Below are 119,554 nucleotides of genomic sequence, written 5' to 3'. Positions count from 1 at the left end.
GTCACACACCTCCTGCAGTCAGTCCAGTGGGTGCTGAGAAGTCGGGGTGCGGCAGTTACGGGGTGCTAACGGGGGGCTGAAGTGGGAGGAGGCTTCCTCAGACTCGGTACTTGGGGGTTCTCCAGACCCCTCGTGCGTGGCTCAGCCCTCAGCCCCTAAGTCCCAGGAAACCCCTGGAAGGTGGGGGTCAGTCCGTGTCTGTGATCCATAGCACTCCCTACCCAGCCGCTTGCACCCCAGCTCTGGAGTCTGTGGGAGGTGGGCGCGATGCTATCTGCTGTCGCCACGGCTGATGGGCAGCAGCAGTCCTGATCCGACTGGCCCCAGCCCGGCCGGCCCAGCCTGGGGAGCCGGGAGCAGGCAGGAGCGGCCCTCCTGGGGCCACTCCTGGGTGGGCACAGAGGTGTGGCCAGCTCCCGGGCAGAGAAGCGATTAGCTGGGTCCAAGGGTCCCCGGGGCACCCCTCCCCCCGCTGTGGGAAAGCCAAGTCTGGCCGCGCTGGGAGGGAGGCAGTGGGCTGTGAAAGCCGCCCGATGCCTATCGCAGCTGCAGGGGCTGGCCAGGGCCCAGTGGAGGCCACGCTGCACGACCAGCCCTGGGCCACAGCATGTGGGATGCCGTTTAACCAGAGCGAGCCGCCTCCTGGACGAATCTGACATTAGGGCTGGCCGGCCAGATGGGGCTGGAGGCATGCCCCAGGGTTCCTGCCCACCATCCTAGTGCAGAAATGCAGAGAATCCGAAATTGTGCACGCCTGCCTCGCCCGCCCCCGCTCTGCCCCCATGGATAGCGCCCCACTCTCTCCCCAGACTCTGAGTCCCCGGGGAGGGCGCAGGACACTGTGCCCCGACACCCAGTCTGGAGACATTGACGTGGACGGTGACGCTGCAGCGGCAGTGAAGAAGGAGCCCAGACGGGTGTGTGAAGGTGGTCTCCATTTTAATGTCCACAACCGTGCTCACCAAGGGGCCCTGGGCAGTAACTGTGTGACCCCAGAGACAGGCGTGGCCACGGCGGGTGGGGGTCTGCCCCCGGGCATGCTGGGGCAGGAGGGAAGCCAGGCGGTGGGCGCGGGGTCGGAGGAGGGCGCCCATGTGGGAAAGGGCAGCGGGGGCTATGGTCAGACCTCGGCACCCGGCGGGCTCTGCAGGCCCGGGACAGCCTCGGGGGGCCAGGAGCCCCCAGCCCCAGTGTGGGCACCCCAGCTGCCGGGAATGACAGGGTCCTCGGGCGCCTGCAGGGGAAGGGCCAGCGGGGGGACACTCGAATCAGCCTCACACTTGGTGGTGTGGCTGGTCAGAGGCGGGGCTGCCAGCAGGCCGCGGGGCTCTGGGGTCCCCCGGGCCAGTGTGGGGCCCAGCTCCGGCTGCGCCCACGGCCCCGCGGGCACCTCGTGCGCCTTGGTGGGTGCCCGTTTCACAGAGAGGTCAAGGGGCCCGTCGGGTGGCCTCATAGCCTGCGCCAGAGCCTGGTGGATGGTGAGCAGCTCGCGGCGGATCTTCCCCAGCTGCTCCCGCAGGGGCCGTGGGGCCAGGCCCCCGGCAGGCGCCAGCTGGCCCAGGTGCTGCTCCGCCCTGGCACAGTCACCCAAGGCCCGCGTCAGGTCCTCACCCATGTGCCCAGGGCCCCCCAGCGCCAGGCCCAGTGGCTGCGGGGGCAGGGAGGCCGCGGGGCCAGCTGTCTCGAGGTCGCTCAGTTCCTTGTTCTCGGGCCAGAGCATCGCAGAGGGGCCGGTCCGCAGGCTGGGGGTGGCGGGAACCGGTCAGGAGGCTGCACTGTCCCCATGGCGCCCGCCCCCCATGACCCTGTCCAGCTTGGCACCCTGGCCTGGGGCCTCGGAACCCCAGAAGGGAGAAAGGCTGGCTGTGTGCTCTTAGTCTCCCCCCTGCAGCCTGAAGTTCCCCTCTGCAGGCTGAGCTCTGGGTGGGGCGGAGTGGGGGGGCGCCCGGCCACCCTGCCCCCTCAGCCCTGTTCCCGCCTCCCTGAGTGCCCCATGCCTGGGCCCCCATACCCACCTGCTCTGGGCGCTGACGCTCGCTCGGCTGCAGGGGCCCTTCAGGGGTTCTGGCTGGGCCCCCAGGGCCAGCTTTCTCTTGGGGTCGCTCTGGGCAGCCCGCCCCAGCTGCTCTTCCTGCCCGGGGTCCCTGAGAACGCTGCGGGGCCAGGGCCCACCCAGTCCCGGCACTGGTACCTTCAGCAGCCCAGGGACGAGGGCCCCCGGGGGCCCTCTCGGGGGCATGGGGGGCTTGACGAGGGCGGTCTTGCCGGCCGGCAGCCCCAGGCTGTGCTCCAGTAGCAGGGGGTAGTACAGGCGGGGGATCAGGGTGGGGCGTTCGGGGGGCTGTGGGGCAGGGAAGGCAGCGGCCGGGGGCAATAGGGGGCTGGCCGAGGCCAGGAAGGGCACGTGTGCAGTGGCGGCCAGGGGAGGCCCCAGGTAGGAAAAAAGGCTCGGACCGAGAGGGTAGTTGACGCCCAGCAGGGACAGGTGGAGGCTCTGGGCCTCGGGGAGCTCCCCAGAGCTGGGCGGGGGGTAGCAGGGGACGCTGGTCTCGGGGCCCGAGGCACCTGCACCCACCACGGCTGTACTTCTCCGGCCCCCTCCCGACCCCGGCTTCCATGCCTCAGCTAGGAGGCCCCCCAAGCCCTCACCCTTCTGCATGTCCCCAGCCTCAGGGGGTGGTGTCCCTGGGGAGGAGCCCTTGGCCCCCAGCCGGGGGCCCCTGACCCGGCGGCGCAGGGAGAGGATGTCAGCAGCTGTGAGGTCCAGGTCGGGCGTGGCGGGGGCGTCTAGGAGCCGTGCCCCTCGGGGTCGGGCGCCGGGGTCAGCTGGGGCCGAGGGGTCCGCGGGGCGGCCCGGGGTGGCCGCGGGAGGCCGGGGTGTGGCCGGGGCGCGGCGGCAGGTCCAGTCAGGGGAGTCCAGCAGGAGGGACAGTGAGTCCTTGCAGAGGCTGTACTTCATGTGGTTGTAGAGGTGGGACTTCTCCAGGCAGGTGAAGGGGCACTGGAAGCACTTGTAGTTGTAGGGCTTGCCCCAGGGCCGCGGGATGTAGTGCGGCTTCTTGGGCTTCCTCGCGCGGGCGCGCACTCCGGGGCCCAGGCGGCAGGAGCTGGCCTCTCGGGACATGGCGGTGGCTAGCTGGCGGGCCACGGCCCCATTCCACCTGCGGACGGGGCCTGGGTCAGCGCCGGCGCCCTAGCCGACGCCCCCCACCCTGTCACCACAGTGGCCCTCCGCCTCCCTGGCCTCTGATGCCCAGACCAGCAGGCCTCCCTGGAGGGTCAGCAGACACGGTCAGTACACAAAAACACAGGACACCCAGGGAAATGGGATTCAGACAAACAGCAAATGCTTTCTTAGTGTAAGCATGGCCGAGCCAACATTTGGGCACTAAAAGATTATTTGTTGTTTATCCGAAATTTATGTCCTGAACTTTTTTGGTTGACTCTACATACATGTCGGCCAGTCCCCGGCAGGCCCAATTCTGGGGTGACTCCATCCACACCCATCTGCCCCACTCCAGGCAGAGCCTGGGTCTCCGTCTACCCCAGGGGCACTGGTGAGTGACTGGAGGAAGGCAAGTATGAGCATATGAGCAGACTCCCTCCTGGGGACGCGGCCCTTCCTTGTCTCACCCTGCCCCCAGAGACCCCTGCCCCCAGCAGCTGGGCAGCCGAGATGAGGAACCAGCAGGAGCTCTGAGAGCCTGTTGACACAGCATGTCCCTGCTCTGTAGGGTGTCTCTGGGCACTGCGGTCTCCGAGGGGGTCACCCCGCGTGGGCCAGGCCAGGCTGAGGGGCGTGGATGTCTGGCATGGCCCCACGGCATGGCCACCTGCTCAGCCCTGCTCCATCTGGGTGACTGCCGGCAGGTCGGCAGCCGAGCCTGCCGCAGCCGAGCTTGGCCAAGACCCTCCTCTCCCCACATCCCGCTCGCCTGCTCAGAAGCCACTCCGCGGTCCATCTGGGCTGCCACCTGGGCTGTCCACCACCCCAGCGCGTGCCTCGGCCGGGGCTCGGCGAGTGCGTGCACACAAGCGTGCAGGGCTCCTACCGAGCCCTCCTCACGCAGCGCCCGCAGAGACCATCTCGGCGCAGCTGGGCCACCTCGGAACAGAGCCGGGCAGCTGCCAGAGGCAGGGGGCCCAGGCACACAAGGCTCACAGACCACTCAGAGTGGACAGGCCACCGCCCACGTGAATGCACTGCACATGCACGCACACACACACCGAGGACGCATAGGGTCACAGTCATTCACGGGCGTGGACCCACGGGCATGTGTCCCACTCCCTGGGGCTCAGCCGGGCAGGGCTGGGGCAGACCATCCTCCCTGCCAGCCTTCGGGCTCTGCACATGGGGGGGAGTCATGTCTGCTGCCTCCAAACACTGAGCAGGCACCCCCATTATGGGAATGGTCAGAGGGGCAGAGGGGGCCGCCCATTCGGACGGGTCCTGGGAGGGGACTAGCATGGCCAGGGCTCGGGTGTGGAGGGCTGCGGTTATCTGGGAAGGGACAGGGCTCCCAGCAGGGCTGGGAGGAGGGGGCTGGCTGAGGAGAGGGGCTGGGGCCCCCAGGGGCCGCAGACACACCCTGAACTTGGCGGTGGGTGCAGAGGCAGGCCCCACTCCTGCCCCCCGCCCCCCTAAGACACAGATGACAAATGGGCGTGTGTGCTCCAGAGACAGAGGCGGCTGTGCTGGGGCCATCGATCACCCAGCCCTGGGAGCCACACAGCTGTGCCGCCTGGTGCCACCACCACCCCACCTCCCAGCCGGGCCCCTGGACTGGGGGGGCTCCTCCTAGACCCCTGGACTCAGCAGGCAAGAGGCTTGTCCTGTGTTGCTGCTTCGAAGCAGTCACCTGGCTGCAGGGGGGGCTTGGTAGGGAGCCATCTCAGCGCCGCTGACCCCATGGGAGCCCAGAGAACACCTGGTACCTGCCCAGCATGACTGTGCACAAGCAGAAGACACCCCCAGCCACCAGCACACACCCCACACCCCCAAAGGCATATTCATTCGCACATGCGTCCCAAGCGCGGCCTGCCCCCCAGGGTGCTTGCCCAGACACCTGGTCCCACTAACCCTTCCCTGGCTGGGGGAGAGCTGAGGGCCGACCAGGCAGGAGCCCCACCCCAGGGGGGAGAGGGGGCACCCAGCGCTTGGAGCCCCCACCAGTCACCGGGGGGTTAGAGCTTATGGCCCTTGCGACTTGGGAGCACCCCACAGGGCATGGTGCAGGTGACCAGGCTCCTCCTCGGCTGAAGTCCAGACCCCGACTCCTTCCCTGCCTCCCTCCAGGGCGTCCTCCTATAAGGAGGCTACTGCTGCGCCCTAATAGTTCTTGGAGCCTGGACACCGCGAAGTGGGGGAAGTGGGGCTGGGGCAGCCCTGCCCATGCCCGGACAATCCTGTCGGCCCCTCGCGGCCCCCAAACTTCAGACCCGCCGCCGCCCGCGCCGCTCTACCTGCGCCCTGGGCCGAGCGGAGCCTGCTGCGCCGCGATAAGTCTGCGCGTAGCCCCGGGAACTTCTCGCCCCGCCGCGACCCCGCTTCCCCGGGACCCGCACGGGCTCTCGGGGCGCGACCCCGATTTCCGCCAGGGAAACTGCGGAGGGACCCCGCGCGGTCTGCGGTCACTCACTAGGCAGCGAGTCCCTGAAGCCTCCGCCACGGACCGCGTTCCCCGACGCCGACTCGCACCTACCGAAGTTGGCGGCAGGAGCGGCCGCGCGTGCGCCACGGCGCCGGGCTCCGGGGGGCGCGGCGACCTCCGACCCAGGCTCGAGGGGGGCGGAGGCGCCCGAGCGCCGGCAGCGATCCCCTCCCCACCTCAGGTGCACCCCCTTCTCTCCCACTCCCCGGCCCGCAGTCGCCCCCTCGGCGCACTCACCAGCCTCGCGCGCCCAGGACCGGCTCAGCAATCTGCGCCGCGCCCGCAACTCGTGGATGGAGTCCTGGCCGGTGACACGGGTGGCGCCACCCGAGCAGGGCAGGGTCGGGCAGCCCCGTGGAGGAGCGCGCAGTGGAGACGCAGGTGTGCGGCCGAACGAGGGGCGCCTGGCACGTCCCCGCCCCCGTCGCCTGCAGGCTGCCGCGGGGGTGCGCAGAGGCAGCCAGGTCTCCCGGGGTCCCCGCAGCGGTGTGATGGGGTGTCAGCGGCCGAGGGCACAGGGAGTGGGGCCGTCAGCACTCATTCGTCAGGGCAGGGCTCTGGCCCCTGACAGCCCCTCCGCCTGAGTCAGGGCCTGGAGGCTGAGCCCCGGGACAGGAGGACCTTGGAGAAAAGAGCCGGCAGGAGAGGGCAGAGCCCATCACACGCCCGGGCAGAGTCTCCTCTGCTGACCAAGGCTTGCCTGCAGTGCCCTTCTCTCTTCTCCAAACAGGAGGCTGAATGGCTCTGCACCCCCAAGCCCCCGCCCTGCCCACTGACGGTCACTGACCCGGGAAAAGGGGGTCCCCTGCGCTCACCCCCACTTTCTGGAAGCATCACCCCCAGTCCCCTGGCAGGCGCTCTGGGGAGGGCCCTGCCCCTGCCCGCTGGCTGGCAGGCCTCCTCCTGCCAGTCCCTCTCGGGAGGGCGGCTGAGCGGGGGCGGGTGGGGGGGGCGGGGAAAGGGCCCACCAGGAAACGCCGCCCCCTCTATCCTCACAACCTGAGCCGCTCCACCGGCTCCACCGCCCGTGGAGCTCGACTTCATGTTGATAACAAACGTCCAACTCAATAGTCCGGGGCCCCACGTCTCAGCTGGGTCCTAGCAGAAGTCCCCCTGAGCAGCCAGCACCATTCTGCGGACACAGACCGCAGGCCAGGCCAGTTATATTCCTCAGGGGATGTTTGCCTTTGTTCAGGGGACGGTGTCCGAACCCGGAGGTGCGTGATGTCCATCTCAGGAGGGGTGGAGTCGGCCATCAGAGGGCTGTGTGCTGTCCCGGAGGCCCCCGTGAGCGTCCACTCCACCTTTGCTAGAGCCCCCGTTGAAGCCCAGGGCAGCCAACTCAGTGCGGGGACTGGGGCACTCTGGGGGCAAGGGCGTGTCCTGTAGGGTCTCTGGGATGGAGCTCTCTGGGCCTGTGAGCCCGGCCGCGGTTTCCCCAGCTGTGCAGGAGGGTGACTGGCCACAGCGCTGTCACTGGCGCTCCAGTCAGCCCTGATCGGCGTTTGTAAGGAGCAGGGCGCCATGTTCTGGGGGCATCTGGTGCCAGGACACTGGTGTGAGGGTGACTGTCCAGTGTCACGCTCCCTGATACAACTGGGGAGACCCAACTTCCCCCCTGCAAGCCCACTGGGCAGGGTGGGAGGGCTGGAGGGCTGCGGGGGGGCACGGCCCACCAGCCGTCCGTCTCTGCCCGCCTGGCCTGGCCCAGCTGACCAGCTGACCGTGCAGGCAGCCCCAGGCCGGGAGACAGCTTGAGCAGTCGTCACGCCAGCAGCTCTGTGGAGCGTGGGGGCCAGGAGGCCTGCTCCTTCTGCATACAGACCCCACTCCGGACACACCCAGCCAGGCCCCGGCCCAGACGGGGCAGGGGGCACAGGTCACCCTGAGACCTGGGCCTGGGGGTCCCAGGGGTGACACTGAGCTTCCTGGCCCCCTATGGCTGACTCCTCCTCCTGGTCTCTGGGAGGCCCTGTTGCCGGCCCTCCAGGGGAAGGGAGGGGCGTCTCAGCACAGCCTGGTGAAGCCCAGGAGAGAGAGGAAGAGGCCATTGGAGGCCAGCTCTGCCCTGTGGACGGCCCTCCCCGGAGTCTGGGTTGGACAAGGAGCGGTCCCACTCCCTGAGCTCAGACTGAGGGGCGTGGCCGGGCTCCAGCAGGGGTCTTGCCAGGGGTGCAGGTGGCCTTGAGCGCACAGCAGGGGTCCCAGAGCTCGGCTGCAGCCGCAGCCTAATGGCCTGTCCCCAGTGCTGAGTCAGGGTGCACAGGCCGCCGCAGCCGTGGCAGGGGAGGCCAGTCAGCAGGGCTCTACCTGAGCCACTGGGGGCATTTCTGCTCCCTGCGGCTGGCACAGTGTGCCCGGAGCCTGTCCCACTTTCCACCCTGCAGTGACCCACCCACAGGCCCCACCCCAACATACTGGGGCGTGCTTGGGCCCAGGGAGTTGGCCCTACCCGAGGCAGTGTCAGGGACCCCCGAGCTCGGGAGCTTGATCCCCTTGTGGCCTGAGCCCGGAAACCTCTACCCACGCTCCCCAGGTATCAGTCTGGGCCTGCAGACTGAGCAGGGGGGCCCTAGGGAGCAGCCTTCCCTCAGCTTGTCCTGGTGCGGGGGGTGGGGGACACGCAGCCCCTCCCTCTGCCTCCAGCTGGAGGCGTCGTGGCCATTAACCTGCTCTGCCCGCTTGCCCAAGGCTGCGCACCTGTCACTTCCACTGATGTTGGCACTTGTGTGCCAGGGGCACGTGGGCAGGACGGACAGTGGGTCCAGGGAAGGCAGGGGGACAGCGGTGTGGTGCCCGAGGCAGGCCTGTCTCCTCCCCTCAGCATCCATGCGCGGCCCTCACCAGGACTGGTGTTGGGGCCGGGCTACCTCTGCTTGCCCCGTGGGAAGAGGGACAGTGGCACAGCCCGTGAGCAGGATCTAAGAGCCCCGGGAGGGGTCAGCGCCAGGCAGACGGTGGCCGTGGCTCAGGGTCACCCTCTTGCTGATGACACAGCAGCCCCCCAAGCGTCCGAGAGCCCCACCACGGGCAGAGCCCGGGTCGTCCTTGGCACTTCCCTCCTGCACATTTGAGGTGGCCTCAGAGACTCATGGCGTGGTCCCCAGGGGCAAGGTCACACCTGGGGCCCTGAGAGCACTGGGGAGCCACAGCAGGTTCGCTGCAGGTCTGTGAGGGGAAGCAAAGCCACGCTGATGGGACTGGGTGACGCTGGTGGGGGATGCGAATAGGTTCAGGGACTTCACCACAGACCCGTGGGGGGTGGGGAGCGTACCCATGGGAGGCGTGCTCCAGGGAGGGCATTGTGGGGCTACCCAGCCCACCCAAGACATGGGGCAGAGTGGGCCCACGCTGAGGGAGAGGGTGTGCAGCTGGGAGGCTCCTGGCACTGGGACCCCAGAAGGTCTCTGGCCCCAAACCTGCGCACTGCAGCCCTCCTCCAACCAGCACCATCCTCTGGAAGCACCCCCGGCCCCTCCCCCTCACTCCACATGCGCTGGAGGTCCTGGAACCAGAGGCTCCTGGCTGCTCGCTGGAGGGGCTGCCGCGGGAGTGAGCTCCCCGTCGGGGGACGCATGCCAGTGGGGCAGAGGCCGTGTGGATCCGCAGGAGCAGCCGGCTGGGCGGGTGGGGGCGCAGCTCGGGCCGCGGAGCTCCGGAGCGCTGGCCGAGCAGTGCCCGGGGCCGACAGCAACCATATGTTGGAAGAGGAGCTGTGCGTGTCCCGCGCGGCCCCCGGGGCCCGGCCTTCCTGGGCCTGTCACAAGCGATTTTTCCTGCTTGAGTGGCAGGCCGGCCGGCAGGCGGGGCGGCAGGGGCTGCAGTCTCTGTGTGGCTTGGGGTCCGACCCCTATGGCTCTGCACGCTGGCCCTGGAGCTCAGGGCCGGCTTGGTGCAGGGCTGAGAGCGGGAGCCCCTGTCGGCCCGCCGGACGCCCGCCCCTCGCGGTCACCCCCGTCCAGGTCAAGGTCGGGGGCCACGGAGGAGCCGGCTGGCAGCGGCTGTTGTGGGCGGGCGCCCGGGGCGGGCAGGAGTCTGCGGAGCCCAGAGCCCAGAGCGCGGAGGAGGCGGGAGGCCGCGGCTAATTTGTACACTAAGTGCTTCTGACAGGGCTGCCTCACAAGTGAGAACACCCCGCCGCCCGCCTCAGGAAGGCCACCGCGGCCAACGGGTGGGCAGCCAAGCAGTCTGGGCGAGGGCCGGGAGGGGCCCCAGCCGGCGAGGACGGGGGACGTGGGGGGACGCGGCCCGGGACAGGCGCCTCCGCAGGCACGCATCAGGAGGCTGTGCCTCGCCCACCACCCGCACCAGCTTAGGTCCAGGTGCCACCAGGCCCCACCTCAGCTCCTGTAGCACCTCCCGGGGGCAGCTGCATCCCCAAGAAGGGTCTTAGCCCTGGGCCCCTGACCCCCAATTTCCTCAGCCCTCCCTGCCGGGGAAAGTGTCCAAGGGGAGCAGGCACAGGCTGGGGTCTCCAGGCCAGCCTGTCGGGAGGCAGGCAGCCACCGGGCCCGTCAGCTCTCACGTCCTGGGCATCTTGGGGCTGCAGCGATGTGGGCCCAGGCTCCCTGGGATGCCCTGGGGTGACGGAGCCCAGCCCCCCGAGGACAAGGTCCAGCGCAGCCGTGGATGGAGTGGGGGGTGGGGTGGGGGTGCGTCTCCAGGCGCTGAGCGGAGATGCGTTGTGGCAGCTCCCCGCTGCCCGAGGCCCGCCCGGAGCGAACACTGCTGGTGGCTTTAATTGCTTTCACATTCGATAGGCTGGCCTGAGACAGGCCTCTTACACCCAGCGTGGCCTCGGCACCCCAGCCCCCTTCTCGCTGGCAGACTGGCCCTCCTGGCCCCACATGAAGTCTGGGCTAGGACTGCGGGCTGCACACTGCCCAGCATGGCAGGGAGTGGGCACAGGGCGGCCGTCTCCCAGCCCCGCACACCCTCTGCTCCACCGCGACCAACAGATCCAGACAGGTGCCTGGAACGCAGCTGTCTCTCTAGGAAAAGCCCGGCACAGGCAGGGCCCTTCTGAGGCTTCATGGGTGCCAGTCTGTGAACCACTACAGGGTTGAACCTGAACCACTGCCCCACCTAGATGCCCCATCCTTCCTGGGGTGCAGGCAGCAGGTGGCAGGGTGCCCCTGAAGGCTCCCTGGGAGGCAGGCCTGGGTACCAACCCAGGCATCCCAGAGAGGCTGTCCCTAGGTGGGCACAGCTTTGTCCCGGAGAGGAGCCCAGGGGCCAGGGGCCCCTAGGAGAGACAGACGAGAACGAACTTACAAAACAAAACATCTTTATTTGGTCCGTCGGAGCCTGAGTCTGGAAACACCCATGGGGTCATCCTACGGGGATGGCGCTGACGTTGATAAAATAGTCTCTGCATCAGAAGAGCTGCCGTATGTACAAGGTTAAAAATACTCACAGCTCAGAGTAAGAGGAGGAGTACAAAGGGGGCGGGGGCGGGTCTAGTGCTTCTCCAGGTGTGAATCCCCCACTCAAGAGTAACAGGAGGAGTACAAAGGGGGCCAGGGGTCTAGTGCTTCTCCAGCTGTGAAACTGCCCCCCCCCAACCCCACAGCCCCATGGAAAGCGAGGGACCACGGGCAGGGCCGCTCGCTGCCAGAAGGCTGCCGGGCAGCAAGGCCAGGCACCCAGGAAGCGGCCTTAGTCGTCCCCAGGCAGACAGAGCTCAGGGCTGAGCAGACAGGGAGAATGCTGGCTCAGCGGGAGGGCTGTGGGGCTGGGGCCCACCCTGATTGCGCCTGGACACAGCCCAGGGGACTCAGGGACTCTGCTTCTCCTGCCGGTCAGGTGGTGCCAAGCACGGGGCTGGGCCCAGGCCCACCTGACCACCACCCCAGCCCCGGCCCAGGGCATGGCTTCGATCCTGGCTGGCGTGCCAGGAATTGCATAGTGTCCCTCCCCACCCTGGTTCAGCCCACAGTTGCCAGGCACCTGCCTTCTCGGACCCTGCTGGGGCTCTAGGGACCCCTGCTGGCCGCATGAGGGCTTGGGGGTGAGGTGGGATATGGGGGCAAACTGAGGGAAAGGGAGTGATCCCTACTCTCACCCTGGGATCTTGACCTCTGACCTCCCCGAATTGGAGTGGTCCCTGCTCTCATCCTTGGGCCCTGGCCTTGATCCTCTAAAATAGAGGTGGTCCCTACTTTCACCCTGGGGTTCTGGCCTGACCCAACAAAGGGCTGGTCCTTGCTCATCTCAGGGTCCTGACCTCTGATCACAAAATGAGAATGGTCCCTGCTCTCAACCTGGAATCCTGACCTCTGACCCCTACGACGAGGGTGGTCCCTGCTCTCATTCTGGGGTCTTGGCCTCTGACCTGCCCAGATTTGGTTTTGGAGCACATGGCTGCCTGACCAGAGCAGGAGACGCAGGCCCATGGAGAAGGGGCAGCCTCACCCTGATCCTGGAGATTGGAGCCAGACCTCAAGGTGGGCTGGTCAGAGAGGCTGGCACACAGCCCCCTAGAGCTGGAGGTGGGTTCGAGGTAATCTGCTGGGTGGCTGGGAGGCCCTGGGCAGGAGGGAGGGGTGGGGGGAGGGCCAGGGGAGCTGTGCCCATGGCTGGAGCTCCCTGGGTGGGGGTCCTGAGATTGTGGTTCAAGCGTCCTTTTGGGGTCTCCCTCATAAAGTGCATGTGGGGGCAGGCGGGTCGGGGCAGGGAGGTCACAGCGGCCGGGGGCCGTGCAGGCCAGCAACCTCGGGCGTGAGTGGGGGGCTGTGGCTGCCCTTGGAGGCCGTCCAGTCGCTGAGGAAGGCCTGTGCTGCCTTGCGGTGAGCCAGGCGGTGGGTGATGGAGAAGCCGGCGTTTCCTTCCAGCTGTGACAGGATCACCAGGACCTGCCTGGGGGAGGGGGAAGGTGAGGGCCTGCGGGGTCAGCGGGCCCCAGGGGGCAGGGCGGGGCGGAGCGCACCTGTGCAGGGGCGGCACGCTGTCCTGGGTGCGCAGGCTGCCGCGCGTGGACACCACGTTGAAGCTGTCGGAGCAATCGCACTGCACGTGCAGGTAAGACTTGGGGTGCCGGTTCTCCACAACCACGATAAGCCCCGCCCAGCCGTGCGTCAGGTAGTAGCAGGTCATGCCCTCGCGGCCCTGGGCGCAGGCAGTGCAGGAATGGGTGGGCGGGCCGTGGGCAGCCACCTCCTGCCGCACCCCCAGGGTCCACGCCCGCCCACCCACCTCATGCCGTTCGCCCCTGCTCTCTGTGAGCAGGATGATGGCGTCGGCCAGCGTGGTCGGCTGGGCCTCCACGGGCTCCACCATGACGAGCCTCGAGCTGTACACGGCCAGCACGTGGCCGGGCGCCTCCGGGGTGCTGCGCGGGGCCCCCGCTGAGGGGCTGGAGGCTGCAAGGAGCACCGAGTGAGGGAGTGGATAGCCCTCCTCCTGTATGCCACCCGGGCCGTGTGGGCGGAGCCGCGCTGATGGGCAGGGTGTGGGCGGAGCCTGGGCCCTTGTGGGCGGGTCCGTGCTGATAGGGACAGTGTGGGCGGAGCCTGGGGGCTGTAGGCAGACCTGGGCTGTGTGGGGCGGGGCCTGGGGCCGTGTGGCCACCTGGTCACCTACCCTGCAGAGCGGGTGGGCCTGGTACAGGGCCCCAGTGGTTAAAGGCACAGCACACCACAGCATACTCGCCCGGCTCCAGCATCACGTCACAGTTGACAAACTTTTTCACGGCGCGCTTGCTGTGGGCTAGCAGGCGGCCCAGGCTCAGGCGACCGCCGCTACCGAAGGAGGCCCGGAACACCAAGACACACATGTCCAGGAGGTGACTGTCCACTGAGTCCGCGCGCCTGGGCGAACGGAAAGGTCGCCAGTGGCCAGGCCCCACCCCTAGACCCGCGACACCCCGCCGTCCCGTCCCCAGTCCGCCTGGCCCACCTGCTGCCCTCCTGGAAGAGGGCAAACTCCAGGGAGGCACGCTCCAGCACCGTGAGGGCCGTCACGCCCACCGGCCCGCTGGCCGAGCTGGGGAAGCTGCCTTGCACTCGAGCCTCCTGCCAGTCTGAGTGCACCTTGCAGATATCCACTGAGTCAAAGTACCTGGGCAGCGAGAGGATAGCCAGCTGAGCGGCCTCCACCCAGCTGCCCGCATGGCATGCGACCCTGGGCAGGGTGACCGCAGCAGGCTCTCTCGGCTGCTGGCAGTTCTTGGAATCTGTGTTCAGAAACCCCAGTCCTGGCTGTTGTCTGTGGACACCGCCAGGGGCGCCAGGCCTTAAGGCTGACCCATGGGCAGAGTTCCAGCAGAAGCACCCCACGCCATGCAGTAAACAGGCCGAGCTCCTGGGAAAGACGCTGTATGCACCAAGGTGAGCGGTGGGAGGTACCTGACGAAGTCGCTGTACTCCATCCAGAAGACACCCTCGCTGCTGCCATGTGGCATGAGTTCACTCCGCAGGTGCCCCGGCCAGTGTGGCCACTCGTCTGACCAGCTGCCGTTCCAGGAGAAGCGGCCCCATGGGTTCCGTAGGCGCAAGAGCCTGTGAACAGACCATAGGGTTGGGGGCCACACCCATGGCCCCACCACACCCATGGCCATGCCCATCCTTACCTGGAGCCCTGGACATCCCGGACATCCAAGATGGAGTAGGCGTGGCGGGGACGCAGGCCTAGACTCTCATAGACAGCATCATCCACCTTCATGTTGCCCCCACCACAGGAGGCGCCCATGAGGAACCTGCGCAGTTAGAGCAGCCCGTAGACTGGGGCCCCTTGGTATTTGGGTGGGCTCTCTCTCTAGGGAACACCTGCTGTCCTGGCCTGCCTCGGGGAGGTGCAGCTCCAGGAGGGGGTCTCCCTGACTGTGGGAGACCCACGTGGGACGCTGGGGCTGAGGAAGTGATGGGCCAAGCTGAGGTGGGCAGGCCTGGGTCCCTTGGAGGTCTGACAAGGCTGGGGGCCCTGCCAGCTCAGAGATGCTGCTCCCCAAGGGGTGGAGCCGTGCCACTGCCCATCACAGCTGAGGGCAAGGGTCCTGGGCCCTCCCCAGACACTGGCCAGTGCACGCCAGAGTTCAGAAGCCCCCACTCCCCCAACCCATCCACCCTGGGGGCTGCTACTGCCAGGTGCCACCATGAAGTTCACTCCACGTGGACCCCGAAGGATGCTGACGGTCATCACAGGCCCAGGTCAGGACAGGGCCTTCTAGGTACAAGCCAACGGACAGCACCCTGCGTGCCCTCACCCCATCTGAGCAGGTGAGGTGGCCAGCACAGCATGGGGAGCTGGGCCTCCCAGCTGTTGTCAGCCCGTACCAGAAGTATCTTGTGAAACATGGGTGCAGATCAGGGTGCTGGCCTGACTACTCCTGCTGCTCCAGGCCCCCAGCATGGCTGTCCCTCTTACCCAGCCTCTTTAGAACTCAGCATTTTGGCCCAGATGAGATCAGTGTCCACTGGTTCCTCGCGGGGGTTCGTGGAGCTGACCTGCAAGGCCAGGCTCTCACAGGGGGCACCGGTGAGTGTGGCCAGGCCCTCTATGGCGCGCCCGGCCTGGAGCGCAAAGTAGGAGCCGTGCAGCTTGGCCAGCGCCTTCTCAATGAGGGCCACCCACAGTTGCTTGCGCTGAGCCTGCGGGGGGACTGGAGTCGTGAGGCCGCCACTTCTTCCCGCCTGCTGCCCGCCCGCCCACACCCCCACCCACCTGGGAGAAGAGCAGGAAGCCAGCCTCGTCGCAGGGCAGCATGTCGTCCACCAGCACCGTCGTCCATGTGCCGTCCTTGCACAGCCTCACCTGGTAGGCACCCTCTGCACACAGGCTGCGTGTGACCATCACCCGCTCAACCAGATCCGGCCGCTCAGCAAGCACTGCCAGCGCACTCAAGAACCTGCACAAGACCGGGGTTCAGGGGGAGCTCGGCCCGCCACCCCGGGTGGGAGCCCCACACTCACCAGCAGTTCCCCAGGAGACCCTGCAGGATGTCGGAAGGCCGGAGCGTGTGGAACACGGACCAGGAGGTGCCGTGGTCCCTGAAGACGGAGCAGTTGATCTCGTGCGGCCGCAACCACTGTCGCACACGCTGCTGGACACTGTCACCCGCGGGGAAGCCCACAGACGCGGGCCCGGGGGGGAAGCTGTCGTCCACAAAGTTCACACTGTTCTGCAGAGACCAAGGCCGTAACTCAGGGCGGCCCGAACCCCACCCCACCCCGAGTGTATCCAGCTGCCTGAGCCGGAGAGGAAGGGGGACAGAGAGCAGCCTTCAGCCTGCAGATGGCACGGCTGAGCTTCGTGAGGCCCATACCACCCTGTGCAGGCGTGGTGGACTGCAGTCAGCCAGGGCACAGCAGGCTGGTGACGGGCCAATGGGAGGAATGTGCGCCCCAGGGGACAGTGCGGGGCCCAGCCTGGAGGCTGCAGGTGTGGGTGTGGGGCGCCAGAGGCCTTAGGAAGAGAGGTGGGGGGGCGTGAGGGGGGCAGCGTGGCCGGGACAGCTCTGGACGGGCTGCCGGCAGCGACAGAGGGCAGCAGCCCAGGGAACAGATACCCCCAGGGCCCTGGGGGTGACACCCTGGGCTTAGCCTCCTGCAGTCCAAGGGCAGAGAGTACACAGGACACCTGTCTCAGCTGGGGCTCTGCAACCAGGGGCGGCATCCGGCCTGCCTGTCCCCACCTTCCCGTAAGGCCACTGCTGCCGGTGCTCACGCTGGGGGTGAGGGGTCAGCACCCTCACGGACACAGAAGGAGAAGGGCCTGAGGATCTCAGGTGACCGGTCACATGGGGGTCACCGGAGCTGAGGCTCGGGGGCAAAGGGACCGCCTCGGGGCCGCACCTCCCGGCAGAAGGCCACGATGTCCTCCCACAGGGCCTTGGCCTCGCCCTCGTCTGTCTGCCGCCGCTTCTCCACGAGCACGCTCTCCCTGCGCCGCAGCGGCGCCACGCCCCGGCGCTGGGCCGCCAGGAGCTGGGGGGTGTGGCAGGTGGCACAGTGCTTGGCCCGAGGCGCGTTGAGCAGGGTGCAGGCAGGGCAGGCCCACTGGCCCGGGCGCTCAGATGGCGCCACAGGGAGGGGGCGGCCGGCCTTGTGGGCTGGGCAGGGCCCGGGCCTGTCTGCACTGCAGTCGGGGCAGCGGGCGGGGGTGTCGCCGTGCTCCTGGAAGCCATGAAGCTTGGAGCAGCCGCACACCGTGCACCGGGGGGTCGCCGTGGGGTTCCTGAGCGTGCACCTGGCGCACGACCAGGTGGTGAAGTCAGGGCTGGAGGGGCTAGCCGGCGTGTAACGCACGCTGTCGCCACCCAGGTCAATGATGTCGCTGCCCGGCGTGGTGCTGCCGGTCTCGCAGTGCGCAGGGCTGGCGGGCCCCGGGAGGCGCAGCGTAGGGCCCCCCTCGGCCGCCTCCTCCTCCAGGAAGCTCAGTCGCTTGCCTGACAGCAGCTCCGCCAGGCGGGCGGCCCCAGCTGCGGGCCGCCCCAGGCCCTGGGGGGGCCCCTTGGAGCCGGCAGAGGGCGAGGGCTGGGCGGCCTCAGGCACCAGTGGCTGCAGCTGGGGGGGCACCTCGCGGCGGCTGCGAGGCACAGGGTTGTTCTGGAGGGTGGGCGAGAACGGGTTGAAGGGTGGCCCCCGGGGGGGCTCCTGGTCCACGGCAGAAGGAGGGTTGGCCTCGGCACCTTCCCCAGGCTGGGCAGGGGCCGGCACACCAGGGAAGCCTGCAGGAGCCACAACTTCCGGGACCACAAGTGCCTCGGGAGGGATCCTGGGCAGCGAGAGTTTCCGGGGCCCCCCGCAGGCTGAGCAGGAGCTGGCCACGGGCGTGTTGTGCAGCGTGCAGCGCTGGCAGGCCCAGCCACTCCCAGGCGTAGCCGCGCCCCCCTCCTGCCCCTCCGCTTCTGCCGGCCGCCCACCCACTGGCTCCACGGCCACCGGCCCTGCTGTCCGCAGGGGCCCCGCCTCGTCCCGGCAGCTGCCCGGGGATTCTGGGGGCGCCCCGTTGATGATGGGCAGCGGAGGGGCCCCCGGGCCGGGCTCAGGGGCAAAGCCGCACACCTCGCAGGCCCCCCTGCCCAGAAGGTTGCGGAATGTGCAGCGGGCACACGGCCACTTCTGCTCCTCCACGCTGAGTCGCAGGATCTGGTCCAGGTCGGGCTTCTGCCGTGGGGCCTCGCAGATGGAGCACTGGCGCTGGCCAGCCGGGTTCAGGAAGGTGCAGCGTGCGCAGGCCCACTCCCCGACCGCGGCCATGGGCCCGGGCGAGTGCGTGTGGCTGCAAGGGAAGGCCATGGTCAGGGGTTTCTGACAAGGGCATCAAGAGTGTTCAGGGGGGAATGATGGTCTTTTCAACCAACGCACTAGGAAAATTGGATCTAAATGCTAAAGAAGGAGTCAGACCCGTACCTCACGCCATATTCAAAACTTAACTCAAAATGGATCAATGACATAAGCGTGGGAATGAAAACTATGAAACTCTTAGAAGCAGAAAATGTAGGTAAATATTCATGACCGTGCAGGCAAACGAAAGAGAAAACAAAAGAACATCAAACCTAACATCTTCCATGAATCAAAGGACACCATAAAGAAAGTGAAAAGATATCCTACAGGAGATAACGTTTGCAAACCGTGTCTGACAAGGGTCTAGCAGCCAGAACGTATGAAACGTTCTTACGACCACACGACAAAAACCTGGCTTTAAAAATGGGCAGAGGATTTGAGGCGACTTTCCCCAGAGATCCGGAGAAGCCCGTAGAAAGCTGCTCAGTGGGTCAGTCAGGGAAATGCAAAGCGCACCAGCCCACCCGGCAGGACGGCTGCCAGGACCTGGAGCTGGAGAGACCCGGTCTCCCACGTCGCTGGGGGAGCGCGGAATAGCACAGCTGCTGCAGGAAACCGTTAGATGGCTCCCCAGAAGCTACGGAAGGACCACAGTTAGGACCCAGCAATTCCACCCCAGGTACGTGCTCTTCACCAGCACACATCCACACGTGCTCAGCAGATTTGCCCACAGCAGCCAACTGGTGGAATCAAGCCAAGTGTCCATCAATGAGTAAATGGACAAACAAGACATGGAACACCATTCAGCAGCCAGGAGTGAAGCGCGGACACACGCCAGCACTGGGTCCCGACACATGGCATGATTCACCCACGGGAAGGTTCAGGATGGGCAAGCTCAGAGGCAGGAGCCGGCAGCTCCCGCGGGCTGAGCAGGGTCTCACCCTCACCCGCCGCTCGAGGCCAGCCCACGTGGGGGGCGTCCACGCTCTCCTGCTGACGGTAGCTGATTTGCTCGGCAGAAACATCAACTGCTCTTTTACAAGGAGGCGTGGAGCTCGCGCTTCTTATGCTACATTTACGCAAACACTCCAGGAAGAAAGAAAACTTCCCTCTTCAAGACACAAACAGAAACCCTCCCCCAAGCAGCATGATGGTTCCTGGGCCCAGCGCAGGCTGATGCCGCCTCCCTGGGTACGTGGCTGAGCCTCGGGGCTGTCCACAGCTGCCGCAGCGCCCGAGTGCTGGACGCACCCTAGCCAGGTCAGCTTGGGCTTCTGCGTCTCCGAAGCCTAAGAAGCCCCCCTGCTGCTCCCCAGCGAGAAGGCCCGCGTGGCCACACAGACAAGCCACACACACGCTGGAGCCCAGGCCCAGGCTTGGATGGCCGCCCTGCACCCCGTGTGCTCCCGTGGCCTGGGGGACGCTTGGGGGAAGACTTGGGGGAAGACCTGGGCCAGCCCTTGGCTCCAGGCCCCCAGTGGTCCAGGTGTGCTGAGCACACACAGGAGGGCAGGAAGCCTAACCCTACACCCCTCACAGCCCAACGGCTGGCTGGGCCCAGGCCCGGATGAGCACGAGGCCACACTGGGATCCTCGGCTGGCGTCCCGGGAGGGCGGGAGGCGGTGTGGGCTGCCTCCCTCAGGGACCTGTTCGACCCACGCCTCAATCTCGGTGTCACGGGGTGGGCGGGGATGAAGCGGCTCAAGGGGCAGCGGCGGGGTGTCCAGAGGAACCTGGGCCTTCACCACCCCAGCCCCAAAGCCAGGGTCACCTCCCAGCACCTTGATGCACCAGAGCCTCCACACAGACGCTCCCAAGCACCAGGCGCCCACCCTCAGGACACAGCAAAAGCTGCAGGTGGGGTGGACAGCACACACCTGCTCAGCCTCGGCTCTCTGGGCTGCAGCCTCGGCCCCAGGTCAGAGGCAGGCGGCGGCGGGTGCTCCCGGGACACAGGGGCTGCAGCACCTGGGAGACGGCCTTCGGCTCCCCAGAAAGCTAAGTGGAGAAAGTTGGGTCCCCACTCAAGGACCCCGCTGGTCAGGCCAGCAGACCTGAGGCCGCGCTGCCCGGCAGGATGCCCACCTGACCCTGACCCCCAGCTGGTCCCAAGGGGCACACGGGCACCTCCCTCCAAGGTCACCCTCAGCCAACTTTGCACCATCCCCTCGGCCTGTGTCCCCAGGGCAGGCCTGCAGCTCTCAGGGGCCGACGCCCACACCAACCCCAGGTCCTCTGGGCGTTGCAACTCCTGGTCCACCTGGCAGTGGGACCAAGCCCAGACCTGCAGGCTCCTCAGTGGAGGAGGCGCTGTGTGGCAGGTCCCCACGGGGCCCCTCAGGGCAGGGACAGCTTGGCCGGGCCACCCACACGCGTGTCCACGTGTCCAGCAAAGGTGTGGGGAGCACTGGCCTGCCTCTGCCGCACCAGCCCCCTGCCTGCCCCTCTCGTGTCTAGTCGGGTGCCTGTGGATTCCTCAAGGTCACTGGCGGCTCTTCCTCCTGACTCACTCCAGGCGGCACAGCTAACTGCTGGCGGCACTGGGCGGAAGAATAAGAGGGTGCGGGCCGGACCAGTGACATCTCTGCCACCCGCCTCGGGGCCTGTACCCCTCCCTGAGGCCTAGCAATTCCCCCCTGCCCAGGGACTTGCCCTGAGAACGTAAATACATGGAAATGAAACGACACGTGTGCGTGGAGAGGGCGCGAGGAGACGCTCTGGCCCCGGAGAGACGCCAGTCAGAGCAGCTTGGCAACCACCCTGCATGCAGGCAGGACGGCGCAGGGAGGGTGTGGAGAAACCAGAACCCTCCCTGCATGGCTGGGGGCCTGGGAAATGGCGCAACCACTGTGGAGAGCAGCCTGGCAGCTCCTCAGACAGTTAAACGTAAACTTACAGTAAACATCAGCAACCTCATTCTGTGTAGCTACACAAGGGAGGTGACAACACACGTCTGTACAAACTCCTCTCCACGCACGTCCACAGTGGCACAGCTGCAAGTCCGAGTGCCCATCAGTAACCAGCAGGCCTACTTCACACGGCAGAGCATCGCTCAGCCATAAAGGGGCGAAGTCCTGACACTCGCTACCACGTGGGTGGCCCGAGAACACGACGCTCAGTGAGCAGAGGCCACACGCCGTGTGATTCCCACTGTGTGAGCTGAGCCCCTGACGGCAGGTGAGTGCCATCCAAAGCCAGCACCGATGGCACAGGGAACTGAAGCCCTCTGCTCCCCAGCCATCCCTCTGGACCATGGGCCTCCACGACTATTCACTGGGGTCGCGCGGTGACCCCCAGAAGCCTGCAAAGACCCAGGTCCTGCTCCATGCACGGGCCGGCCGCCTAGATGGTGAGCCCAGGACACGCTCATGGCCCACACACACCAGGTACTGTCCTGCACAAGTGAGCTGTGTCTAATGAAGTGCCCGCTGAGGGCCACCGGCGGAGGGTGGTATCTGCAGCCCCTGAGGCAGGCTGGGGCCCCGAGGAGGCCAAGTGCCACCTCTGGCTCAAGGGCGGTGGACTCTGAGTGTCTGCTGTGCCCCTTACCCTCCAGCCAGGCTGCAGGACGCGGAGAAGCTGGGGTATCCGTGTGTGGGCAGCATGGCTGGGCTGCCCACCCCTCACCTCAGCACCCGGAGGTGGAGATCGCCGGGGGAGCCTGGGCCGAGTCCAGCCGCAGCTGCAGCTGCAGCTGGAGAACGTGGGCGCGTAGAGGGAGGCTTGTCAGCGGGACCCACAGCCCCCTGCCCCCTGCAGGCAGCCACGTCACAGGGCAACACACGTGCGGGCCATGGCAGGGCCGCAGATTCCACAGGAAGCAAGCAGCATTCTCGGTGCGTGCCATGCCCCCAGCCCCACCCAGCAAGCAGCTCCAGCAGCCGCTGCAGTGCCAGCGGACAAGCAAGCCCCTGGCCCAAGGCGGTGGCGGTCCTGGCCCCACCGTCTGCGGTTCTGAGACCCTCAGCCCAGCTCCGGGGGCGGGGATCCTGGGTGTGCTCTGCCCAATGAGCAGCCCGAGTCGCCCGAGTCTCTGGGGTGAAAAGAGTCGCCAGAGGGCCCTAAGGGACAGGGCCCGCTTGTCTGGGAGGCCCCCGGGGGCCACCCCTGCTCCACCTGCTTACCTTCGGGCCCGGGGCCGCGGGGGCGGGTGCTGCCGGGTGCCCAGGCTGTCGCCCCACGCGGGCCCACTGGGGCCGCTCCTACCCCAGCCAGCCGCTGCCAGGGGCCCCGGGCAGGGCGGTCCCCGGGGGAAGCCGTGGTCCGACTCTGTCTCTGCGGCCAGCGAGGAGGCGGAGCTCCCCATGGCCCCCGCAGCGGCCACACTGAACGCCGGGCCTGGTCACAGGGCACCGGCGGTGGCGGGCGAGGCAGAGCATGGAGGAGGGCGGCCTCGAGAGCCGTGCTGGTCCGAGGAGCACAACAGAAATGACAGAGACAGAGAGAGAAGAGACACGTGACTACGGCGCCCGGAGGGTCCCAGCGCATGCGCAGCTTCCGGGGCAGCAGGGGCGCCTGCAGCAGGGCCACCACCAGGGTCCCTCCTGCCCCGTGGCGCCCCCAGCATGGCCCTCTCAGTGCCCCCAGGGTGAGGCGGCTGTGCCACAGTTGCTGGCTTTCAGAATGGGTCTCACCCTGGAAGAAATGATCAAGGAGATATTTAACCAGAGAAAATAAGCTGGAAGAGGAGTGCCCAGTAGGGCTGGTGAGCCCTGGGCACTATCCACAGTCACCCCCACGGCCCTTATGGAGGACAGCCTCCCCTGACCCGGCGACGGTGAGCAGGAAGGGACCCAGGAGGCTGCCTGCTCTCGGGAGGCCCAGGTACACCTGTCCTGAGGTGGGAGGTGGCGGGGCGGGAGTGGGAGGGGCGTCTCCTTTCAGATGAGGTGAGTCCCAGTCAGGCCAGGGAAGACGCCTGGGCTGCCTCTGGGCCGCCGTGGCTGTCCACTTCCCTTTCTGGTCTGCCTTAGCCCAGGTCCAGCACCCACGGCCCCCTCCCAGCAGGCGCCTGGGGCCCAGCAGGGCAGCGACTCTGCAGGGGGAGGGCCTGGGCCCTGTCCTCAGTGCTGCAGTCAGGCCAGCGAGCCGGGTAGCAACACGCCTGCCAGACCTATTCCTCCAAGGGACCGAGACCAGGGCTGGACAGGCTGCCGAAGGCCCGGGGCCCCTGAGAGTCACCCACCACTCAGGCTTCCCCTCAGCTCGACCAGAGCCAACTGGGGGTGAGGAGGGTCCCCACTGGCTGCAGAGCCAACGCCCCCCACATTCACCGACAGGACAGCCACTTGGTGGGAGCGCCCTGCGAGCCGCAGGGGTCACTTCTCACTCCCAACAACCATGTGGAAAGGACAGGCACAGGGGATCGGAGTCATGTCGCCCGACATGCCTGACACGCCGCCGGGCCCGCCTGATGTCAGGGTGAGGCCCGTGTGAGGCCGGGACCACCCGCCTCCAGCCGCAGCCCTTCCCCTCCTACTGCGGATGCTCACCCCGACGGGGACGAGTCACACTCAGGCAGCGGCCGTGTCTGGAGTCCTGCACCCTGGGCTGTGAGGGGGCACTCACGGTGCCCACACCGTGGGCAGTCAGGTCCACGCCGAGCTGGTCCTTCAGGACACTTGCCCCTCCATGGCAACCAGGCCAGCCCCCAGCCTCCTGCCCCCACCCCACGCGGGCACCTTCCCGCGGAGAGATTCCGAGCGTCTCCAACACTCCCTTTCCGCAGCCAAACCCTGAGCGGGCGAGGCCTCGAGCTGAAGCTAAGCCACAAAGGTGCCCACGGAGCAGGAGCACCCACGCCTGAGTCCAGGGCTGACCAGGAACTCAGCCCACGCCCACCGAGAGCACAGAGGACGGCTGGGGGCAGCCCACTCGCAGCCAGAGCCCAGGGGAGCGAGGACAGGGCCTGGTCTCCGTGCCGCCTCGGTCTCGCGGCGGAAGGCAGAGTCCTGCAGCAGGGAGACAGGTTGGCACCCCTGGCAGATGGACTCTGGGTCCTGGTGATAAGCCTGCGGGCTGGGCTACTCCAGGGCCAAAGTCCAGACCCGTCCAGTGGGGAGGGCCAAGTGCCTGGAAGACCCACCCCCGAGCCTCGCCTCCAAGGCCGAGCCCAGGCTCCAGGGCCAGCCCGTCTGGCGGCAGGGCCTCACACTGAGCAGTCTGGGGCCTGACTCGGCTGCTCCTCACTGCCTGGTCCAAGGCCACCACTGTCTAGGCCGGCCAGGGCCACAGGGGACAAGGCCTCCACAGCCTGGCTCTGCCCATGGCTGCAGCCACCAGGGAAGGGTGCGTGGGGCGAGGATCAGGGCTCTTGGCAAGCAGTCAGCGAGACTCCCCGGGGCCCAGGTCCTGGTACCACTTGCCCGCAGGCCACACGCCTCCTGTCCTTCCCAGGTGCACTGTGAGGCCCAGACACCCCCACCGGCCAGGCCAGGACCTTGAGAAGAGGGCTATTGAGATTCTGCTGAGAGTCACCATCAATGTCACCTAAAAGCCAGCTGCAGGAACAAAACAGAAACCAGCATTCCACTATCCGGCCCGGGAGGAAACAGTCCGGCCGCAGACCCTGCCTGCACATGCTTCAGGCAGCCACTGTCTCCACACCTCGGCCCCACTGTGTCCAGCCGCAGTCCAGATCCTGGGCCCCCCACCCAGTACGGGTCACGTGGCCAGCAGGGCTCCGCTTCCAGGCCCCTGCTTTCCGGGACAGAGGGGTGGAGACAGTCCCCCAGAGTGACACCCACAGGTGAGAGGTGGCTCGCCAGCAGGGAGACTGGAGGATGGGATGCAGCGTGTTCTCTGTCTCTAGTCGTACCCACTCAGACAAGCGTCAAGAAAAAGGAAACTTCTGCCAGGGAGCCAGGGATGCCACCACGACTTCGCTTTCCAGTTCACAAGCTCAGAGCCGCTTGGTGACGGGCACATGCCTCTGGCACTTCCACATTTTTGTTGGCCAAGTGGCCGCAGAGCAGCGCAGCCTGGGTGGCTGGTGACCGCAGGCCTCACGGGGACAGAGTTGCTTCAGAGACATAAAGGTACTGGAGCCTCCGGCTCACGCCGAGGAGGCAGACGGGCCGTGGGGAGCGTCTCTGCAGCCGCCTCTTCAGGAGCGGTGGGTTGGGGGGGGGTCCCTGGCAGGGCAGCCGTGGAGGGGCCGGCGGCAGGCGCTGCCTCCGCTCCAGGCTTGGCCCAACAGCCGAGGAAGCGAAGCCATGGGCGCTTCCTTGGGACACGGACACCGCGGCTCTCTTCAGTAGCAGCTATTGGACTGCTTTCCCTCTGATCTTGCAGTGCTGTCCAGCCCTGGCCCACAGTCCGGCCACCAGGGAGGGGGAAGCAGACAGCAGGAGCAGGGCCACTGCTGGAGGGAGATGGTGCCGCCAGGACAGGCAGGGAGGCCGGAGCCCCGGACAAGTCCTCACTGGAGGGACAATGTATCCTGGGGGCGTCAGGAGGTCCCCGCTGCTCCCCCGTGGCCCCCAGCTCCCTGCACCGTCCTGGCAGCACCAGCACAGCCATCCGCAGGGTGACCCAGGGTGACAGGTGTGCCTGGGCAGGTGTCCAAGTCCAAACTCCACCCATACCCTCCTTCGTCTCACCCAGGAAGGTGGAGACGGGCTGGCCGGTCCTCTTCCCCAGGAGGCTGCAGGTGCCGTTCTGGCCCCACGCCCCCAGAGGCCCCTCCGAGTTCAGAGCCAGGTCACCAGGGCGGCCTGCAGCTGACTCAGGATGCTCGCTGACCACCTGCCTTGGTGCGGCTGGGGCAGTGCTGGGCACGGGGAGCCGGGAACACCAAAGGGGCGCCACAGGCCTGCTGGGCACTCTTGGTGGGGGGTGACCCTGCCTGGGAACCTGGCAAAAGAGGTTAGACAAGAGAGACACCACCATGTCCCTGCTTTAGGACGCTCCTGCGGGTGCCAGGTGGGAGGGCAGGAGTCAGTGCAGGCAAAAGAGCAGCTGATCCTGGGGCAGGGAGCATCCAGGCCGAGTCTGAGCTTGGGCTCTTACACACCCAGCCCCGCAGGCTCTTCAGCAACCTGCTCAGGCCCACGAAGACATCCATGGTTTTAGAGAACCTCTAGAGTACAGAATCCTTCGTCCCTAATAAAAGACAAACATTGGGGGCGGTGGAAGCAGGGGCTGGAAGGACTGGATGTGCAGCCCACCCATCCCTCTCCACAGCCTGGCTGCCCTCAGCCTGGGCCTCTTGTCTGTAAAGCGGGGCTCAACAAGATGCTGTCTGACACAGGGGTCCAGAGAGTCTAATGAAACTCCAGAGAGTTTCAGCAAAGTGACCCCGTCCAGAAGGGTTTGAGGACCCAGCCACTTCCTGCTCTCAGAGCACCTGGTCTGGGGCAGGGGTCCTTAGAGCAGAGACACTAGGTAAGACCGGCTCCCTCTCTAAAGCCTAGCAATCACTGAGTTTAAGCCTGGCTTTCAGGAGGTCACGAGGACACCAGTCTGACTGCTCACGGGAAGCAGCTCTAGAGAGCTTCAGACGCAGAAGAAAAGAGAAGCGCTCCTCCCGGGAGCAGAACAACCCAAGAGGAAGTGAGAGGTGCCTGACACCAAGGCCAGGCCATGCCCACCAGCAGAGCTGCAGAGCAGGGGCTCCCAGGCTCCCCTCCCATCTGGGGCCCTCCTCCAGGCACCTGGGCCACGGAAATACTACCCTTCTCCCCTCCGCTGAGAAAGGCACTCAGAAGTGGAAGGATCAACTTACCCCATCTCCCTTTGAGCCCAGCTCTGGGGACCGGGGGGGGGGGGGTCCTCCCACAGGGGCTTAGACTGCGCCCAGACGCAGGCAGAGGGAGGGGGCCCCGCAGGAGGGGCTCTCAGGAGAGCACAGAACAACCAAGCACCCAGCTGAGTCCCAGCTCTCCCACAGTTCGGCAGGGCTTGCAGTCACAAGACCCCGAACTCCCAGGCTGGGCCTTACTGGGGTCCTGTTGTCTGCAGTCTGGTCACAAACTCCTGCGTGTTAAGGGGGCCCGAGAGTCAGCCCTGTCAGGGCCATTTGATCACACAAGGCTGCCCTGGCCAGGATCAGAAGGGCCCCACTCCTGTGGGTAGCCCGGTGGGCCGGCAGCCCAGCAGACACTCTGGGGGGCCACCATGGGTAACTTTTCGGTTCGCTCCAGCGCCAACAGGAAAAGAACAGTAGGAGGAAGTGAGGTTGGTGGCCAGTGGGCAGACAGGACGCGCCTGCTCCCCCACTCCACCGGGCCGGGCCGGACACTTCCCCTAACGCCGCCGCGGCCGGGACACTGACCGGAGATAAGGGCGCTCAAGGGCAGGAGGGGCTGAGGCCGCCTCCCGCGTCTGCAGACCCTGGGCTGGTCTCCCGCTGCCCGGCGCCCGAGGTCCTGGCGGCTCCCCTCTCCAGCAGCGTCCCCAGCCCGGCCAGGACCGGCCAGTGCCCAGGAGGCGCCGCCCGTTGGCCACGGCTTCCCGGGGGTCCAGGCCGCGCCCCCGGCCTGGCTCGGGTGACGGGACTCACCTCCGCAAACCCGCGGCGCCTCCTCAGTCCCCGAGGCCCGGCTCGCTCGCCCGCGCCGGCCGGCCCACAACTTGTTCTCGGAGGGCGGCCGGGCCCTCCGCCGTCGGCGCGCGGCCCCGACAGCTTCTCGCTCTGAGTGGCGGAGCCGGCGAGCGCACCGACCCAGCCCGGCCCGCGCCGCGCCCTGCGCCGCCTCCGTAGCGTAGCGCCCGGCCGGGGCCCCGTGGCTACGGCGCGCCCGGGGCGCACGCGGCGCTGTGAGTCGCGCGCCCGAACTACGGCTCCCACAAGGCAATGCAGTGCGTGGGGCAGGCCGGGAGGCGGAGTCCAGGACGGCGCGCGGGGCAGACCGGGAGGCGGAGTCCAGGGTGGCGCGCGAGGCAGGCCGGGAGGCTGACTCCGGGGCGGCGGCCTATAGCCGCCTCGACTTGGCGCCCTCCGACGTCCCCGGCAGTCCCGCCCGCGGGCGCCGAGGGAGGTAGCCGAGCCCGCTGCCGGGCGGCGAGCTGTGCTGGAGGAGGTGCCGATGAGGGAACGAGGACTACAAGCCCCAGAATGCCCGGGCCGTAGGAAGGGGCGGGACCTTCAGCGGCCCGGCACGACGCTTCCGGTTTCCGTGCGGGGGAGGTGCCAGGCTGCGGCCGCGGATACGGTTGTGGCCCCTGAGGACCGCGGGGCCCGTAGACGCGCCAGCTCCCTCCCGGGTCCCTCCAAACTTTTCTATTTCCTCAGGACTAGCAAAGGCTTTACGGTCCGACGCTTCAGTTTCGCTGGACCGACAAGAGCGGCGCCACTCGTGGGGTGACCTGGGCGCATGGCGTGTCCGAGACCCGGGTTCTTCTAGGCTATCGGGGGCACCAGCACCCCCGGGCCGCCGGAGGACCGAGGGAGCCACAGCGCACAGCTCGACCCCTGGCAGGGAGGAAGCCAGTGTGATGCCTAGGGCCTCCGAGCAGAATCGGCCCCTTAGGCGCGTTCTGTCCCTGCCTGTCGGACAGCAGGAGGTCACTCTGACAACCCAGCAGCCGCGGAACTGGGTGGTAGACCCTGCCCCTGGCCCCCTGCCTTCCGTCGCCTAGGGCTTCTGGAAACAGCAGTACCGCCTGAAAGAGCTTTGGTGTCAGCGGTTTACCTGGCGCCCGCGAAGCACGGGGAGGCCGCAGTGAGGCGAGGGGACGCTGAGGGCGGAACTCCGGGACCCTGGTTTCCGGGGAGCGTGTGGAGCCGGAGAAGGCACGACCCACGCGGGAAGACGGGACGGAGGCCCCTGGCTAGGACAGATTTAAGGAGAGTGGACGTGGTCCAGTAGTGCCTCCACAGGGAGAGGATTTCTGCACGGGGAGCTGGGTGATGTTTGCTCCAGCGTCCGGTCAGTAGGACCTTCAGGGACAGCGCTCAGAGCTCCTGGAAAACCTCCATCTCTCCAGATGCTGCAGCCAGGACAACTACGTCTTCACCCTGGGTGCTCGGGCTTCAGACACAGCCTCCAAGACAGCCCCTTCCTGAGTGCCCGCGGGGACTCAGCCCGCCCCTAGCTTCCTCACCTGCAGGAAGGTGGCAGTGACAGGCCTCTGACCAAGGCCTGGTGGCTGCAGAATCACTTGAGGACAGAGTCAAGGGCTGACTCCTAGTGGTGGCTCAGTGACCACAACTCCCTTTCCCTCCCTGTGCATTACCTGGGGTGACTGGGTCAGAGCTGATGTCCACAGCCCTGTAGCCTCCTAACAAGAAAAACAGCTGAAGTTGAGGCAGGTTCCTACCAGCTCACTCTAGTCCTGGTTGGGGGCCGGGTGGGGAGAGAACAGGCACATCCCAGCCCTGCTCGGTGAGGGGCACGGCCTGCAGTAGTGGGGAGGAAGGGACAGGTCATGGTGAGCCGTGCTAAAGAGGGCCATCAACCTGTGAGCATCTCAGATGTACCAAGGTGCGCAGATGCAAGTTTTAAGGAACCGCAAAGCAGAGGGTGACTTTCAGGAGATAGCCGCCTGGAGGGGAGGGGAGACCCTGGGGGCAGGTCTCCCCCGTGCTCTTCTCGGCTTTGGGACACAGCAGTGGGGACACCCAGATGCTCGTGAGGAGTAGAGGGTCTGCGGGGACGCGGGCACAGGGACCCTGTCTGGTGTGACAGGCACCGGGCAGTTGAAGCGACTCTGGCGGGGTTTTACATGAGGACTTGTAACCACTTGTTTTGTGAGATGCCCTCACGGGGCCTCCGTCCCATGGTCTCTGAACCTCCAGCAGACGGAGCGACAGGCACTGGGGCCCCTGGGCTGGGAGTGCAGAGTGGCCACCCTTCAGCGTGGACAGGCCTAAGCTGGCCTCAGCCACGGCTGGGCAGTGCGTGTGGGACACGATGAATCCGGGGCCAGGGCAGCTGTGCAGGAGGGGCAGAGCCTTGCTCTGTGCACTTTGTTCACGAACAGGCCAAGACCTTGGCCTCCACAGCTCTAGCAGCGTGAGGGAGGTGCTAACTTGAGACAGGATCCGCTTTGGGGCTGAGGGTGGAGGGTCCTCCTGGGTGAGACACCCTCTGGCCTCCTGTGTCCCCTGCAGCCTCTCCACACTCTGGGCACACCCCGCCTGGGCTGGTCCTGTAAGGAGCTCGCTAGGAAGCCAGACCCTGCCGAGTCACATGCTCTCCTAGCCCACCCTGTGCAGAGGGGGCTGGGACCCCTGCAGGCCAGGGCAGGGGCCTCAGCATTGGCTGCTGGGACCAGCAGGGCTGCAGACAGGCCCCTACGTTTAGAAGGGGAAGAGACAGCAGGATTCAGGGAGAAACCCCTGCCTGGCTCTGGTTTACCTGACAGAGTGAGAGGGCCCCCCAACACACACACACTCCGCTTCTCCTCCTAGGCAGAGATGGGCCCTACAGGCTCCAGACAGGACGTAACCGTGTCAAAGCAGAGGCACTGACTGTCCTGGGCCAGCAGAGACTCCCTAGTGGCTCCAGGCTGGGGACAAGGCCCTTCCAGGCACCCACTGACCCCCCTGAACCCGCTGCAGCCGCTGGGCACCCCAAGTGCTGAGCCCCCCTCCTTGCACAGCTCCACCCAGAGCCTAGGGGTGAAGCCTGCAGCCCAAGGCCTGGCACAGTGTTGCCCTCCCTGGCTGCCCTGGGCATGTGACCATGGACCGGGGATGGGGGGACAGGTACAAGTCTCAGCTCCACTACTGAACTCGGTGAGGCCCTGAGTTAACTGTGGGGAGCCACCCCTTAGCACCAGGAGCATGGAGGGGGGCCTGATCCTTTCTCCAGGCCCCCTGGAATCCTGGCCAGGGTGCAGGCTCCAGGCAGAACTCCCGTGACACATCCACACCCTCCAGTTTCCCCCCACAGTGCCCAGGCCCCTGGCAACCCTCTGATTCTAGTGCCCCACCTCCAGCTGAGGACGAGGCCAGGGGGCCCTGTTTCCTGCAGGCAAGCCCGTCTGCGGTCACCTGGAGCCACGTGGTTAGCAGCCCTGATTCAAGCCCCTCTCTGCCCCACTGAGTTGTCAGGCAGGGCCTGTCTCCACCTGCGCCTGGTACACAAGTACCTCAGTGCTGGGTGTCACAGGCACCTAGCTAGGGAATCGAGTGTTGGGGACTGCTAGCTGACACCCCCCTTGAAGTCAGACTTGGCCACTCACCCTTAGAACCACCCGAGCCCTCCTGCCCTGGCCCCCCTGTCAAGCCTTCCCCCAGTCTCACGGGGCCTGTGCCTCTCCAGTGTCTTCCTTCGGGTGCTCTGTGCCTGCCCCTCCTGGAGCCCTCTGGATCCATGATTACATGGTCCACGGGTTCTACCCAGCTGGCCCCTGGCACCATGTCAGCAGCCAGGCCACACTCAGGGCCTTGTCCTACCATGAACACAGTCCTGAGGCCCCACCGTATCGCCCTGGCCCAGGAGGTGCCCCAGTTGGGCTCCCCTGGGGGCCCAGCCTGGCCGGGCAATCCCGCACACCGCCTCTGGGAGGGGCTGGCCGGACCAGGCCTCCTGCTGCCCAGCCCAGGGGATGCTGCAGGGAGCCTCTGGCCAGCCCCTCAGCACTGCCTCTCACTGGTGTTGGGGCCACTGGGCGCTCACATCCTATGTCATCCAGGCTGCTGTCACGTGGCCGGGAGCTCTTTTTGGGGGTGAAAACAGGGTGAGTGTGCAGGTCCGTGCCCGGCGTCTGCGAGAAGGGCTTGGGGCAGCTCAAGTTCACAGAAACAGACCCAGGCTGTGTGGCGGGGCATGGCAGGGTGGGGAGCAGAGTTCCAGTGTTTATTATTGTACATATATATATATTTCATGTGTATACACAGATAGTTTTCTCTCTTAGAAGTATTAAAAAATTGATCAACCTTCAATCTATAAAAAATACCTACTCTACATGATAGAAAAATCTCTCCTCCAAGTTTACACTGATTTACACCCAAGGCTTTCCCCAGAATGTACAATACGAGGCAACATCTTTAAACCTTAGTGTAGAAGGTGGGCCACGCAGAGGGCGGAAGGACACAGGGCCACACACATGCTCACACGCTCGCACGCACACACACTCCCTCACGTACATGCTCACACCAGCAGGGCCCCCACCCCACCCGCTCCAGGAGGCTCCTGGCTGCACTCAGGCCCTGGGGCAGGCCCGCAGCCCCAGGGGGTGACGCTGCTGCTCCCTGAAGGAGCCCCCAAGCCGCCAGGAAGGCCCTGACCTGTGGACATGGGAGCCAGCCCTGCCTGGCCTCCTGCAAAGTGCACCTGGCAGAAGGACCGCAGCTCCTGAAGCCCTCTGACTCCCAGAGGAAACTGGCCCCAGACGTGTGGACTCCTGGGAGCACTGGACATCTGCATGGGGACCCCCCACCTGGTGGCTCTCACATCATAGGTTAGTGCAGCCAGGGTGTGACTGGGGACATGGCCCTCTGACCTGCAGGCCCCCAGGCTTCACGCTGGACCAAGGGGCCCCTTCCAGTTGGGTGCCGGCCCCAACAACCCAGGAAAGCTGGGGGCACAGAAGCGCCTGGCTGGACCTTGATGGCACTGTCCTCGCCTGCCTATCCCCCCCCACGTCTGGCGCCAGGGTTCCGGGGCCTGTGTGCCGTCCAGGGGCAGCGCAGGCCTGGACGGCACCGGGCAGGGCACCTAGTGGCCGCGGGGAGCAGCACTCCAGGGGACCCGTTTCCCTTCCTCCCCGACCGGGCGGGAAGCGCAGGAGGTCAGAGGGGCTCGCCCAGTCGGAGGCTGTCCTGGAGCCCCTCGTCCGGCCCCACCCCGGCTCAGCTGTGTCCTCCCACTGGGAGAGGGAGACCAGGTGTGCTGGGCGGAGCCTTCCTGCGGCTACTTGACCTCCAGGATGGACGGGTTGGTCTCCATGATGGCCACGATGATCCTGTCGATGTAGTCTTGCAACCGGAAATTGATCTCTTCCTGCTTCTGAATGGCGTCCATGAGCTGGGGGGTGGAGGGGGTGTGGGGTTGGTGCCTGGGGCCTGGACTGCGGATGCCTGCAGGCCACGTGGGGGGTGGGCTGCGTGGGGCACCTAGGGGGGCGGGGCTGTTACCTCATCTCGGGAGACTGAGCTGATCTCCGCGGCCAAGGACTCGGAGAAGGCCGTGGAGAAGAGGCTCCTGGCGCCCTGGATGCTCAAGTTGATGATCTGCCCATTGAGCTCGTCATTCTGCTCCTTCAGGCTGCGGTTGTCCTGGGGGACACAGGGCGTCACTCCCGGGCACACGGGGCAGGCCCTCCCGCCGGGTGCGGCCCTAGCGCACCTGCTTGAGCCTGCGGACCTCCTGCTCCAGCTCGCTCTCCCGCGTGCGGCTGTGGTATTCCTGCAGGCCCACACTGCTGCTTCGGCCCCTCCGCTGCTCGGCCTCCAGCTTGAAGAGCTGCAGGTGCTCCAGCTGCTTGCGCAGGTCCTCGATCAGCTGCGGGGGAGCAGGATCAACCAGGCCGCAGGGCCTCTGGGCGGTCCCAGCACCCATGGGGGCAGCCCCTGCTCACCTCCTGGGTGGCCTCCTTGTCCCTCTGGAACTGGTGCCTCTCGTGGCTCAGCCGGTCCCCCAACTTCCGCCTGTTCTCCTGCTCGTTGCTGAGCCGCACGGACAGCTCCTCAATCTCATCCAGCAGCTTCTGCTTCTCCTGTAAGAAAGAAGGCAGCCATGGACACGCCCGCATGCCGCAGTCCCTCACAGGCCCCCCAGCCCCAGGTACTGTTTCTGGGGGGGGAGGTGGGACCCACACAGGAGCAGGGGCTGAACCCAAGTGTTCCCAGGTGTCCTTAGGATGCACAGCAGCCCAGCTGCAGTCAGCCCCTCAAGGACAGCATCCTGGATCAAATCAGGGGTTCATCTAACTGTAACTTTCTAGGCCCAAGGACCCCGAGAAGCCAGGCAGGGCCATGCACCTTTTGGCAAAGGGAGGGCCAGGCCCTGCCTGTCCTGGCTCCCTCAGCCCAGGGGCCCCATGTCACTACCAACCGGGCGGCTCCCTCACCTTGGAGACCCTGTCTCAGGTCCTGGTGGCCCACAGGTACCCTGGGAGGAGCGCGGGGAGCCGGGGGGCAGCTCACCTCCTCCAGGCGCTCGATGTTGGCCTTCAGGCAGGGTGTGCAGGACCTCAGCTCACTGTTCTCCTCGTCCAGCTGCTGCAGCCTGGGGCATAAGAACTAGGCTGGGATGCGGAGCTGTCCACGACCACCACACGTGCCCACACAGGGGCCAGAGCTTCTCATAAGCCAGGACGGCGTCCACACCTCAGGTGTGGGGAGGCCTCACATTTACAGAAAAGCTGTCGCCACAGAGCGGGTCCCTGGACCCCGAGCCCCTGGCGGCTTCTCGAGACATCTGCTCGTTCTCGTGGCATCTGTCACACTCACACTGGAAACATGGGTGACCAAGCCATGGCCTTGACCCAGCCTCCCCCCGACGCCCCTTCCCGTCGGGTCCCCACACCACGACACCATCACGGCTCCTCTGTCCCCTCGGGGCTGCAGCATCTCTGGGCTTCCCCGCTCTTCGTGACCGTGACATTCTGAGCAGGCCTGGCCCTGTGTTTGATGGGTGCCCCTCAGGCTGGGCTCGTCTGGGGTCCTCCGGTGACTGGACAGGCTGTGGGTCTGGGGAAAGCCCCACAGAGGGGGATGCCCTTCGCACCCCGCGTGACGTTGACCTGGACCACTAGGTGGTCTGTCTGCCAGGTGTCTCCTTGGTCAGGTTCTGCTTTTCCCGTCTGTCCTCTGTCTTCTAGTCACGGGCCCCGTCCAGGCTCCAGGGACCCCCAAGGGGGTTTCTCCACGTGTTGCTCGGGCTCCTCATTGGCCAAGGCTCTGGCAGAGGCTCCTGCTGTGTCCCAGCTCTGCCCACCCGGAGTCTGTGATGTGCCGCCTGACTGTGCTCCACTACCTCCCCACTTCTGCTTGTTTTCCTCTGGCCCAATCACATGCCCGCCCTTCTCCCAGGAGCCCTGGTTCCCTCATGCCCCTGAACCCCCAGGGCTGTGGGCCCAGGCATGAGGAGCTGCTGACTGAGGTGTACAGGGCAGGTGGTGACCCGAATGCCATCTCGCTCCCTGAGGGCCTCTCGAGGCCCCATCCACCTTCGGCCCCAGCTGCTGCCTGTTCAACCAGCAGGATGGCTCACCCATGGCACCCACAGACCAGTGCACAGGGCCCCATGGAGAGGCTCTCCCGAAGTCCGCTGACCCCACTGTGCTGAGGTCCAGCAAGAAGGTTGTCCTGGGTGCTGGCGCCGTAGGTCTGCCCCCGGGAGGTCTCTGTCCAGGGAGACCCCAGCACAGCTCTGCATGCAGCCCCTCCTGCTGCCCGCCAGTGTGAAAATGTGTCCAAATGTATTTTCCAGCTATAAGAGCCGGACAGAAACACAGGCTTAGGGCCTGGAGTCATGAATCACTGCTGCCTGCTGAAGGCCGAGGGTGGGGCCATTCAGTCACAAAGACGTGACTGCAGGAGGATGGCGGGAACCCTTGTCAGGGACCCCACAGCTGACCGGCACCCTGTGGGCATTTAGGTTCTTGGTCAGTTTTGAGATGCATGTGTCACCATGCGTGGACACCACAGACCAAGTTCCTGGTCCCCTCCTGCGCCTTTGTAGGCATATGCGTGGAGCCTGCTCCCCTTTCCTGACTGTTTAAGGCGCGTGCCTTCAGGGGAGCCCAGGGTAATGTTCTCAAGTTGCCTTAAAGAAAGATGGTGACTTTGATTTGGTTGGTGTAATGTCCTCACGAGAAAGATTAGAGAAGGTGACATCCAGGTGGTGTCCGTCTTTGATCCCAATAATCGTGGCCTTCAGTACAGTCTTCCAGTTTTCTTTACAAAGGTTTTCCCACTGTTCCTACAGTTAACTTTGTTCTTAGGCGTCGTGCCCTGGGGTGGAGGGATGTGTGCTGACAGCGCAGCTGTCTCTCGTCCTTGTACCTGTCCGCTGGCCCCGCTGGTCCCCATCTCCCCTCCCCGACCTGCCCACCCCCTCCTGCCCCCCTCCCCCTCCCCCGCTCCATCTCCCCCCTCCTCCCCCAGTTCCCCTCCCCTGCCCCATCTCCCCCCCCACCTCCCCCTCCCCCATTCTCCATCGCCCCCTTCTGCCCCCCTCCGCCCCATCCCCATCTTCCCCTCCCCCCGCTCCCCCACCTGGCCTGCAGGTTCTCGATCTCGATGCTCTTCTCCCGCTCCATCTTGCACAGGAGCTCCTTCTGCTTGCGGGTCTCCTCCAGGACCATCTCACAGGCTCTCAGCTCCTGCTCCTTGAGCTGTTCCTCCAGGGCGTTGGCTCTGCCGGTAGAGGGGGAGAGACTGTCCTGAGACTCTGTGCTTGGACCTGGAGAGTGGCCCTGCCCAGAGGAGGGACAGGCAGGCACTGAGGATGCCCCACGGCCACAGCTCTCGTCAAGGGCGGTTCTGAAGCAGGAGACGTGTCCCCCAAAGGAGCCTCCACCCCACACTGAGGGTGCCTGGGCTTCAGACCCCGGCACAGTCCTGACAGCGGGGACAGTCCCCATTGTTCTCGGGGGACCTCACCCCCATCCCGGCCTGCACCCACAGTGGTCATCAGCTTGCTGGGTGTGAGTGGGAGACCGTCTTGGGACAAGCCCGAGAGGTCCCTGGCCCCGGGCGCCTCGACCTGCTACTCCAGACCTGCTACGTGGTTTACACACTGCCCCCAACAAGGTCAGATATAAAGGCAGGTGTTGCAAGAACTCGGGGACAGATGGAATGTCCACATGGAGACCCTGGCCCTGGTATCTTCCCAGACCACCACGCCTACTTGCAGGAGGCCTCCCAGGACGGCAGGGCTGGCGCGCCCCCAGCTGCCCTGCACATGGGGCTTCTCATCTGCTTTTTGGTGCCTGCACCTCAGAGTACACAGTAGGCCAAAGACCACCAGACACCACAGGAAAGCTCTAACACAAGACGTCCAGAGCAAACAGGAAGAACGACCCGAAGGAGACACACATCTTGCGGGAGACGCTGCAATTGTCAGCCTCAGAGGCCAGAGACGCCACATCCACGAGACAGCAGTTGTCACAGGAGCGATGTACAACAGAGGTAGCTCTTAGCAATTAAAACTCCAACACAAGAAAATTCTGAATTCAAGAGGAACTGAAAGAAAAAGACTAAGAATCATCACATAGCAAGAAAGAAGGAGAAAGTCAGAGAACAGGAAAGTAAAGGAAAGGAGAACAGTCCAGAAGGTCTAACACCTGACTAACAGAAGTGCAGACTGACTACTGAACTAGAGAGAAAACGGGAGAAACTACACAGAGGAACAGTCCTAGGAACGATCCTCCTGAAGCTGAGGGAGCCGCTTTCCAGATTTAAGGGCTAAGACCTCCTGCCCCTGGCTCAGCAGCACCCTCCCAGCACCTGGGGAGGGAGCGGGACCCACACAGCCGTGAGCCCAGCGGTGCCAGGGCCCTGCTAAGAGATGGACAGACTGCAGAGGAGCGGGCTGCCCGGGGTGGCTCCCAGCGGAATCCCAGACTCAGTCACTTGTCGGTGGGGGGGGTGGGGCGCCAGGGCACAAAGCCTTTTTCAGATACGTGAGGCCTTAGGGAGCTGGGCTCCTGTGCCTTGAGCAGGGCCTCTGTTTAGAAACCAAGTGGGTGAAGACGTGGAATCTGGAGGATAAGAAACCAGATGTGGGGGACACAGGTGGAACTTGTCACATGCAGGAAAAAAGGCCATGGGGGTTGCAGGTTGGGAACCACAAGCAGCCCCAGGCGCGCAGGCCGAGGGGACTCAGGCAAAACCAGGAGGAGCGGCCCAGCAGCCAGGCATGGACGGCCTGGGGCTGGCGGGCAGGGCAGGGCAGGTTGGGTTTTTCACCAGCGTGTGGGTGACTGATAAACACCCGTCAGAAGGCCCACCCGTCGTCTGAGAGAGCTGTCTGGCCACCCCCACCCAGGGCCCGGCACTGTCTCTGAGCCCCCGAGTCTTGGTCTCCTAGTCCAGGGGGACTCAGACATGATGCAATCCTGCATCAGGACAGGTTCTTGGAATGGGGGCACATGCCAGACGCCCCCAGATGGGAAGCCCAGCTGTGTGTTCCAAGGACACAGTGTGGCCCTGGCTGCTCTTGAGGGGCCCTCCCTTGCCCTTTCCTCGGGGAGAGCCTTGCTCACCCCACCAGCACCCAGAGAGACGGCCTGGAGCAGCTGGACGTGGGGCGGCGCCTACAGAACCTAAGGGGAGAACAACCAGAGGGTGGATCACACCTTGTAGGCTGCAAGAGATCTGCACCCTGTGCTCACCTGTGTCCGTGCCCTCACCTGTGTGCTCTCTGCTCACTTGTGTGCCCTGTGCTGACCTGTGTCCCTGCCCTCACCTGTGTGCCCTGCGCTCACCTGTGTGCCTGCCCTCACCTGTGTGCCCTGCCCTCACCTGTGTCCCTGCCCTCACCTGTGTGCCCTGCGCTCTCCTGTGTCCCTGCCCTCACCTGTGTCCGTGCCCTCACCTGTGCGCCTGCCCTCACCTGTGCGCCCTGCGCTCACCTGTGCGCCCTGCCCTCACCTGTGCATACCTGTGTCCCTGCCCTCACCTGTGCGCCCTGCCCTCACCTGTGTGTCTGCCCTCACCTGTGTCCCTGCCCTCACCTGTGTCCCTGCCCTCACCTGTGTGCCCTGTGCTCACCTGTGTGCCTGCCCTCACCTGTGTGTCTGCCCTCACCTGTGTGCCTGCCCTCACCTGTGTTTCCTGCCCTCACCTGTGTGCCCTGTGCTCTCCTGTGTGCCTGCCCTCACCTGTGTCCGTGCCCTCACCTGTGTGTCTGCCCTCACCTGTGTGCCTGCCCTCACCTGTGTCCCTGCCCTCACCTGTGTGCCCTGTGCTCACCTGTGTGCCTGCCCTCACCTGTGCATCTTGCCCTCACCTGTGCACCTGCCCTCACCTGTGCACCAGCTGGAGGTTCTCCTGCCGCAGCCGGCTGTGCTGCTCCCCATTGGCAGCTGTGTCCTTTTCCAGTTCTGACACCCGCTTCTCCAGGAAGACAACCTGGGGAGTGAGATGCTGGCTTGAGAACAAGGGGCTGGGAGAGTGCGTGCCCCAAGCAGATGGTCCTGGCGGTCACACCACCAGGCTGGAGAGCCAGGAGCACCAGTGAGGGCGGGGTGCACACTGCACCCTCGGGCCTCAAGGGTGGCCAGGCACTGCTCTGCAGGGGCAGTGCATGCACAGAAGGGCCAGGGTCGGCCCCGCCCGCCTCAGGGAGCCCAGCACACTCAACAGGTGGTGAGAGGTGTGATGACCAGGCCACCAAACTGGAGAGTGGGGAGGGCTCGGCACAGCTGAGACGCTGCAGAGAGCAGGTGCAGGAGAAGTGGACAGGGAGGAGGGGAGGGGGAGGGTGGATAGGGAGCAGGCGGGTGGGGGGGGAGGCTTGGCAGATGGGGAGGAGAGTGGACGGGGAAGAGGGCGGACAGGGAGGCAGGTGGACAGGGAGGCAGGTGGACGGGGAGGTGGGGTGAGGAGGGTGGGCGGGGAGGAGGGCGGACGGGGAGGCGGGTGGACGGGGAGGTTGGGGGAGGAGGGTGGACGGGCAGGTAGTGGGAGGAGGGTGGACGGGCAGGCGGGTGGACGGGGAGGTGGGGGGAGGAGGGTGGACGGGGAGGCAGTTGGACAGGGAGGCAGGTGGACAGGGAGGAGGGTGGACGGGGAGGTGGGAGGAGGAGGGTGGACAGAGAGGTGGGGGGAGGAGGGTGGACAGGGAGGTGGGGGGAGGAGGGTGGACGGGGAGGTAGTGGGAGGAGGGTGGATGGGGAAGAGGGCAGACAGGGAGGCGGGTGGGCGAGGAGGAGGGTGGACAGGGAAGAGGGGGGAGAAGGGTGGATGGGGAGGAGGGCGGACGGGGAGGTGGGGGGAGGAGAGTGGGTGGGGAAGTAGTGGGAGGAGGGTAGACAGGGAGGAGGGTGGACGGGGAGGTGGTGGGAGGAGGGTGGACGGGGAGGTGGGGGGAGAAGGGTGGATGGGGAGGAGGGCGGACGGGGAGGTGGGCGGACGGGGAGGAGGGTGGACGGGGAGGTGGGCGGACAAGGAGGTGGGGGGAGGAGGGTGGACGGGGAAGAGGGCGGACGGCGAGGTGGGGGGAGGAGGGTGGACGGGGAGGTGGAGAGGAGGCAGGGCTGTGCCGTTACCCGGCCCCTGCACGTCCCGGAGCCCTGAGCCTCATGACCTCGGGCAGAGGGAGGCGGCCCCACCCTGAGGAACCTCTCCGGAGCAGTGGATTCCACCCACGGCCTGGCTCATGGCCCTGGGATCGCTGCGGCCCACCCAGCACCTCTCCGTGAACAGGTGTCCATTTCCTGTTCACCCGAGGCTGCCGACCCTGACGGCGCCCGCCAGAGACCAGCAGGGCTGCTGGGGTCTGCTCAGCCCCCACAGTGCCAGCCCCACCTCCCACCGCACCCTGCACACCTCGCCCACCACACCCGCCAGCCCTGCCACCGGTCCAGGGCTCACCTTGTCGGCGATGTCCTCGTCCACACCCTCCACGGGGCCTAGGGGAGGGTCCTGCAGGGTGTCCATGGTCAGGGCCCCTGACTGCTGCAGATGCCTGTGGAGGAGAGATGACAGGCCCGTCCAGAGGTCCTTCAGTGGGGCGAGGAGAGCAGAGAGGGGGAGCAACCACGGGGCCAGGCCTGTGCGTGTGAGCAAGTCCAGGACTGTGCAGAGGCAGAGCCCCGGAGCAGCGGGCAGGGCTCCATCGGAGGGCCTTCCGGCAGGACGCCACGACCGAGGGCCAGCAAGCGAGGGCCTCACAGGCCCGGCCTCCTCCTCTGCCAGCTCCTGGGCCGGGTACTTTGTACTTGGGCAATAAAACAGGACGTCACCCCTCTCGGCAGTATGAAATAATCTCACGTCCCCTGAGCCGGTGAACCATGCGCAGGGTCAGGGTCTGGGGGCACCAGGACTTTGGCGCCCTCTCTGTCTCTGACTTGCAGGCACGCCACCGGGGGCAGGCCACAGGGCCCAGGTGCGGGGCTCCAGCGGCCGAACTGGCTCGCGGCTGTGACGCACAAGAGACTCAGCGTGGTGTGACCCCGAGGAGGCCGGGCACCCCCACTGTGCTAGGGCACGGGCTTCCGCAGGCGGTCACGCAGCTAAGAACAGAGCACAGAGAGCCGGTTCAGTAAAACGCTGTTAAAACGAGGGCTCTATCAAACGTATGAAGGAAGCTCTATCTCCTTTTCAGTACTGACCGAGCTTCTACATTCTTTTCATTTTTTTCCAGAAAAATTCTCAGGGGAACAAAGAAGGGCATCTTCGTGCCCAGGGGCCTCAAGCCCGACTGTGCCCTGGGGGACATATTGGCGCCGGGCTGTGGACTTCACTGACCCCGCAGGGCTGGGAGGACAGCATCAGCTCCCACTAGGTGCTCCATGTCCGCATCCACAGCGGGACCCGAACATGAGCTCCTGGCCCAGAGACCATCCCGAGGAGGGGCCGTGCCTGGGGCCGACACCCGACCCTGACCTCAGACCAGGGGCTGACTCCCAGCTTGGGGGTGTGTGGCTGAGCGTGGAGCCATCTCAGTAGGGTTAAGGGTCCTCGCGTGGGGATGGGAGTTTCTTTATTTAAGCCCGTCCTCACTGAGGAGGCCCAGCAGGAGAAGGGACCCCGTGCCCGATCCACCGAAAGGAGGCAGGTCAGGTTGAGACCTAGACACAACCAGACCCCAGAGCTGCTGTCGCCCTGCAGGGTCGCTGGTGCCCAGTCGCAGAGCCGCCTGCACGCGGGGACCACAGCCAGGTAGAGAGAAGTGACAGCAGGCGTGCTGAGCTTCCTCAGCCTAACGGCCTCCGGGGGCAGTTATGGTGGCAGCAGACTAAAATTGCACGCATGTGTGTGTGTGCGTGCGCACAGCAAACTACACACACCCGCAGGCCGGGCTTTCTCCCACAAGGGCACCCGTGAGGGAGGGTCAGATTCTCAGAGCAGCAGCCACAGGCCAGCCTCAGGGCCGCGGCCCGGGGCCCAGGCCCCCTGGGCCTGACTCTGGGCTGGGAGGACGGGACTCGGCGGCACGTCCCTCCAGCGGCAGGTGTTTGGGTGAAAGGTGGGATGGGCATGGCGGTAAGGCCACAGCTCTGGTCAGAGCCTGGTCAGGAGCCAGGAGGACCACTGACACCCAGGTGATGGAGAGGACAAGTGAGGGGCATGGGCCTGCGAGGTGGCCTCCACCCCTCTGGGCCCTCAGCCCTCAGGGTCATAGGAAAAGGAAAACAAGCAATTCCCGGCCTCAGAGACGCACAGTGGGAAAGCACGTGGCACCAAAGACAGGATGTTCGGGGACCACACGCTGGAGGAGAGGCCCGGCGGCCAGCACCCAGGGGCCACAGAGAGGAGCGCAGTAGGGAGGGGCAGCCCCGAGCAGTCACACGGCTCGGGACCAGGGCCCCCCAACGGGCTACACCCAACCTGTCAGCTGCCCGAAGGTCATGCGCCAGGCCGGCTGACAGAGGCGCACTGTCCCCAGCACACGTGGGCCAGGGGCCACGCCGGCTGTCAGCTGGAGGCCTCCAGTAGGAGGCAGCGCTCAGAGAGGGGCACGTGGTTGCGCTGGGCAGAGGCCGCCAGCAGGCGCTGTGGGGGCGGGGGGGGGCAGGGCGTGGAGGACACTGCAGACCAGCACCCCAGACAGGTCGGCAGTCAGGCAGGAGCCTCCAGACTAGAGCCAGGCCTTCAACTCCGCCAGCAAAATTAACCAGGAAAAGGGTGCAAAGGCTCCCCGAAGAGGCCTGAGCATCAGGGAAGAGGAGCACTCCTAGGAGCTCCCAGAAGCGAGATGTGGTCACCAAGAGATCCAGAGAGCGCTGGGCCGGACCCTCCGCAGCAGCGCTGGGGCCAGCAGCCTTCCAAGCTGCGAAAGGGAAGCCACTTCTGATGTGGAAGTCTGAACCAAGCCAGATCACAGGGGCGAGGCACCCGGCGAGGGCGCAACTGTCTATTTTCTGGGCACCCCTCTTCTCAAGAAGTTATGTGCTGGACAGAAAACGGAGATTAAAAAGGGAAGAAGGGCCCAGGGGCGAAACAAGCTGACACCTGAGAGACACGCGGCCCGCATGGCACGGGCGCGCAGGGCCAGGGCTCCGGGGGGCGTCCAAGCAGGAGACGACACAAACAAAAACATCAAGGCAATCACTGTCTCTGGGAGAAGCAACAACGCTTCTCGGAAAGGAAATCCAGTAAACACATCGCAAGCTTCCCCGTGGAGAATGCTGGCCTCAGACACGCCTGGCGGGAGGGGGGAGTCCACACACCCTCAGCCCTCAGTGGGGGGGTCCAGGGGCAGCTCTGTGACTGAAGAGGGAAGGGACAGTCCCAGTTGTTCACAAACTCGTCCACCTCCTCGCCGGGAGGAGATGGCGGGGCTGGAGGGGTGCAGCCCTTGAAGGAGGCAGACCCAGACCTGGGCTGTGGCGTTGGGGGCACCCCGACCCTGCCCAGCCCTCTGGTGGGAAAGACTCGACCCAACTGGAGGGAGGCAAGGGCTCCCACCACAGACCCCCTGCCACATACCCGGGTCCCCGTCTGCCACTGGAGCAAGTCATTTTACAGCTCACCCTTCAAGTCATTTTCAATCCCAAACAATGAGAAGTGACTTTCAAAAATTTTCTTGCAAAAGCACCGTGAGCAGGGATACGTTTCAGAAAGGGTCCTACCTTGCCACCTTCTTGCTGGACAGCCGCTTCGTTGGACTGCAGAATGGAAACAAACAGGAAAGTGGAGTCAGAGGACAGACAGGGAGGACGAGAGGAAGCAGGAAGTGCCAGAGAGGGAGATGGGATGGGGGCGTCACAGGCATGCACACCCGCGCCCCCGCCGCGCCATGCAGGAAAGGCTGGCTCAGCAGAAACTCAGGGACACCAGGACAACCTCAGGGCCCCGCGAGGCCCCTGTGAGTCACGTGGTCCTAGCCGGCACAAAAGTCTAAGATGGAGTCACTGCCGGACCGTTAGGGTCGGACCCAGAGGGGGCCACACAGGATCCGAGCCATCAGCCGGTGGCACATCCGCGGTGCAGGGAGGCCGCACTGCGCTCCTGAGGCCCAGCCGCTAGAGGCCCACGTGCACAGGAGGGTCTGCCGTGGGTTTTGCTCCAGCGCAGGCACTGTGTACCCTCAGCCCCGGCCACCCGGAAACCCAGAGAGCATTCCTGTGCCATCCAGGGCAGGCATGCCAGCTCTAGGGCGCCTGCCTCACGGGACCGTCTGCAGTGGCAGAAGGGCCAGCTGACCGCACCTCTCGCCTCTGACATCCTGGGTTCCACTTCCCAGTTTACCTGCTAAACCATCGCCGGGCCCTGAGGAGGCACCAGCCACCTCTCAGAGAACAGTGTGGGGCTGGGGAGGGACGTGCCCCCGGTCCAGGCTTCTGATGCTGCAGCAGCACAGGGACCCAAGACAGGGCCTGCTTCCCCGGGCCCAGCTGCATGAGACGTGCTGCGGTGAAACTCAGGCTCTGACAGAGATGTCCAGCGAGTCTGCAAGGTGTGGGCACGGGCCGAGTGGCTCTCCTCCCTGTCAACCCCTGGCCCCGTGGGAACTGGTCACTCTCTATCATACTTCCCATTCAGCTCACTACGTGTCCCCCCTCCTGAATGTCGAAGCGTCAGCTCAGGACAGAAGGCGGTCCAGCTGACTCCTCCCCACTGGGCCCACAGCACCTACACCTCTGGGTAAAGCCGACTCCCCATTGTCATGCAATGAAGGATTTCACGGAGGCACCAGGAACATGGCAAGTACGTGTGTTCTGAGGGTCGGGAGGTAGAAATCATGCCTGATGTCAAACCTGTTGGACACTGGACTGAGTCACCTTTCACAACCACACACCAGATCTGCTCACCCTGAGACAGTTCCATGGACGCTGAGGGCAAGCCTCTCCTGGAGCAGGTATGAGGGGAACTTCCCACCTGACAGCTGTGTCCCGATCATAATGAAGGCTTTGATGGGCATGTTAACCCTCTCGTTAGCGCCTTTCTTAGGAACAGGTGGCTGAAATGGACATGAGACCCCCTAGACTTGCTGGCTGGATGCAGCCACGCCCCGGTCTATTCTTTGCCCCACAAAGCCTCACAGAAGCGACTGTGGCCGCTCTGTGGCAGGCCCTCAACGTGGAAAAGACCACCTCCACGTCAAGAGACTTCAGAGCGGGAGAACTAAGATGCACGTGTGTCCTCAAGTTCACTCTCAAACACAGAGACGGCAGGGCCCCGCTCAGGAAGTACAAATGATCTCCCCAGCCTGGCGGGGGGCCCACCGAAGGCGTGCATGGAGCACTGGGCTGAACACGAGGGGTAGAAGGGGCCGGCGGGTCTCCGAGCCCCCTTGTCCCCTGAAGCCCCTCACTGGGCACCTCCAGTTCCTCCTCAGTGCTGCCGGGGCCCAGGCTCCCTGTGAAGCTGCCCATCAGCCCCGTCCCTCACTTGACTGGGCTCTGGCTGGACGCAGCTGAGTGTAGCAGGAGGATGCGCACGACGGGCTGTTGTCGAGGGTTCACCAGGCTGGCTGAGGGGCCGACAACAGGCCCAGGGGACATGGACACGTGGCACCATCAGGATGGTTCACATTCCACATAACTCCCGTCAGTCAAGGCCCCCTCCTCCAGGAAGTCCCCTGGAAGTTCGCAGCACAATAGAGCCAGGTGGTCCCACACCTCCTCTACAGGGTGAGGCTGTGGGGTGTGCAGCATGAGGGCTCGTCGCTCCACGCAACAAGCTAGAGTGCCAGCCTGCCTAACGGACACGTTGACGCACGCCAACTGCCCAAGCTATTTCCTGCAACTGGAGGCCGTGAGGAGCCAGGGGCTGCCCCCAGGACTCCGACTTGGGGGTGGGCGGCGTCAGGCGGAGAGGGGCTGGATGAGGAGGGGGATGGCGAGGAGCAGCACATGCACATGGGCGGCAGAGCCCCCAGGGCGCCCGGCAGAGTGCCGACCCTGAGAGCTGCTCCCATGTCTGCACCCTTCAGGTTTCCTGATGCTGCTGCTGTGCCTCCACTGAAAAATGTCTTTTGGTGAAATGCAAAGAGCACGTCCTCCTAAGAGCAGGCTCTCCTCCGTGCACTGGCAGTCCGCAGGCAGGGCAGGGCGGGGGACTGGGTGGTGGCATGCACGTGGGGCAACAGGCCGGGCGAGCGCATGCAGGGCCAGGCGAGGGCAAGGCCGCGGCCCGCAGGTCCGCTGGAGGGAGCCCCCGGCACTCGGGCAGCACCTGGCCAGGGTGGCGGGCGCTGCGGGCCGGCAGGGTCTCCCGCGCCCGGGACAGACGGCAGGCCAGGCACCGTGGGTTACCTATTCTTCTCAAGGTCGCTCAGGCGGGCAGAGAGGTCCTGCAGGCGGTTGATCTGCCTGTGGCACTGGCTGCAGTAAAACTCAAAGGCCTCGTCAGTGAGGATGCTGTGCAGTTGCGTGCTGAGTGGGTCGGCGCTGGAGGGGCGAGAGGGCCGTCTTCAGGAGGGGCTGGGCCAGGGCTGGGCGGGCGCCGGCGCAGAGGCCCTCGCCCCACCTCTGGGACCGCGACGCTCCCTGTGTGGGGGCCAGAGCCTTCCCGGTCAGGCGCTCAGGACGCGGGCGAGCCTGGCAGCTTCGCCGAGAAGCAAGCATCGCGACACCCGCATCCTCTGACCAAAACCTGTCTTTGTGAGAGCGGGGCACGTGGCCAGTGCCTTGCTTCCTGCCTGTGGCCACGGCAGTGACCGTCTAGAGAGCATGGCAGCCGGGGCTGCGGGGAGGACGTCCCCTAAAACTCAGAATCGTTAACTGCTCCATGAACTAGGCACAGGGGCCTTCAGGGCAATGGGAAGTGCGGCCACGGCTTGCAGTACACGAGGACCCCAGGCTACTGGGAAGCGAAAGGCAGACATCAACTGAAGCACAGATGTCACCCTGCAGACGAAGCCGAGGACGCGGCGCACACGGAACCAGCGGAGGCACGTGCGCTGCAGGGCCTCGGGCAATGCCAGCGGAGCGCACCCCTCTTGGCACGCCCAAGTCCACGACCTCCACTGTGGGCACGGGCGGAGAATCCCCAGAACCAGGAGCAGGGGGACAGGGGGCTGACGGGGGTGGGCATATCCGTGGCCTAGACGCTGGGGTGGGCACTTCTTCCACGGCCTCCTGCCGCCCAGAGAGGAAGCAGAGCTGGAAGGAGCCCGCCCGTGAGCCCAGGGCTGGCCCTCCAGATGCCACAGCCCGGTGTATTCAAGGCCGAACCTTCCAGTTTGGGGATGCCAGGTCATTATAGGAAATGAATCCCAACAGCCATCTGTGATGCAGACGCTTCTCTCAGAGGCTGGTCAAAGGACACAAGCACCCAGCTACAAGAGGAACACAGTCTGAGGACACGCAGGAAAACACGGAGAAACAGAAAACTCCGAGCAGGCAGGTAGGCCTCGGAGCTGCTGCAGCCTCATCTGTGGCCAGTTGCAGGAAAAGGAGTCACTGGAAGTTTCTGTTTCTGTTTCCAGTGCAAGTAAAAGTGACCACACTGTAGTCTAAAGCATCATGTCTAAAAAAAATGCAGGGACTTCCTGAACTCCCAGCTCCCACTGCAGGGGCACAGGTTTGATCCCTGGTCGGGGAACTCAGATTCAAAAAATGTACAATGTGCATACCTTAACTGAAAAATACTTTATTGCTAAAAAGTGCTTACCATCACCTGAGCCCTTAGGGAGATCCAATCGGTTGACAACAGTCACGTCATAGGTTGCCGATCCCAGACTCCAACCATAATCATAATCATACCAAAGGTTTGGAATGCTGAGAATTTCCCAAATGTGACACAGAGACTGATGTAAGCACTGCCCTTGGGAAAGTGCGGCAGGGTTTCCACAAGCCTTCAGTGTGTACAGAACATGAAGGGGCGTGTAGGGTGAGGCCCATCAGCATGGTCAGATGGAGAGCTGAGCAGGACGCCAGCACCCACTCACACAGGACAGGCCACACCCACACCACACGTCACACACACCACACACGTGACACACACAGGATAGGCCACACACACCACACATATCACACACAGAGAACACACATGACACGAACACACGTGACACACATAGAAGAGGCCACACACAGAGAACACACATGATACAGAGAACACACATGACATAGAACAGGCAACACACACCACACACGTCACCCACATTCCACACACATCACACACATACCACACACGACACACACCCAACACAAGTGACACACAACAGGCCACACACATCACACACAGACCAGGCCTCACACATAGCACCCACAGCACACACACCACACATGCGACACACACAGGACAGGCCACACACACAGAGAACACATCACGCACACCACACACATGACACACAGAACACACGTGACACAGAGAACACACATGACATAGAACAGGCAACACACACCACACACATCAAACACACACCACATGCGACACACACAGGACAGGCCACACACACACATCACACACGTCACACACACCACACACGTGACACACACAGAACAGACCACCCACACAGCACACACCCAACACAAGTGACACACAACAGGGCACACACACATACCACACACATCACACACAGACCAGGCCACACACATAGCACCCACATCACACACAGAACACATGCAACACACACACAACAGGCAATACACACCACACACATCACAAAGAGAACACACGTGACACACACACAACAGGCAACACACACGCCACCCACACATGCACTCTCTCACACACACAGAACACACATGACACACACACACACACACAGCCTCCCTCAAGCTCACTGAAAATCACAACTCAATTCACAAGCAGCACTGAGAAAGCCGCACAGCCAAGTGTCCCCTGCCTGTATGCCTGGGGCTCGGCCGAGACCTCTCAAACGGGGAGAGACTGGACCGCGACGGGACAAGAGGAGCCGCAGCCAACATTCACCCCAACAGCAACCCTAAACTCAGGGGCATTGCTCAGCTACATCACAGGGAATGAGACCAGCCTGCCAACGGGAGCCTTTACCTGGGGGTGAGGAAGGCGGGGTCCCTGCAGCCGTGGTCCCCACCGCAGAGGGTCTCCGGGGACAGCTCCGTCTCATTGCCCTCGCCATAGTCCTCGAAGTGCTCCTCACCACCTATAACCGCGACCACAGACTGGCCCTGCAGGTGGGACCTGCGGAGGCAAAGGAGAGTCAGCTGCCGCTTCAGGTCCGAGCACCCCAGAGCTGCGGATGTGACCCAAGCCTCTGGTCGGGGCCCACGGCGACCACACATGTGAGGGCCTGTTCCCGCAGTCATGCTGAGAAAGGTGAACTCAGGTGAGACTGACTTTGCCCACAGACTCCACCCGGCCCAACCAACCCAATACCACCACGTCCACAACTGGAGCTTCATGATCTGTGTCTGCCAGTCATAAGATGCCCTGGAGTCTGGGGTTCACTGCACCCTGGCTCCCGGCAGACGCTCCTGGCCGGGGCCAGACCCCCTTCTCACCACAGCCCCCCCACCCCAGAACCTGTGAGCAGGCACTGGAGCTGCCCCTCGGGGGACCTGGGGGTCACGGAGGCTGTCCATCCTCTGCCCAGAGCCACAGTCATGCATACGCAGCTCGGGCTCCACCTTGACCCAGCCCGGGGGCTCAGGATCTCAGCCATCTCTGAAGAGCATCCTGAGTCTGCCTGTCACCCGCTGGCCACCGAAGCCAAGAAGAAGGGGCTCCTCCCGACAGCTGCCTGATCACACAGAGCTGCTTCTGTTTCTCCAGATGAGCTGCTTGAGTGTGCACGCACCCAGACCCGGAACAGGAAGCCACCCACATGGTGAGAGGGACCCCGCGCGGCCGCCATGCGTTGGACCCGGGTGCTCGGGGCAGCGAGCGGCCAGGCGCATGTCCCCACATCAGAGGGGATGTGCACCTCGTGTTGGGGGCCTGGGGCGGGCTGTGAGCCTGGCACGCACCACGACGACAGGAGACAGGTGACTTCAACCCAGATGGGCATCCTGCCGCCGATTTGGGTGTGTCACACTGAGGCTCACGTGATGCCAGTGCGTCCTGACAGCAAGTCACAGCCCAAGGCCAGAAACTTCCAGAGAAAATCGAAGACCTCACAATGGTTTCGGCACTTCTCCAGCTTTGATTACTTGACCCAAATGGAATTAAACTTACTTACCTGATTACCTTACAAACACTGGTTTGGAAGCTGCACTAAGGCAGTGCCCCAGCCCCGCATGCTGCATCCTAACCCTCTCTCCCCAGCCCCTGGGGAGTTGCGCAGGCTCCGTCTTCACGCATGGGGCTTCACCCGTGGCCCCCACAGCTGTCCCTCTGGCCCCAGCAGAGCCAAGGGCCCACCGTGCATGCATGACTGCCCCCCAGCAGATGGCCACCCCCACCATGGCAAGCCAAGAAAGACTCCAGTAAATGCAGCAATAAGCTGTTTGAAGGTTGGGAAGCCCATACTTCAAGATGCTGGTTCTGTCAAATAAACTGTGGACCCAGCACACGCCCGCCTAGCCCAGCGGGTACCCTCCCCAGAGACTAACAAGCCGAGTCTGGGATCCACATGGATGCGCCAAGGCTGAAGGAGCTGACACAGCCCTGGAGAGGGGGCTGGAGGCGCACACGCCAGGACCACGCGGTGCTGACCCACGCAGGGCACACACGGCCGAGCGGGCCAGCCAGCACAGCACACACACTCGGGGGCCAGAGAGCAAAGACGAAGCTTCAAACCGAGCCTAAGCCAATGGACATCCTGATGCCTCTATCTCCTGAGGATGGGAGATGTGACCCCTGCCTCACAGCACACACAGGAGATGCAGAGCTGAGAACAGTGGCAAAACAATAAAGCTTTCAAAGAAAAGTGCAAGTATTGCTGCAGTGATGTGGAGTGAGCAGAGACTGAAAGAGCACAGGCAGGCCAACCAGACACTCCAGACGCCCCAGAGAATGAAAAGGTGCCCCAAGCGAGTGGCGGGGGGACATGCTTCCAGCCCACCTGGGGCAGAGGGGACCCCTGAGACACAGCAAGGGCTCCAACCACTGAGGCTGGAGGGCCTGGGAGGCCAGGTCCACCCATGCCCGTCTGCACGGGGCAACTGACCCGGAACTGAGGAGCAGCACCCGCTCACTGTCCTATCTCTTGTGGACCAGCTTGCAGAGCCTGGCTGTCAACAAAGGGGCACCAGCCTGCAGGGGAGAGGGTCTCCAAGGGGCAGCGTGCCAGCAAGGCGCCGCCCGTCAGGCTCCTGGGAGACCCAGGTGAGGACCGCCCACTCTGCGCCAGGACAGGGAGAAGTAGACGATGCCAGGAGCTGCCAGGATGGAGCAGCCAGAGTCTGCGGGCAGCAGGCTGGCAGGGAGCCAGCCAACGCTGCCTGAGACCATCCAACCCACAGTAACCCCTACAGCCAAGCCCGGGCCCCAGGCACACCCCAATCGGCGAGAACAAAGCCTGCACAGAAAGACATGATGCTGATGTGCAGTTTCATCCAGGAAACCTACATTGCAAGCTGCCTGGAGCCCGGGGTTCACTGATGGGAAACGAAGGAGCCGCACACATTCCCACAGTGCGGCCAATAACAAGGATAACCCGCCTGGTGCCTCTGGACCAGGTGAAGACGCGCCCCGAAGAACGCACCTCTCGATGCGTCACAAGAGCCAAGACCCGTGACAACAAAACCCTGAGTGCCAAGCGAATGCCCTCCCCACAACTGCGCGTGAGCACCCAACAGGCGGCCCACGCGGCCTCTCTCGGAACGGGGACTCTGCGCTCTGCCAGGCTCGTGCTCCACCAGGACCCTCCGAGGGCTCATGACCCCTGCCAGCGGCCAGGTGGGCGGACGGGAACGCACCTGCCGGGCAGCAGCAGCAGGGTACCGTGCCCAGGCTCCTCCGCAGCGTCCAGGCACTCGGGTGGCACCAGGGTGCCCGTGTCCTCGTCCGTGAAGGTCTCACACTCGCTGTAGGTGCTCTCGGAGCCCATGTACGCACTGTCCGTCACCTCGTTGGCCTAGGAGAGACGCCCAGAGTCAGTCCTGGCCGCGGAGGGGCCCGTGGTGTGGAGCGTCCTTGAGGAGATGCCCCTCCTGCATATCCAAGCAGAAACAGTGGCTCACGGCAGATTTCAGTGTGTTTTAAAGTTAGTTGTGTACGTAAACATGCCTCAAGCAGACACAAGTGCCCCAGCGCCCCAGAGTACACACTGGGAGAGCCGGCCCTTTGTGGCCCCCAGCACTGGAATGACCCGCCCCGTGAACTGACGTCCAACAGTCTAAGGACACGCCTTTTTCAATTTAAAAGCCCCACCAATGACTACTACGTACGTGCAGACTACTGCTCTGAAATTCAATTACGTGGTCTAACCTCAAAATCTGAATTCATCAACTGTCGGATCAATTACATTCACCGGTTAAGTGGCTACTTTCCCACTAAACACACCTGTGTTTTCACTCTTGTGGACCCAGCACCAAGTAGGTATCTGCAGACTGTCCAAATGAACTTACAGCCAGTACACAGGTTGCCTTCACTTCGTAACCTCAGCTTTAATTGAGGGGCAACTGCCCTGGTTAGCAAAGCAGCCAAGCTTTCACGCTGGTTAACGATGGACAAATGAGTGAGATTTCAGAGGCTGGAGAGGCTGCACTTTGTCCTTGGGCTCTGCCACAAGATTTGGGGGCGAGTGGGCAGAGGGCCCCGCATAGCTGCCCCCACACCTGTGCCCAGTGGAGACCAGGTCCCGCCCTGTCTGCCGTCCACCGGTCGTGTGACCAGCCCACCAGTCGTGTAGCTGTTGAGTGTCCAAGTGGCGCCACCTCGAGGGGAGAACCGGGGCTGAACGCGGCTCTCCCAAGGTCGCCACCTCTCAGAACATGGCCGTCACATGGGCAGGCGCGGGACAGCCTGAAAGGGGGGCCGCGTGCCAGCTGGTGTGGGGCAGCATTAGACAGGGAAGGCCTGAGGTCCCCACTGCAGGCCTTCCTTGACGCTCCTGTTCCAAGGAAAACCCCATACTTCTCCAAGTCCCAGGCGACTATGTAATCCACAAAGAGTGCTCACTTCAAAACCGAAACCAGGGACTCCCTTCAAGAGGCCCCCACTGTGCTTCTCAGGACCACTGAGTGGCTGGCTCCAGGCTGAGCCTGCAGGCAGGCACCGCAGTGTCAAGGCTGGACCCCCCCACCCGGGTTTGAGGGACAGCTGCCCGGGGCCCTCCTTCCCCCTACTTGCCCTTGACCGGAAGCAGGTGGGTCCACACACCTGCGACACGGGCTTCCCGCAGGGACAGAGTGTGACTTAAGGCCAGCACCCCCAGAGGAGGCTCCTCTGGGCAGCAGGGCGCCGGTCCTCGCGGGCAGCTGGGTGCACAGAAGCCCTGGCCCACTCGGCACCAGGGTGGGCCTGGTGCGCAGGCCTGCTGACCTCCCCCGCAGTCGTAGCTGCAGCCCAAGTGAGCCTCCTCCTGGAGCTCGCAGGATGAAAGTCACCCCCCTCCCCCGCCAGCAGGAAGTCGAGGCAGACGCTAATCCCAGCGCTCAGAAGAGACAGAGAGGAGCACTCGCCCACCTTCCACGCTCCTTCCCACAGCAGGACTGGCCCCCAGGGCCCAGAGCGATCCACGGGAGAGGAGGTCCTGAGGCTCCTGGAGGACCCCAGGCAAAGTCTGAGGGGGGCTGAGGGGGCCAGGAGGACAGGGCGGCTGGTCTCCCCTGGAGTCAGGCTGCCCTGAATAAGCCTCACAAGCCGGATGTTTTCCAGAGAGGGCTGATGAAGCTGCCCTCCAGGAGGCAGCAGCTGTGTGGGGCGGCCCTGCCCCCGCAGCCCTGGTGCCACCAGCCCACCTCGCACCGCCAGCAAAGAAACGACGGTAAACTGTGATCAGGATGAGTTCAAGGAAATCACAGTGTGCCTGAGAACGCTTGGCTGTTTCCTCACCAGGTAACAAGCGCAGTGGACAGGGAGCTCGCCCGCACCGCCCTTAGCGAGGAGCTCCGGGACGGCCAGGCCTGCCCGAGGCCCCGCCGTCCGGCCACGGTCCCTCTGAGGGGAACCAGCGGCTGGGCCGAGCGTGGCCGGGGCCCTGCCTTCTCTTACCCTCAGATGCCCGCCCGGCCGGCCGGCTCCACACAGCAGCTCCAGGAAAGGCGCGTGTGCAGACGGCCTTCCCACGGAACTGGGTGCCGGCGCTCCGTCCAGCCGGCCGTCAGCTCCAGTGGCCTCCTACCGGCCGGGGGTGCAGAAGTTCTGTCTGTCCACCTGAAGGTCCATCACAGTCTCAGCAGTCGTTTAACCCGCTCCCAGATGCGCTCCATTAAACCTGCTACACTGGCTGGCAAGGGGGCAAAGTTCAGGAAACGCTTGCTGGGCTTTTAACAAACATTGCTCAAAACAGAGAAACTTTTGTTTTGCTCTTCTAGCCCTTCTGATAAGAGTCTGCACAAAAAGCCCATTTCCCCATCTTCTTATAAGACTGTGGGAGGAGGAAGGAGCCAGAGAAGGCAAAACAGAGCTCACTCCTATCCTCCCTTTCTCCTGCCTCCTGCGGCCCCTCCTGTGGCGGGGTCCTCCACCTCCGCCAGCTGCTCTCTGCCTCAAGGGCTCGGATTCACACCCAGACCTGTTACAACCTGCACTCACCCCACCCCGCCCCTTCTTAGAAACTCCACATCAGAAACTTTCTTCTAGGGAATTCTCTGGGGGTACTTTCACTGTCAAGGACGCAGTTTCAAATCTTGGTGGGGAACTGTTAATAAGATCCTGCAAGCCACATGGTGAGGCAAAAAACAAAAACAAAAAAACACCTTTCTCCTGGGAGCTCTGCTACAAGCTGGGGCCACAGGGGCGCTTGGGGAAATGCTGGAAGCCATGGACCCCCGTCACTGGCAGGAAAGGACCTGGGAGGAGCCCTCGATGTTATACACAGGGCACCCCTGACCAGCACTGCTGGACCCCACCAGAAAATGAACATAAGGCAGGGGGTCTTCAAATGTGGTACTGGATGTAATACACATCATCTTCACTCACATTCTTACAGGACTTATTAGATTTACACGATTCAAAAGTTTAGAGGAAAAAAAAAAAACACAGCTCTCTACAAGTCTCTGTATAGCACCTAGTTCCACTCCTCTCAAAATCACATCTAAAACCTTAAAGAGCAAAAAACACATGGAGGAACCTTTAAAGCCCGAAGCTGTGGATTCAACCAAGTCTATGAAATCATTAAAGAGCAAAACTATGGAGATGGTACAAATTCAGAGGTCTCGGGAGCTGGTGGGAGGAAGGGACGAACCTGGGGGGCAGAGATGATTTTTAAAGCAGTGAAAGGACAACCATTAACACCTACAGATCCTGCACTGCCCAGAGGAGCCCTGATGGAAGCCTGCACTTCGCCGGTAACAATGTATCCATACTGGTTCCCTGCGCAACCAGTGGGAGATGTGCACGCAGGGACACTGTGGGGGGAGGGTGGGTGGGGGGCGGTGAGCGGGAACTCCCTGCACCATCTGCTCCCTCTTCTGTAAACCTAAAACTGCTAGAAAACAACAACAACAACTTAAAATAGGCCCTCCTTGTTGAAAACAAATTGTGATCTACACACCTGAGCAGCACTCCTGTTGCACGTTGTCAGGTTCCCACCCCACCTTCTGAAGGGGACAAGCCCAAGGTGGGGCTGGCACGCCCACGAGTCAAGCGGCACCTAGGAGGCAGGGTGGCACCTGTGGGCTGCAAGGGGTCCACCCTGCAGAGAAGGGGGTCGGGGTCGGACAGCACTCCAAGCCTGCGGCATCAGGCTCCAGGAGGCCGCCCCAGTGCTGATGCCTTTCACTATTTGGATCACAGAAGTCACTCTAGTTCCCTGGGGCATCTGATTTCCATCAACCAAAGGCTTAAAGCAACAGGAATGTATTCTCCCCTACATCTGGAGGCAGAAGTTGGAAGTGAAGGTGTCAGCAGGGCTGAATCCAGCTCCTGGGGGCTTGGGGACCGCTTGGGGACTTCCTAGCTGGAGGCCATGTTCCTCCAGCTCTGCCCCGTCTTCATACTGCCTTCTTCCAGTGTGTCCTCTCCCTTTCTCTTCCAAGGACACTGGTCACTGGAGGCAGGGCCCACCCTACCCAGCATAATGAGCTCTGCAAAGATCTCTTCTCCAAATACGGTCACTTTCATGGCTTCCGGTGGACTTTTGAAGGCTACGATTCAACCCATGATGCCCATGTACACATAAAATACTAAGAATCAACAGAACACTCTGAGATTCTGGAGAAGAACAGAATGGAAGATACTGATGGCAAAGCATGCTCTGGGGTGTCAGTGGGCAGGAGAGGTCAGCTGCTGGCCAACCAGGTAAGCGAAGAGACCAGGGTTCCCTGGACGCTCAAAGACAAGCAGCCTCTCTGGGCCCGAGCTGCTCTGCTGGGAGGCTCCAGGTGTGTCGGTCTTCCACAGCCTTCCCCAACTCACCACCCCAGGGTCCAGGGCTGAGGGCGGGCTGGACAGCTGACGTATCCGGGCCTGCACGCCCTCCCTGCCTGACCAGGCCGCCCCTCACAGCCAGTACTCGTGCCCACGGGCACCTGGTCCCCACGCAGCAGGAGTGGCCCGGTGCCCTCGGTCACACCCAGAACGAAGGCACCAGCCCCTACTGAGTGGGGACGCACAGCGGGCGGTTCCTGTCCTCAGGGGCTCAGGCCCAGCTAGGGCTCTGGGACAGAGCTGTGAGGGGTGAACAGCTGCGGGTGGCCTGGAGGCCCGTGCTGGCAGAAGTGAACCTGTGCCATTGAGGGCCGGTTTCTCAGAGCAGGGAAATAGACTCCATGGAAGGCAGGGGTCCTGTGGGCCATCAGCACTCCGAGGGGCTCTCATTTCCCAAGGAGCCAACGCCCAGAGGGTAAGGGCATGGCCTCAGGCCCACCGCCTTCCCACACCCTGCCCCGGGCAACAGCAGGCTGAGGGGCTGCCACAGCTGTGTTTTTTAAAAAGGAAATTCCTCGGGAATTCCCTGGTGGTCCAGTGGTTAAGACTCCAGGCTTCCGATGCAGGGGGAATGGGTTCGACCCCTGGTAGGGGAACAAAGGTTCCCACATGCCTTGTGGCCGAAACAGAAAAAAACTCCAGATGGAGCCACTGGGGCCCGCCTCGCCACTGCCCCCCACCACCCCGGTGATGAAGCGGTCTGGGCCTCCTCTGTGGCTCCACTCACACGCCTTCTCCCCACGGTGCACATGTGCTCAGCTGCTCACTCGTGTCCAACTCCGTGCCCCCACGGAGTATAGCCAGGCAGGCTCTCCTGCCCATGGGACTCTCCAGGCAAGAATACTGGAGTGGGCTGTCATTTCCTTCTCCAGGGGATCTTTCCGACCCAGGAGTGAAACCCGAGTCTCCTACTAATTAGACACAGCTATGGCAACCCACTCCAGTATTCTTGCCTGGAAAATCCCATGGACTGAGGATCCTGGTAGGCTACAATCCATGGGGTCGCAAAGAGTCGGACACAACTGAGCGACTTCACTTCACTTTTAATCCTGCATTCGGAGAATGCTGGCACCCCACTCCAATACTCTTGCCTGGAAACTCCCATGGGGTCGCTATGAGTCAGACACGATTGAGCAACTTTACTTTCACTTTTCACTTTCACACATTGGAGAAGGAAATGGCAGCCCACTCCAGTGTGCTTGCCTGGAGAATCCCAGGGACGGGGGAGCCTGGTGGGCTGCCATCTATAGGGTCGCATAGAGTCAGACACGACTGAAGTGACTTAGCAGCAGCAGCAATCCTGCACTGACAGGTAGATTCTTTCCCACTGAGCCATCTGGGACGCCCTCTTGGGGGCAGGGGCTGAGGGCAGCAAGGTGTAAGTCAAGCATCCCCAGGCCCATTTTCTGGGTCTAGGGACATTTTTGATAAAACAAGACCCTCACCACACATTCCAGTGGCCTGGCAAAAGGGCCCAGCAACGACACAGGAGAGCCTGCCCACTGCTGACCCCAGGCAGTCACAGTGCTCCCTGCCCACTGCTGACCCCAGGCCCCAGGGGCCATCAGCCTCGGGTGCAAAACGTGGAGAGCAGACCCCTGCCGACCACCAGGCAGTCACAGTGCCCCCTGCCTGCCCTGTACGGCGCTCCCCAGGGGCCAGCGAGTGACGCAGGGTTTAGGGTGCACGAGGAAGGGGGGTGTGTCCGTCAGACTCCCTCTCGGCTCTCCCAGGAAAACCACTTGCCTCAAAGGTCACGAAGTCGTCGAACTCCTCGGGGCAGGCAGGCAGCTCCTCGTCAGGGGCAGGTGTGACACCGCACAGCGGGCCATCGGGATCTGCGGGAGAGAGGAGACGGCTCAGCGGCGGCTCTGGGCACCCCAGTGGTGTCACAGAGACGGGCACAGGAGAGAGGAGATGGCTCAGTGGCGGCCCCGGGCCTCCCCGTTATCACAGGGAAGGGGAGAGAGTAGACAGCTCAGCGGAGGCCCCAGGCACCCCAGCGGTGTCACAGGGACGGGCACACGGGGCGGGCACGGGAGAGAGGAGACAGCTCAGTGGCAGCCCTGGGCACCCCGGCGGTGTCACTGGGAAGGGGAGAGAGGAGACGGCTCAGTGGCAGCCCCGGGCACTCTGGCGGTGTCACTGGGAAGGGGAGAGAGGAGACGGCTCAGCGGCGGCCCCGGCACCCCGGCGGTGTCACAGGGACGGGCACACGGGGCGGGCACGGGAGAGAGGAGACGGCTCAGTGGCAGCCCCGGGCACTCTGGCGGTGTCACTGGGAAGGGGAGAGAGGAGACGGCTCAGGGGCGGCCCCGGCACCCCGGCGGTGTCACGGGAAAGGGGAGAGAGGAGATGGCTCAGCGGCGGCCCCGGCACCCCGGCGGTGTCACAGGGAAGGGCACAGGGGCGGGCACGGGTGGGGCCAGTGTGGCCGTGGGAGGCACAGGCGGGAAGCTGCAGGCAGTGTGGCCCCGGGAACCTCGGCTCCGTGCCAACCCTGGTGGAGGGGCAGCCCGGATGGCGAAAAGGTCCTTCCTCACAGAGCTGCTGGCTGTGAGGAGAAGGCGGAGGACACGGAGCTCTGTGGTGCTCTCCAGCCCAAGAAGGCACGAGGTGCCAGGCTCCCTTTCCATTAGTTCATTTATTTACTTACTTATTTTAGTTGCACCATGTGGCTTTGGGAGTTCAGATCCCCGATCAGGGAGCGAACCTGGGCCCTCGGCAGCGAGAGTACAGGGTCCTACCCGTGGGACCACCAGGGAAGCCCCAGATGCTGTATTTTTAAGAACCTGTCCTGTGAGGGTCGGGTCGGGGGATAACATCTGTCCAGCCGTGCCAGACTCGCATGGCTTTCATTTTCCCCCCTTTTTCACTTTATCTTCTACAACATGTTTTTTTTTTTTTCCCCAACATGTTTTATTTTATAATGAGTCTCAAGGAAACTCCATCATGTCATGCTGGGTTACACTGATGTGAGCAGAGACCCTGCTTCTCAGACAGGACCCTCCCGAAGGAAACGCCCTGCCCCCCGCCCCCGGCCTCTGAGCAGCCCGAGCCCGATCCAAGGAGCAGGAATGACGCCCTTGTTTCCGCAGCCACCCTGCAGAGACACCTGATGCCACGACAAGCATCCACCTGGTCTTCGACCTCGACCCGGAACCGAGCCGTGAGGACCCAGGGTTCCCTGAGTGGAGGGTGAGAGGAGCTTCTTTTGTGCATAAGAAGCCCCTTTCAGCCTCACCTGGGTTCACACCAGTCAGGTGACCTACACCCCACCCCTGACCTCTGACCTCCTGGAACAGGGAGGGAGTGGAGACAGTGGTAATCTCCCAAGGTCAGGGGTTGAGCAGTCCTACCCGTGGAACGGAGCCTCCACTCACATCCCGGACGGAGGGGGTCCAAGAGTTCGGGCTGGGAGCACACGCAGGAGCCAGGAGTGGGGCACCACCCAGACGCCCCCACGTCATGTCCTGCCCTGCGGACCTGGCTCAGAGATCAACAGGGAACGGGCAGCAAAGCGCCTGCCGGGGCCCTGAGCCACTCTAGCAAGCATCAGGCCCAGGAGGGGCTGTGGGGACTCAGGCCTGCAGTCAGGCCAGGCGGAAGGCGGGGCCGCCGGCACCCGAAGGGGCCTGTGCTTGCTCTGGGCGGCGGCTATCGGACGCCCAGGTGGTGTCCACAGAGTCCGGAGAGCTGCTCCTGAGGAAAACCCACACCAGGGCGTCTGAGCTGTGAGCAAACACAGATGCCAGCAGTAACCGGCTACACATGCCAGGCCCGTGCTGAGTGTGTGTCACGTGACCCGGACGCCCCTGAGGCCAACTGCACCAGCCAGCCCCCCGACGTGCCTGGGAAAGGACGCTGGGACAGCAGCACCAGCCTCCTGGGTCAGAGGACGCTCTTCTTCGGCATCTGGACCTAGGTCATCAGCCCCCAGCCGGGCTCTGAGGTCCAGGGCCTGGGCTCATGGGACCGCCTGAGGAGGGGCCCCTGGCACAGAGCAGCGGCAAGACAGTGGTGAGAAGGTCTCGGTGAACCAGGGAGGGAGAGGACCACCTCCCAGCGCAAAGCTGGGAAAGGCGTGGCTGACATTGCCTGTCTTTCCACTTTCAAACGTGAAGTCTTGCACTTTCAAAATCCAAACAGAGGATCTAAAACTTTCAGAATGTGGCCAGTCATGGAGCCATGGTGGACGTGGACTTGGATTCCAGAGATAGGCGCTGCCCCTGAGGTGGAGGGGACGTGAACGCAGTGGGAGTTTCTACAAGCTGGATGGGAACTCAGTATGGTTCTTACATCAGTTTTCTCTATAGAGCTCAAACAACTCTCCATCAGAGCCTGGCAGGGGGACGAGCTGGAGCAGTGGCCCATTTGGAACACCCTCCTCAATCTCGTTCTATTCCTGAAACGAGGCCTTATGGCGAGGACAGCAAACTCCTGTGCTTTTCTGCAAAACTGGGTCAGTACGCACAGTCAGCGCCCCGTGCCGGACACAGGCTGCACGTCTGACACACACGCCCACAGCGGCGGCAGCCCCGGCAGGCGCGCCGACAGGATGGCCTGGGGTGAACTCTGGCTGAACGCAGGCCGGGCGAGCACGCTCCCCATCTCCCTGTGAGTTAACAATTTCAAAAGCATCTCTGACCTGCTTTTATTCTATTTTTATTTTCACTCTCCATTCCCTACAAAAGCTAAATGATGACATCAGATTACCAAAGAAACAAGGAAAAGCAGGGGGCGTTCCTTGGCGGGCCAAAGGATTCTCCACGGTTCTAATGCCAGCCCCTACTGGGGGAACTGAGACCCCACAAGCCACTCAGCCAACAAATAAAAAAGAGCAGGGCCCACAGCCCGAGGTGCCCAGCAGGCCCCTACAGGCAGGGACGGCGCCCCGCCAGCGTGGCCCACGCAGGTCTGGCCGCAGCCTGCTCTGGGAGCTGAGACGCTGGCGGCTCCCACACCCCCTGAATAGCTGGGACCACTCTGGCCGCTCCCGCCCGGCCACGGGTCTTCCAGGAGCACATTCGGACTCCTGAGGTCCAGGGCGGGGGCCTCCCAGGTCACAAGTCCTAGGAATTCCTACAGCAGAAATCGCTCCCTTTCTTGTCACCCATGGACCATCAGAGCAGAGCAACAGAAGCGTCGACAGGGTTCAGAGAAAGCCTCAGAGCCACACAGAGGGCCCTGGCACCATCGCTTGCTGGCCACAGATCGGGACTCCTCCCTGCCCACACAGCGGAAGCCCCAGCTGGAAGGCATGGAGATGCCAAGCTCCTCCCAGCCCCTTTGACCCTTGGCCCAGGGACCACGAGGCATCACTCCTGCCGGTAAATTACAGGATGCAACCTGCCCACAGGCAGGGCTGGTGCCTGGCAGTCAGTGGCTGCTCCTTGGCCACCCACAGTGGGCCCGAGGAGTGGACTGATCTCTCACCCGCGACTGGGAGATGAACCGGCCCACAGGCTGAGAGCAGCCAGTGGGTGCTCAGCACGGCGTGTCCCTCTAGTCTCCCGAGTTCCAGGATGTTTGCTGACCATGCACTCAGGGACTCCTGTGCCCACAGGGCAGCGTGGCGCTGGTCTCCGGTCACCTGAGTGCTCAGCTCTTTAATTACTGCGACTACACACACACTGGGCCCCGCTGGCTGAGCACGGCTCCAGAAGCACACTTCCCTTACTGCACACCTTGTTTTTCCTGGTACGAGTGACCGTTTTCTGGTGTCCCGGGCTTGACCCCATGCTCCCACCACCTTCCACCCCCAGACCCTCAGACAGAACTGCAAAGGCTTCTCCAGTGACCCACCAGTCTTGAGGCCGACTCCCATCACCTTCAACTTATAGCCAATATGTCCCATGGGAGTGAAGGCAAAAAGAAACAGCAATAGGACCACCGCCCCCCAGGACCCGTGACCTCCCCACTGATCCCAGGACCCCAGGGACCAAGGCCAGGCAGCCCAACCGGCGGCTGCAGCCCTGTACAGACACCCTCTGACCCCGTGTGGAGGGCTCCAATGAGGGGCACGCGTGAATCTGGGCACACAGCACAGGTCGCAGAGCCCTGACAACGCATCCACACACAGACTTGGACCTGACGTCACTAGGAGGTTCATTTATCAGGGTCCCACACTGCAGAGAGACTGCTGTCCACCACCAGCAGGGTGGGCACTGGAGACAGACTGCTGTCCACCACCAGCAGGGCGGGCACTGGAGACAGACTGCTGTCCATCACCTGCAGGGCGGGCACTGGAGACAGACTGCTGTCCCCGCCGGGGGTGGGCAGGTAAAGCACACAGGCACGCAAGTGAGCACAGCTCACACGGGGGAGGCCAGACATGCAGCAGCACCTGTGGGTCGCGAGCATTACAGGTGTGTGAACCCGACACTGGAGCACAGCTGACGGTGTATTTATGAGAAGCCCACAGCAGCCAGGCTGATGTGTGCTGATGGAGACCAGCTGCGGAGGCGAGGCGGGAGGGCAGGGTCTCGGCAGGCTGGCAGAGAGTTGTCCGGGGGTGGGGAAAGCTCTGGGCAGGGGTCTACACCCCTGCTTGAGAATGCCACCATTCACAGAAGGGCTCACTGAAGGTCTGTGCACTTCACTAAAGGAGAATTTGTTCCCAAAAGGAGACTGCAAACCACTACCAAACTCTGGGTAATGACACACACAGGACACAGTGACTGGGGGAGTGCGTGGTGGTGAACCAACCTAAAACCCATCCCATTGAAACAAAGAGATGGACAGGTGGACATGTGATGCGACCTGCAGACTGCAGAGAGCAAATACATGGAGGGGTGTTCACTGTGGGTCTTGCAATGTTTTTGTATGTTTGAAGGTTTCCATAAAGACTTTGAGGGGCAGCAGATGCATGTCCAACATCAGGGATGAGTAGCTGAGCCAGGGAACCCTGGAGGGTGGGGCATGAGGGGCAGAGAGGGGGGCAGTGGTGGGGAGGCCTGAAGCTCAGCAGGGGAGCTGGGGCTGGGGGTCGCTAACAGGGAGGTGGGGGGGAGGGGCCGAGGAAGGGGGTGGGTGACTCACCTCCATTCCTGATCGCCTCAATCCCCCGGTAGAAGTCTTCGAAGCTGATCACGCCGAGCCCACTGGGATCCAAGTACCTCGTGAGGTCCGTCACCTGCAACGGCCAAGTGAGAAGGTTACCTGAGTTGTCACTCTGCAAGTGGCCATCCCCACATTCAGAGGAGCAGCCAGCTTCCGAGGGGCAGCGCTGAGGAGTCGGGCTGTCAGGTCCTCTGACAGGACTGCCAGCCACAGCTCCAGCCGGGGCACAGGCCTCCTCCAGGCAGGCGCCACCAACAGCTCCCAGGACCCTGACCAAGACCCACAGACCAAGACCCTGCACGCAGACCACCGCGGGGGTTCCTGGGCACACTGCCGCTCCCAGCATGACTGTAGCCCATCACACAGCAGAGGCCAGCGCCACCACAGGCCTCCCAGCAGACACCTCGGGAAAGGGACCCCAGCAGCAGACAGTGGACATCAGAAATAACCAAGAAGCAGGACGACCCACACGTGACACTCCAGAGAGTGAAAGTCTCCTAAAAGAAGGTATTTATGTTTCAAAGTAGAAACTGGATTTCATCAAAAGTTAATACCTTTGCTTTTTAAAACACACCACTAGACAACACTGCCAATCAACTATCTTCCAAGAAAAATTCATTAGAAAGACACTGGGACTTTCCTGTGGTTGAGAATCCAACTTTTAATTCAGGGAACACAAGTTTGATCCCTGGCCCAGCAACTAAGATCCCGCATGCCTCAGGACAACTAAGCTGGAGTGCTGCTGCTAGAGAGATGTCCACATGCCACAGTGAGGACCCAGAGCAGCCAAAACAAACAAGACAAAACCATACTTAGAAAAATTCCCTAGAATTAAAAAATAGCTTTTAACTACACAACTGTTCTTTCCTTGAGATTTCATTTCATTTTATTATTATTTTTATTCAAGTGGAGTTACCACGTTTTTATCATAGTTGAGTTACCATGTTTCAGGTGCATATTGAGAGTCTATACTGGGTACCTACAAGTATCAACTCCCAACAGTAAACAATCTCACCGAAGACTTACTCCGGTGTATTTCTTAGACTTTAAAGGAAAAGGGAAGAAATCCTTTGAATATGCAAAAATCAAGTGATTTATACTTTGGCCACCTGATGTGAAGAGCCGATTCACTGGAAAAGACCCTGATGCTGGGAAAGATTGAGGGCAGGAGGAGAAGGGGACAACAGAGAACGAGACAGCTGGATGGCATCACCGACTCAATGGACATGAGTTTGAGCAAGCTCCGGGAGGTGGTGAAGGACAGGGAAGACAGGCATGCTGCAGTCCACGGGGTCGCAAAGAGCTGGACATAACAGTGTCTGAACAACTATGATCAAAGGCATACATGCCAACACTATAGGGGGTGTGACCAGCAAAACCCAATCCAGGGACCCTGACAAACAGAGGACCTGCTGTCTTCAAGAGGAGAAGACTCCCTAGGAGACTCAGGAGACACACTGACCTACCCTACCATGGGGGGACTTCTTGCATCTGGACTCAAATTTTAAAAATTTACTCTCATTTAAAAAATAATTAGAAACTTGAGTACTGACTGAATACTTGATGATATTAAGGAACGGTGGTTACTCTTTACAAGTAAGACAATGGTATTTCGGTAATTTCCCAAGTGCACTGCTTTTTGATACACACTGCACTATTCTGAGGCTAAGGCACATATGCGGTTACACGTGGGGTAGGGGCGGGGGCAGGGGCACCGGGAGGCACCGCCCAGCTCTCTCTGCGGAACTCTCCCAAATGAAAATAACAAAGAAAAGGATCAGAGGAGCAAGAGACAGAGAGGAAAGACTGGGGAGGAAAGGGTGGGAAGGCGGAGTGGGTCAGCCAGGGGGAGAGTGGCCCTCGGACCACACGGGGCTGCCCGTGGACAGGGCACCCTTGGACAGGGCACCCTTGGGGCGGGTGAGGTCGGCAGGGCATCCGGTGTGCTGGGCCCACCCGCCCACGCCACCACAAACACCGCTCTGCACAGGGCAGGCTGGGGGCGCTGCCACACTCAGCCTTCCCCCACTGTTGACCTGCAGGGTGGGGACCACCTCGAGCCAACTGACACGCAGCCCAGGGGCCCCGCCGGCCCTCCACCATAGGGCCCATGTGTCCCTGAAACGGTGGCTTGGAAGTCCACTCAGCAGGTGCCTCCTGAAACCACGGAGGCTGAGTCCTCGCTCAGTACCTCACTCAGCCTTGATGTCTGGGGAGCGCCTTGCTGGGGGCCTGAACTCCACCAGGGCCAATCTGTCCTTTGGATTCCTAAGAATTTCAACAAAGAAGCTACAACTGGACACAAAGTACCAAGATTTTCCTTAGGAAATATTAACCAGTGCTTTTAAAGCAAATTGTTAATTAGTTACCATGTTAGAATAAGCTCCTGTTGAGTTGAAGCAGGCATTTTCTGAAGTCCACTTTCTTTTTCTTCAAAATTTGGAAGATAAATCAACATCCATGGGGCTGATGATTTAGGGGATGGTTCTAATTTCCCAAGGCCAAAGTACTCCATTTGGAGGTTTCAGAGGAAAAAACAAAAACAGGTCTGGAAATTAAGAACCTGCTCTTTCTGCACATAAGAGACAGAAAACCAAGCCCAGCGACGTACACCCCATCCAAGCCAGCCAGCACCTCCCTGGGCAAACAGATATGGGAAGCCATAGAAACATTCACAAGAGAGCCCTACTTTGCAACCAGCTGTAGGCAGACAGACCGGCTCCCACATGCTTCTTCTAACATGAGAAATTTATTGGCAAATCGTGCTGCTTCCGCTACAGCTGTGCAGACACGCATGCGTGCTAAGTCCTTTCAGTCGTGTCCAACTCTGTGCAACCCCAGGACTGTAGGCCGCCAAGCTCCACTGTCCACGGGATTCTCCAGGCAAGACTCCTGGAGTGGGTTGCTGTGCCTGCCTCCAAGGGATCTTCCCCACTCAGGGATTGGACCCGAGTCTCTCAAGTCTCCTAAACTGACAGGTGGGCTCTTTACCACACGCCGCCTGGGAAGCCCTGTGCAGACAGAGTCTCAGGAGAAGATGCCAGGTCAACTTCCCCACTCACTGTGCCCTCCAGCCACAGAAGCTCCAGGAAGCTCCACCCTCTCTCCTGCCCCGTATGGTTACTACTGTCCCTGAACCATAGCATTGACAGAACAGCCGTCTTACCAGAAGCAGCTCAACGTAAACCAACACTGACAACGCTCCAGCCTGCAAAAGCAGAATCCTTCCAAGGACACGGGGAACATTTATCAGGGCACAGTGTAGGTTGGACCGTAAAACAAGGTTCAGTCGACTCAGGTCTCAAGACCATTAGGGAATGTAAATCCCACTGCAGTGAGGTCAACGTGTGTCTGAACGGCTAGAACTTAAGATGGCTGCACACGCACACCAGGTGTTTGCAGGGTGTGGAGGAATGCTGCCGCGACTGGAAAATTTCACAGCCAGGTTGGAAAACTCGAGATTGCTCAGAAGGTCAGCCTAACTCCTACACACAATTCAGTCATTTCACTTCTAGGTATTGCTTAAGAGAAATCAGAGCAGATGAACGCACTCATACATGAAGGGTTACAGACACCTGATGGGTGATGGCCCATGGAGACAGCCCAGACGTCCACTCACCGAGAATGACCATAACGTCCAGGCATTGAGAATGACCATCTCTCCAGGGGCATCTCGGGAGCAGCTGCGTGCTCTCCCCGCTGCCAAGGATGCCTCTGAGCCACCCGAGCTGCACCACCCCTGCACCTGGAGGCACCCGGAGGCCACCTGCCTCTGCAGCTGGAGGGGTGACCCTCGATTACCTCTTACAAACCGACTAACCAACCCTGGTTTAAGGGGGAGGGCTTAGAAAATGCTAGAAGGGAAGCATGGTGCTGGTCTCAGATAGAAAGGTCATTCCTCATGCCCTCGAGAGGCGTGCATCACATTCAGGAATCTGTGCACAGACGTGGATGCTGCAGTGTCCAGTCGTGTCCGCCGTGGATGGAGGGCAGCTACTCAGGACCCAGCTGAAATCTGTGACCAGCGGCTCATCTTGACACACTCCAGGACGGGGGCCTCGGAAGCTGCTGTCCCCGCATCTGTCGTCACCGAGGCTCTGAGAGCTTGCTGCCCGCCCAGCTCAACACCAAGAGGATGTTGCTCGTGTGGGAGGCGGGGGTCAGGGAGGCCAGTCTCCAGGGCAGGGGTGCCTCCAGCCGCTTCGGGCAACACAGCCCTCCTGACCACTTTATATCTGTTAACAGCTTTACAGACATACAATTCACCAACTTAAAGGGTACAGTTCAGTGGTTTCTAATATATCCACAGAGCTGTCTCTGTGTAATTTTAGAGACAATAAAATCTTAAAATGCACATGAGAATACTTGGGAAAACAGTCGAGCTTTATGCAAACATGCTGAAAGGATGCAACCATTTACAGGACTAGCAGAGGACACGTCTGCCCCTCCCATGCACCCCGTTAATCAGGGCGAAGAGGGGGCGCCGCTGGAAACAAAGGCTTCCCACTCAACCCTGCATGTCAGCCCCCAGGAACGGTGCTGTGGGCCCCCCATTCGTCTCTCCGCTGACCAGGGATGACCAGGCCCTGCTTCTGGCCATGTAAGGGCAGCATGCCCTCTCGCCTAACCATCACCTCTCTGCACAAAACAGAAGGGGAAGCGTCATTCCTTACAGGACACCTCTGGACCCCTAACCCAGGCCGGAGACTAAGGAGGGAAAGCAGCAACCACATAGTTATTGAGCGCAGGTGTGCACAGGCAAACAGAGCTGTGCACAGGCACACGCAGGTGTGCACAGGCACTCGCAGGTATGCACAGGCACTCGAGGTGCGCACAGGCACTCACAGGTATGCACAGGCACTCGAGGTGCGCACAGGCACTCACAGGTATGCACAGGCACTCGAGGTGCGCACAGGCACTCACAGGTGCACACAGGCACTCACAGGTGTGCACTGGCACACAGAGGTGCGCACAGGCACTCACAGGTGTCCACAGGCACTCGCAGGTGTGCACAGGCACTCACAGGTGTGCACAGGCACTCACAGGTGTGTACAGGCACACAGAGGTGCGCACAGGCACTCGCAGGTGTGCACAGGCACACAGAGGTGCGCACAGGCACTCACAGGTGTGCACAGGCACTCACAGGTGTGTACAGGCACACAGAGGTGCACACAGGCACTCACAGGTGTGCACAGGCACTCGCAGGTGTGCACAGGCACTCACAGGTGTGTACAGGCACACAGAGGTGCACACAGGCACTCACAGGTGTGCACAGGCACTCGCAGGTGTGCACAGGCACTCACAGGTGTGTACAGGCACACAGAGGTGCACACAGGCACTCACAGGTGCGCACAGGCACTCACAGGTGTGAACAGGCACTCACAGGTGTGAACAGGCACTCACAGGTGTGCACAGGCACTCGCAGGTGTGCATAGGCACTCACAGGTGTGCACAGGCACTCGCAGGTGTGCACAGGCACACAGAGGTGCGCACAGGCACTCACAGGTGTGCACAGGCACACAGAGGTGCGCACAGGCACTCGCAGGTGTGCACAGGCACTCACAGGTGTGCAGAGGCACTCGCAGGTGTGCACAGGCACTCACAGGTGTGTACAGGCACACAGAGGTGCACACAGGCACTCACAGGTGTGCACAGGCACTCACAGGTGTGCACAGGCACTCGCAGGTGTGCATAGGCACTCACAGGTGTGCACAGGCACTCGCAGGTGCGCACAGGCACTCGCAGGTGTGTACAGGCACACAGAGGTGCACACAGGCACTCACAGGTGTGCACACGCACTCACAGGTGTGCACAGGCACTCACAGGTGTGCACAGGCACTTGCAGGTGCGCACAGGCACTCACAGGTGTGTACAGGCACACAGAGGTGCACACAGGCACTCACAGGTGTGCACAGGCACACAGAGGTGCGCACAGGCACTCACAGGTGCGCACAGGCACTCACAGGTGTGCACAGGCACTCGCAGGTGTGCACAGGCACTCACAGGTGTGCAGAGGCACTCGCAGGTGTGCACAGGCACTCACAGGTGTGTACAGGCACACAGAGGTGCACACAGGCACTCACAGGTGTGCACAGGCACTCACAGGTGTGCACAGGCACTCGCAGGTGTGCATAGGCACTCACAGGTGTGCACAGGCACTCGCAGGTGCGCACAGGCACTCGCAGGTGTGTACAGGCACACAGAGGTGCACACAGGCACTCACAGGTGTGCACACGCACTCACAGGTGTGCACAGGCACTCACAGGTGTGCACAGGCACTTGCAGGTGCGCACAGGCACTCACAGGTGTGTACAGGCACACAGAGGTGCACACAGGCACTCACAGGTGTGCACAGGCACACAGAGGTGCGCACAGGCACTCACAGGTGCGCACAGGCACTCACAGGTGTGCACAGGCACTCGCAGGTGTGCACAGGCACTCACAGGTGTCTACAGGCACACAGAGGTGCGCACAGGCACTCGCAGGTGTGCACAGGCACACAGAGGTGCGCACAGGCACTCACAGGTGTGCACAGGCACTCACAGGTGTCTACAGGCACACAGAGGTGCGCACAGGCACTCGCAGGTGTGCACAGGCACTCACAGGTGTGCAAGGCACTCACAGGTGTGCACAGGCACACAGAGGTGCGCACAGGCACTCACAGGTGTGCACAGGCACTCACAATGTGCACAGGCACACAGAGGTGCGCACAGGCACTCACAGGTGCGCACAGGCACTCACAGGTGTGCACAGGCACTCGCAGGTGTGCACGGCACTCACAGGTGTCTACAGGCACACAGAGGTGCGCACAGGCACTCGCAGGTGTGCACAGGCACACAGAGGTGCGCACAGGCACTCACAGGTGTGCACAGGCACTCACAGGTGTGTACAGGCACACAGAAATGCGAACAGGCACTCGCAGGTGTGCACAGGCACACAGAGGTGCGCACAGGCACTCGCAGGTGTGCACAGGCACACAGAGGTGCGCACAGGCACTCACAGGTGTGCACAGGCACTCGCAGGTGTGCACAGGCACACAGAAGTGCACACAGGCACTCGCAGGTGTGCACAGGCACTCACAGGTGTGCACAGGCACTCGCAGGTGTGCACAGGCAAACAGAGGTGCACAGAGGCACTCACAGGTGTGCACAGGCCCTCGCAGGTCTGCACAGGCACTCGCAGGGGTGCACGGGCACTCACAGGTGTGTACGGGCACACAGAGGTGCGCACAGGCACTCACAGGTGTGCACAGGCCCTCGCAGGTGTGCACAGGCACTCACAGGTGTGCACAGGCCCTCGCAGGTGTGCACAGGCACTCACAGGTGTGCACAGGCACTCGCAGGTGTGCACAGGCACTCGCAGGTGCGCACAGGCACACAGAGCTGCGCACAGGCACTCACAGGTGTGCACAGGCACTCGCAGGTGTGCACAGGCACACAGAAGTGCACACAGGCACTCGCAGGTGTGCACAGGCACTCACAGGTGTGCACAGGCACTCGCAGGTGTGCACAGGCAAACAGAGGTGCACAGAGGCACTCACAGGTGTGCACAGGCCCTCGCAGGTGTGCACAGGCACTCGCAGGGGTGCACGGGCACTCACAGGTGTGTACGGGCACACAGAGGTGCGCACAGGCACTCACAGGTGTGCACAGGCCCTCGCAGGTGTGCACAGGCACTCACAGGTGTGCACAGGCACTTGCAGGTGTGCACAGGCACTCGCAGGTGTGTACAGGCACACAGAGGTGCACATAGGCACTCACAGGTGTGCACAGGCACTCGCAGGTGCGCACAGGCACTCTCAGGTGTGCACAGGCACACAGAGGTGCGCACAGGCACTCACAGGTGTGTACAGGCACACAGAGGTGCGCACAGGAACTCGCAGGTGTGCACAGGCACTCACAGGTGTGTACAGGCACACAGAGTTTCGCTCAGGCACTCACAGGTGTGTACAGGCACTCGCAGGTGTGCACAGGCACTCACAGGTGTGCACAGGCACACAGAGGTGCGCACAGGTACTCACAGGTGTGCACAGGCACTCGCAGGTGTGCACAGGCACACAGAGGTGCGCACAGGCACTCACAGGTGTGCACAGGCACACAGAGGTGTGCACAGGCACTCACAGGTGTGCACAGGCACACAGAGGTGCGCACAGGCACACAGAGGTGCGCACAGGCACTCACAGGTATGCACAGGCACTCGAGGTGCGCACAGGCACTCACAGGTATGCACAGGCACTCGAGGTGCGCACAGGCACTCACAGGTGCACACAGGCACTCACAGGTGTGCACTGGCACACAGAGGTGCGCACAGGCACTCACAGGTGTCCACAGGCACTCGCAGGTGTCACAGGCACTCACAGGTGTGTACAGGCACACAGAGGTGCGCACAGGCACTCACAGGTGTGTAAAGGCACACAGAGGTGCGCACAGGCACTCGCAGGTGTGCACAGGCGCTCGCAGGTGTGCACAGGCACTCACAGGTGTGCACAGGCACACAGAGGTGCGCACAGGCACTCACAGGTGTGCACAGGCACTCACAGGTGTGCACAGGCACACAGAGGTGCGCACAGGCACTCACAGGTGTGCACAGGCACTCACAGGTGTGTCCAGGCACTGACAGGTGTGCACACGCACTCACAGGTGCGCACAGACACACAGAGGTGCGCACAGGCACTCACAGGTGTGTACAGGCACACAGAGGTGCGCACAGGCACTCACAGGTGTGCACAGGCACTCACAGGTGTGTACAGGCACTCACAGGTGTGCACAGGCACTCGCAGGTGTCACAGGCACTCACAGGTGTGCACAGGCACACAGAGGTGCGCACAGGCACTCACAGGTGTGCACAGGCACACAGAGGTGTGCACAGGCACTCACAGGTGTGCACAGGCACACAGAGGTGTGCACATGCACACAGAGGTGCGCACAGGCACTCACAGGTGTGCACAGGCACTCACAGGTGTGTACAGGCACTCACAGGTGTGCACAGGCACTCGCAGGTGTCACAGGCACTCACAGGTGTGTACAGGCACACAGAGGTGCGCACAGGCACTCGCAGGTGTGCACAGGCGCTCGCAGGTGTGCACAGGCACTCACAGGTGTGCACAGGCACACAGAGGTGCGCACAGGCACTCACAGGTGTGCACAGGCACTCACAGGTGTGCACAGGCACACAGAGGTGCGCACAGGCACTCACAGGTGCGCACAGGCACTCACAGGTGTGTCCAGGCACTCACAGGTGTGCACACGCACTCACAGGTGCGCACAGACACACAGAGGTGCGCACAGGCACTCACAGGTGCGCACAGGCACACAGAGGTGCACACAGGCACTCACAGGTGCGCACAGGCACTCACAGGTGCGCACAGGCACACAGAGGTGCGCACAGGCACTCAGCTTGGCAGTCACGGGGCCGCACGCTGCAGCAGGACACACCTCCTGCCTTCCTCCCACCAGCCCACCCTACTCCGTCCAGAAGCCCATCTCTGTTCTTCAACTTCCGACAGTTTATTTTGGGGGGGTCACTGCCTTGACATGAAACTAACGCTCTCTTGGTGGTACTTCCTGGCTTGTCAGGTTTACACGCTGCATTTTGGCCTCCTGTGGTTAAAAAATGAGAATCCCGCACCCCCTGGCCCCACCCCAAGTCTAACCAGGCCCTCTGCAGCGTTCACATCCCGGACGATGTCAATATTTCTCGTTGGACAGACGCGTTTAAACTGCCTCACTGCCTTCCGTACCTAATCTCCTCCCCACTTCAGAGTCTCCTGGGTTCCCTGCCTCCAGCGTCTGCACACCTCCTGCTCCGTCAGATCCCCTGCCCCACCCGCACTTGGGGTCTCCTCGGGTCCCCTTGCCCGCGCCCTCCGTCTCAGCATGAGCAGGGTGCGCGGTGAGCCCAGAGCTCCCACCCCTCACCCTCAGCAGCCTGCCTGCCCGCCTGCACCAAGCCCGCCCTAATGCTTCGGGCGGAGGCTGTTTTCTCCTCCTGCTCTCTGCTGACAGGATTCACCGTGCTTGCTGGGGACACTTTCCACTCACAGGAAGAGCCTGCCACCTGGAGCCGGTCCGCGTGCTCAGCTGGGTTCCTCAGGTCCCAGACACTCCCCGGACCCCACAGAAGGCATCTCCGCCCCAACACCACCAGTCAGTCCCGCAGACCCTTCCATCTTCCCTCATCTTTCATCTCCTAGTCTCTTTGTCTTTTAAAGAATCTTCTGCCATGTATTCTTGACTTGATCTTCACTTCTAATTTCTTATTAAAGAAACACTTTTATTCCATTTTTAACTTCTGAGGGTGTGTACCAGTTCTCTGAATGCAATACCTTATTTAATCTGACACTATAACTCATTTCATTTTCCAAGCTTTCTGCTCTTTGCACTGACCCTATTCCCTTCAGGCGCCTTCTGCTTTTCTGTTCTTGGTCTCTGAGTCCTTGACCATCCGTTTATACATAAAAATGGTCACTAAAGAGCCAACAAGCCAGACTGGTTGACTGGGGGGCCTGATCACAGGTGCCCTGGGCAGAGACCTGGCTCCAGGACCGGACGCTGTGGGGACAGGGTCCTTGAGAGGGCTTGGGAATGTGATGCGACAGTCGTGTGCGTTCCCTGTAGCAGGCAGCTGGCCACAAGAAGTAAGCCACTGAGTGGTAAGGGCCATGTGGCTGGACCTGAGGGCAGCCACTGGGACCCAAGGCCACTGCCTGCCAGCCACCAGCAAGAGAATAGGGATCTCAGCCCCACAGCCACCAGGAACTGAATTGTGCCCATCATGTGAACGAGCATGGTGGAGGGCCCCAAGGCCCAGGGCACAGTTGGGCAGAGGGCATGGCTGGGCAGAGGGCACAGGGCCTGCGTGGTCGAGCCGGAGCACAGAGCGCCTCAGGGCGCTTGGGGATGGCCAGGGCGAGTGATGGGCCGGTGCCGGGAAGGAGGCCAGCACCCAGGAGAGCTCTGAGCACGGGAGCCACGGCATTTGCCTGGACAGTGCCATCTGGCCGCCTGCGGGCTCCGGTCGCAGGCGTCGAGGCAGCACCCCCACAGTCCTGGCAGAGCCACAGGTGAGTCCAAGACCTGGCGGGACGCTGGATGCAACCTGACCACACAGCCAGCTAGGCTCAGGGTGGACCAGACTTCCGGTGAGAGAGAGAGGCTCTGGCCCATCACTGGACAGCAGGGACTGTTAGTTAGCTGGGGAAACCGCAGTGGTATGAGTCTGAGACGTCCGTCTGACATCCTGGCATGTGCCCAGGCCCAGGGGGCGACCAGGCTAGAGCTGAAGCGGGGCTGAAGCGGGCTCGTCAGCAAGTGGAGTCTGGACGGAAGAGGAGGGGGAGCAGCCCTGGCCTCCAGCCTGGGTGAAGACCCACGGGAGCAGAAGCCGTGCATGGCAGCTCAGGTAACACAGGATCACCGACCCACAGAACCGGAACCAGTGCAGCGGGACGGCGTCCATGGCTGCGCTCACACTGACCCGGGAACTGCGGCTCCATGGAGCCGTCACTCTCCACAGACGTTTCCTGCTCCCGCTACTCCACCTTCAGGAGGGCTCCCCAGGTGGCTCAGTGGCACCTGCCTGACATTGCAGGAGACTTAAGAGACACGGGCTCAATCCCTGGGTCAGGAATATCCAGGAGGAGGGCATGGCAACCCGCTCCAGTATTCTTGCCTGGAGAATCCCCTGGACAGAGAAGCCTGATGGACTATAGTCCATAGGGTCGCAAAGAGTCAGACACGACTAAAGTGACTTAACACGCATGCATGCCTGAACATCTGCAGCAGAAACAATACGATTTGCTAGTAAATTTCTCTTCTCCCCACACTGCACCCCGCCCCCGCTGCACACTGGGGGTTTCTACCTGAGCCCCCAACTCCTCCAGGAGAACACATTCCTGGAGAGCTTCCAGGTGCACTTGTCCTGCAGACCATGGAGCCTGTACCCAGCCCAGGGTGGCACACTGCTGGGAGGAAGTGGACAAGAGCCGAGGAGAAGCCAGGCTCTGCTCTGCGGCCCTCGGGTCTCCAGGCAGAACCGCTTCCCCGCAGGAGACCCAGCACAGGGGCCGATGGCCCCGGGGACTCAGGCCTCGGGTCCAGCACCTGACAGGGGACAAGGCCTCCAGCGCTCACTGCCCAGCCCCAGACCAGCCCAGGGACAGCCACGCCCGTGGCAGCTGCGGCTGGGTTTCAGGAGTTCTGTTCTGAGATTTGTTTAAACTTAAAAGTGACTCCTGGACTGTGACATGACCGAGAAGTCTTGAGAGGACTGAAAAAGTCCAGGAGCTCTAAAATGCTGGCCTTTAAGTTTTGGAGCTAAAAAAAGCTAACTGTAGAACTGGCCTAACGGCCATGATTATCACAATCTTTTTTTGATTATCAAGAGATCATTCGACCAAGTCAGCACAAAATTAAAATTTTTCAGGCTATCATTCTGTCCAGTATCATCCCGTTCACTTCTGTCTTCATCTGCAGCACTTTGCTCTTTAAACGCAGAATGCTAAACTAAAACAAAGACAGTATTTATTCCTTAAAGATACAGACTAACAGGTCCATCTGAAACAAGTTAAGGGCTAATACTACAAAACAAAGGAACTCTGCAGATGTAAACTCGTAACGTTTTATAGCTCCGCAGACGCCCACATCACAGGTTAAGAAACAGAGGCCAGCCAGCCGTCACGGTGACACAGACACACACTCCAAAGACAAAAGCACCACTCACAGGACTTTCAGTAAGAGAGACATCAGGTCAGATATACTCCTACGGCAAAACCACACTGATACACCATTGTTCCTACATCAGATTGGTAATACTTGTTTAGAAGATACTGTAAAAAAAAATCTAAAAAGTAGTTTAATATATTCATATATATATATACGTCTCCCCAGCAATTCCATTCTTAAGACTTTAACTTAAAGGCATAACAAAGACTGCACAGGAAGATTTAGCTAGGAGAAAGCTTATAACAGCAGAAAAATGAAAACCTAAAATACCAAAGATGGATTAATCAAATAAGTTTAATTTGGATTAATCAAATAAGTTTAAGGACATTCAATCATATGATGGAAAAGTAGGCACTAAAACCACATTAGAAGCAAATCTACTGAGATTCTGATAAAACAGACTGACTTAAAATTGTAAGTTAATTGTGACTCTGGTTTTATTAATATTTCTCTCTCTTATAGAAACAATGATTTAAAGCCTGGAAGGTTGAAATGATTCACAACGCCAGATGGGATTTTTGTTTTCTCCTTTATTTGAATGTTTTCATTTATGTAAATGAACATTATCTTGCTACTGCTTTAAAGGCAATACCAACCTGAGAACAGGTTCTTGTTTCATGCATCACAAATGCAAAGACCCCTCCCACAAGAAAGTTCTCAGTGCAAAAAGAAAGCCAAATGTTCCTCCAAGTGGGGCTTAAGCCCCATGAAGCAGTCCTTCTCACAAAATTCCTCAGAAGGCAGGCTCTTCGAAGGCGGTTTTTAAAAATAAAATCACCAAGCGGAATATGTCTGGCGACTGTGGCTCTTCTCTCCTCACCAGCCAGTGAATCAATGGTGATAAGGACAGACTTTCTCATAAAAGGGCCTTTTGTTTGCTACAGCAAAAAGTCAGTCCTGGGTTTTAGTAAAGTAGACCAACCCACCCAAAGCTGGAATGAAACACAACCGCAAAAGAGCGGAAAAAGGAGAGGGGTGAAGAGGGAGGAGGGCGGAGGGGGCAGCCCCTGCCCCAGCCTGAGAAGCAGCGGTGGGGCCCACAGAAGCAGCTGGAAACACAGCCCTGTGTCGCCCGCTTCAGCCTCGGCTGCTCCCCGACAGCCCAGCAAGGAGCCTCCGCCTGACCGCCTGGGTGCGGCCCCCGGAAAGCAGGGCTGGCCGGGCCGGGCCGGGCCGGGCACAGCACGGGCGGCAGGGCCTCCACGAGAAAAGAGCGACCAAGGCTCCCAGGGGGGAGCTAATTCAAACTGAGTGCCCCTCAGTGTCTCCCTGAGCGCCCCTCACTCTGATCTGACCAGGGCAAGCAGACTGGCCAGCAGAGGGGCGGAGGCTGGTGGGACGGCGGAGGGACGGGGGCACGGCCGGCAAGTGGAACGGACGAGCCGGGGCGTGGGACGCCGCAGAGGGTCTCTCACCGGGGCCACTCCCGCAAGGTGACATCGATGCTCATCCCTGGAGCCAGGCTCTGGGACGGACTTCTACCTGCTGACCCCTCAGACCTCCCCTGGAGCCTGGCCTGACACCCATGGACACGGCCGCACCCTTCAGCCGGGGTGGGCACTTCTCTGCCCCCGGCAGCCTCTTCTAGCCCCCACCTCCCCCACTTCACCCCTTGAGCACCGCAGGGTCCATGGCCCGGCCTCCCATGGGCCTTCCCATCCACCCTTGTCCTCTGCACCCCCAACCACTTTCTGGACACGCCGGTCTCATTCCCGACCCTGCTCACGTAAACTCCCTGGCACCTGCCCCCCCACCCCCGTGCCCCGCACTAAAGGCACCTAAGGCTGCTTCAGCCCCTCGAGCCCTGGCCCAGCCCCCCTCAAGGTCGCAGCGCAGCATCCCCTCAAGCGCCCCCCCATCCTCCCGCACGGACCTCTCCCTGGGCTTGGCTCCAGCGGGAACGCTCTCCTCTAGACCCTTCACCTCCCGATAAAGGTCACCTCAAAAGAAGAAAAGAGTAAGCAAGAATAAACCAGGGCTTCCCCGGTGACTCAGTGGTAAAGAATCTGCCTGCCAATGCAGGAGATTCAGGTTCGATCCCTGATCTGCAGCGATCCCACATGCTGAGCAACTGCGGAGCAACTGGGACTGTGCGCTGCAACTGCTGAGGCCCGCGTGCCCTGGGCCCGTGCTCTGCAACAGGAGAAGCCACTGCAGTGAGAAGCCTGTGCAGCGCAACTGCAGAGCAGACCCGCTCCCTGCCCTGGGTCAGGACCACACCTGCGCTAGTCACTGCTCACAGCACCTATGGACTAGGCCCTGCCAGCCCTCCCCTGGACAGAGACCTGGAACAGGTGGGTGTCTCGCCAGGGCCCCAGCCTCCAGCCCCCACACCCCCTCTTCACACCTCCGCCCCTGGGAGCCTCAACCCTGCTGCTTTCCTGAGGTCTCACGATGACTCCCGCTGGCCCCCATCGGCCGCAGCACGGATGTCCTGGAGAAAAAGGGAGGTGTTTCTAGAAGCGCAGTCAGGGACTGTCTGCTCCTCCCTTGGGGATCTGCTCTGGACCCTACAGCAGAGCGCTGGAAAACAGCACAAGCCCGGGTGAACCTCTTCAAATGGCTGCGACTCCGAGCAAGGCAGTAACGTCCACTTTGCCGGCACAAACTCGGTGGCCTTTAGCAGTCAGGTACACACAGTGACCCGTGTAGCTGGGGGCATGGCGCTTCTCTCCCAGACGTCACTGACCACAGCACGAAGGTGCCAACAACCCAAGTTCATGTGTGTGAACTTTGTCAACACACAGAAACTTTCACACACACACAAAATACAGTGAGAAAGGCTAAACCAAGTCAGCTGCTGACCCAGATTTCCCACAGGTAATCCTTGGGGAAGAGCGGAAAGGGGTGGCACACCCCACTCCGCCCTGGGCATAGGATGGCAGTGGAGCAGACAGAAAGGCCCGCGCCTGAGCCGTCCTGCCGGGCGCATGGGGAGCGGGGGAGAGAGGGGCTAAGGGGACTTAAACAGGGACTCGCAAGCTCCTCCCCTCCCTCCTGAGGTCCAGGGAACTCAGGCTCCAGAGGCAAGGCCCAGGGCTCCGCAAGATGCACAGGGACCAGCAAACAGGAGCTCACAGTGGAGGACACAGACACGCTAGCACGCGGAGCGGGTGCCTGACGACCCAGCGCCATGCGTCATCCCTGAGAAGCAAAGCCTGGTCCAGAGTCTGCCTGGGGAGCACAGGTCTGGGCGCCAACTTGGGAGACGCAACCACAGTTGCTCCCGGAGGTGGGAGGTGAGCCCTCCAGACCTCCAAGGGGTGAGCAGACAATGAGGTACACACTGCTTGAGATCCAAGCAGACAATGAGATCCAAGCAGATAAGTTAGAAGGAATGGCTGACAGGTGTGCAGACAACTAAGCAAAGGGAAACTTAACATGATCACTCACTCCAGGAAAAGCAAAAAGGTGCATCAGAAGGGAGGTGTGATCACAGCTCACAATCGGGTCAGCCGTGGGAAATGCCTGTAGTCAAGATAAGACAAACCCAGATGCCTACTCAGGAAGACTGGGGTTAACTGCACTGACAAGAGTGGGGCAGACAGAGGGAAATGTGTGGGTGTGACTCCCCCAAGGAGACGTCAGTAAGAAGTATCTAGAATGGGGAACACCAGTATAGACTGAACGGGGAGGAGCCGGGAGTGCGGCGGGGGTGGGGGTAGGAGAGTGCGGGACACACCATTAGTCTTTTGAATCCGTAGCGTCACAAAAGAGTCAAACGAAAGCACAGAATTAAAGCAGCAAACACACACAGCAAGCCGCACTGAAGGTAGCGGGGACACGTCAGGAGGAGCAGGCCACGGCAGACAGACCTCTGTCTGCGCTCTCCTACCAGATGGAGCAGCGAGGGCGGAGGGCAGCCCCGAAGCCTCCCCAGTGCACCCCAAGTAAACACAGGGGAAACCATTGTCAGGATAAACCCAGCAGTGAGGAAAAGAGGGAGGTTAAGATGTGCCTGGAGGTGTGGTCTTTAAAGGCAGGCAAGTATTTTCAGAACCCCCAGGAGGTGGCTCTGCAAACATGACCCCAGGGCCAGGCCCGGCAGCACTGCCAGGAAAGGGTGCAGGGTGACCGGCTCAGACCAGACCGAGCAGACGCCGGGGGCGGGGTGGGGGGGGGAGCGCAGCAGCCCAGGTCCTCGGGATCTATCGGTGACTCTGAGCGTGTAAACCTGGCCATCAGGCCACAACACAGCCACGTCAGGAGCGCAGGTGAGACAGCTGTTCTCAGCCACTGGTCCAGAGGCCGCGGGACCCCAGGGTCTGAGAAGGGAGGCAGTCTCAACACTCTGGGACATCGCTTCCCTTCACCCCTCACGCTTTCTCCCAAATGGGCCGCGGAGTTGTCCGGCAGCTACGTGACACTGACAGACGGCTCGCAGAAGCGGATGTGAAAGAAATCAGCTCTCTGCAGTCAAGCCGGACATTTAGGAGACTTGCCACAGTGATAAACAACGCCACTCCTCTCACTATTGTAGGAAGCAGTCTTTTTTTCAAAATATGTCAGTAATGCGAACATGTAATGGATTATTTTTTAATGAATTAATAAAAAGACACAGCCATGGGTTTTTTTTTTTTTTTTGGTTCAGTTTCTAATACAGCAAAGACCAACAGAAACAGCCCGCACAAACAAAGGCTCTTTGGTACTGACTAACACTGAAAAACACGCAAGGGGCTGAGACAGCTGATGCGTCAGTGGCCTAAGGCGTCAAGAGCCTACACACACACACACACACACACGGAGACTCCCGACCATCACTTAAGGTCACAACACACACTGTACCACCTTTCAAGGCTTCCTACACCGCCAGCAGTGAGAACAGGCAACTCCGTGGTTAGACCAGCCCCACACAAGTCCATTTCGCTGCACTGCGTTGATACCTGAACCCACAGTGAATAAGCCTCAGGACCGCCTCGCGCAGCTCCCTTCGTGTATGCACACACGCTCCACAGCAGACCCAGCCATGTCCATAACAGGACAAAACACAAAGCGGAAGATACACAGAACTACCCCAACACAGGAAGTTGTTTTTGGGTCCCTGAGCATTTCTAAGCTCCTTCCACACAGGTGTTCAAACATGGGTTGACCCCACTGGAGCACTGTCACTAGAGAGCGGAAGGGGCTCTCTCTGAGGGAACCTGTGGGTGAACAAGATGTTTGCGTCCCTTTGGGGAGTGGAATCTCTTGATAAATAAGAATATGGGGGACTTCCCTGGTGCTCCAGTGGCTAAGAATCTGCCTTCCAGTGTTGGGGACGTGGGTCTGATCCCTGATCGGGCAACTAAGCCTGCGGGTTGCAACAACTGAAGCCCGCATGCTCTACAGCCGTGCTCCACCCATACACCGTGCTGCAGCGAAGACCCAGCACAGCCAACTATATACACGGGGCTTCCCAGGGGGTGCCGCGGTGAGAGCCTGCCTGTGCAGGAGATGCAGGTTCAGTACCTGGATCAGGAAGATCCCCTGGAAGAGGAAATAGCAAGTCACTCCAGTATTCTTGCCTGGAGGACTCCATAGACAGGAGCCTCGAAGGCCATAGACCGTTGGGTTTCGAAGAGTCGGACATGACTGAACTACTGAGCACACACACGTATATATATGTGGTTTTATCATATAGCTATTCTTAGTTTAAAAAGAATTTTAGTTTCCCATTTCTTTCTTTTAATTTACCTGGCTGCATCAGGCCTTCGTTGCTGCATGCGGAATCTTTTAGTCCTGGTATTCAAACTCTCAGGTGCAACAGGTAAGATCTTAGCTCCTCAAACAGGGATCGAATCCGGGCCCCCTGCCCTGGGCATGCAGACCCCCAGTGAAGTCCTTTAATTTCCCATTTCAACCACTGTGTCAAAGAGAGGTGTCATCTGATACCCCATGTACTTGACGAGCCAACAAATGATAGAATGGGGGTTGAGTCAGTAAGAAGGAAAACCTGTCTGCATAGGTGTAATGTTCCTTCCACTTGTTTGGGAATTCAGGAGTTTTTTGTTTCTTTTTGTTGCTTGTTTTGAGGATTGGTGAAAGCCACACAATCTAACTTTCCTACAAGATGAAGTGTGGATTATCATCAACGAACTTCCCATACTGTATTTTTCCTTTTTAGTTTGCAATACGCCGAGCTCGTTGAAAAAGTTCAAGTAATACCAGCACACCCTTCCCCAGAGTCAGCAGGGATTGGCATCTTCTCACGGTTGCTCTCCATCTCTTTCTACACACCTGTGCTCATCCTGTGGCACCACGGAAAGTCGGCCCCAGACATCCAGACACCCGCCTGATCGTTTCCACCTGTACCTCTGGGCAACAGGGACCCTTCTCCACCACAATTTCAACACTATTATGACCCCAAAGAATTGAACACTGTTACTAGCAAGTGTTACATCTAGACGCAAACTTTCCCAATCGTCCCAATAATGGCCTTTGTGTTTTTATTTTCTTTTACTCTAGCATGCAGTCAATGACAGGCTTTATGGTCATGATCCCTTAGACTTCTCCAATCTAGTTTTCCCTGTTTAGGACACCTTGTCTAGAACACTGATATTTGAAGGGTCCAGGCAGCTGTCCTGTGGCTTCCCTGTTGGCTCAGAGGTAAAGAATCCACCTGCAATGCAGGAGACACAAGAGACATGCGAGCAATCCTTGGGTCAGAAAGACCCCCTGGAGAAGGGAATGACAACCCACTCCAGTATTCTTGGCTGGAGAATCACAGAGGCAGAGGAGCCTGCTGGGCTACAGGTCATGGGGTCGTAAAGAGTTGGGCACGACTGGCTGTAGCCTAAGCAACTGTCATGTAGATGCCCTATAGTATGGGTCAGATTCTTTCTCATTACTTGACTCAATTCAACATTTTTGGCAAGAATGCTGTCCCTCTCACTGGTCCCACGGAGGGGCACACAGTCTAAGCGGGTCTGAGTTTGACCGTCTGCTGAAGGCAGAGGGGCCGGATTCCTCTGGTGTAAAGAACTTTCTCTCTTCTGTGAGCAGTCGCTGCTGCAGACACTGCAGTCTGTGTGAGGATCTACCCTCCCCCCACCAGTCAATCACTCACACGATGCTTTCTGACGACCAGTGACGATCTTGACTGAGTTGGCTATTCCCTTGGTGAATGTCTAATCTTCCAGGCTCTACCTGAACTGGCAGGCGTCCACGAAAAGCCCCACACACCCTCTGGAGCACCCCTGTGACTTTCACTCGCTGTGCCGTGGACTCCCTAAATTCACTGTGTCCATTATTGTCATTCTTTTCTGTGCTCAAAATGCCCAGATCTGTCCATTAGGAACCCATCCAGGCTGCTCTTTTTTTGACACGTCCCCATCAATTTTTGATCACTTCCTTGGTTTCTGATACAAGATAATCCGGCCTCACACTGAATTTCCTCTGCCCAGAATCTGGAATACTTCATTTCTCCAAGGATCCCAGATCCCTTTAGTGAAAAATGGTGTTTGGCAGCCAGGATCTAGGGAGCAGACGTACTCAGTCCTCCTGGAGTGCCACTGCACCTGGCCCTCTCACATTCACTCAGCCCTTCCACACCTCTTTCCCACCACATTTCATCTCCTTGCTCCCAGAAAACCCTGGTTCCCAACACCAGGACAGGTGCTCACTTGCTCCATTCTAAAACACGGCCAGAGTCAGTTCAGCACTACCCCCACCTGTCAACAACTAACCTAATTTGTAGTACGTTTCTCCGTTATTCTTTTTTTCTTCTGACTATATCCCACTAAAGGAATACAGGGTACTACTATGTGTGACTGGAATAATGCTTTCCTACATGGTTATGTTATTAATAATCATTCAACATACTGATACTTCTAGGTTCATTTGCTTCCATTTAAATTCAAGTATTCTTTTTTTCTATCAATGCTATTGTATTTTTTCAAGATGTAGAATACTTATATGACTCAGAAAATCAGAATTATATAAAAAGGCATACTCAGGTAAGTTTCAGTTCCACCCAGATACCTCATCCCCTGCCACCACCTACTTGGATGTTACTTTAATTAGTTTCTAGTCTATCCTTTCTATGTTTCTTTCTGCAAAGAGAAGCAAATACATACATATTCCTTAAAACCAAGGGCTTCTCACTATGGTGGCTTCTCTTGCTGTGGAGCACGAGGGCTCCCGGGCCCTGGAGCGCAGACTCGGTAGTTGTGGTGCACAGTCTTTGGTGCTCCTCGGCACGTGGGATCTTCCAGGATAAGGGATCGAACACACATCTTCTGCACTGGCAGGCAAATTCTTCACCACTGAGCTCCCAGGGAACCCCCATATTATGCGTATTAATTTGTACTTTTTTTCACTTAATGTATCTGAGCAATAACTCTGGCAGTTCACAAGAATCTTCCTCTTTTACTTTTGCAATCGTGCAGTCCTCTACTAAGGGGATGTACCTTGGCTCACTCATCCTGGATGGACGTTTCCATTATTTCCATTTCACATCACAGACAGCGCTGCAGTGAGCCACCCTGCGCATCTGGCGCTCTGCCATCTGTGGAGGCGCATGCTCGGGGCAAATGACAGGAAGTGGGGCTGTGCCGTGGAGGACAAGTGTGCACACGGACACTGCCTAGCTCCCCACACGACGACTGGGCCACCCTGCACCCCCACAGCTGTACAAGAGGGTGCCTGCTTTCTGAGGGCCTCACAAGATGTGCTCAAGCTTCACATATTTGCCACAAGTGAGAAACTGCCCCAGCGACTTTAATTTTCATTTCTTCTATCATATGTGAAGCTGAGCATCGTCTCATATATTTGAGGGCCATCTGTATATAGTCTGTGAATGTCTTCATGTCTTCTGTTCATTTTTCTATCAGTTTTTGGTCTCCTTTCCCTTTGACTTTTAAGAGTTTTTAAGATTTGCGTGCATGCACAAGCCACTTTTTAAAAAATAAAAAAAGTTTTTTTTAATTTATTTAATTTTAGTTGGAGGATAATTGCTTCACAATATTGCGTTAGTTTTTAACACATATATCAACATGAATCAGCCACATGTATGCATATAGCCCCCCTCTCTTGAACCTCCCTCCTGTGTGTGGACCACTCTTAAAGTCTTCATTGAACCTGGTACAACACTGTTTCTGTTTTACGCTTTGGTTTTCTGGCCCAGAAGAATGTAGCATGTGGCTCCCGAACCAGGGATGGAACCTCAACCAGGAACAGCCCCTGCAATGGAAGGCAAGTCTTAACCACTGAACCCCAGGGAAGTCCCAAGAGTCTTGATATCTTATTGAGAGCTTCTACTCCAGAACACTGGGGGCAGAGAGGTGCCCTGGGCTGGCTGTGCCTCCTCCCGCTTCTCCCAAAGATGGCACTCCTGCATGGGTGTGCTCAGGGGTCCACCAGGGGACTGGCAGAGCCATCAGCTCAGCCAGAGCCAGGAGTCTAGCCACCCTCAGCTCAGGTCTCTCCTGCAACTCACAGCTTTGGGCTCTCTTCCATTTGTCAAGTGAGAAAAATACCTGTACTGACTGAAGGATTTACAGGTACCTTAGGCTCTCAAAGGAAATGCTAATCTCTCTCATCAATGTAGAGTCTTCCTTTTATTGCGGCTCAAGCAATCTATGAATTAAACTAAAATTACATTTCACTTTATAAATATATAAACAAGGTTCTATTTATAGCACAGGGGAGCTATATTCAATATCCTGTGACAAACCATAATGGAAAAGAACATAAAAAAGAACACATGTGTAAGACTGTGTGTGTGTGCATATGAATGGCTTCCCAGGTGGCTCAGCGGTAAAGAATCTGCCTGCCAATGCAGGAGACGGGGGTTCAATCCCTAGGTCAGGAAGATCTCCTGGAGGAGGAAATGGCAACCCACTCTAGTATTCTTTCCTGGAAAACTACATGAACAGAGAGTCTGGCAGGCTGCAGTCCATGGAGCTGCAAAGAGTCAGACACAACTGAGCAACTGAGCACACACACACACACGTGTATATATACACACGTATACATATGTATACATGTGTATATATATATCTACTGAGTCATCTTGCTGTACAGAATAAATTAACATTGTAAATCAACTGTACTTCAATAAATTTTTTTCAATTTCAATAAATCATAAAATTTAAAACATAAGCTATATATGATTAATCAGTTCACTGGCAGGAAGCTTAATCTAAACAAGATTCATAAATGTCCCTGGATTTCTAGTGATAGTGAGAAAAATACCCGTAGGTGCTGCAGGTAGTAAGCCACTGTTCTGCTTATTGACCCAGTGATTTATAGCATAAACGTCTTTACAGTTCTGAGCAATGCCTCTGGTCCCAACAAATAAACCACTGCAAACAGGCCCAGCCAACAGGTGTCGGCACATCATTCGTAACTGGAGTCTTCGGTTTTAACCTGGTTAAACTTGTTTAAAGAAAAGTCAGAATAAAGTGTGTGAGATAAAAAAGAACAATGAATCATGAAAGCCCCTGACAGCAACACCACTGGTGAGTTCCCCACACTGTGGAGCCCTCACTCAGAACAGGGACGTGAACGGGCAAGCACGCTCCGGCTACAGTGGGACTATTTATTTACCTGTGGGGACAGAAGGCTCTAAAGCTTTTTGTCCAAGTTTTTAAAAAAATTATCTAACAGAAGAAAAAGCAAAGCAGATCATTTAACAAACTAGAACTACAAGAGTTGTATATCATTAAATCCTTCTGAAGACATGGGCCATTAGAAAAAAATAGCTGAAATTTCAAGAAAAGAGCTAAAAAATACCTGCAATTTTAGAAATCCCAAGTGATCAACGTACAGACAGTGTGCAAAAGGGCTTAAAATAATGCAGAGTGACAGTGCTTCCTGTTTTACAGCTAGTATCACTAAACTGCTACTGGCCCTCCGGTCTGTCTCGTACTTAGATCATCCATCCCAGGCCTGCTGCAACCAGGACAGGGGACCGATCGGCACAAACAGGACACTGGCTTATCGTTAGAGCTGGGTTTGAAATAGAGGACAACACACCGCCTCAAGAATGTAACCAGAGTGATATTAGCACCAACTTTTCAAAAACAAGTATTAAACATTTAGACAGAGAAACAAAACTGTACCTGCTGAAGAAATTTCTTTTCCTCCCTAACCATGACATGGAACCAATCCATGTATACCGGGTCGACTAGTCTCAAAAACTTCCGGAACTAACAATGCAATCAATACAGTTCTTTTCCCAGGAAGTTCCTGGTTACTCACATCACATGCTGATGAAAGCTCAGTGTCAATCTTCAAGATCACAGATGTTCTAATATGTATTTCTCCAAATATCAACAAAAATTAACAATGCATCTTCAATAAACATCTAAACATATTCAATGTCTCATAAAGTTTTTAAGCTTACTAGAAAATCTGAGTTTGTTTAAATGTATTTTGTTTATGGATCTAAAATCTTAACGGAGTCAAAGTAAACAGGCAAATATTTTGTCTTTAGGGTTTATTTACATTTTTATTTCTAAATATGAGAATGAAACTTCTTTAATAGATTCTTTTCTACACTGTTTGAAATTTATGGTATGGGTACAGGCATTACTTTTCAAAATAACTGAAATAAGCAACAATAGAAAAGTTGGCCAATACTTCAAATAAAACCACCCCACTTCCCAACACACACTCACACAATGAAAAAATAATTTTTTAATATTTCCTTAAAGACTCTTATCTCAAGGACAACTTTTACAGTTAAAATCATGGTACACATACAATCAATTTATATACGACTATTCACTTATATCAGAAGGTGATAATCTAGGCTGTGGAGACTTTGCAATTATCATAAAAGTACTTCTAAGGGCCACTCTACAGTCTTCAGTGGGTATCCAACTCTTCTGTCTGATATTTCAATTACAATTAATGTTTGGACCCTGTATCCAGAATTTAAATGAAATAAGTGTTTGAAAAGGAAGCAACCCATAACTTAGTGCCCTTTACAACCTGGTCAGTGTAGTCCAGACAGAATTTAACTCTTCCTACATGTAAGAGCCTGCACTGGAAAAATGCCACACATGACTCTGAATCTCCTGGGGACAAGTAAGACTTAGGCTTCCGTTAAAGCATAGCTGGCCCTCTGTATCAGTGTGTTCCACAGCCAGGGATTCAACCAACTGAGGATCAAACACTTTCAGCAGGGGAAAAGAAATCCAGAAATTTCCAAAAAGCAAAATGTGACTCTGCCACCTGCTAACAACTATTTACATAGCATTCACATTGTACTTACAACTGTTTATGCAGCATTTACATTGACTTAAATATTATAAGTAAAATGGAGAAGATTTACAGCACCTGGGAGGAAAAAAATTAAAAAACAAAATAAAAAAAAATCAACAAAAAGAACATTGTAAGTCAATTATACTTCAATAAAAATTATAAAACAAAAAAATAATAAAGTATATGGGAGGATGTGTATAGGTTATATGCAAATACCACATCATTATATATAAGGAACTAGAAGTATCTGCGGATTTTGATATCCATGTGGGGGAGTCCTGGATCCAATCCCACCCCACCCCCCTACTGAGGACAAATGTATATATCTGAGATCTTCAATTTTAAAAACCAGGTCAAAAGGCAGGTTTGGAACAACAGACATGGAATATACCATTTTTGGACAAAGAAGCATCATTACATATATCTTGATTTACATATGAAATACTTAAGGAGCTATCTCTGGATGGTGGGGTTATAAGTGATTCCTATTTTTATATTTTGCTTATTGGTCTTTAGTTTCATATTTTTTTTAAGTTTCATATTTTTAAACAATGAACATCTATAAAAAATAATTTAGCTTCTCTCCAATAGGATCTCAGTTGTGTACTTCTATCCAATTACGTGTGTATGTGTGCATGCGCACAAAACAGTCTGGAAGGAAATGCACTAAAATGTTAATGGTGTTTTTCTCAGGCTAGTGGGATTGTTGGTCATTTTTTGGTTTGGATTTTATATCACTCTGTATTTTCCAGTTTTTAAAAACAATAGGCATGTGTTACTTTTATAACATAAAAAATTGTAAGACCCTAACAAAACTGCCTGTTCTCCAAGCACAGAAAGGAACATTATCTGCCTTTTAGCAATTCCTCCAACACACAGGGCCAGACACACACACCATCCGCTCCCACGTGCACCTGCTCACGCACACATGCTCATTCTCACACACACGCCAATCCAAGCCTAGGACTGCAAAGGACAGTGAAACAACCGAAAGGTGTGGCCAAATGTCCTCAGGGAGTTCCAAGCGCCCACCAGTGGAGGGCTGAAAAGGAATGAACAGCAGGGAGACTCCTGTGCGTGGACACCACCTCCAGCAGCCTCCTTACTGAGAAGCACAGGCAGGGCCCACAAGGTTACTGAAGGGCGTTCCTGCTCCAGCGGGCAGAGCTCTCTGGAAAGGACCCTAGACTGTTTAAATGCCCAAGTGAGCGCTATCCTGTGAAAATAACCTTTACTATTATAATGAATTTCTTTGAAAGATAACACTGAAAGAAACCAATCATTTCTCACAGTACTCTTATTTTACAGTACAGTTTATTTCACAATTTCTTCTTTATGATAAGTTGGTGATAACTACAAAAGCATCTGTCCTTCTTCATGAAAGGATCACGTCCACGAGGCATCTTCAGAGATGGTCGAGGCCTTAAAGATAAGCTCTTGCAACTTGACAACCAGTGCCTGGGCACATCTGACTAGAAATTCCTGGTCAAGAACACACAACCAGAAAGCGCCGCTGTAGTTCTTTCTCCTTTCAATTCCTGCCAACACTGTATTATATTACACCACACCTGATCTATCACCAGATGAGGTAATGAGAACCAAATACACCATGACATTGCTAAAGAGAGAGGGACCCAAAAGCCATCTGTATTATAAACAGGAACTACTTCTATTAAAAATTCAGATAATCCACTTAAATAATTCAAAACGCTTCCTTCATAAACAGATTACATAAAAGATACTGCAAGTGCTACCTTTGACAATAATCAAGTTGCTATCACCAAGGACAGTAATGTGACCAGCCTAAGAGTCTCATGCACTCTGTATTTTGAAATCTCAAGGTAGAAAGTACAAATACTTATGCTCTTTATTTCTGTGTGTTCCTACAGTTTAAAAAAATGATGAATGTTTTTAAAAGAATTATCTTCTAGAGATATACACTGAAATATTTATGGGTGACATGATATGTCAGGTATGTGCTTCAAAAGTAATCTAGGGGTGGGGAACAGGGAGTTTACAAGTGAACCAGGACTTTGGAAACTGAGCAATGGCTTGGGGGCAGGTAGAGGGTTTCACCAGACTTCTCTCTATTCTTAAGTATGTCTAAGACTTTCCATTTTTAAAAATCAAAAATATTTATCGAGGTAGAATGCCTCACTTTTCTCTAAAATACTTCACTATCAAAGAATATTTCTTCTCTTTGCTCCTCTATAATGTATTCTGACACTAGACTTGGAAAAGGAAGTCTGAGTCATAATAAAGGCTAGCAAAGGTTACACACACACAAAAATCAGCCTTTCACTACCCTGTTAATTATCTGCTCCTAAACAAGAACTGCCCTCCACCATTCCAGGAAGCTCGTCCAAGTCCGGTACTCAGATCACATCCAGCTCTGCTTCTTCCCCAGCAGTCCTGGGAGCAGACAGAGAGGGCAGTGCCACAGCAGATCTCCCTCACTTGCCCACTCCCACCAAGTCGAGTCATCCTGGACTCACCCCCAAACTTAAGATTCCACCAGGAGCTCCCAGAGCAAAGAATGTCGACTCAGTTCTACTCTGAATAATATTTAGAAAAAACTCAGCCCCAAATAGCATCCTAAAGTTTTTCCCACTGTGATCAATAAGAATGTCACAACAAAAGGTGGTTCCCAAATGAAAATGATTTTATGATAATCAATAAGATGAAACTTTGTGGGATTAAAGTTTAGGGCCACCAAATCTAAGAACCGGGAGCCATCTAAATGTCATGAGCAGAAGACCTAGTCCCTGTGCCAACAATGACAATCTGTGAGGCCTTGGAAAGTTACTTGACATTTATGGGCCCCCAGTTTCTCACCTGTGGGATGAATCTCTTCCACGTATGACTGCCTCAGAGAAAGGCTGATGACCCAGGGAAAACACAAATGAGCCTCCTATAAGCTATAAAGCACTGCATCAAAGTCAGAGTATGGTAAAGACAAATGTGCCAGTTCCCTAACATGCTTGATGGGTGTGATGAAGAAGCGTATGTTTAGAGAGAAGACACATCGTTCTACTGAATAACAACTGAGGATGCCCAAGGTGCTCTCCAGCTGGTGGGCAACAAAGAGAAGCATCAAAACACCTGAACCACTGATCACAACCCATGAGAACCATACAGGACACTGTCCAGCGATCACAATCCAGGTTAATCTCTCTCATTAGTTAGACTAAGAGATGGGAGACCTGTCCTGGGCAATGTCTTCAAATCAGAGCTACACAGAAGCGTCACACTGACCAAGAGGTCAACATTCAGGATACCCATATGGGACACGTCCAGACTGAAAACTCAACAAGGAGCCCTGACGCAGGATGACCCAGTTCTTTACATGACTGCTCAATGGACGCCATGAATACTCAAGGGGCACAGAGATCCTGTATAAAAGTTCTTAATGTTCTGGCAGACACCCTACATACCAGGCTGTCAATTTTACCTCTTAGCTTAAACACTGCATATGTACCTCACATGTACGTGAACGCCCACTTCACATGTATGAATAGTATGAATATTCACATGTATGAAAAGTCAATTAAATACAAACACTAGCAGATCAGCCTTTGGAATGTCTCATCACTGAACAATGTATTTAAAAGAACACCTAAAAAAAAAAAGAACACCTAAAAAAAAATTAAACAATAAATAAATAAATAAATAAATAAAAGAACACCTGTCACCTGTGTGATGCCTATCCGGGTTAACAGCAGGACACACACAGCCAGGCTGTTGTCTCCACCTGAACTTTCATAAGCGTTGAGATGGGGGAAGGCCTGGACCTTGAAGCTCACCTTCTCCCAGAGCAGCGCTGCCCTGGGAGCGGCTCGGGACCCCCTGCCCTGTGCGTTCCCTCACCTCCCAGCACCTCACCTGTCCTACAAGAGTGGAGGTGGACCTGATGGAGTTCTGTGGAGTCTGAATTCACCGCGGTGCTCTAGGGTTCATCCCTCTCCCTTGCGCACAGAAGGTAAGGAAGTGAACGTTTTTAGCCTTCACTGTCTCCCAAATAACGAACCTACCTAGAACACAAGCCAACCACAGACGGTGAAGTAACCGCTCAAAATAGATTACTAATATGATCTTAAGCATCCAAGTGCAGCCTGGTCTTTGCAGACAGGAGTGAATTACTTCAGCCAAACAGAACTTGGGTTCTCAGTTGGGAGACCTGCTGGCACCTGTCCATCCGGGGGGCACTTCTATGCAGCAGACAGGGGGCATGTCCCCAGGCAGGAGAAACCCTCAATTTAGGAAAGATCCAGCTGTGTGGCTCGGGATGGCAGGGAAAGAAACTGACTCTCGGGAATAAAACCTCTTGAAAGGGGGAAGATGTGCTTCGGCGAATTCAACCAGAGATGAGGGGAGAAGCGGTGAATCAGAAGAGAAGCGGGACCCCTGGCCTTCACTGCACTCCGCGACCAACGAGCGGGCCCGGCCTTCACGCGGCGAGTTACCTGCTCCGCCCCGTAGACGGTGGCGAACTGGACGAAGTCCTCGATGCGCACGAAGCCGTCCCCATCCCCGTCCAGGGCATCGAAAACGGCTCGGAGGCGGGGGCTGTCCTCCGGACACCCCGCAGGCTCGCTCGTGAGGGGGTGAGTCTGGCTAAAGTCAGAGGGCCCGTCCGGGTCCCCGGGACCCAGCTCCAGGGCCGGATCGCCCACCTCGGGCGCCGCGGAGGAGGGGAAGAAGTCGACCTTGCCCCTCAGGTGATGGCTGCGGCTGAAGTCCTGCGCGCGGACGGACGCGCTATGCGCGGGGCCGTCACCCTCCGGCTCCATCGTCCATGAAAAGAGCGGGCCGAGCTCCGGCAGCGCCAGGTCAGGGTCGGAGTCGGAGTCAGGGTCAGGGTCGGGGTCAGGGTCGGGCTCCAGGACCGCGTGCTGCGGCCGCCGCTCCCAACCCGGAGATCGCCCAGCATCCACGCCGGCCGCGGGGTCCTGCGGGCCAAGCCCCGGGCTCCGGTCGGGGGCGGACGGCGCACCGGGCCCGCCAGGCTCCGGGTCGGGGCCCGGGTCGCCCGCGGGGGAGGCCGGCCGGCCCGGCTCCATCTTCATGGGCGCGCCCCCGGCCGCGGCGCGGGCCCCCGAGGCCAGTGGTGCTGCGGGCGGCAGACAAAGGCGCTCAGGGCGCGGCGGCGGGCGCGGGCATCCCCGCGGCGGCGCGGGCGGGCGCGCGCGGGGCGCCCGGGCTGCTCCGGCTGGCTCTCGGGCCCTGCTCCGCCCTCGCCCATCTTCGCGCCGCGCCTCAGCTGTCCTCGGCCCGGCGGCGCGGCGGGCGCGGGCCCATGGCGGCGGCGGGCGGCCGAGGGAGGTCGAGGGGCAAGGCGGGCCGGGACTCTGAGGCGCGGGACGCCGTGGAGGGGACCCTGAGGGGAAGAGCCCCGAGGACACAAATGAGAAGGATGACGCCAAGGAGGCGACTGAGGTACCGGAGCGCACGCCACCTCCCTCGCCCCACTCTTCGCCGCCCTGACGTCAGCACGTCGCGCCGCCAACTGGCCCCGCCCCTCGCCGACCAGGTATAAAGGCAGGCTCCGGCGCTGCAAGGCGGCTTGTGTCGCTCACCGAGCCGCGGAGGTGGGTGTGCTCAGAGGCTGAGGACCCGGGCGTGACGTCACCGACCCACGCGCAGGGCGGATAGACTGAGTGTTGCCGGCGTAAAGCGCCCCCACGCAATGAACGGGATCCTGAAAGGGCCGGGGACGTGCACGTGGCGCCCCCAACAGACGCCTGGGGCGCAGAGACGCCCCGCCTGAGTATTGAAGGGCCTTGGAAACGCGGTCTGTCCCTAGTGACCGAAGGAACGCGTGGGCACACACTGAGACCGTTTTTAAAATCTGTGACAAGTCGCCAGTGTACTGCCGGGCCTCCCAAGCGTGCGGCGGCAGTCTTTGACAACTGACATCTGTTTCTCTACATGTCACTGTCGTCAGTGGGGACACAGGGCGCCAGACAGCATCACAGGCACGTTGCAGCAGGCATAAAAGTGGAGACATGCAGATGGGAGTCCATAAGCTGCCAGGCCCCAGGCAAGGTGCGTGTAGCATTACAGGCTCCATCTAAAGCCCATAATAAGATGCGGGGGGAACTCACTGCCCCAGCTGTGTTCATAAACAGCTATGGCAAGAACCAAAGGAGACTGAGCCTGCTTCCAGGCTTACTGTGAGGAGCGGTGTGTTGGTTAACTGAGTCATCTGCCATGACAAAATCCCAGGACATGTGGCCCCATTGTTTGTGAGGCTGGCATTGGGAAAAGAAGGGTGAAGGAATACCCCCAACCCAAAAACTATATTCTCAGTTTCTTATAAGAGCTCTATGCTTTCATGAGGAAGATACTGCACTCAAAGGGGAAAAAAGATCACCTCCAGGGACTTCCCTGAGGGTCCGGTGGTTAAAAATCCACCTGCCAATGCAGGGGACATGAGTTCAATCCCTGGTCCAAGAACTAAGATCACTCATGCCACAGAGCAGTTAAGCCCGTGTTCTGCAACTACAGAGCCCAATGCTCTGGAGCCCATGAACCGCAATTGCTAAGTTCTGGAGCCACAGCTACTGAAGCCCACCCTCCCTAGCTACTGCTGCTGCTGCTAAGTCACTTCAGTTGTGTTCGACTCTGTGCGACCCCATGGACTGCAGCCTACCAGGCTTCTCCGTCCATGGGATTCTCCAGGCAAGAACACTGGAGTGGGTTGCCATTTCCTTCAATGCATGAAAGTGAAAAGTGAAAGTGAAGTTGCTCAGTCGTGTCCTACTCTGTGTGACCCCATGGACTGCAGCCTACCAGGCTCCTCCGTTCATGGGATTTTCCAGGCAAGAGTACTGGAGTGGGTTGCCATTGCCTTCTCTGACCCTCCCTAGAGCCCGTGCTCTGAAACAAAAGAAGTCATCGCAATGAGAACCCCAGGCACCGCAACTAGAGAGTAGCCCCTGCTCACCGCAGCTGGAGATAGCCTACATGCAACAATGCAGAGTCCGAACGTTGCAACAGAACTCAGCACAGACAGAAAAAAAATCATCTCCAGTTTTGGTGAGAATTTGAAATTGGACTGATGCCTTTAGCCAGATACAGCTTTTAAAGGTACTTATAGTGATGTGTCAACTTTTCTAAATAAGGATGTTAACATGGGGGAGGTGAAACCAAATGAAACAAGGGCTGCACCCTCAAGGAAACAGCTCTCTTAGAGCTGCTGTGCCAGTTCGTGAAAAATCTGCATTCCTTGGCTGGCCGATGTACCCAAACAGAAGCCCAGCATGGAGAACACGCACCTTCCTGCTTGGACCACTTCAAGAGACTCTGTCCCTGGAACATTAAAGGTGACAAGTGCCTGGTCAGTCATTTGGACCTCCAGCATCCACGTAGACATTTTCCATCTCTAACATTCAAGACAAAATGAACCAGCTCGAGGGAATCAGCCCCAGCTGCTGTTTTGACCTGCTCCTCCATGCCCACCCCATGCACATTTTAATTTAGCCATATAACAGGTACACAGAAGAGGAAGGGAGAGGGTGGGGTGGGTGCAGCTCACATCTGTTGGCATTTAGGCCTGAGTGACTGTCTGTGAAAACCTCCCTCTATGAGTCCTTCTTTTTGAAAGGTACCTGGGATAAACACTTATCTTTTGGTACTCTCAAGCAAATGGGTCTCCTTAATCCCGATTCCCTGGTGACCTTTGACCTATGGAGAAAGATGGGAAAAAGACCAGCAGGGTGACTCAGCAGATTCCTAGCACAGAACTGTTGACAGGGGAGCAAAGGGAAAGTAGGTCAGGAAGCCTCAGTGGAAGAATGCACAGGTCTCCCCTGGGGAAAGGCCTCTCCACTGCCTAGGTGAGAGCTAGCCACTGACAGCAGCGGGGTAGGGGGAGACAGGCAAGGCTAAATCTGATCACAAATATCTCTTATTTAATGCATATCTAAAAAAAAAAAAAAGGAAACACACAAAAATTATAGTGGACATTACATATGTTTCCCCCATTTTTGCTAGTCTGATGAACTTAAAATGGCATCTCATCTTGTGTTATTTGAATTTAGCTGAATGCTAGTGTGATGGAACATATCTTGCTATGTTTACTCACCAACTAGGGTCTGTGAACTGCCCACTTGTAGCGCTTGCTTGTTTTTCTTTTGGGTTCTCTTTTTCTTTAGGGAAATCTCTCATCAGTTTTTGATACTGCAAATATCTTCTCCCTTCTTGTGACCCCTTTGTGATCTCTGTTGGAGAAAATTAGACATAAATCTTTAATTTTTAGTAGTCAAACCCATTATTTGTATCCTTGTTGACTTTACTAATAATAAAGAAAAGATCGACTTTTCTGTAGCTGGTGCCAGTTGTCTGTACAGAAACCTTACAACTAGATCCCAAAGTGACATCACATACAAAAAATAATTAGAGAAATAAAAAATAGTAATAATTAGAGAAATTAAAGACATAAAAGTGGAAAGTGAGGGAATCACCTGGCAGTCCAGTGGTCAGGACTTACCCCTGCCAAGGGTGCAGGTTCTAACCCTGGTCAGGGAACTAAGATCCTGCTAGCCACAAGGTGTGGCCAGAAAAAAAAAAATAAATAAATAAAAACTTTAAAAGCTTTAGAAGACTTTGGAAAATATCTTTATGATCTTGGAGCTGGAACATTTCTTACATAAGAGTAAAAATTACAAACAAAGAGAATGATTTGAAGTCAAATACATTAAACTTTAGACTTCCCAAAAGTAAAGGAACACAAATCAGACTGAGCAGAGCTGGGGGAAAGGGAAATTAGTTGGAGTGAAGGAACTGTTTCATACCTTGATTATAACAGTGGTTCTATAACTGAAATTGTTTGTCAAAATTCACAGAACTGTACACTACAAAGAATGAATTTTACTATATGTAAATTATACCTTAGTAAAAATTAATTTTAAAAACTTCACTTTCTGTTTGACGCAAGACACATCATAGACTGGTGTCTTAGTCTGCTCATGCTGCTATGACCAAATGCCATATACTGAGTGGTTAAAAAACACATTTAGGTTTCACAATTCTGCAGTCTGAGAAGTCTGAGATCATAATGCCAGTGTTAACCTAAAACAATTAAAAAACTGACTATTTTACCAGCAAAATGGGTTTATTCAGAAGCAGCAAAGATTTATAATTGGAGACATACAACTATGGCCAGCAAAGGCGAGGAACTGCTTTTATAGAGGAGAAGGGGGGATTGGAAGAGGCTGTTATAAACAAAGTGTCCATTGGAGGAAACTGGGAGTTCAGAGTGCAGTGGCTTTTCACTGGCTGAGTTGTGACAAGCCCTCATTGGCTGGACTGTTGCTGAACAAGAGAAATTGTTGCTTCCTGCTGCTGGGTAATAAAACAGTGGTAGATATTGGGATCTGTGCTGTTGAGTGGTATGTGCCTGAAAGCGCCCCCTTCTGGCAGCCTGGCTCTATTTTCATGGAGCTCCAAGTCCAGGAGGAGCCATCCCAAGGTCAAGGGGAAGCATCTGAGCTGGCCAGGGGTGACCCCAGTGCCCCAGGGAGGCCTGGGGGTGGCCCTGGTGATGCCAGCAGGAAAGGGCAGAGGTCTATTCAGGAGGAAGAAGGAACCTGCTGCAGACCTGAGATGGGGTCAGAGCAAGGGAGGAACGGGGCCACCAAGCAGCCTGCCCCCGGGCGCCCCCGGAAAGGGTTCTGACCTCGGCTGTGGGCCACGCCCCTGCCGCGTGTCCCACCTTCTCCCACAGAAGAGGCTGGCCTCGCCCTCCCGGCCGGAACCACCACCCTCGCTGGGTAACCTGGGGTGAGGGGCAGAGAGAGACAAGGGGCCTTCCAGCTGGGGGAGAGGCTTTGCCTGCGCCCGGCGTGTCTGTCCTCTTGATTGTGGTTCAGGGACGCAGACGGTCGGAGCTCACCAAACTCTGCTTGTCACTCGTGCGCAATCTGTCAAATGCTGATAATACCTCAATCAAGCTGCAAACAAAAACCGCTGGCCAGATATTTTCAATCTGTGATTTTGACAACGACATAAGCATTTTGCCTGGGGTAAGCACACCAAGAGCAGGGTCGACTTAGGTCTAGATCACACCCACCCTCCCCGTGGCTCCTGCAGCCGGGGGCGCAGTCCACACTTGTGTTTACCGATATTTATTCAGGGGGGAAGGGTTTTTTCTCACTTTCAAATTTAGTAAAGTACATTTCTTAGAGTAAAAATAGACCATGAGTTTGTAAGTCACAATTTAACTCCTCCTGAGGCAGCCAAGGTTTGGATGATTTCCTTATCTTGACGTCTCACTCTGCAGTTCCTGTGACGACAGGCATCTCCAGTCCTTGTGGTGCCCACGTCCACACCCTCCAAGCCTCCCCTGCAGCCAGGATCCCAACCCATGTCTGGGGAGGGGCGCCGAGGACCAGCCTCAGAGGTTTGTACATAGATCCAGGACTTCCTGTTTTAGCCTCAGGTCATGGTTTCCAGAGGTGAAGATCTGATTCTTAGCACTGTCCTCCCATGGGGTAAAAATTGTCCAAATTACACATGATGGTGGAAGAGTTAAAAGTTAACTCTGTAGATTTCTGACATTCCTTATTCCTTCTTCAGCAGACTTCTGTCAGTGCTGTCTTCGGCAAGATGCCTGATGTATACATGCAATGAGGTGCCCCCCCAGATACTCCAAAATTTGGAGATAAAGTTATCCTCTGGGACTTCAATTAATGAACTTCATGCCCTGTCCATAGGATCGCAGAGTCGGGTACGACTGAAGCAACTTAGCACATACTGATAACATGTGTCACCTAGGAAATGATGCAAGTCAGTCAGTGAATAAGTGACTAAAGAGTTTGAAAAGCATCTGTTTGCTGACAGGGTAAAGTAGATCTGATCCCAGAGACCTGAACCAGAATGCAGCAGTAAATATGAAATCCAGGGAAGGAGCTGGCTCCCCAAGATACCTGGGGCAGAAGAGTCGAGTCGGATAGAGAAGTGAGCAGGGAGCCTCTGCCGTCTCCGGCTGGGTCTCAGATTTTGCCAGCAAGGGGACCCAAGGCTCATGCAATCACACACAGACATACACACTCAGCACGCTAGTCTGCACATTGGTCTCTAGTGATTGTGTCTGGTGTGAGTCAGGACCCACATGGGATGCCTGCTCACATGCATGTTCTAGAAGTGTTGGGAGCTGCCAGGTTCACATGATGCAATCAACTCGTGTGTGCGTGCGTGCGTGTGTGTGTGTGTGTGTGTTAATTGCTCAATCATGTCCGACTCTTTTTAACCCCATGGACTGTAGCCGCCAGGCTTCTCTGTCCATGGAATTCTCCAGGCAAAAATACTGCAGTGGAAATAAAAATATTGTAGTGGGTAGTCATTCCCTTCTCCAGGGGATCTTCCCGACCCAGGGATCAAATCCAGGTCTCCTATATTGCAGGCGGATTCTTTACCAGCTGAGCCCCAAGGGAAGCCTGAAATCAACCCTTGGCCTCCTCTATTGGGCAAGAGCCAGACCCTGATCCGAACTGGGACCCGTGTCTGACCGAAGGAATGCTGACTCTCTCTGCAGGGGGCTGGGTCACAGCTTGCACACAGGGAGTCTGACAAAGAGCAGATGGGCAGCGAGGGGAGGGGAGGTTCACAGGGCAGGTAGAGGTGGGAGAAGGAAGACCCCAACCCCCAGCTTCATCCCCAAGCTACAGAGCATCCCACCCCTGGAGTCTGGGAAGGTCTCAGGATCTCCTACTGCTTCCCCTCTAGCATCCAGCAGAGACTGGCCCAAGTGCCCAGAGGGAAATGCCCGAGGAAGCCCACACCCTCTCCGCAGCCTGAGAAGCCCCCACCCCAGAGGGCCCCTCTGCCGTGCCCAAGAGGACACAGCTGCCCGGCTGCAGCATGCCTGGGCCTCAGGGCTGAGCTGGGGCGAGCAGGACACCTGCCTGGACACGCAGCCCCGGGTGAGGGCTTGACTACTGCAAGGTGAGCTGGACCTGACCACACGAGAACCCTGCCCAGGGCTCAGCATCTCTCCCTGCGTCACTCAGCGAGGCCACGTCTCTGGCTGAGAGGAAATTCAGGAGGGCCAGTCGTGCTCATGCTGGCCCCCAGTCAGGGCGCCGGGCAAAGGGCTCAGTGTGCACGGAGGGAGGACCACATCCTGTGCGGTCAGCCTCAGCCTCTCAAGTCTCCTCCTGCATCGGGTGGCCTGGCCCCGGCCGGTCCCACCGGACCCTCTGGGCCACCAGAGACCAGTGGGAAGGACACCACCCAGGGACCCAGAGCCAGCACTGCACAGTCTCCAGTCCTTTTGAGGTGGCCCAAGACAAAACAGGGGCAAGCCAGTGCGTTACCAGGTTACCACGGCAACAGGAGGAGTGGGCTGGGAAACTCCCCGAGACTATGCTTATTTAAGGCAATTTTGAGGTTCCTTGCGTGATGCCTTGGGAACCTTGGGGACACCCCACATGACTCCATACAAGGGTGAACAAGTTGGGGTCATTCATATATTCACTCAACAGAGTGTGCAGCGTGGAGCAGGGGCTGGAAGGCTGAACCCCGGCAGTGGGCAGCCTCTGCCGTGGCTTGATGTTTTTATGTATGGTGCTGAGAAGACAGGATACAGGCTCACCCCACAGCAGGGGGACTCAGAGTGGGCAGGGCCTATAAACCAGCCTCCGCAGCTGAGGTTCATGCATGAAAAATGAGCCTTCGTTTCAGTCAATCTTTCTAAGAGAATTTTAGAGATTGTTAAAGAAGAAGGGGACAACCTAGTTCTCTGCCAATTGCCACCGAGTTCAAGTGCCATGGGTCCCATGTTGGCCGGTCACCATGTGCACCTGGCCCTCCTTGCCAGCCCGTCCAGAGCCCAGCCAACAAGTGAGCAAGTGACAGGTGCCAGGCATGCCTGTGACCGAGCACCCCGCAGCCATCCTAGACCTGCGGGACGACAGCCAGGGCTGGTGAACTAACCGAACAGCGAGGTCGATCTCTTCAACTTATTAAGTCGGGGATTCTTAAAAGTTATTTAGCAGTTTATTTCTGGCTGCGCTGTGTCTTCATTGCTGCATGTGGGCTTTCTCTAGTTGCAACATGCAGGCTTCTCGTTGTGGCGGTTTCTCTTGGTGCAGAGCACGGGCTCTAGGGCGAACCAGCTTCAGTAGTTGCAGCACATGGGGCTCAGTTGCTCGCCAGTGTGTGGGATCTTCCTGGACCAGGGACTGAACCTGTGTTCCTGCACTGGCAGGTGGATTCTTAACCACTGGACCCCAGGACAGTCTGTGAGGCCAATTTCTTACAGGTGAGCTGACCACCACATGCAGACGATGAAGACTGGGGGACAGACCTCACGGTGTGTGCAACTTTGTGTCCACTGGACGGGGCCGATGGACGCCCAGGTGACTGGTCACCTGGTATTTCTGGAAGAGAGTCGCATTGATTCAGTACCTGGAGGACCTGCCCTCAGCAGTGGCAGCACAGGAAGCGCAAGTCCCTCAGCCTCTGCCCTGGACCGTAAAGTCCCTGGTGCTTGGGCCTTCGGGCTCAGACTGAATCACACCATCTGCTTTCCCGGGGCTCCAGCTCGCAGTCGGCAGATCATGGGACTTCTCAGCCCCCACAGTCACATGAGTCAGTCCCTATAATAAATCTCCTCTTGTGGATCTATATATATCCCGCTGGCTGCCTTTCTCTGGAGCACCCTGACTAGCAGTAATGAGAGGCTCACTCTCACTCTCGGAACCGCCTGCCACTCTCTTTCATCCTCCAGGAGCTGAGCCGCCGCGCCCCACACCCTCGACTGTGGCTGGTGGGACAGCCTCCCCGGGCCTTCTCCATCTCCTCGGGGACAGCAGGCTCCAGCTCTCAGGCATGAGGGGTCTGTGGCTGCCTCTCCCCGGGACCTGCCTTCCCGCCATCGCAAGTGCCCACTTGCCTTGCTGATAGACCTCCTGGCCTCTGCTTAAGCGGCAAGCAAGACTCCTATGCCCACTGGGTTCCCTGCCCCTGCACCGCGAGGGTGGGGAGGAACTCAAGTGGGTGCGGGTGCCTGGGGCAGAGGGCTCAAGCCCAGAGCGAGTGGCAGCACCAGGACCAGCCTCGGAGGACATCCCTCCCACCCGGGGAACCAACAGCCTCCCCTTGCTCCTAGGCTCCCTTCATCTGCGGGGAGGGGGGATTTCAGGCATCAGACAAAGGGTTTTCTAAACTCTTCACAGGAAAAAGACAACGGAGACACACTGCTACCTTTCAGCGCCCAGATCACCAGTGTCCGAGTGTCCTCCTTCTCCTTCTAAAAATATTGTGAAGTCCACTGAATATATAATTTTATAGTAAAACGTTTATTTTTTAAGGAAATGCACTTTCTGGCAAAACTCTAGAACCTGTGCTTATGCAAATAGATGATATGGGAGAGGGTGAAGAGGAGGGCAGTGAGCCACCTGTCCAGCTAGAGGGCATACCAACAGCTCTAAGTACGCTGAAGTTTTTAACTGCACAGAAAACAAGCCCAGGATCCAAATGGCCCCCTTAGGGCCTGGCTTGAATGTGTGTCAGAGAGGGGTCACTGGGGAACAACTGAGGCAGAGATCCCCCTCCCCCGGGCCTGAGGGAGGGTAACAATGGGGCCAGGCCTCCTGGAGGGTCCAGAGAGTGAGCCCCCAATGACCAAGGACTAAGTCCTCTCCAGGGCAGGTGGGAGCACCGTGACCTGTGCCGGCAGAGGTCCTGTCTGCAGCCCACACACCCAGGGGAGAGGAAGCAGGACACAGGCCTGGGGGCAGCACTCAAACACACTTCTCCAGCCTTCCCGGTTTGGCATTTCTGTCAAGCAAAGGTCTCAAAGCGGGAGAGCAGGAGAAGACAGCCTGAACCACCTTCTTTTCTGCACCCAGGCCGCGGGAACCACCTGGAGGCACCCCCTGGACACAGGCAGGAGAGAAAGGAGACCAGCCTAGGTGGGGGCTGGGCAGCAGGGCAGCGCTGACCCTGGGTTGGGCCGGGGCACACTCTGGGGGCCTGGCCAGGTGCTGGACCATAGGCCGCCCAAGGGTGTATGGGCAGGTCCCTGCCTGGTCACTGCCCTCTTTCCTATGCACAGAGATAGGGCCGTGGGCAGGGCGCGTGGGCGCAGCACCGCTCCTAGAGGAAGGGCTGGTCTCTCTTCAAATGCTTGGCTGGGACTGCTGGGTCTGGTGCTCAGGCTAGGCAGGCGGACGGGTGGCAGGTCTGGGGTCCGAGAGTGGGCTGTGGACCAGTCCCTTGCAGCGCGCTGTCCACTGCCTGTCAGAAGCGGCAGCAGGCACCAGGTCACTGGGGCACCAAGGGATGCCAGGCCGGCCCCCTACAAGCCCTGGGGGAGTGAGTGGCAGGCAGGGGTGGACAGCAGGCCACCAGGCCTGTGTGTCTCCTGAGGTGGACACGGTGGCCCCCTGCCTCCTCCCCGCCCTCCCCCAGCACTCTCCACCCATGACTGGGGGGCCTGTCCAGCACCCATGCCCTCCTGCTGCTTGGGGCCTTGCTACCTCCTCCCCCGCTCCCACCCCCCACCCCACTCTGTGTGTCTGGAGGACTGAGAACGCATCTTGTCGTTCAGATGCTAAGTCACATCCGACTCTGCAACCCCATGGACTGCAGCACTTCAGGTTCCTCTGTCCTATGCTGTCTCCTGCAGTTTGCTCAGACTCCTGTCTGTTGGCTGTGTCTGCCAGCCAGCACATCAGAGGGCCGACTAGCATCACTTGTCTTACAAGCAGGCCCACCCCTGAGACCAGGGGTCCCTCTGGAAGCTGGCACCAACCACAGCTTTGTGGGGAGGCCGAACACTGTGAGGCCTGGGTGTCCTTTCACCACAACCACCTCCGACGGGACAGGAACCAGTCCACATCCTGTCTTCACCCTGTGACGGGGACCCAGGAGGTGGGGAGCAGGGGGCCTGCACCTCCTCAGTCACCTCAGAGGAAGCTGCTGCTCCGCGGCTAGGCTGAGGGCTGCCCATGCCCCTGGGATGCTGGGGAGGACGGGAAGCAGGACCAGGAGGCCCTCAGGCCCCCAAAGCCGGTCGCCCAGGGCCACCCAAAGAGGGGGGCTCCTGTCTGCTTCAGAGGAGTTTGCTAGTCCTGGTTTGCAGGGAGGCCCTGGGGTCTGCAGCGCAGTTGCATGGGGCTGGGCCCTCCCAGCACCCATCCAGGCCTCGCCCCACGTGTGCAGCCAGGGAGCCCGGGGTGCCCGAGAGCACATCTAGAAACACAGGTAAGAGACTGAGGGGCAAGCGTCAGGCCCCGCGCTGTGACCCCTGGCCACAAGATGGGTGTCTGGGAAGGGGGCCAAGCACACAGGTGACCCTGACGGTGGGAGTGGGACGTCACCTAGAGCTTAGCTGAGGGTGAGAAATCTGCCAATGACTGGACGTCATTAGGGAACGTCAGCCAGGTCCCCCCGTCAACCACCAGCAGGGCCCCCGTCACAAAGGATGCCAGCGGGCTGGCCAGGAAGAGGGCGCTGTGGGCAATTTCCGTCTTGTTCCCCAGCCTCTGCAGGGGGCTGGCCAGGACCTTCGCCCTCAGGCTGGCCTGTGGGGCACCTGGGAGGGAGGAAGAGGTTCAGGCAAGTCCCAGGACCCGGGGGCCATCACCTTCCTCTGCCAGCCTCCCCTGAGCCACATCCTGTAACGCTGGGGACGCCGGCAGCATTGTCCTGGGCCAGGCCCAGTAACCCCACTGTGGAGCCAGCACAAGGCCTGTCCCTGCTCACGGCCAAGGCTCTGGAGGCTTCAGCGGGGCCCTTTGTGTGCAGCTCACAAGGCCAGCAGTCCCTGGGCTCTAGCTCTAGGGGCAGCTGCCCAAGTCCACCCCCTATCCCCCTGCTGGGCTGTGTGAACAGTCCCCAGGCTGGGGATGGACTCTGCCCACCCAGGGAGCCATAAGCGCTTGTCTCTGATCCCGGGCCTGTCCCACCCAGGTGGGAGGGGAGCCCCTGGAAGTACTGTGGGACCTGTGCCCGGGGGAGCACCCGCTGGAGGAGCCTTACCCAGACGCCGCAACCCCTCAGTGCCACTAATGGGGCCAGGGGCAAGGCTGTTGACGCGGATGTTCTGGGGGCCCCACTCCACAGCCAGGTGCCGCGTCATCGCATCTGCAGGGGAGGCAGGCCGTGTGAGGGAGAAGCAGGGCTGCTCGGCCTCTGGGGCAGCCCAGACAGGGTGGGGGCGCAGCTTTGCTGGGACACTGCCGGCCCCCAGGGACGGGGAGGAACCCAGGCGGGCAGACCAGGGGGGGCGCCTGTACCCACGGCCGCCTTGGCAGAGCCTGCGTGCACTTGGAGCACCTGTCCCCGAGTGCCCAGGGTCGCAGTGATGTTCACGATTACCCCTCCATGGTCCTGCAATACACGAGGGGGGCAGTGAGCGCACGGCCAGGCCTGGGAGGCCCCCGCCTCGGGACACTCACCCGGAAGAACTTCTCATAGAGCACACGAGACATGTTGAAGGTGCCCAAGGTGTCGATGTCCATCACAGTCTTGAAGGCGTTGGAGGACAAGGCACTGGCGGGGCACAGGAAGTTCCCGGCTGCACCTGCGGGTGGAAGGAGACGGTGGATGGGGCTGGAGCCCCGGGCAAGCAAAGCATCTGCGTCCCCAGGGTGGTCCAGGCCGGCCAGGGAGGAAACCTCAGCATTTGGACAAACTCTTGAATGAGGGGCAGAACAGGTGTTATGGGTTGGATGTGTGCTTCAAAAAGATACACTCTTCAGTGGATCCCAACACCTGATGCCTGTCACGGCTATAAGTGTCCAGTCATGTCCAACTCTTTGTAATCCCGCCAGGCTTTTCTGTCCATGCGATTTCCCAGGCAAGAACACTGGAGTAGGTTGCCATTTCCTTCTCTAGGGGATCTTTCCGACCCAGGGATCGAATTCACGTCTCCTGTGTCTCCTGCGTTGGTAAGCAGGTTCTTTACCACTGCACCACCTGGGAAGCCCAGTGTGGGTAAACTTAACTTTATGTGAAAACATGGTCTTTGCAGATGTCATCAAGATAAGATGAGATCATACTGAATAGGGTGGCCTAAACCCAAGGACTGCTGTCCTTAAAGTGGACACAGTCATGCACAGAGGGACAGAGCAGAGGCTGGAGGAACGCAGCCAGGGGCCAAGGGATGACAGGGAGCAGCCCCAGGAGCCACAAGCCGGGCCCCAGATAGACTCTCCCGACCCTCCTGTGGGAGCATGGCCCGCCACATCTTGGTCTCACATCTCTGGCCTCCAGACTGTGAGAGAATGCGTTCCTGCTGTCTTAAGTTGCCCAGCTTATGACTTTGTCAATGGCAGGAAAATGATACACTAATTTTGGGGATTTTTTAAAATTAATTTTTACTAGAGTATGTTGTCACGCCGCAAGTTTCTAAAGGAAATTTCAGGAGAAATGAACCTGAATGTAGAGACTACAGTTAACAGTTGTAACAAATGCAAGGTATTCATAGTAGACACGACGTGTGTGTGTATGTGTGTGTGTGTGGCAGGAGTGTGGTATGAGTAGTTGTTTATACTATCTGCTCAATTAGTCTGTGAATCTAAAACTGTACTAAAACAGGGGCTTTCCTGGTGGTCCGGTGATTGAGGATCCACCTTGCATTGAGGATCCACCTTGCAACACAGGGGACGCAGGTTCAATCCCTAGTCCCACATGCCTCGGGGCAACCAAGCCTTCAAGCTGCAAATACTGAGCTTGCGCGCCACCGTCAAGACCCGACACAGTCAAATAAATAAATAAGTATTGAAAAATAAAACTAGGCTAAAACAGTCATGTGTCTTCCCTTTTCCTCAATGGGGAACTTCAGGACATGAGAGTGACCCTTCTCTGTGATTCAGCCTAGTTCTCAGGGCATCCTCATGAGCCACGGCTGCATAGACCCGGCAGGGGCACAACTGGGCTGAGACAGTGACCTGAAGCCAGGACAGTTCCAGGGCGTCCAAACAGGAAGGTCTGGTACTGCAGACACGTCAGAAACCCCCAGTCATGCTCAACAGGGACTCACAGTTGATGAGAATGTCGATCTTCCCGAACTCCCGCAAGGCCTGCTCTACAGCTGCCGCGATGGCCAGGGGAGCTCGGACGTCCAGAGACAGAGGGAGGCACCTCTGGCCAGTGGCAGTGGCCAGCTTTCTGGCAGCCTAGAAGCCAGACAGGAAGAGATGTGGGCAGCAGCCTGCTGGCCTCTCCTGGAGGCACAGCCCTTCAGGATCCAACGAGGATGATGAGCCAGGTTCTGCCAGGGACCCGGGCTCTGTGGCTGAAACCCACCCTGGGGAGGCACAGCTGCCAAGCGGTCCTCCCCAGGGCCACAACCCCTGGTGGTCACTAAGACATCCTGTCCCCTCTCCCCTTTCATCAACCTTCCAGGCCACTGGTCACAGGTCAACAGCAGCTCCAGCTGATGCCCAGTCCCTGTGCTGAGACCAGCTGAGGCAGGGGAGATATGTTCCCCCCTCAAGAACCTGCTGAGCCCAGAGAACTCTGCTGGGGTCACAGTACCACCCAACAGAAGGGTCGCTTCTCAGGACCCGATAATTAGATTCTGTAAAAACACGAGAGTGTCCCTGGGGACCACTTCCATTGAAGCTCCGTATTTGGGAGACAGGTTGGTTTTGGTGTGGTCACCCTCTGGACCTCAGGACCTTCCAGGTCTAGGCTCCTGGCCCCCAAAGTCACCCATGGATGGCTGGGCACAGGAGAGCCCACTCACCATCGATACTCTGGGAAGACTTCTGCTGGCGATGACTGTGTGGCAGCCGTGCCTGCAAAGCCAGAGAGCAGGAGTGAGGACAGCAAGGCGCAAGGGACACACCCAGCAGAGCTCCTGCCCAGCAATCTAAGGAGCCCCTCCCCCAAGGGTCTCTCAGACTTAGACATCAGCTCAGGGCTGAAGGCAGAGCTGGCAGAGGACCCAGAGGCCTACGTGGGCTGAGTGACTGTGGCAGGACCCCTTTCAAATGTTCTCTGACGGACCTGGAACTAGAGGGGTTCCCACCACCGACTGGCATTTTGCCCAGGATCCCAGGTCCCCTCCCAAGGAGGAGGGGGCAGCATGATGGGGCATGGACCACACAGAGCAGTGCTCACTTACCGCATGAAAATCTCAGCAATCCGGAACCCAATTCCAGAGCCACCACCCGTGATGAAAGCCACCTTGTCCCTGAGAGAAAAAACAGAGACTCTTTACAAAGGCCCCTGTTCAGACTTCCTTGATGGTCCACCAACTGGGACTCCATGCTCCCAATGCAGGGGGCACAGGGGCCACCCCTGGTCAGGAAACTAGACCCTACATGCCGCAACTAAGATCCAGTGCACCTAAATAAATACATTCTAAATTCTAATTTGTTTAAATAAAAAATAAAAAGAGTAAGGGATTGTTGTTGAATCGGGATGGGGGAGGTGCTCTTCCACTGACCCTCTGCACTGGGCACTTGGGTCAAATTTGAGAAACACCGCTTTTGAAAGCCTGCATTCCTCGGCTTTCTGAATCTTTGGGAAGAATGATTTCAACCTAGAAGTCTCTATGCAGAAAGCTATCAATTCATGAGAAATGTTTTCAAAACATAAACCTTCCTCCTGCCACCCTCTAAATGGATAGGATAGCAGATTCATGGAGAAAGAGAAACAGGCAGGCTTTTCTTGACATAAGAGAAGCCATTTGGGGCCCACGCCATTCTGGGATCTAAGCCTGGACACAGTGCTGCCCTCAACAGGTCTCAGAAGAATACAGAAACTAACAACTGTCATCAGGCAAGAGAAGGAACAATGGCCAAGATACGAACCATACACTGGTTGTAAAGTCTCCCAATTCTGTTTTGATGGTAAAGATCAGCCTGAAGTGCTGACCAGCTGGAACCTGACCAACTGGAACCTGAGATGACAGTGACTTTTTCTGACACTCATGACTTTAACGAACTACCGAACTAGCTTGGACGTCGTCAAACACCCAAACCCCTTCTTAAGATGCTTGCACTCTTAGCTTAAGACCTCCCCAAATTTGCTGTTCGGAGAGACAGCTTTGGGGAAAATCTTCAGAGTTCTCCTTACCTACTGCTGGTAATAATTAATCCTCCCTGCTCCTGATCTTTGCTCTGTGTTTTCTGACACTCGTCCCCACCTCCACATAGATAAACAGGACATGCTCACGCAGGACAAAGATCGGAACACCAGTACTTGCCTCGCTGGGATACCCGGACATCTGGACAGCCTGGCCACCAGGCTTGGGGTCCTCACACATCCCAGAAAAACCTCAGTCCCCCTCCGCGAGCACCGCAGGCGCCCCCGCCCCCTGCCCGGCTCCCTGGGGCGCCCCAGACGCGACGCTCACTGGAGCAAGTCCGGACAGAAGAGGTGGTGGTACTCCGGGAGACAGTCGTCCTCGCTGACGTCGGCCGGTGGCTGGGCCATGGCGCTCGGAGCAGGCCTGGGTGGCAAAAGCAGCAGAGACCCGCCGGGATCCCAGGACTCTAACCTCGGCCTCAAAGGACAGCAGGCAGCCAGGGGACGCGGACGTCCCGCCCCTCATCCCCTCGCTCCTTCCAGGAGCCCCGCCCCTCGTCCCCTCGCTCCTCCCAGGAGCCCCCGCCCCGAGTCTCCTCGCTTCTCGCAGGACGTCCCGCCCCGCGCCCCTCGCTCCTCCCTGGACGCCCCGCCCCGCGCCCCTCGCTCCTCCCATGACGCCCCGCCACACGTACCTCGCTCCTCCCAGGACGCCCCGCCCCGCGCCCCTCGCTCCTCTCGGAAAGCCCCGCCCCCCGTCCCCACGCTCCTCTCAGGACGCCCCGCCCCGCGCCCCTGGCTCCTCTCAAGCCGGGCCGCCCCTCGCTCCTCCCAGGACGCCCCGCCCCATGACCCTCGCCCCTCCCAAGTTTCCCCGCCCACCCCGGTCCTCACGCCTCCCAGAGCGCCCCGCCCCCGCGACAGTCGCTGCTCCCAGGAAGCCGGGTTCACTCAGTTCTCAATCTCCCCAGGAAGCTCCGCCCCGCGACCCACGCCATTCCCAGGTGCCCCGCCCCTCCCTGTCCCCAGCCTCTCCCAGAACGTCCCGCCCTCAGGGCCCCGCGGCCTGCTGGGACTGGAAGTCAGTTTGCGCGCCGCGGCAGGCGCAGGCGCAGACGCAGTGCGGCGGGCTGGTTCCCGTTGGCGGAGGTCGGGTGAATGCGAGTCGAAACTCGGCTTACTGGGCTCCTTTTTACAAGATTGGGTGTCAGTGCTGGATTCGGGGCCAGCCGGACACAGGGAATATTTGGTTTCCAGGCTGAGGTGGAGCTCACGGGCCGACGCGGGGCCCCTCGGCTTCCCTCACCGCTTTGGGCCTTTCTGTGCATTTAAAACACGTATTCGGACTCGCTTAGCATTTAAATGTCTAAGAAGGGTGCTTCTCTTCCCTGTTGCAAAGAAGAGGGAAGGAGACTAGAGCCTAGGAAAGTCACGGGAAACTAGGAAGGCCATTTCCTCGCATAGCCAGCCCCAGGGTCAGCTTCAAACATGACCCTTTCATGGCCAGTTAAAGGTCAGACCCTTCAACCGCGCCCTCACGTGGAGGCACAGGGAGAAACCCAAGGCCAGCATCGCCAAGACGTCATAAAGCAGGGTTAGGACCAGTCGGCCTCAGCTGGTGTAATGCCATGCAGTATCCAGTACCTGTGACGAGTGGCCAGGGACACACCGGAGGGCCAAGTGTGAGGAGTGACGTAGTGTCAATGAGGCCACAGCCTTTCTGCCTACGGGGCGGCTTCAGCTCCCTGCCTACCCCTTCGGCTCCTTTTCACAACTGCCTAAGGCTCCTCCTTGAGGGACAGCACAAGCTCTGTGGCTCAGCTTAGAGCTCCCAGATTTCAGGCTGAAGGCCTCTGGACCTCCGCCTGTCTCATACATTCAACAAAGTTCTTGATCTCCTGGTATATGAGATGGTAAGCTTCATTTCTACTTTCAAGCTGCTTACAACTTTGCATAAAGCCTCATTCCCACCTCAGAGATGGCAGGGGCCATAATGAGCACTCCACTCCCACGCACAGCACAGTGAATTTTAATGTCCCCACTTTGGGGAAAGGACGGTCACACTACCAGCTTTTGGACCCCAAAGCTTGTCTGGCACTTTGGTTCAGAAAGGACTTGGTCCAGTCCCTTGCTAGTTTAGGATAATACTAAAAGGCACATAAAGTTGGTGGCTCAACCACTCTGTGGCTGGAGTGGGGCAGAAGGTGGACAGGGAGGTGGTCTGGGACAGATGGGCAGAGCATGGGTGTGAGATCAAGTTCTTGTCAACAGAGGTAGCTGGTCCTGAGTGGATGCCGGGGTGACCGCGGGCACCTGCGTGCTCAGGCTGCGTAGATGCTGCTGAGGTGGCCTTCATCTGCCCAGTCCACCAGCTCACTGCTCTGGAACCACAGCTGGATCTCTCTCTGGGCCCCCTCCACGGAGTCGCTGGCATGGATGACATTCCTGTGCCAGGTGGCAAAGGTAGGGCACAGGCTTCAGCATGCACCTCGGGGGTCCTAGGCAGAGTTTGCCCATCCCCGACTGTCTAGGGGAGTGGGTGAGTGATGGTGCAGAGGGGCAAGGAACAGAGGAGCTGGAAAACTGGGTTCCTGGGTGCCTGACCTTGGCATCTGTCCCAGGCCAACCCCTGGGGTGTCTGGAGGTAAAGTCAGGTGACAGACCACGATGGCAGAGCACAGACACAACACAGGGAATGCTTTATCATCTCCTGTGTACACAAAAAGGTTTTGAAAAATACTGCACTAGCCAACATCAGGTGTGACATGCTCCCATCGTTTTCTGGCTTCGCTTTCCCCTTTGCAAGACGCCCAGGCCCAGTGGATCTGCCTTGGGCACAGGCCGCCACCCTGAGCCCCTAGGGTACTGGGCCTCAGCTCCAAGTGGCTGAGTGTGTTACCTGCTGACGTGGGTGCTGAAGTCTCCCCGGATGGTGCCAGGGGCAGCCTTGGCAGAGTTGGTGTGGCCTATCATGGCCCTCGAGGTGCAGACCACATTGGGACCTTCCCAGACCTGCAGCAGAGAGATAGAGGAGGTGGGGAGAGGTGGGGGTCACCCAGGGCTCAACCCAGGGCCCTCCACCCTCCCACCGCCGCGGCCCTACGGTACCATGGCCACCACTGGGCCGGAGCTCATGTAGCTGATGAGGGCTGGGTAGAAGGGCTTCCTCTGCAGATCGTGGTAGTGCTCAGCAAGGATCCTCTCTGGGGCCTGGTGCATTGAGGGAAGGGGTGAGAGGGAGCCCCACTGGGCACCAGGGCAGTGGTTGTGGCATCCTGACTGCAGGGCCCTCAGCAGACAACACTGACAAGGGCTGGCATTCCAGCTTAGCATAGACACTTCCCCGCCCCTCCCCTTCTACTGCCAGCACAAGGAGGCTGTCCTGACACAGGGCTGAGAACAGCCCCCACCCCGGTCCCCTCAGCGACACCCACAGGCCTAAAGCCCTGGTACCTGCAGCATCTTCATCCCCACCAGCTTGAAGCCCCTCCTTTCAAAGCGCTGGATCACATCCCCGACCAGCCGCCGCTGCACCCCATCTGGCTTCACCGCAACCAGGGTCCGCTCCCGGGTCCAGGAGGGTCCTCCTGTAGAAGAGGGGGGCTCGGGGCTGCCATGGCCTCACCTTTCACATCTCCTGGACCTGGGTTCCCCTGCCAAGACCCAGGTGTCCCCTAGACTGCAGAGTTTGCCTCAATCAGAGCAGTCCTGGAGGGGAATTATGGTGCCCACAGCCAGGACTGTCCAGCACAGTGGGCCCCTGGGGACTTCAGCCTGTCGCAGGGGCCATGGCCCCACCCAGGCAGGCAGTGGGAGAAGCTGCCCATGATGGAGCTGGTGCCCCTGAGATGCCACACTGGAAAGAAAGTACAAGTCCTGATGTTCACGCCTGTACTTCGGGGAGCTAGCATAGACACTGTCTGCACCCCCAAACTACCACATCAGGAGGGACCCAGCATCCATTTTCTGGGACCAGGGAGAGTGAAAAGCACTTTCCCACTGGGCCACAGGCAGAGAGAGAGAAAGGGACCTGGGGATTGAGAAAGGGGGAAGGGTCCTCCCCTGACACCTTCCTTGGCCAGGCTGCTATTGGGGTTTCAAGGCAGGACATTTGAAACCTAAAGTGTCCTAAAGTCAACACTGCCCCAGTCCTCCTCTTCTGGGTGTGACGCTGCCAGAGAGACCCCCAGCGTCATCACCCTCCTACCACCTAAAACTTCCAGAGTTAGGCTGACCCTTGGCATTGGGTCTAGGGTCAAGTGTACTCTGGAGAAGGGCCCAGACCCTGGATTGGCGGCTAAGCCCTGCAGAGAGGGAGGAGGAAACTGGAGAAGAGATGAGCAGTCAGGTCCAAAAGAGCCAGTGTCCCTGGGGGCATCTGAATCTGCCTTCCCAGCCCCAGGAGGGCTTGGGGAGCAGGCATCGGGTGCCCACCACACCACGTACCTTCAATGCCTTGCACTGCAGGAAGGCCCCCACCCTTATTCTTACCCCACCCCCCCAACCAAGCCCAGTCCCTAGGGGCCCTGCTGTCCAGCCTGGCCTGCTGCCAGCTGGCTCCTGTCTCGGAAGATGGCAGTTTACCCTCGCCAGTATTGGAACCCCAGGACTCTGGAAGCGCCCGAGGGCCAGCTGCTGGGGCGGAGGACCCCCGGATAACTGCAAGGCTCCAGGCAGGGATATGCCTGGCGGAAAGACGCCTCAGGATAGGAGTGTTCATTTGTTGAGAACGGCCTCACGCAGGAGCCCTGGACCCGCTGGGATCCCTGCAAGCACAAAGTGTGGCCACCAAGCTTCTGGTTTCCTCCTGCTGCGGAGCCCTGGGACCCCCTGCTCAGAGCAAGGTGAGGTGAGCGGGGCCGTGGGGGCCTGGCTGGGAGTGGGCGGTGGCGGCGGCGGTGAGCGCTGGGGCCCCGCGGGGCAGGAACCCCAGGGGCGCGGCTCTCCAGCTCGCCTGCTCCCGGGCCTCCGGCCCCCGCGCCGGGGCCGCACGTGCGTCAGCAAAGGCCGGCGGCTCCTCGACCCGCCCCACCCCGCGCGTGGCCGCCAGGCGGGTGGACTCACCCGAGCAGGAGCGCGCGAGCAGGCTGGGGCCCAGGGCCCGGGCGCCGCACAGCAACCCCCGCAGCGCCGCGAGCCCGGAAAGGCAGCGCATGACTCCCAGCCGCCGGCGCCGGCCGAGCGCGCAGGGGAGAGGGTCCTGGGAGGAGGGGGAGGGGCGGAGGGAGGAGGAGGCGGGAGAGAAAGAAACCTGGGGAAAGGGTGGAAGGAGGGAGGCGGGAGGAGGCCGCAGGGGTGGAGGGAGAGAGGGAGGCGGGTTGGGGGAAGGAGAGGGAGGGGAAGGAGTCGAGGGAGGGCGAGCGTCCCCAGGCTTTTGCGCCTACGGCTCCTCCCCCTCCCCCCCTGCACCGCGCACTCCCCACCCCCCCGCACCTCCCCCCAGACGCTGTTTCACTCGAGTAGACTTGGGAAGTGTCTAATGTCAATTTCTGTTTAAAATCAGAAGAAAAAAAGAATAAAGGTGATGAACCCTGCACGGGTCGTGTTCGTCTTTTATATCAACGCAGTCCTTAAGTATCCTGTTGAGTTCATGCAGGTCCTCCTGCGCCTGTACCCCTGTCCTGGAAGCAGGGCCGGCTTCTGGGCTGGGCGGGCGGTGTGGGGCGGGGGGGAAGGTTTGCTCCCACCTGGGTCTGGATCTCCCTCTGAATTGACACCGTGAGCTGGGAGGATGGACCTGCATGGTCAGGCAAGGTCAGGCTGGGCATCCAAGGCATTTGGATGGGGAAAAATCCCACCCTTATTCTTAGCTGGTCTCGAACAGGAGGAATTTAGCTTCACTGAAACACCTTGTGATGCTTGTGACTTGATCATCAACAGAAATCACAGATATTCTCATTTATAGTACCGTTCAGGTTGAAAAGGTGGCAGCTTACTATTTGAATTTTGAAATCCACAGGATCTAACGTAATTACTTTTTTAAAAAACATACATACTTTAAAATTTGTTTTTTAAGCTGTGATATTTATTTGATCACACCACGCTGTGTGTGGGATCTTAGTTTCTACACCAGGGTTAAACTTAGGCCCCTGGCATTGGAAGTACAGAGTCTCAACCACTGGACTGCCAGGGAAGTCCCCATGTATGTTTCTGTGTGTTGTGCGGATGGAGTTTTTTTCTTAGTGTCATTTTCAATTGTTGATTGCGAGAGTATAAAAATACAATTGAGTTTTGTACGTAGATCTTGTACCCAAAAACTTTGCTTAACTCATTTATTAGTTCTAATAGTTGCTTACTAGATTCTTCAGGATTTTGTACACGCAAGGGTCCCCAGTTTAGATGCCGTTTGTTTCATTTTATTAATGAATTGCTCTGGCTGGAATCTCCAGAGGGGAGAAACATGGTGACCACAGTCAGGATCTCCAGTAAAATGTTGAATACAAGAGACCTGCTTTTTCCACTGTCTTTTTTTTTTTTAACAGTTTTTTTTTTTATTCATCCTCTTCCTCTTCCTCCTCCTCCTCATCTTCTTCATCTTCCTCTTCCACCTTTTTCCGGGCAACTTTAGCAGGACCCTTGGCGCCATCAAACTTCCCTTTAGACTTATAGTCTGCGACATCCTTCTCATACTTCTCCTTCAGCTTTGCTGCCTTGTTGATGTATGGCTGCTTCTCACTGTCATTTAAGTTATTCCACATCTCGCCCAGTTTCTTTGCCACATCTCCAATAGAGATGCCAGGGTTTGTAGACTTGATCTTGGGACGGAATTCAGAGCAAAATAGGAAAAATCCAGACGGTGGTCTCTTGGGGGCATTAGGGTCCTTCTTCTTCTTGCCTCCCTTAGCTGGTCCATAATCCTTCATTTCCCGATCATAGCGCACTTTATCCGCCTTTGCCATCTCATCGAATTTCGACTTCTCTTTCCCGGACATGGTCTTCCACCTCTCAGAGCATTTCTTGGAAAATTCAGCAAAATTGACAGGAACCTCTGGGTTTTTCTTCTTATGTTCCTCTCTGCACGTCTGCACAAAGAAGGCATAAGCAGACATCTTGCCCTTTGGTTTTTTGGGATCACCTTTAGCCATCTGTATTGTTCGCTAGTCTTTTCCACTGTCTTAAGATGGGACATAAAAAAAAAAAGGGACATGATTGTTTTGTAATCTTTTTTCTTTCTTAGTATGGACACTTACAGCTATAAATTTCCCTCTAAACACTGTATTAACTGTATTCCATTTGTTTTGATATGCCTTCATTTCCTTTCATCTCAGAGTATTTTATTTTTTTTAATATTTACTTTTATTATTTTTTTATTTGGCTGTGCTGGGTCTTAGTTGTGGCATGCGGGATCTTTAGTTGCAGCATGTGGAATCTAGTTTCCTGACCAGGGATTGAACCCGGGGCCCATACATTGGGAGTGCAGAGTCTTAGTCTTTGAACCACCAGGGAAGTCCCTCTTTCTTTTTTTTAAATTGATTTATTTCTTACTGCGTTGGGGTCTTAGTTGCAGCAATTGTGATCTTTGTTTCAGGCTTCTCTCTAGTTGTGGCACACGGGCTCTGGAGCCCATGGGCTCTGTCGTTTGCAGCACATGGGCTTAGTTCTCCCCTGGCTGTGGGATCTTAGTTCCCTGAACAGGGATTCAACCCACATACCCTGCATTCCAAGGTGGATTTTTAATTTCTTTTCTACACTGGGTCTTCATTGCTGCTTTCTCTTGTTGTTTTTCAGTCACGAAGTTGTGTTAACTCTTTGCAACCCCATGGACTGCAGCACGCCAGGCTCCTCTGTGCACATCTCCTGGAGTTTGCTCAGATTCATGTCCATTAAGTCAGTGATGCTATCTAACCATCTCATCCTCTGCTGCCCCTTTCTCCTTTTGCCTTCAGTCTTTCCCAGAATCAGGGTCTTTTCCAGTGAGTCAGCTCTTCACATCAGGTGGCCATAGTATCACCTGATACTTCCTTAGCACTCAGCCTTCTTTATGGTCCAACTCTCACACCTGTACGTGACTACTGGAAAAACTGTAGCTTTGAATATACAGACTTTGTTGGCAAAGTGATATCTTTGCTTTTTTTTGTTTGTTTGTTTGTTTTGTTTTTTATATCTTTGCTTTTTAATACAATGTCTAGGTTTGTCATAGTTTTCCTTCCAAGAAGCAAGCATCTTTTAATTTCATGGCTGCAGTCACCGTCTGCAGTGATTTTGGAGCCCACGAAAATAAAATTTGTCACTGCTTTCACTTTCCCCCTTCTGTTTGCCATGAAGTTATGGTCCCAGATTCCATTATTTTAGCTTCTTTAATGTTGTGTTTTAAGCCAACTTGTTCACTCTCCTCTTTCACCTTCATCAAGAGGCTCTTTAGTTTCTCCTTGCTTTCTTCCATTAGAGTGGTATCAGCAGTGTATCTGAGGTTGTTGATATTTCTCCCAGTTTTCTCTAGTTGCAGCAAATAGGGGCCACTCTTTGTTGCAGTACACAGGCTCTGGATCTCAGGCTCTGTAACTGTGGCCCATGGGCTTAGTTGCTCTGGGGCATGTGGAATCTTCCTGGACCGGCAGCTGAATCTGTGTCTCACTCGCCCTGAAGTCCCTTAAGTACTGTCTGGTTTCCCTTTTGATTTCATATACTCTAAAAACGACAAATCAGAACTTTCCTGGTGGTCCAGTGGTTAAGCATCCACCTTCCTTGTCAATGCAGGGGACACAAATTCAACCCCTGGTGCAGGAAGGTTCCACATGCTGCGGGGCAGCTAAGCCCATGCGCCGCAGCTGAGTGTGCGCCCTAGAGCCTGTGTTCTGCAACAAGGGAACCCACTGCACTGCAATGAAGTGTAGACTCCTGGTTGCCAGGGCTTAGGGGCTGGAGAGGATGAACAGTCAGAGCACAGAGGATTTTCAAGGCAATGAGACTACCCTGTATGACGCTATAATGATAGATACATGTCATTACTGTATGTGTGTTAGTCACTCAGTCTTGTCTGACTCTTTGTGACTCCATGGACTGTAGCCCACCAGGCTACTCTGTTCCAGGGATTCTCCAGGCAAGAATATGGGAGTGGGTTGCCATTCTCTTCTCCAGGGGATCTTCCTGACCCAGGAATCGAACCTGCAACTCCTGCATCGTGGACAGATTCTTTATTTGTCATTCGTCCAAACCTGCCAAAAGTGCACCACCAAGATGGAAGCCTAATGTAAGCTGTGGACTGTGGGTGATTCATGGTGTAGATTCATCAGCTGTAACTACTCTACCACATGGTCTGGTGGGGATGCTGATGGTGGGGGAGGTTGTGCATGTTTAGGAGCAAGGGGTGTTTGCAAACTGTACTTTCTGCTTAATTTTGCTGTGAATCTAAAACTTCTCAAAAATAAGGTCTGTTAAAGACACGCACACAAGGACTTCCTTGATGCTCCAGTGGCTGAGATTACATGCCCCCAGTGCAGAAGGCATGAGTTCATTCCCTGATCAGGGACTTAGATCCCACATGCTGCAACTAAGGGTTCACATGCCACAGTAAAGATCGAAGATCCTGCATGCTGCAACTAAGACCTGGCGCAGCCAAAATAAATAAAATTAAAAAAAAATTTTTTACGTACATACATACACACACAGACCATGAAGAAAGAAAAAGACAAGTCACAGGACAGGAAAGAATGTTTCCGTTGCCTAAAACCCATGCAGGTCTAGGGCTCCATGACCAGAAATCAGTGAGTAAAAGACCGATGACCCAAGAAGCACAGCAAATACTTGAAGATTAATTTCTCCAAAGAATAATTGCAGATACCCAGTAAACAGTGCAAAAGTGATCAGCCTCAGGAGTAATCAGAGAAATGCAAATGAAGACGGCACAAATCTCCAAGTCTGAAAATCCCAAATATTAGTGACAGTGTAGCCCATTGAGACTCCTCGCTGGTGGTGAGACTCTCAACTGGCCAAACCCAGTCAGGTGGACAACATGGAATTGCCAAGAAAGGGAAAAGACAAATTACAGAGTTGAGAACATATTTGCAACTCATATATCTGATCAGAATTTACAAAGAACTTTTAAAAGTCAACAACAGTAAACTGCTCAGCCCACACCCTCCTGTAACCCCCTCCCTTGGAGTGTGGACTGCACCCAGTGACAAGGAGGAAACAGCAGGAGAGGGTCTGGTCACCGATCGTGAAGGTGACCTCACCTCCCGTTCCCCCTCACTTGCTGCCCCATGGGATGAAGAATATGTGTCTCTGGCCAACAACCAGTGTGAACCTGAGGCCACAGCCATGGATGCAAGTTTAGAAGCAAATCCTACCCCAAA

The 119,554-nt window shown here is 58.9% G+C and overlaps 6 protein-coding genes across 12 annotated transcripts; all 6 read right to left on the bottom strand.

Moving 5' to 3' along the window:
• Positions 1–1,048: 1,048 nt before the first annotated feature.
• PRR35 (proline rich 35) lies at positions 1,049–6,565 on the bottom strand. 2 transcript variants are annotated; one of them, XM_065920219.1, is made up of 4 exons: positions 6,467–6,565; positions 5,889–6,272; positions 2,016–3,161; positions 1,049–1,742 (listed from the first exon to the last, which is right to left on the bottom strand). In XM_065920219.1, the coding sequence occupies exons 3-4, from the start codon at positions 3,122–3,124 to the stop codon at positions 1,121–1,123; spliced, it is 1,731 nt and encodes a 576-aa protein (XP_065776291.1). In that variant the 5' UTR covers positions 3,125–3,161; positions 5,889–6,272; positions 6,467–6,565; the 3' UTR covers positions 1,049–1,120. The 2 variants fall into 2 exon arrangements, with proteins under 2 accessions (XP_065776291.1, XP_065776290.1); XM_065920218.1 differs by lacking the exon at positions 6,467–6,565 and having other exon boundaries at positions 5,889–6,431.
• A 4,356-nt stretch (positions 6,566–10,921) lies between these two features.
• On the bottom strand, positions 10,922–27,619 carry CAPN15 (calpain 15). Of its 4 annotated transcripts, XM_065923920.1 has the most exons (13): positions 27,379–27,619; positions 22,001–22,281; positions 16,442–17,870; positions 15,560–15,768; positions 15,312–15,495; positions 15,015–15,238; positions 14,221–14,346; positions 13,997–14,149; positions 13,548–13,709; positions 13,233–13,459; positions 12,846–13,012; positions 12,580–12,758; positions 10,922–12,509 (listed from the first exon to the last, which is right to left on the bottom strand). In XM_065923920.1, exons 2-13 carry the CDS (start codon positions 22,180–22,182, stop codon positions 12,332–12,334), a joined length of 3,420 nt encoding a protein of 1,139 aa, XP_065779992.1. In that variant the 5' UTR covers positions 22,183–22,281; positions 27,379–27,619; the 3' UTR covers positions 10,922–12,331. The 4 variants fall into 4 exon arrangements, with proteins under 4 accessions (XP_065779992.1, XP_065779994.1, XP_065779991.1 ...); XM_065923922.1 differs by lacking the exon at positions 22,001–22,281; XM_065923919.1 differs by lacking the exons at positions 22,001–22,281; positions 27,379–27,619 and adding an exon at positions 19,754–21,726.
• Positions 27,620–31,610: 3,991 nt separating this feature from the next.
• Positions 31,611–93,722, bottom strand: RAB11FIP3 (RAB11 family interacting protein 3). The gene is made up of 14 exons (XM_065923917.1): positions 92,732–93,722; positions 63,337–63,430; positions 58,042–58,133; positions 51,678–51,835; positions 48,850–48,999; positions 43,518–43,553; positions 40,315–40,408; positions 38,747–38,850; positions 35,992–36,132; positions 33,916–33,997; positions 33,348–33,485; positions 33,116–33,271; positions 32,905–33,045; positions 31,611–32,794 (listed from the first exon to the last, which is right to left on the bottom strand). The coding sequence occupies exons 1-14, from the start codon at positions 93,332–93,334 to the stop codon at positions 32,681–32,683; spliced, it is 2,103 nt and encodes a 700-aa protein (XP_065779989.1). The 5' UTR covers positions 93,335–93,722; the 3' UTR covers positions 31,611–32,680.
• Positions 93,723–102,552: 8,830 nt separating this feature from the next.
• DECR2 (2,4-dienoyl-CoA reductase 2) lies at positions 102,553–109,806 on the bottom strand. Its single transcript, XM_065923918.1, has 9 exons — positions 109,588–109,806; positions 108,352–108,420; positions 107,971–108,022; positions 107,263–107,398; positions 105,677–105,801; positions 105,515–105,608; positions 105,258–105,362; positions 104,597–104,811; positions 102,553–103,511 (listed from the first exon to the last, which is right to left on the bottom strand). The coding sequence occupies exons 1-8, from the start codon at positions 109,665–109,667 to the stop codon at positions 104,597–104,599; spliced, it is 876 nt and encodes a 291-aa protein (XP_065779990.1). The 5' UTR covers positions 109,668–109,806; the 3' UTR covers positions 102,553–103,511.
• Positions 109,807–111,436: 1,630 nt separating this feature from the next.
• Positions 111,437–114,568, bottom strand: NME4 (NME/NM23 nucleoside diphosphate kinase 4). 3 transcript variants are annotated; one of them, XM_065920217.1, is made up of 5 exons: positions 114,324–114,568; positions 112,713–112,869; positions 112,368–112,469; positions 112,159–112,271; positions 111,437–111,704 (listed from the first exon to the last, which is right to left on the bottom strand). In XM_065920217.1, the coding sequence occupies exons 2-5, from the start codon at positions 112,725–112,727 to the stop codon at positions 111,581–111,583; spliced, it is 354 nt and encodes a 117-aa protein (XP_065776289.1). In that variant the 5' UTR covers positions 112,728–112,869; positions 114,324–114,568; the 3' UTR covers positions 111,437–111,580. The 3 variants fall into 3 exon arrangements, with proteins under 3 accessions (XP_065776289.1, XP_065776288.1, XP_065776287.1); XM_065920216.1 differs by having other exon boundaries at positions 112,713–112,846; positions 114,324–114,537; XM_065920215.1 differs by lacking the exon at positions 114,324–114,568 and adding an exon at positions 113,844–114,025 and having other exon boundaries at positions 112,713–112,846.
• Positions 114,569–115,750: 1,182 nt separating this feature from the next.
• On the bottom strand, positions 115,751–116,347 carry LOC136158418 (high mobility group protein B3). Its single transcript, XM_065920214.1, has one exon. The coding sequence runs from the start codon at positions 116,342–116,344 to the stop codon at positions 115,751–115,753; it is 594 nt and encodes a 197-aa protein (XP_065776286.1). The 5' UTR covers positions 116,345–116,347.
• Between the last annotated feature and the right edge of the window lie 3,207 nt (positions 116,348–119,554).

Source organism: Muntiacus reevesi, chromosome 2, assembly GCF_963930625.1.
Source record: "Muntiacus reevesi chromosome 2, mMunRee1.1, whole genome shotgun sequence".
In the NCBI taxonomy this organism is placed as follows: Eukaryota; Metazoa; Chordata; class Mammalia; order Artiodactyla; family Cervidae; genus Muntiacus; species Muntiacus reevesi.
Note: the sequence above shows the minus strand (reverse complement) of the source record. Positions and strands in the feature narration are given on the sequence as shown.

Excerpts from the sequence above, each read along its gene's own strand:
- DECR2 (XM_065923918.1), bottom strand. The coding sequence starts at position 109,667 with ATGGCCCAGCCACCGGCCGACGTCAGCGAGGACGACTGTCTCCCGGAG. Across the intron at positions 105,802-107,262 it reads GATCGACATTCTCATCAACT|GTGCAGCCGGGAACTTCCTG; the intron begins GTGAGTCCCTGT and ends TTCCACCCGCAG. Across the intron at positions 104,812-105,257 it reads TGAGGGGTTGCGGCGTCTGG|GTGCCCCACAGGCCAGCCTG; the intron begins GTAAGGCTCCTC and ends CCTCCCTCCCAG.
- RAB11FIP3 (XM_065923917.1), bottom strand. The coding sequence starts at position 93,334 with ATGAAGATGGAGCCGGGCCGGCCGGCCTCCCCCGCGGGCGACCCGGGC. Across the intron at positions 40,409-43,517 it reads TCCAGCAAGAAGGTGGCAAG|GCATCTGCAGCAGTCAGGGG; the intron begins GTAGGACCCTTT and ends TCTCCTCCACAG. Across the intron at positions 38,851-40,314 it reads ACGAGGACATCGCCGACAAG|GTTGTCTTCCTGGAGAAGCG; the intron begins GTGAGCCCTGGA and ends CTCACTCCCCAG.
- NME4 (XM_065920215.1), bottom strand. The coding sequence starts at position 113,979 with ATGAACACTCCTATCCTGAGGCGTCTTTCCGCCAGGCATATCCCTGCC. Across the intron at positions 112,470-112,712 it reads TGGGGATGAAGATGCTGCAG|GCCCCAGAGAGGATCCTTGC; the intron begins GTACCAGGGCTT and ends TCAATGCACCAG. Across the intron at positions 111,705-112,158 it reads TTCAGCACCCACGTCAGCAG|GAATGTCATCCATGCCAGCG; the intron begins GTAACACACTCA and ends CACCTGGCACAG.
- CAPN15 (XM_065923919.1), bottom strand. The coding sequence starts at position 20,040 with ATGGTGCAAAGTTGGCTGAGGGTGACCTTGGAGGGAGGTGCCCGTGTG. Across the intron at positions 13,710-13,996 it reads GAGTACAGCGACTTCGTCAG|GTACTTTGACTCAGTGGATA; the intron begins GTACCTCCCACC and ends CTCGCTGCCCAG. Across the intron at positions 12,510-12,579 it reads AGCGTGCCGCCCCTGCACAG|GCAGGTCCTGGTGATCCTGT; the intron begins GTGCGCTCCGCC and ends CCCCTCCCCCAG.
- PRR35 (XM_065920219.1), bottom strand. The coding sequence starts at position 3,124 with ATGTCCCGAGAGGCCAGCTCCTGCCGCCTGGGCCCCGGAGTGCGCGCC. Across the intron at positions 1,743-2,015 it reads AGCGTCAGCGCCCAGAGCAG|CCTGCGGACCGGCCCCTCTG; the intron begins GTGGGTATGGGG and ends CGCCACCCCCAG.
- LOC136158418 (XM_065920214.1), bottom strand. The coding sequence starts at position 116,344 with ATGGCTAAAGGTGATCCCAAAAAACCAAAGGGCAAGATGTCTGCTTAT.